Raw genomic sequence first — 137,082 nt, 5'->3', positions numbered from 1 at the left:
GTGTCCCCAAGCACCACGTCCAACCTCTCCTTGAACACCCCCAGGGACGGTGATGCCACCACCTCCCTGGGTAACCCGTCCCAACGCCTGGCTGCTCGTCCTGAGGAGAAATGGCTCCTCATTGCCAGTCTAAACCTCCCCTGGCGCAACTTGAGGCCATTCCCTCTGGTCCTGTCACAGTTACCTGTGAGAAGAGGCCGACCCCAGCTCCCCACACCTTCCTTTCAGGGAGCTGTAGAGAGCAATGAGGTCTGCCCTGGGCCACTGGAAAGTGAGCACAACCCCATTGTTAATTAGGTGTTGATTGACCTTTTGAACAGGCTACCAATTTGTAATCATCTAAGTGTGTCTTTATCAGGTACCAGCCAACCAAGGGCCTAAGGAATTTCACCAACCCTTGGGCCAAATGAAACGCTATTGAACTGAGCTGCTGCCAGTAAATGCTCAGTGCCAGCAATGGCTTTAGTACAGAAAAATACAATGGCTTTTCTCCTGCAAACAGTGAAGCAACAAAATCTTAACAAGAATCTTAAAAAGTCTAACAAAATCTTACAAAATCTTAACAAACTGACCACAAAAAACACTGATGTACTCACTGGGATGCTTGGTTACCTGAAGGTAGAAAAGCACATCGACTCCAGCATCCCCAGTCAAATCCCCTTGCGGTTGCTGTTTCCCAGTAACTCCTATGTTGCACAACAAGAGAGATTTCGGGAGAATTATTTGGTTTTTGAAGAGACCAAAATTGTCATCTGGAGCAGTTTGCAGCAAAACTTCCTCACTTGGGTTATTAAAATCGTTACAATGTTTAAAAAAGTCTAAAGAAATTTCAAAAATACTTACAAATATTTTAAATGTATGCATATATGTGCATATATATATATATATTAGATATTTTGGTAAATTATTCACAAGATATTATTTATATATCCCTTGCTTATTAGCTACTTTCGATAAACTTCGGGTTTTGAAATAAAAAACAAGACTTTAAGGGAAGAGGAACAGTTACCGGCACAAACACATTGGCAATACAATTTAGTAGAGAAGACTGCATAAGCACAAGCAAAACACTCGGCAAAGTCCAAGCAGGGAATTCCTATGGGCTGTCCCCACCCAGAAAGGCCATCTGTGTTCCCATCATGTTGCCTCTGATGACTTACAAGAGCTGTTTGAAGCCGTAGCAGCCTTACCTTGGCAGGTAGGATAAAACTCTATGCAGCGTGAAAGCTCCTTGTCCCGCCATTCTCTCTGCCTGGATGCTCATACCCCTGGGCAGGAACAGACCCCAGAGCACTTCAACCAGTGCCCAGCTGACAGAAACACACTCCAAATAATTGTAACTTAGTAAGTCAATGCCCCAGTTCAAAACCCAAACAAAGTGAGTGCCTCCTTACCTCAGGTGAGGGTAAATTGGTCAATGAAAGCACAAAGTGTTCGCTTAACTCTTCAGCTTAGCAAGTTTACAAATCTTAACCCCAATATTGAACTACTTCAAGAACTACTGCAAGTGTGAAGTGTGCTTGCACAAACGTTCGAAACACCAGTTGTATCTGTTTCTTTCCCATAACGTACATTTCTCCACAGGTTGTGCCAGCACTATCAGCCTCAAGCTCTTTTACAGACCATAAGGCACCAGCCAGTATTTTTCCTTACATGAGTAGCACAGAAATGGGAAGTGTCTTTGTTGATGGGGAGCCAGGGAAGGGTTCAACTCCACACCAGAGAAATCCGAATCCATCCAAGGTCCTGCGTGGAAAGCACGAACTAGCAGTTTGCTTTCAAATAAGCGGGACAATACTGATGACTTTCAGCTCTCAAGCTTTTATTTTCATTTTAAACAAGGGAAGGATGTGTACCGAGTATTAAAAACCTAGGTTTTAGTATGTGAATTTTATAGGTTTCACATGGATACACACAGGACTGAAAACACCTTCCTTTCCAGAATAAGAGAGATACAACTCTAGGGGTTTAATATCTTAGCTAACTGACAAATTTCTTAATTACCCATCTGCACCCACCACCCGAAAGGCCCTATACACCTAGAAGTTGTTTCTCCCCCTTATCATAACATTTTCACACGAAACAGCTTTCCAAAGCCAGGAGACACCTATCAGTACTCAGAGGTGCTTACACCTGGGAGACTTACAAGTAAAATTGTGTCAGCTCCTGCTTTTCAAATTGAACTCAGTGGCAGGAGACTCCACCCGAGAGATCAAATGCCATGAGATCCTCTAAAGGAGCACAGGCTTTGATCCTGCTGATAGGGATCCCCAATTTGCCCCCAACATCCCAGCCCAGCCCTCGTGGAGCTCCTGTCCCACAGCAAAGCCAGTCCTGCAGGTGACAGTAAGCCTTATCTCACCTATTATGAAAGCGAGTTTTCCTCAACGCCCATAAAGATACTCGGGTGATAACCGAACTGCACCATTTACTGACTTTGAAAGCTCGGTTTTGGGAAGAGCAAAGCACCTCAGGGCAGAGCTGCTGCCTGGGGGCAGCCTGTAGGAGGGAATACAGGGCAGCAGCTCTCACAGCAGGGTTCCTACACTGCTCCTGCATGAGGGCAAGGAGGTGGCTTTGGAGTCAGCATCTGGGAACAAGTTAAAAGAGGTTAAAGGATGAGAAAGTCCACGTGGCAGGGGTTAAGGCTAGAGCAGGACAAAGGGTCCCAGCCAGGACCCTACAGACACCATTTGAGCTTCCTGATGGCTCAATTAGCAGGAGAAAGGTGGCCTTGGGAATGCAGCGTGACAGAGTGGTTTAAATTCTTAAAAGGTGGGTTCACCTTGCATACAGATATGCAGAATGACAGTGTTGGTAGATGTTTTAAATGCAAAGCCCTAAATTAAAATGTCAAAGGTGCCGCTTTGAAGGGCAATTACTGCTACACCATTAATTAACTTTACAAAGGAGTAGTAGTTCCTTTTTTCCCTTCCCACCAGATTCTGCACAGAAAATCTGAAGTGAAAAACCCAAGGTGGACACATGGGCCATGATTTGGTTGTGGGGTTGGACTCACATTTCACTTTTCCAGCCTTCATCGCTTCGGTGGAACACCCCAGGAGAGCTCCAGCAGCTCGCTGGCTCAGGGCATCAGTGGTTGCATAGATTGTGCTCCAAGATACAGATGGAAATTAAAACGTTCAGCACATCTGAAAAACTGAAAACTTCTCATAGCACAGAGCAATCAAGACGATCTTTTAAATTTTGTTTATGCTTTTAATCTAAAAATTCCTCAAGTTCCCTTTCTTTCATCCCTCTCCTCAGGTTCAAATGAAAAATAGTTGATCTGGCTAAGAAGAGTAATATTTGTCCCACAGCTTCAGAGTGAACTTTTTGGTGCTGACTTCTATGTCCCTTATAAGGCTGGCTTCCTATAAAGCTTAAAATATTAGCATTTGTGTATCAACATATTCCATTAATAGTCACTTTTTATGAGGGAGGATTCTCTGTGATGCAGCATCTATTTTTAACTTTTGTACCCATTGTTTTTTACCACCCAAAGTCTGTCAGAATACAATCATAAAAATTCAAAGTTGCAAAAACCATAAAGAGTAAAACTGATTAAAATAGCAGCTCAGTAAGGAGTAAGAAAGAAGCTCCAAACTGGCTAGGCCTCGGCCCTCCGCCTGCAGCCCCGATAGCCCCGGCCTGCCCACGCCACACACACCAGGCCACGTTTCCTCGCCTGCTGCCAGCAGCAGACACACCACTCTCTAGCCTAACAGATTGATGCTGTGCTTGGATGAGACCCCTCACAGGTCCTTCTGAGCAACCACAGTGTTTTAACCAGTTTCCCAGCGACATTCTGGAGTTTTTATGCATCAGTAATTGAAGCCAACCAGCTCAGATCGCGACCTCTCCCAGTTCACTGCCTTGCACGGCTAGACATGTACATGCCTTACAAGCACAAATTAGTGGTTTCAAAGTGCATGTTTTGTAGTCATTTTGTAGTATGTTTGCATTTTTCTCCAAAGGCTACTCTTACCAGAGCTGATTACTATTTAGCTATTAGCAACAGGCCTCTCCTGAACTGGTTTGTCACAGGGAAGCATGGGTTATTTAAGACCGATGTATTTTGTTAATGCTGCGGTTTGGGTTTTGCTAATTTAGGGAATTTGCTTTTCATACTTGCATAGTTCTTTAATTCCTTCTATTTTTGACTATTTGTTGATTCATATCATTGCCTGGAGTTGCTTTCCACAGTCAGCACCATTGCGAGAAACCTCACGCCTGTACTATTTACTGCACAAGGTCCTAGGCTATTCACGTTGTTCCTATAACATTAAGGCTTGCACAGTTGGTGCTGTGAACAAGTGGGGCAGGAAGAGGGATATTTTGTCTTCAGCTGGTTTGCTGCCGTTGCTCTACTCAAAGCATACCAGGAGAAAAAAGGTTTAAAAGCCTTTTTTCCATGACTTAACAAGTGGAGTTTCAAAGATTTTTAACATTCAGAAATACACTTAAAATAAAAGCCCAAGTCAGATCGCTTTAAAAGCTTGAGTATGACCTCTAGGTGGTGCTGACACCCTGTTGTTACAGGAGTTGAGGCATATGCCAATTAATATTAAACTACATTCAGGACCAGTATGTACATCATATGCCTTAAACGCATTTGAATCAAACCCACCATATTACAGCGAGAAGCTTACAGAAATTTATAGCCATAAAGAATAATTCAATTCCCTCTTCAATAAAGGGACAACAGCAAATTTTTAACAGATGAAAAATGCAAGATAGCCTGTAGTAAAACACATCCAAGTCATTTCAGTGACCACGGATCAGGTCTCAGCCTGTGAAAAAAAACTAAGATATTTATGAGAATCATTAGAGGATAAAGAAGCTGAAAGCTAAACAGCAGAAAAGCAGCCAGTAAGACAGATGAACTAGAAGCGGCATTTCAGCTCAGTTAAAATGAGTGAGCTGCAGCCAGTGGTTGTATTTTATTCTGACATTTATTACTAAGAATAAATTGTGTTGCTGCACTCAGCATGGTGTATCTAACTTGATAGAGCGAAGGCCTTACTGAAACATCAACTGAAGTTCACATACCACTGAGACACCGATCCACTTAAAAGAGAAAACTGGATTTGAAGTTCAGTCACTCAAGTGTGGTGCTGTCCTATCTAATGTACAGTGAGCTGCTTCCAGATGTCATGGAGGTGCAGTTATTTCAGGAAAGCGTTTCTGAGAGAAATTTTGTTATGCTACAGTATAAAACCAGAAAAAAAGGCAAGTTACGTTTTCTTCTCTTGCTGTTCCCCAGTCTCAGACAGGGCCTCGAGTGTTTCCAAATGGTTAACTTGAAAATGGTTACACACCACCTCTTCCCTACTATTGATCAAGAAGGGAAACAAACAGCTTTCTCTTGGATACCATCTGAAAACTCCACGAAAGAAACTGAGAAGAGTGAAACAGCTCAGTTTGTTCATTTTTTTTTTTCTTTAGGCTACACAAACAGATCTGATTTGAAAAGTGAAAAAGATAACTTGACCTGTTATATGCCAAAAAGGGATATATTAATCTGGTAAAACATGTAATGCACTGCAAGGAAACAGAGTCAGCTGTTACTTTAAGTTACCCAAACTGATTTATTGACAATTTAAATGTGACATATTTACAGCACTGTTTCTAAAATAATTTAACAATTTTCATAGATTTAAAAAAGTACTGATAAATAGGAGACCCTGACAATTACCAACCACAAATATTTCCCTATGCTACTGAACTACAACAGTAGTTCTCCCCCCCTCCCCTTTTAAAAGTCCCATAATGGAGCTGCTTTACCTCCACCCAATGTGTAAAATTGCCAATACCAAAATATAGTAAAATGAACATGCAGTGTGAAAGCTGTACCAGAGCGAGTGATTTCAGATGTTAGACTACAGTAAAAATATTTCAATGCAAAGTGTCTTCCACACAGAATGTACTTGTGAAAAAATATGCCTTTAAAGATCTATTGTTTTGTCTTTATAGAAGTTAAAACCTACAATACTAGTTTAGACATTTACAGAAACTTCCAATTCCGTACTAGTTTTCACATGTATTTAAAGAGTCAAACAAAACCAGTAATATACAAACACCACTGCCGTGAGACTGTGGTTAGATAGCTTATGGATAAAAAAAATGAAGGTGCTGATATAATTTAAGGTTGTGAAATTAGATTACATTTCACTCTCACATGACACCAATTATTCCATCCTTGGATCAACAAATTATCATGGTAAAGCCATCCGCATCTCTCGAGCAGGAAGTCAGTTTGGAAGTTGGAGAGAAGATGGACTTGGATGATATGTATCTTCGGTTACAGTAGACAAAAAAAAAGTAACAAAGCTGGACAATCCGAATCACAATAAGCAGCAGCATAAGATATTTCTGGGGTTTTGATTAAAACAAACATTTTTTAAAAACGATGAAAAGTACACACTCAATCTAATCCAGTACTTGAAATGTAAAGGTTCTCTCCATTTGCATCACTGAAGCCCCTTAACACAGTGTACACAAACAACAAATATTCATTTTTTAAAAAAACATATTGCACAGCTAGTAGGTGCAATACCAGACCACTGGTATACCCCTAGCATCATTTTTCTATTTTAAATAGCTGTTTCAGACTACACTATTCAGAACAACTCCAACCCAACGTTCAAAGCCATTAAGAACGGGTTTGTGTACATACCTAATCTGAAAGTGTTTCAACAGTGTGAGAAAAAACACAGGCACTTAATTTTATTAGTGCACCAAAAAGTTATAGGCCACAACCGCAGGACTATGAACAGTTCAGTACCAGTGACAACAAAACTGAGGTCTTCCACTGATCCAATACAGAAATAACTGTTCACAAAGCACTGATAAGAAAACCATTTGCAAAACAGTAATCAAACGATACATTTAGACATTTAATAAAAATAATTGCTGCAAAGCCTAATGTAACACAATATAAACCCTATTTAGTTCAAAAAGGTCTAAAGTGTCCAAATTTAAGAGTCCAATTTCTCTCCTCCCCCCTCCAAAACACCACTACATGCAGTCCATTAAAACCCAAATGTGCAAAAAGTTATAACCCACCTTTAGGAGTGCATCAAAAATAGAATGACTATTCAAAATATTATTTTAGTGGAAATTTTACAGCACCATAATTAGAATTCCAAGGGAGCCCAGAATTCTTGTTCTGATAACAATTCAGTTGACACTGTTGATCCTAAAGAACAGAAGAAACATTTTGTGCATTTCCTGGTATCTGAAAGTCAGACAGAAAATTCTTGCATATGCATAAAATCTTACTGTAGTTCAGAATGAAGTTAAATAATCACATCTGTTGGCAATAAGGTTTCCACAACATAGCATTAATTGGATTAATTTAGTTTGCCAGATTAGGAATGAAAGGTTGCTGGTACCTTGCTTACTTGCAGAAGTACTTTGGGGTTGTTTTGTCATTTATTTCCTTTTAAATTGTGCAGTTTGGCCCCTCCCTGGTGATTTACTATCAGGCTTTGAGAAAATGCATAAGGTCAATTTTTGACCCTTAGCCAAAAGGCAATATACAAACATATATATGCACGTGTGTGTACATAAACACACACATACATATGTATTTATCAGTGTTTGTTTTTTTTCTTTTGTTCTTATTTCCTGTAATTTTCTTTGGTTAAAAGTCCGAGTAAGGAAATTAGAGGACCGAACACATGGATCATTCTCCAAACGCTTCCAACACTACACATCGCTAACTGGAAGGCTTGCATCATCCAGATCCACAAGGCCAGGATCCTGTTCCTGAGTGCCATTTTTACTTTGGGGTTCCGAGAGGCCCTGTTCAGTCACTTTGGCAGCTGATTCTCTTGGAGCGACAACCTGGATCTTGTAGCTCCCTGGCTTGGCCTTGGTAAAAGATTCGTGAAATCCTCGCTTCTCCAAGGCAGGGTATTTGGCGTGAGGGTTTGGGACCAGAGGGCTGTTGTGAGCGACTGTGGAATGTGAGGTGGCTGGGGCTGGGACGGCAGAACGGGGAGCATCGGTGGGTTCGGGAGAAGACTCGGTATGCTCCTGGAAAAGAAGAGCACGCGTCAAATTAAGTCCCTGACATCACTTCAGGAAGATGCAGCTTCAGATTTCTCCCAGAAAAAAATCAAGACAGGAAATGTACAAAGCAAAGCAACAGCCACAGCAGGAGGAGGCAAGTGCTTTCTCAAGGCAGTGTGTTAAGTGTGAGCTTACAGCAGTATGTGACAGCAACATCATTCTCTTCATTTTACGGAATTAAATTTCTCAAATCAAGCTCAGCAGCTCTTTAGACTTTATAATGTAGTGCAGCAAATTGAGGCTTGTCATTTCATTAGTATCTTAAGTTACCATTTGAAGATGTGCACTTAAAAGGCTACTGACAGTGACATTTTTCAGAGAAAGAAGTGTATTTAATCATTTACATACAACAGGCACTCACGTCCTAAATCTGGTGCTGCTATCCTACAGCCTTTTATGTCTTAATACTAAAAAGGCCCCAGATTTTACCCAAAATGGTGGCTCCCTCTTTCTGAAAAAGAGCTGCCTCTTTTCTTGCTTCTCTTGGTTATTCTAAACATGTTGAATCTTTGCTGGAACATCAGGTTGACTCCTGACTTTCAGACTCACTTCTAAACCTTCCATACCCCATGATGTAAATCGACTCTGCACTCAAACTCTGCTACCTCAGACCCCTTTCAGAGCCCACTTTGGGCCTGGTTGGTCTCCTCTGAGATTGGTTTTCTTAACTAGACACCTTGAGGTGACCTCTCAGATCTTAAAGATCTTTGGTGATCTGTAATAATCAAAAATCTTTAGAAAATAAAGTCTCTATATCCTTGTGTATTTTGGAATCCTGCAAACCACTGTGGTGACCTCTATACACCCACAGGCCAGATACCCCTTTAGATCACGACATTAGGATATCCTGCCTCACCTACAGCTGTATCTCCAGAAAAGATTTCTCATATTCTGCACCATACCTATCAGCTCTGTAAGGACGTCTCAGATACCTGGGGGTATCTAAGACAGCACAGGATGCTACGTTAAATGATATGATCAGAATGACATGCAGAGATGCACCAAATACTTCACTCTGCACGTATTAGGAGCTGTAGCTACTGCCACTTCTGCCATCACCAGTGTTAGTACATGAAACTTCAATCTGGGAAACCATGTGTGCACAGAAATCGAGCCACTTTTCAGCACATGATTAGCAAAATCCCATCACAGATGTGTCCAAGATGCAAATATAAATCCTAAGTGAAATACCTGTTTTCTTTCTCAATAGCAGTTTTCCACTTTTTTTTTTTTTAGAATGCTATGTCAGTGATTCAAAAATCTAATCACAGTGGTTTCTGCCAAATAATAATGTAGTTTTTCTTTGAATTAGTATTATTGGGTGAAGGAGCTGTTCTTTTTTTTTTGGAAATTCAATTTTAAAGTTCAAATGCAGTGAAGTACTTCACATTATATACACATTTTTGTATTTCATACCTGGCTTGATGATTCACTTTAAGAAAAACATTTGCTTTAGGAGAACATATGATGTAGTGATTTACTACTGTTCTTCTTTCTATTAGTAATTGTAGCTGAACAAGTAGGACAACAGTAAGGGAAGTTATGACAAGATCTCTAAAAATTGATAAAAAAAAAATCAACCAAAGAATACTCAGATTTTACTACCCACACTGCCTGTAATTTCACAGTTAAGAGACTATGCTGCTTTATTACTCTTAAGGTGTACTGCTTTGAACAGCGCACCGATTACACATTATAACGCTTCTATGAACAAATAATTTCATGCAGAGACTTATAAGCCATGCAAATCAGGCTACAGAATTATCCTTCCAATTACTAGAGTTAAGACGTGCATTTTGCGTGCACGCATCTGTATTAGTTTGTGGGTAGCTGAAATTTAATTTTGCTTTTGCACAGTTTCAAAAAAATGTAAAGTAAAATGGAAATATGAACTCTCATGCAAATTAGTTTTAATACTTTCCTTTTTAAGTGACATTACAGAACTTACTGTGTTTTAATATCTGTTATACTTTGAAGTGCAAATAGTTGTTTTTATCACTTTAATTCCAATTATTTTAAAAGCAAGAAAAAAAGAGCAAACCTGTAAGTGAATGATATAATTTATGAGTTAGTTTTCAGTAATGGTAATGATAACAGGTAGCATCATTTTTAGTTTTTTTATAGAGCAAATTAGTCTCTAGTTCTAGCCCTCTGTTAAGAAGGCAAGTTTACATGAGAGCCCACATACGTGCTGCATTCACCAGTTCTTGATGTATACCTCTGTATACAAGGATTCGACAGCCTTCTGGCCTGCCGCATCTGGAACACAGTGCAAAGCTAAGATTAGAGTAACCTATACTTGGGGAAAGAAGAGAAGAAAGGGAAAAAGAAAAGTGATGCAGACAGTAATAGCTAGGTTGCTCAGTTAGCCCCACAAAAAAAAAAAAAAAAAGCATACACAAAGAAAAGTTACCTGCATATTTTCATACCCCCAAACCAAGATTTATAATAGCAAGTTTTATAATAGGATGTTTTATGTAAAACCAGCTCTCAGTTGCAAAAAATAATTGAGAGCTTAGATTCAAACACCAGAAACAACATCTATGAAAGTACATCTTCAAAGACCAGATTTAAGTTACTAGATTTCAGATTACGGGGGTGATGATATATTCAGATTATTACAAAACATCCCACAGCCAAACAGAGAAAAGCCACACCGTGCAGCATCTGAACTGGGAAGTATTCCATTTGTTTTATCTGGACATACTCGGAGGCACTGTGACACTGCAGTAGCCTTCAGCACAAAGAACATTAACTTGTGGAAAAGCAGTGAAGGTCTGGTACAGCTTAAATGCAAGTATGTATGAAATGCTGGCATCCATGTGGCTTCAGAAACAGTAAGATTTGTCACAGTGCCTCAGTTCAGCAGTGCTAGATGGTGCCCACAGAGCTTCCGACAGCAAAAGCTAATTCATGCGAGCAGATCTCTCTCAAAAAAATTATTTTAAATGTGAATCTGCATACACAATAAACTATCAAAAACAGACAATGACAGTGTAATAGTGATAGCTGTTAAAATCAAATTAGGATTTTGTTACTTGAATGCAAAATTCAGCAATTATCAAAAACGCCTCGCAGCAATTAGAAAGGCTCAATTTTACTTGTGAACTATTAGTGGCGTGGTGACAAAAGATCCAACTGATCTTGAAGAATTTTTATAGGTTAGCACTTGTGTTATCTACGTGATCAAGACAGTACAATGCACATGAAGCAGAACATATAGGTAAGACTAAGATAAGTGCTCAATTAAAAGTGCATAAATTTATGCCAATTGTATGAATTTCATGCAAAGATGCCGTGTTACTACAGGACAGGACAGAGGACAGACAAAAGGAAAAACAACTAGAACTTCATGTGCACAAGTCAACGTGAACTAATTGCATTTCTCTAAGTTTCAGAGTAACATACGGAAGCCGCTGATCGTCCAGGTCCCCGCTGTGCTACAATGGCCCCAGAAATTGCTTTTATCCAACTGTGCATGTCTTCTGGACTGTCGGCCTGGATCAAACAACAGGAGATATGGTTAACGCCAGCTCTTCACTCTTACAGTCTCCTGTCTGCATCAAAATCACAGCCTTAGCCTACTTTAGTAGTCTGTTACTTAAAGCCAAAGGGACTTGCATTTTTTGATGTTGACATTTCTTATAATAGTAAATTCGGGGCAAGATTTTATGCATGTACTTCTATAAAATAAGCAGTGTGTATACACACAGTTTACATACATGTATTCTAGCTCAATTTTTGCTTATTTTAAACAAATAAGTTAAAGCACCTACAGAAATTCTTACAGGAGACCCGCTGACCCCTCTCAGCAAACTGTTCACAATGAAACTGTTCACAAGCTTCCGTATTTTTCATTCATTTTACTTCTTTGCACCTTACTTCTATGAGGTAATTACTGAAGAGCTAAAGTAAAATAAGAAGCAGTCTACATTCAGGGTCATCTGTACATTTACTTAAAACAAGAGTCTTACAAAAATGCAGTAGATTAACAGCGAGTGTCAAGGGTGAGCTTATCCGGGACAGATTAAAAAGCTAAAGCTCCCTCTTCACCATTTGGCAGCTTTACAAAACTAGCACACCAACCCAGCAAAAACTTTGTATAATATGTCACTTAATTATGTTCAGCCACGAGACAGCTCAAAACTCAGCATCTGGCCCCACTGCCTGTATTAGATGATACGGGCCTTTCTGATCCTACAAGAGAACTCAAATTATTTCCTCCTCCAGGAACAGGAGAGACAGTGCTAAGAGCATCACGTTCCCACAAAGACTCGCTTTGTCTAGCTGAGTGATTTGCATTATATCCACACATTTAAAAGATAACATGGTAAAGATGCACCAAATAAAGTACTTATGGATGCATTTCACCAACAGTATCTTCAAATATGAAGCCTAAGCATTCTAGTGCTTTAGCAGATATTTTAATGGGGTAGACATTTTAATTTGAATCTGAGAAATCCATTACTATGAGTAAAATTACAGTACCACAGAATAAAAGATTTAATATATTGAGTTGATACTACAGAATTTGAAGACCCAAATAACAACATCATAATATTAGGATTTGTTGTTCATTGCTTTTATATACTACCAACACTTGGTGTTGTGTTATATTTCTTATATGCAACTTATTCTGAAATATGAAGATTGCATTTCCTCTAAAAGTCATGGCATGTTCAAGTACAACTTAAAAAGCAAAATGGCAGCGCTGCTTTGCTTTGACTATGTCAGTCACCTGGTTTTGCCCAAAGTTTTAAGAAAAATTACCTGTACATAAAAGGTTCGAGAAGTTGTTACAATTTCAAAGAGATTGTCTCTCATCATTATATCACTGCAAAGGAAACACAAATACTTAAACAACAAGTTCAACTTTCCCACTTCATTTCATAGATATTCTAGGATGTGCAGAGAACCAAAGAGGTGCATTTGAGGGCTGAAGATCTCTGCATTCTTTATCTCTAAACTCACTTTTTTTTTCCTTTTGCAAGTGCCAAGTGGAAAAAGAACAGCACCTCATATTCAATTTAGTCTTAAGGTTCTTTAGTAATTAGTGTGACTTGTTATTTTTAGTTAGAACACTCTCAGACATATTATATTAAGTTTAAATATTTATTATTCTAATCAGATTTCTGCAAAACTTCACATTTATATTTTTGTTTTGACTTTCAAAGTATTATTCCTAAATAGTAGTCTAAGTACCACATTCATAAGTCAACAGAAGTAGTTAAAAAGCTCTCCACTGTTTCCACCAAGCAGTCTAGTCATGATAATGAAGTGTATCAAGTCCCTTGATTTTTCAGTGCTTCTCTCCTCACCTTTGCTTGCATTCCTGAACTTTATGGACCTCTTTAAGTGGTATAACCCTGAGAGGTTCCTTTTCCTAGAAAAAAAAAAAAAAAAAAAAAAAAAGGTAAAAATACTTTAGCAGAGTATATCTAACAACTAGAATATAGTCAAAAAGCCAAAAATCAGGTCAGACTACTGCAGCAGACCTGCATAAATGAGGACAGTCACATCTGCAAAGCATGACGTCAACCAAGATTTATTTATTTGTTTATTTTAGTATTAAACCAACCATGGCACTTGCAGTGAAGAGGATGTCAAACCAAGAGGTAAGGGGAAAAACAAACAGCAGATTATTTCAGTAGGACTGTCACTATATTAACGTACAATGAAATGCCATTAAAAGAGATGCTTTATTCAATGTACAGCATGACACAGCTCTAGGAGTATTTCTATTTATTTTCAATTGTACTGACCATAGAATGAAAACATAACAAAACCTATAGAAAAAAATATTCTTAAAGCACCTGAAAATTCTATTACTGCACCAAACACAAGTGTTACAACACTGCCAAAGCTTCATATAGTAGGAAAACAAGTGAGTGTTCATTTTTTGCCATAAAGTAATATTACACATAGGTTAATTTGATTTCTTGAAAAAAAGGTATTTCCACTATTATTTTCATGTGGCTATTGCAGTTATTGCAGTAAAAAAAAAACTGATTTCATCTCCTATTGTGTTCTTTAAGCAATGTTACAATGGACTACTTCAGCTTGCAAACAAACAAAAGCTGCCAACTATGGAATGACTTCCTCTAAATTACAATTTCTAGTATATATACTTAAAAGAGTTATTTTAGTATAGTGAACAGTGAATTTCACCCAAATAAAACAACTCTCAAATGTCAGTTCTGATCATTTGTTCCTATAGCATAGAACAGTTTTAACATCTATGTTCTCAGTTATTTTGCCCTTCTTTCTTCACCCTTCAGTCTTCTCGGGTTCACCCATCCCTTAAAACAGTTTTCAAAGTAATACATCAAACATGAGCTGCAAGACTTCCCCGGCAATACAGATATGCTTAAGGGAAAACCACAAAGCTGAACATTCTGGGAAAGTCACAGGCTTAGCAGACCTCAGCTCAGAAACTATTCTCCTAGACTAATACTGCGTATACTACACTATAATCCACCAGAGGACAGACATGGGCTCTTCCTCAAACTGAAAAGAACAGATCCTTAAAAGAAAAAAAGTTTGTAATTTTCAAAACTGGAGTTCTTTTGATAGTTTTGTTGTTTTGTAAGAGCACACTATAGCAAGAGGATATTAGCACAAAGAATAGAAGACGCTACAAGATCTTAAATTCTTCATTTCAATTCTTTAATTCTTCAAATAGTTAAACTGGAAAGGAGTATGATGACAGAAACACTAAAAGCATATGCATTTTTAATATTTCTATAGCAGACTCTCACAGTAGAATTCTTTGCAGAGTTGGAATTTATTAGCGTGTAACCTGCACTCAGGTTGTATGATTTAAAAAAAAAAATCAACTAAAATCAAAGTTTTATTTTAGGCAACATGTCAGAATTGCATTATGCTGACTGCTTCACAACAACAAGATCAAACTCCTGCTGCTGTTGTATTTCCTTATTTCCGACAAGGCAAAGACCTCACACTTCCAAAAAGATTTTTTCCAGAAATAGCCTAAAACTCAGCTTCTTGACGTTTTCCTTCTTACATTTCGCCCGTAAACTCAGTCTACCTGATTTGGAACACTAAGGTTTCATGCCTTGTGTACAGACTTTCTCCTGTTTGTTGGCCTGCTTTCTGTTGGAAGGAATTCCACGCTATCTCCAGTACCTCCCACTTTATTTTCAAATGAACCCTGAAGGCACTTAACATTTGGTCAAAATTCATCAAGAGGTTCAAGAGCTATGAGTGGGGAATAAAAATGAAACCCAAACAAACTCTGTAAGCATTGTCTCTGAACAGCAGAATTCTTTACACGTCTCAGCTGCCATGGGAAAGATCCCATCGTTTGCATGATAAGCACCCTATAATGATCAGTTGTTTCAAGAACAAAGTATATGTAAGTACAAAGGAACATAAAGTACTAAAAAAAATTAACGTGATTACAGAATACACCCTACTGTCATTCAACGCCCTACTCACAGATTCACAAAGAGAAGACTTAAGTCCAAGTTAAAAACCACCCTAAAAGTTTTTTCTTCTTCCCAACCACGAAGAGTTATTACAGTACAGAGCAAAGAGTTTCAGGAGCAGAACACCACATTTTTGAATACAAGTGTAGTTTAGATTTTCTTGTAAGTATCACTGGTAAACAACAAGCAATTGGAAACTTACCAGTTCAGACTTAAAATATCCTATTGTGTTTTCATCCAACTGAAAGTATCTTCTCTTCCAGTTCTTCATCTGTTAAAAGAAAAAATATTTTATATGCATAGTCTGCAAAGTATTTCAGCAAGTCTCTGCCCAATTCTTTAGGGAAGGAGAACTGAAAAATTATCGCAATAGAATATTAGCTTCCAGAAGTTTTAATCTTTCTTGCAATAACCTCAATTGAAATCATAGCAACTCAGCAACACAAATACCCTATAAGAAACATTAAAAATTAATGAAACCCACTGCTCTCAAGTACTTACCACTGCTCCTTGTTTAACACAGTAGCCAGCTTTGATAATAGCATTATCTGGAGGATGTTTAGCAGTAAAGTAAGGAAGGTGACTTTGTGATCGTTTCAGATAATTCCTATCAGCACCTTCACTGCACTCGTTGACTTCTTCTTTCTAGGAAAAAAAAAAAAAGGAAAGCTCAGAATATTTTCAGGTTTTCTAAAGGTCAGAGAATAAGCATCCTATGACTACTCAGGAAATACTTGTATTATCCCACATAATCCTATTTCTGCTTTGTTTTGAAAGGACCAAATATTTCAACTGATTTTTAGAGACAACTGTTGAGGCTCTAAGGGCTCTGGTTGAGAACTTGCAAAGTTCATTCAGAAGTTACAGTAAGAAAGCGCGAGTTTTCTAAAGCGACACTGACAGGCACTCAGGTTGAAGAGTGTCAGACAAAAGCTAAATATTAACTATACATACAGGCAAAATACTAGAAATGGCAACAACAACAAAAATTTCTAGGACCACACAGCACAGAATTCAGGTGTTTACATGTCATTCACATGACATTAATCCAACCTCCAGCTATTTTCAGCTCAGGGAACTTCCAGAAACAGATATAGCTTTGTAGGTTTAACACCACATGACTGCTTCTTCCATAAGCCTGCTTAATCTCTTGAACTCAAAGTTTCTGGTATCCATGTAATCTCTTGGCAAGAAGAATCTCACGTTTTACTGCTCACTGAAGGAACTCCTCCATCCCTTTGTTCCACTACTAGCTTTGTTAAGGAGTTCATAACTCTCATACATTACACATGCCATCTACTTCTGCCAATTGTTACTTTGTAGACCTCTTATATCCTCCTTTAGTTATTTCTTTTGCACACTGAAGAGCACCAGCCCACTCACGTAGTTATTTATAGCCTTGTATAATTCTTTATAATCGTGTATAAAGGGAATAAAATCCTCAAAAAGTCACTCAGAAACCCTAAAAGGTGTGCATCAAAACGTCAGTCCTCTGAGCAAGGTTAGAAGCTGACTGCTGCCTTATGACACACGACCTATTCTCACCTACCAAATAACAAAGCTCCCTCTAACAAATAACACCCCTCTTGGTTTGAAATTATTACCTGGGTAGGCGTAATGATAGGAACGCCACCAACAATTTCTGTCCTGTAAGACACTTGCTTCTTTCCACCTGGGCTTTCAGCTTGACGGTTTGCATTATCCATTTGACACAGAGGATCGGACTGCTTTGGTACCTCAAAGTCAAACATGATAATCAATGTAAGGTTTTATAGAAAAAGAAAAAAAAACTCTAAGCATTATTCAAGCATTGTTAATTTGTTTTCAGCAGGATTTCAGAAACGTTCTTAAACTGTAAAAGGCTAGAAACAATTTACATGAAAATACATTGCAATGACTAAGCTTTAGTCCTCAGAATAAAACCGGTGCTATCTAAGCTAAGTCACCAGGTGTACTGAACGCTCAAAATTAATTCCTAACTTTGCCCTAAGTGTTATACTTGATCTTCAAGAAGCATGTCTAATTTGTAGTTATTTCTCACTTCCTTTCAGTAAGGAGTACTGCAGAACAGGGACTCCCCACTGCCTAGTGCAGCTCTCACAGCAAGGCCATGAACACAGTGCTACAGTATCAAGACTTTTTTAAATATTATGTCTGAACAGTGAATATGAATTTTCATTCATATTCCAATATGTGCCATAAAGACTGAGGATGCTGCAATAAAGTTGAAAATACGCTTTTGTCCAATTCCAAAAGCAAAAAACTAAAATAAACTCAAGCCTGGAGGAGGCTCTGTACAGCTCCTTCAAGTCTTGAAGACTAAATAAAACATTTTATAGAGATGAAATGACAACTCTAGTAGAAGAACTGGAAACATAATACATCTTGAAAGTCAACACTTGAAAGCACTGCCAAATATCAGTGAAATGACTTACTGTGATTTTGGTAGCTTTGTTCAGAACATTTACCCATTCAACAAGGTCTTGCTGATCATTGGCTTGTAGGAAGTATTTTCTCATCCCTGCATTCATAACTGTTAAAAAAACATTATGAAAATTAAAACCACTGAAATTTAAGAGCAAACTTTACACCGTAAGAACAATTTCAGATAGAAAATCCACTGAGTATTTAAGGTCTGTGCTTCCTTTATTTTTAGAAAGTCATCTAAAGATGCACGCACACTTGAGAGGCTACCTTCATTCATAAAAGCCAGAACAATACCACCTTAATCCCCTCTTCCTTTTTTATTTTAAGCTCTCCACCTAATCTGCAGCATACAGAGTTCGAGATATTTTTATTACATAGAAATAAACCCTTGAGTTTTAGTCAGAATTTTCTCCCAGATTTCTTTTTCTCAGTCTCAAATTTCCTAAGCATCAAGGCTTATGATCAGGGATTTCTGAAGGTTCTCTCCCTAGTCCTCTGAGCATTATATGTTAACCTTTGCAGGAAACACGTTAACATGATGACAAACACAGATTTTTATTTTTAATTTCTGAAAAATCAATATTGATTTGTAAATATATGATGCTCTGGACCAAACATCTTTAAGACTGCCACAACAAAATAAATTTTAGTTTAGTGACGTAGCAGTGAAAGCACATTTTTATTGTATCTAGCAACACCTAGCAGTCCTTTATCCAAAAAGGACAAACATATTTCCTTTGTGTCAAAATAATCCTGATTAGGTATCTCACAAACCTATTCTGAAATTAGTTTTAAGGTGAATTTTATAAAATCTTCCCAGAACTTCGAAGCATTTGCTGCCCTACCTATAACATAACAGCTCAAGTTGTTGCTAAAAGCAAACACAAGCTGTGGATCTGCCCAGTTCAAGCGGAGCTGCCTTCTCCTGGCCTGTGAAACACTGCCCACGGCGAGGTGCACCTCAGCGAGCTGCCTCCAACCCCGCAGGCGTTCTCAGCACCTTCAGCTGAGATAAGGCTGACGTGAAGGCAGCCATAAGGAACAGTTATTCATGAACGGAGCAGCGGCTGATTCCAGGCTGTGTGTGCACTTTTGTGAGTGCAAGTTGCCTGTCATGAAATTCTGGAATTATGCTAAGTTCTAGACAAGTGACTTATAAATATGAAAAATCTAATAAAAAGGGACTTACGAGCAGACAAAGCTTTACCCAAGTTGCAACAAGCTTAAACAGCAATGAACCTAGAAGGTACCCCAAGCAAATTATTTCTTTAGTGCAGCGCTAAAGGCTGAAACTTGATGTAAGAGCATTGGCAGGCACGACAGTAGTTTTAGATCAATTAAACTGTTTTATGAGCAATACAGATTAAAACAGTTAAATTACTTATCTCCATAGCTGACAGGCATGCCACATCTCTGAAAACACCCATTGCTTTTAATTAGCTTATTATTGCCTCAGAAACTTCAAACATCTGAAAAAGAACCCTCTCACCTACTCCTCGTTAAGCTGATGCATGAAAAAGCCATAAAAACACCTCACGAAGAAGCCAACATTATTAAAGAGGAAACAGTGAACACAAGTTATTTCTGAAAAACACCACCAGCTGCATCTCGTACTAGAATTGCAGAACATCTCTGTTTCAGGTTTCTGAAGAACACAGTTGGCATGCACGCTGCTCACGAGAACTTACCAAAACAGAACTCTGCCTTTGGCCTTAGCTTAGTTGCATCGCTAACCTAGGAGGAAAATTAACAGCATAAATATTACTGTGTACACAAAACATGCATCAAACATCACAATTTTCTCTTTTAAATAGCTGAATTTGAGGATGAGCAGCATCAGGTAGCTCATTAAGTGTAACGATATACAGAGAAAAACACTATAAATTTCAGTTCAAGATGCACATCCTATGTTAAGGAGGCAGCTTAGGCCATATGCTCCTGTTCCTTAAGTTTAAGGATTCATTACCTTCCTAATTAAGGGAAAAATCTCAGACAAAACATTGAAAATCTGTAAACATAACGCTTCTGCTTTCATTTTGAACTTCCATCTCTCAACCGAACTAAAAATTCAAGGACATTTTAGTACTCTCAAGGGCACCACTTATATTTTGGCTCCTTACCATAGTAATAGCAACTTTTCTTCAGAGATTCTCTAAACCACTGGGAAGGAGGGGAAAAGGAGAGAGGGACTGCTATTTTCACATTACAGAGCACCTCTAGTGAGGGGGGAAGAGAAGGCCAAGCAGCCTCTTGCTTCAAAATCGTTCCTTGGCTAGAAACCAAGGACACATAACTAGAAGAAGTATGCAAAGTTAGACACGTGGAAGAGGACTCATGAGTAGCCTTTGTCATACTATTCAATGTGGCACAGGGCTGGGCATGAAGATATTGTCTAGCAATGCCAGTTTCAGCAGTCCTGACTCATCCTGCAGCTGGATGTGTTTTATTCAATGGCCCAAATGCCAGCACAACCACGCTGTCACAGTTTGGTGGAGCCTTGGCACACTGAGCTGCTTGCCTAGGTGCCCAAGGGCACATAGGTGCCCTTGTACCACCCTTGTGTCCATTAGAAGTGAGATACAAGATTTCACGTTTCTTAAGATGACAAATGTGAGGTTTCGGTCAAATTAAGTAGTGTGAGAAAGAAATGAGGAAGGACATGAGCACATCAGGCATTTCTGTACTCGTGATACAACCAGCATTGCTGATAGCTTTACAAGAATGAAAAATACAGGATGGAAGATGGGGAGATTAAGTATGAGAACAAGAGAGCTGACACAAAGAAAAGGTACAAAGAAAAGGTGATAGAAGCAGAAGGTCAATCGTTTTTCTCTACTTATTTATCAATGCAGAATCTGCTGCAAGTTTAACCACAGAGACTTAGTTCTCCATTTTCCTTTACAAGTATTTGGAACTGAATGTACAGAGAGTATAAAGAAATAAGTATTTTAATAGTGCAGAGAAATTTATAGAAAAGTCATTTGCAAACTATCACTCCCAATGACTTACATAAATGCCCTATCTTTTCTCCAAGACTAATTGGAATTCAAATGCTCGTAAAGAACTGAAACACACCGATGAGAAACATTAATTCTATGCAGTAAGCAGCTGCCCTTTCAACTCAGAAAACAAACCCATACAACACAGTTAAGTCGTCTGCTTTGATTTTAACCTGGTACTACTCGAGCATTTGTAACACTTCACTAAAATTCAGGACTGGCACACAAGCAAAAAAGCTTGCCATGCCCTACATAAGAAGAATTTAAAATTGTCCAAAGTTGAGGCATTTATAAGCATCTCTTGGTAGTTAGCACCAACATTTAGCAATCAGTGCCTTATGTATCTTACCTTTGAAATATAGGTAAGTTTAATAACTCCAACAGGTGGAGATCCAGAGGGAAGATTCTGAAACAAATCAATGTTACAAGGTGAAGCTGAGTTATTCTCATTCACATGCAGTGTTTATGCACAAAAAACAAATTCAATTTGACAAACAAAAACAAAGCCCTGCAAGTTTTTATAGACAATACACAATGCATGCCTGCAACAGGATCTAAACTCCTTGTTTATTATACACACATCTGTTAATCAACTAAAAACAGAACGACTGCTAGAAACAATACAAGTAGTAATTGTTTCAGAGGTTTATGTATTTTACTAGAGGAAAAAGGATTCTTGCAGGTCTGCATCCAGGAAATCCGGAAAGAATACTTTTTCCTCAACAGATGTTGGCGTCTTATGTGTTTTGACCTGGGCAGGCGGAAGGGACACGAAGTGACACTCAACTATGTCACACACTTCAAAGACCGCCTCATGTATTTTCAAAAACATTAACAACAGACTCTGATTTTTTAATATTAAAGCTACTGGCCAGAAAGCAAGGACACTTTCTATATAACTAGAAGAACTATGCAAAGTTAAACAAGGTAAAAGGGAAAGACCACGATACTTCCTAAAGTTGCAGGCAAGTCTATGTATATTTACAATCCAAATAGGACTCCTCTGTTGTTTTTCCATCACAATGCTGACTTAACAGCACTGATTCTTTGAGCAGCTGAACTGATTTTCACAGATACAAATAGAGCAGCTCTACCAGGAACAAAAAGCCCGCTGAATTTCTGCACACACCACAGACTCGTCCTATATCAAGGGCTGCACCGCTTTAAGGATTAAGAAAGGCCTCCACAAAGTGGCTCTAACTGCAATTTCTGCAGCAGATCAAGCTTTTAACCACATCCTAGATATATGTCACAGAAGAAACTGAAAAAAGGAATTGCTTCTTTTAACTCATCGTGATAAAACATTTGAAATATCTCCTTATTTCCAGAAGTTATTTTTTTTTCTCCTCAATAAGAGCTTCCGAATGATTTGGTCACATGTCACATTCATTAAGCCGCAATCTTATTTTCTTTTCCACTTGTTTCTCTGAACACTGGGCTTCTGTTGCCTTTTAACTCGTTCTTCCTGACAGAATGGTGTCCAAATATTCTTCTGGCAGACTGCTGTCAGCTGACCTAGATCCTTTGCTGTCACTGCTTCAGTACCCAAACCCTAAAGGATTATCTGCTCTCCCCTACACTACAGAACACCGATGTGCACACATTGTGAAAACAACTTTTAGATGAAGGATGCTCTCAGCCATGATGGATAAAAGCTTTCCTCCTTCATATAGCATTCACATTGCAACACAATTGCAAGCAGCATTAGAATTTGCTTTTCAGTGACTGATTCTGTGGAGGTAAAGTAACAAAGAGCTAACTGACCCAAGCACTACACAACTCCCAAACGGGCTTAGAGGTGAAATAAAAGACCTGCACAGTGAAACTAGTGCATGATTTGGCTCACCTGGTTACACAGTACAGTACTACCTAGTGCCTGCGAGAACCTGCAATGCACATTCAAGACATTTGAGGAAAAAAAATGTAGTATATCATGCTAGAAAACTAGTCACTGATTCAAATGTGGTATCAAATTCCAGTTCCCATCTGATCCCCAAGTCTCCTGTCAATACTTAAGATTCCCACACACTGGCAACTCACTGATATTCACGTTGGTTTTTATGTTTTACTGTAAACTGCAATTAGTAGTGCTTTAAGCAGAATATGAATCCTGTTTTCTTTAAAAGGCTGCACACACTAACACTGATTTACATGATTTCACTTTTTTTTTTGAAGAAAAAAAAAAAGTTTCCAGGTCCATAAAACTAATACTAAACCCCCCTCTTCAGATTTTTAACAAATTTACTGAAGGAAAAAATGTTGAAATGGCCAGAGGCCAAACAACTGTTGCCAAGAACATCTCACCTGTGGGTTATCCATGTACCACACCAGGCTGTCTTCTCTCGTGTCCAGGATGAAGTACCGCCGCAGAAATTTCCCGCTATTCTCATTTTCTTCAATATCTAGGAAACCACAGATGCGATTCTGACGATCCACATAAGGCATTTCTGACCCTGAACATCACACTGCAGGACAAAAAAGCATACAAGTTACACGAGGTTCCTCATTACGGAGCTTACAACTGCCCTGTGCCCACCCACTATTTTTTGAGCAGTTTCTGCTAGCAGCTTAAAGAAATTTCTGCGGAAGAGTAAGTGAAGTGTGGCTGTTTCCTCCCAAAACCAGCACTGGATTTTTAGACGGGTCATTCTTACTTCCTTGAAATACGCACTCAGGCTATCTAAGCAGTAAACAAAAGAGCACTAAGACTCGTTTTTACAAAAATCACTGAAGAATAATTGCAGATTCCCCTTCACAATTTGCACAAAGCTGAGATAACGTTAGGTTTACACTTCCTCCTTTGACATTGCCTTTCATGGTCAAGAAAGGATCTTTGTCAGCAGCTCTCCTGTCCAAAATGGTTTTTCACATTTGCTTAAGTAAGTTCAAGAAAAGGGCTTTTTAAAAACACTGTTCACATTTCTCTTTTCTCCTACAGAAGAAGCTTCATGGTTAGCAATGGGATAAACAGACAATTTTTCATCCTTACACATTATGCAGTGAAAATGACCCTTTGCGTGCAGCAGAGACATGAACACATTTGCTAGTCCAAAAGTAAATTCTCAATATCCACGTGGGGCTAACTTATTCCCATTTTGCCTGCTTCTCCTTTTACGGCTCCATTTTTTCTTCCCCCTTTGCTTTTTTATCTTGAGTGACAGTCATTTTACCTTAAGAGCCAGCTCTAAGGCCAGAAGTAAATTCCCATACAGAAAAGCCAAGAAGTCACCATTTAAATAACAAAATCGGGCTGATGCCAATCTTCACTAGAGCAGGACTATAACAACTCAGTTGCCTTTACATTTTGCTAAAAATAAATGCCCCACACCCAAAAATATTAAACTCAAGACATAAAAGGTGTAAGCACTTCAGACCCTTTCCATAAAATCTTTCAGCTTCCTCGGTGGAACATGGAAGTTTAATATTTATTGAAATTTACTTTTATTATTTCCTTACTTTTATTCAAATCGTTGCATGCACTCATAACGAGGCAGACACTCGATAACTATCTGCACATGGCTACTGAGATACCACAGCAGGACACGACACACTGTTAAACACACTGTGCAGCGCTCATTTTTGGCAGATAGACACTTTATGTACTTCTTTCTGGGCATCAGATATACAAGCATGTAGAGATCTGCTTGCACTTACTTGCCCGTGCTTTGTAGCACCAGCTAGAATTTGACTACGATTCAAGTTGTGCTGCAGGAATTTGAGAAATCATTTGGGGTTGTCACGATTCCAGCACACGACTGCAACAATTTCTGTTAACCACTTCTAAGCCCACTAACCAGCAAAAACCTACAGAGCCCACGGCTTCAGGGTGATGCCAGGCTGCTAAAAACTGCGTGTGTGTCCGAATGCAACAGTTTAATTTTAAAGTCTCATGCATTTTTGTGTAAAATGAAGTCAGCACACTTGTTGGAGATGTGAGACATTTTCTACACAGGGAAATGAAATGGGAACGAGCCTCCCACTGAGCCCTGACCGATTTGTTCTTCCCACCTTCAAAAGGTACAGGAGTCTCCACATTTAAGGTACGTGATGATGGTTCATAACTTCAAAGGCCCGGGTTTGATCTTTCAGAAAGTAAGAAGATTTACTGAGGTGATTAAGTTCTCCTGGTGTGCGCTCACAATTTCAATATCACAGACCTAAGGCGAGCTCTGTAAGCGAGCGCTGCTCATAACTAACAAACCCAAACACTCGAGCACTCTCAAGACACCTTCAAATCGTCATTTCCCAGCGTTGTCCTAAATCGTCCTCAATGTGGAACACTTCAGGGACTCGATTTCAGCTTGCTCTGGAGTGTTTCTGAAGCCCAGAAGAGCCCCGTGCCTATAAAAAGCAGCTTCTGGTGGCTGGTTTCCTGTTTGAGCAGGCTGATGCTGCCTCCTCCGCAGATGTGAAGAAAACGAAACAAGGAAAACTTGTTTCTGAGACAAGACACAAATTGATTAAAAACCGCCGAATAAAACCAACCGAGTTTGCAAAGCCCCTCTCCCCCGGGGGAGGATCTGTGTTTGAGAAAAGCTTTAAGGAAAAGCGAGCGCAGTGTTCAAAACGCTTCTCCGTGAGCACAGGGGCAGCTGAACTGCACTGCTTGGTTTGTTCCTGGGCAAAATACAAATAGCAGCAGCTCTCTTATTCATTAAGAAATCAATTTCCACAGGGGGGAATAAATCCATACAGATTTTCTGTCTCAAAGTGCTAACAGCTGATTTCTCGTCCACAACATATTATTTCTATTCCTTTCTCCTCTGATGAAAATACAGGATAAGTATACGAATGCAACGTAACAGATACCATTTACCCTTTGTGAAGTTATCATTTCAGGGACTAGAAAACTCAAGCTTCCAAGTCTTGGTACGTTTCACAGCTCGTGGTTACGTGCACACCGTTATTTTCTGCAGCACGGAGCAGCGTAAGAGTTTTCTTTGCCAGCTTTTACAACCTAAGCCTATAAAAAGGCTGAGAGAAAAAAGCTGAAGGGATCAGCCCTGTAGCAGACCGCATACAACCTCATTTTATCCTGCCTTCCCTCCCTGGAGCGGGAGGCAACGTGGGGCTGCTTCACAAAAAATCCCTGTGGCCCTAAGCTCCTCGCCCCGAGGGCCGCGTTACAACCCAAACAGGACGTCTCGCTTATTTTTGTAGCCTTACATCCCTTTTTCCAGCAGCAGAGCGCTAATTTCAGGAGGTGCATGCCCCGGCCCAACTTCTGTCGGATTTCCCCTCTCACCACTCTTTTCCTCCGTGTACCAACATTCCTCAGTATTTATATCACAGCTGAAGGCTGCCTGGCCTCCTGGGCACCACACCACCAGCCAGCGGCCACCTCACCTCCTCGCAGCCCGCAGCTGTAAAGGCACAACAACACGACGAGGAGCTGCAGAGGCACGAGGCATCTCGGTTCTCCATTTATAACCACCTGTTTCAGCTCTCCTACGCTCATTTCTATGTTTAGTGCCATGCCAACACCTGCTCTGGAGTTTACCTCTGTCACCGAGCGGTGGCTTCCTCCATACTCCAAGTACAAAGTCCGTACGAGGCTGTGAAAGCGGCGTGCAAGGTAGCTTCTCATAGCTCCATCTCTCCTTTTATAGCCGGTGCTTAATTTACACAACAGGCACAAAAAAACAGAGCTGCTGGCTCACTGCAGGCAGGGGAACTCGGTATGAATGAAGGGAACACGCAACAGGCTTTGTGCTACCCATATGGAAATTGGGCTGAGAAATAAAGCAAGACAGGCGCTGGTCCTTAATGCCTTTTAGGTTTATTCTACATGTATTTTCCCTGAAATTTATGTGTTTATATATATATATCAATATATATATTACTGTTTATTTAACTTAGACAAACACTTAAACTTCCTGCTCTGCTAGCATTTGGAAATTCGATCCAAAGTTCAAACCACCACAGAAGACTTTTAGGTTATTGCACCGGGCCGGGCCGGGCCGGAGTTAAGACAACTGAGAGAAATCCACGACTGCTTACTCACCTCTACGACACGATGAGCAACATCCATAAAAGCAGGTTGATAAACACAACACCATGCCCTGAGTCATGCCCACAGCTCCTCCCCACGGCTCAGGCTGGCAGAGGGAAGGCAGCGGCACCCCCAGCCCCTCAAGGGGCTGCTTTTCCCCAAGGCCTTGGGGACAGCTCGGTCACTGGGTGCTCCCAGCAGTTACCGAGAGCCTCCTGCTGTAATCCAGCAGCTCTCCGGCTGGTTTTATTTGTTCCTGGCCATTTCCTGGCTTCCCAAGGGGAAAGGATGAGCTCAGACTGTCCTGCTTGCACTCTGAAAGGCACAGCAACGAAAACTCTCCCTGCATACCTACAGGGCAATAAAGGGGAGAACCCTGACACAAGCAGAGGCTCTTCCGAGCTGAAAACAAATCATGTTAATCTTCAGTACAGTTGTTCAAACTTTTTTATTTTCAGCCCCTTGGACAGCTTTCCAGTAGGAGCACAGAGCGCTGTATAGATAAGTCCAGAGACAACTTCTCGCTCATCTTCCCCAGACTCCTTAAATCCCCAATTTTCTTAAGCAACCAAAACACGACAGGAAAAAAAAAAAAGCAAACCCAGGAGCTGCAGGGATGACCTGGGCGCTACTCCAGGGATAATTTAGGCCTGGCTGTTTCCCCAAGATGCTTCACCGTCCCATTTCTCTCCCAGAGGGCACGGCAGCCGTGGAGCTCAGCAGATGACACGACCGACACGCAGCCATCAGCAGCGTGCTGCAGGTGAGAGCTGGAAGCTGCCAGCATATGCTGACCCCTAAATTTAGGTTTCTTCTCTAATGTGGTTTAAAAAAAAAAAAAAAAGCAGCTGCAAAGGGCAGTATTCGCTTGCAAGGAAGCTCTTAAACATGAGGCTAGTCTTCAAAATATAAAATTAAAAAAAAAAAAGAGTGCCAGCAGGCTGTGTTATCCCCGACCATGCTAGGAGGCACGTCAAGCAGCACGGCCCTCCCCCAGCACCTATCCCTGGGTGGGGACTCACGTTTTGGGACACCCCCAAAACGCAGCAGCCTCATCTCCCACTTGTGTAGCTGCACTGACCGCAGCTGTACTCCATGCAGCCAGCCAGAGATGCAGCCACACACCCGGCTCTTCACCTGCAGCTACACGGCAGTAACATCACCTCTGTCTTGGTGAAGCCCTCGGGGTGTTCTCAGGAAAAGGTCCTGATGTTCCTCGACTCCGCCGTCCGCGATTCCCAAGGGTGCTGTACAAGTTGCACGGTGAGCCATGATGCTGCCTCCAAAATTCCTGCAGGAGTTTCTACAAGTGAGGTTTCAGGCTCTTCATTTAACCCCTTGCCTCCGTTTTGAGCTTTTTGTATCCCAAAGCCCTGGCTGTGGTGTTGCAGAAAAAAAAAAAAGGGAAGGCAGAGCAGAGGATGCAGAACTCCTGCCCACTGCTGACCTCTCGAGAGCCAGAAGAAAACCCCAGCAGCTCACCTAGCAGCCCTCACCTCTACAACGAGCGTTTTGAGAGGAAGCATCCCATGGCACAAGGCCACAAGATGCACTCTCAAAATGCATCTGTACTTCAGGGGCGAGGATTAGTCTAGAAAGCAATAAAATAAAATCAGTCAAAAGAATCCAAGCACAAGCGCAAGGCTCTCAGAGAGCCAGGAGCACAGGTTTTATCGCTTCATATTGACACGGGGCAATACGGAGTTACTCAAAGCGAGATGCAACCAGAGAGAAGTAGAACAGGAAAAGAAAATAGAGCTGTGCTAGCTTCAGTGCCGTGTGCTGAAGGCTCTGAGGAGTAGAAGCCGGAGGGAAACTGCGGAGTTTTGTAATATTAAGAGATCACCTCTTACACACAGACCCGAAGGCAGGTTTCAGATTTAAATGCAAACACATCACTCAGCCTAGCGCCATCAAGATCCACGTGTGAAAGACCACAGCCAGCTCCTGAGACGCTCTGCTTCTGCATGGACACAGGATTAAAGCAATACTGGCAATTTTTGACTACAAAAGGATCACAACGAGGCACGTACGCCGATTTTTAACACTTGCAGCCAACTGCAAAGCCTAACAAGAACTGTGCAAACACCTGATGCTTCGGTTCACTTCAGGTATCACATAATGAAAGGAACACCACGGATGAATATTTGGGTTCATTGTTCTTAAAATGCAAGAGGATTTAATGGAACCAAAACATGTAAGCAAGTAACTATCAAATCAAACCCTATTTATAGATAATTTCACAATTTCACTGCAAAATCAAAACGCAACGGTTCATCCACATTAAAACTTTTGTGATGAAAAATTGTTGCCATTGAGATTTCACCTGGTTTATTTTAATGTTCTGGGGCTCTACCACACTTGGCAAGGCACTGCGGGGGCAGCACCCTGCCCTCCAAAGGTTGGGGACTCCCCCAGCACCTTGCTTACCAAATCACGCCAGTGCTGCAGCAGTTGGGACTAATCTGCAGCATCTTCAGCACGAGCAAGTTCAGCGAGAGCTCTTCAGTTAGAGCCAGGCTTTGTCTGCCTCCTGCAAGCCAGCCAACGCTCATTTACAGGAGACATGCCAGATCCTGTTTACCATGGAAGCTTAATTTTCTCTTCTGACCATCAAATGGCAAAGTTTTCAGGTCACTGCCTTCCTTTTCTTTCTTTTTGAATACTTCTTAAATTAGAGAAAAGAAAACCTCGCTCTCAGTAAGAGTCTCCTCTGTCACGAAGAGAAGCCCCATAAAATAAAAGCTGCTCCGCTATGACCACGCAGCAAAACCCTTCACGTGAAGCACAAACCTTGCTGTAACTTATCCCACACTGTTCTTTTCGAGCATCCTTCCAACCGTGAGCCTCCAGAGCTGCCCTCACTCCAGGCACAACCCATGCCTGCTCGCTGAATTCCCTCCTCACCTTCTGCACGTGCAAAAAGAGGCGAATGCTGGCCTGCTGCACCTTGTCCTGCAGTGACACCGGTGTTTCCCACAGCAGTAAGTACAGTGCCTGCGCAGGAGGACAACTCTCCGCCCCCAGAGCGATCCCAATAGCAGCAGGAAGCCACCGGGCTCCTGGCACCTTGCGGGATTGCCCCGTGACCTGCGCGGGGCGAGACGGAAACACTCCAAAGCAGCCCAAATCCCGGGTATGTGCAACGACACGCCTGGAAATCCCGGCCTCACCGCGAGCAGGCGGCTTTTCAGCTTCCCCCAAGAAGGGAACAAACGGATTTCACCAAGAAATCCTGCTCCTCCACCCCCCAAAAAAGAAAAAAAAGAGCACCAACACGAACTGGGAAGGCGGTATAAATAAAAGAGCTACAGCACTTCCAGCGAGCTTCATGCAGCCCCAGCCTGAAGTTGTGAAGGGCAGGAACACGTCTGAAGCAAGAGACAAGAAGCTAAAGAAACAGATTTGCCAGATGAATGATTAGCGCAGCCTAAATTCTCACCTGTTATCAAAATCCTCCCTGAAGAGTTAACCAATACGTTACCAGCCCCCTTTGAAGCGCAGCGTGGAGAGGACTGCTGGCTGCCAGCAAGGCTGCCATGTAACTGTTCTAGCACTTAACAGAGGAGCTCTTAATGAAGGCACCGGTCTGAACACGTTCAAACATCTCCTTGGACACGGCATGCAAATGCGATGGGGACCAAAGCACCCCCAGCGAGCGTACGCAAAATAATGACACGTTCAGGTAATGAATTTATCACAGCTCTGGCGGTACAGGGGCCGCTCCTGGGGGCGTAGGCTCTCAGCAAGGAGAGCTCACGTTTGCAGAGCTCGGTTAAGTGACGTCTCGTCTGCACTTTCAGTTTGCAACAGCGAGCAGACCGTGTAATATTTCCACGTGAGGAATTGTAAATCCCAAATGCTCTTAGCTCCATCAAGTCACCAGACAGCGGGAGTGGCGGCAGATTATCCCCCACCCCGGGCAGGGAGGGGTAGAGACGCCGATCCTCTCTCATTCCCTTTCACCTGCAAGGCAATAAATCAAACCCAGCTTCGGGCACTCTGCCCACCGTGCCAGCAGGAGCTAATAAACCACGCCGGTAGCTGAAACGTTCGGAGGCAATGCCTGCCTAGAATAAAAACCATTTCCCAAAGAGACGAGCAGGGAAGCTTTGCCAGGAAGATTTGCAGGATCACACCAGCAAAGCTTTGCCTGGTTCATTCAGGTTTTTAAGCACTGGTGCCCAGCACATCCCCGCAGCACCCAGCACCACTCTGCAGTGTTGGTGAGAGCAGGGGGCAGAGGAGCAGCCTGGCCCAGGCCACACAGGCAGCTGCTGGCAAGGCGCTGAGCTGAACCTGTTCCCCAAGTCCCGCAGCAGCAGCCTCAGCACCGAAGCGCCTTTCTTCTCCATGAAACACCTGAAACTATTCAGATTTTTCGAGGCGAAGGCATATGTTCAAACCTGAAAGCTGTTTAAACTGGTGAGCGCCGCGAACGTCTACCAGACCTGCAACTCCCTGCCTGTGCAGATAACATCTCTCGGCGTTAAGTGGCTCATACAGTTCTGCACCAGAAAGCTTAATAAGTTCCTTCTCCAAGATTAAAGAAACACCTACACATTCTAGATGCTTCGCTGAGTCCCTGGAGGGAGAAAAGGCTGCTTAGTGCTGAGACAATGCACCAAGCTTCCTTCCTTACCAGCAACAAAACCCTGCTGCTGTACCTAGCACCAACAGGAAGGTGTTATTTATAAAATAGAGCCAGACGCGAGTATCGGAGTGTTTCGGGGTTAGGCCACTGCATGGAACAAGCTGACCTCTGACCTACAGCTTCACAAAGCCCTCATTTCAGAGCAGTACGCCTTTTTTTTTTTTTTTTTAAATAGCCCAGCCATCTCTTTCCACCCAACTCACTTCGGTCATTTTATGCAGTAACACAGAACTTCAAAACCTGAACTTGAACTTCTTTTTCCAACCTCTTCAGCACGCATTTCTTTATTATCACTTTTTAAAGCAGCTACGTTACCTTCACAAAAGGCAAGCTCACTGGAATCTTGATACTTAGGTTCCTTATTTTCTAAAGTACCGAGAGCAGCATTTATGGCCACATCTTGCTGCATTTCAGTTCAAAACGAGAAAACCACACATGTGCTTCTTGCTTTCTAGTGATATCTGCATTACTTACTCCATTTTGTAAAACTGTTTTCTGCCAAATCTGGTTACCTGAACTCACCTGCGTTGGCACTGAAGCAAGTTACTGCCCTCTACTTCCATGCAACTGTACAACTGCACAAACGTTTCCTTGCCTCAAAGTCCCGGCGAGCATTTTCTGAGGATGTTTCCTATTGCTCCTAAACATCAGGAACAACGTGAATTGCCAGAAAGATGCACTCCCCTGCATCACAAGCTCCTGTTCAGACAAATGCTGTTGTACAGCAGGGCACAAAGTGCACAGCACCACACACACGCAAGGGAACTTCACACTTTTAGCCCATTCTCACTTTCCCATGCTTCTGGTTTGCTGCATTTCGAAGCGACTGCACGCGGTATGATAGGTGTCAGCTCGAGTACCCAGAACCATTTAGCAATAAGGCCACTGATGGAATTCTGAACCTACTAAAAAAGATTAAGGATTGTGCAGGCCTGGCATTCTGGGCCGTGTCCAATACTGCACTGGAGACTGTATGACAAGCACTGATTGCTTTAGAGAAGTGATAAGCGCTTTAGAAAAAACTTCAGGGCATTATTAAAATCTGCTACAGTCAATAAAGCCCAACTTGTGCTCTTTGTCTCTTCCACGTTAACCTTCTGACATACAGCCAGCCTTTATTAGTCCTGGGGCATGACTTCCTTGTCTTCTGAAGCACGGCTGCTTGGAAAAACCAAGGCCATCTCTTGCATCTGGGATTTTCCCCCTGCACAGACACACCTTTATACTCCACATGTGTGCCTGTCTTCTCTCTGCCGCTTGGTTACTGCTCCTGAGGAAGAACAAATACAGGGGGAGAGAAGGAAGAGGTAAAAAAAAGCATTGTTTCCTATTTTCTTTACACGCTACTTCTTCTTTTGTAGATCCTCCGATTTAGATGAAAGCATCTGTTCTTCCAAAACCCTTAAACACCACAATCTACCTGTTAGTCACCTACTGCACATCTTTTCATTTCCACCTCTGAAATGCCCAAACGCACAGACACACAAAAGATTGTCCAACTCTAGCTATGTAACACAGAAGGAGCTGCAGAAAACAGACTCCATCTTCACAACTCTCTCAAAATCGAGTTTTCCTACAGTAACAAACCAAAAGAGCAACACTGAGTAACTGCAAACAAAGAGATTCACCAAAAGCCTTCCTCTTTACACCCAGCATTCGCTGCTCACAGCCAAGTGCCAGCTCTATCACAGCACACAGACACAGCTCCCTCCCTCAAGTTATCACTCTCTGCAGTATCAGTGCTCTTTATCCCCGCGTTACAAGGCTCTCCTCCAAACACCAACAGGGCTAAGGACGTCTCTGTGCCGAGGCAGCCTTCAGCCCACTTCCTAAGCTCACTGCTGTGACAAACAGGAAAGCAGGCCGGGCGCACCTCTCCGCCTCACAAACCTGACAGAGACTTTGGTATCGCTCTAGAGCAGCGAGTAATTACCAGGAACAGGACACAGAACGGCAGGGGCCTAAAAGGCAAGTCACAAATTTGTTAAGACCTAGTTTATTGCTGTGAATTTATCCAACACGGTGCACCACGAAAATAAAGGATTAAGCTCGGAGGAAGAACCCTTCCCATGGATAGCTGCACTGCTCGGTTTGCTGGGAAGCTGCACCTGTGAAATAAGCTGATAGGAGTCCTGGAGCTTCGTAACAGCTTTTAAAGCAAAAGGAAAAAAAAAATAAAATCCTTAAAAATACAGCAGGAAGAGTAACTCATCATCCATCAGCCAGCCCCGTCTCAGTGCAGGTTTTGTGCTGCATCATACCCAGCGTAGCCCAACGATGTAAAAAGGAAGTGGATTTAAAAATAATAATAATAAATAATAATAATAAAATAAAATAAAAGCCCTGCTGGGCTCCACAGCTGCTCTGACACCTCACGGCGCCTCACCGCACACACCCGGCTCCGTGCGTGCGTGTGGGAGCGGGTACCAGGAAGGGCACAGGGACCCCTGAGGGGGCGAAGAGCCCCCCTCCCAGCACTCCCCAGGCCCTAATTAATTAGTAATTAACCCTCCTCGTTATCACGGAGAGCCCGGGCCCGGCACGGCCCCGCACAAAGGCCGGGGGGGGGGGGGGAGGGAAGGAGGAAGCCCAAGGACGCGCCTCCCGCGGGGCCCAGGCCCCGGCACTCACAGGAGCCCCGCGAGGAGCCGAGGCGGGGGTCGGGGTCCGGCTCCGGGTCCCTCTGGCTCCGCTGCCGGTCCCGGTCCCGTCCCGGTGCCGCTCCGGGTCCCGCCGCCGCTCCCGGCCCCTGGCGGCCCCGCCCGGCCCCGGCTCCTCCCCGCGCAAGCGCCGCGGTCCCGGCGCTGGGAGCTGCTGGGGGCCGGAGGGAGGGCGGCGGCGGCGCCTGACGGGAGGCGTAGTCCTGAGCCCTGAGGTGGCTCTGAGGGGCTGAAGTGGATGTGGTGGGGGGTGTGTGTGTGGTTTGGGGTGGTAATTGAAGAAATGTGGGGGTATTCTCCTCACAGGCAGCAGTACTGTGCGCTCTGGGCTCAAACATCGCTGCGGTGTGGTGCTGGCACTGACAGAGCCACAGCACCCAAGGGTGCGAGCACCAAATTCCCCGACACCGTGAAGCCCACACGCTGATCCAGCACCAGGGCTCCTCTCAAAGTGGTGTCGTGCTTGCTACAAAGCCACTCGGTGTGCAGCACCGACGGGGAAGTTGCTTCTTCCCGTGACATTACCAGCGTTCCCATGTGACTTCACCAAAATTTTTACGTGACTTTACCAAAATTTCCATGTGACTTTGCCGACGTCTCCCCGTGACATTACTGACATCTCCCCGTAACATTACCAACATTTCATGGTGCCCACACCTGAGGGCCGGATCCTCAAAGCCAGCCACAAAGAGTTGATAAAGAGCAGCTGAGTTCAGTTTAAGAAATGGATTTGGCAGTGTAGCAAATGACAAAAGATTTGGTTTCCTTCATTTTCTCCACGCTCTTCAGTTTAGTTCATACGGCAACTACATGCTCTTTTCAAATATAGTTGGCAAGAAAGAGTACTGACACTCTTTAGTACTGTAAATACTTCTTGTAAAGTCTTTCAAGGGGCAGTGAATACAATCCTCTGTCCCATTAAAAGGGGAAGGATTTGTACAATAACTACATCCAATAATTACAGCAGCACAGCAGGGTGATGCAGTTTTTGTCCAGCCTTGTGGCCAGCAGCACGCATTGATCTGAACCCCACGGGTACATTGCCACCACGTGAGGCAGAGCCGCAGTGGTTATAGTGCTATAAACTGCAGCCATTTCATCCAAGGGGAATTGAGACAGGGAATATGCAAGTCATCAGTGTTGAACACAACGGTGGCATGACCTGGAGAGCTGCACTACAGACTGCAGCCTGCTTTGGACCAGGTTCTGTGGGTGTTACGGCTCTAAAATTCATGCCAACTTCAGGCCTATGTACCAGACATACACAGGGGAAAGCATGAGCTATCAGCCATTACACAAATACATGTTTTACTGCTTATATTAATTTTTTTTTTTTTTTTTTGACATGCAATTACTCTGATTTTAACATTAATTTTAATGGAGGGGGGCCGGTAGAAAAGAACTAATTGTTTGGGCGTGTGGAGATTCCTCCAAGGCTTGTCAGTTCAGATGCTACCTCAAAGCCTTTTTGAAGCCATCAGCCACTATTTTCCTAGTGGCACATTTCAATTTCCAGTAATGATATTTAACCAGTCTGAATGGGAATCTATTTCTGTTTGAAGCACATACTAAATTTATACTAAAATTTGTAGTGCTTTCCAAAATAGTAATATTTTTTTCCTAGTGCAAAGCAGTGATATCTCCTAAAATAGAATTCATTTGAACTTGGTTCTTGCGTGTAAATACATCTTTGTTTCAAGCTGGCATTTAACAACTGTACTTTACAGTGAAACAAAAGCTGTAATCAGAGTACAACAATAAAAGCTGAAGTCAGCTACAAACAATGCTTTACAATTTCCTTGGCAACTTTTTCCTATCAAATCCTTGATAGGTCACACACTCTGCAGCTGCACGAGCCAGAATCTTTTCAATCTGTACTCCATTCACAATTATTCATACATTTTTTTGGATGATTTTCACTTAACAGTGTTCTACTGGAGTTAATACAAGACAATTGACAGTAGCCAGCACAATGCCGGCCCTCCCCCGCTGCGGTCCTGATTTGGCATTTCTGCTCCCGACAAAATGACCGTGATTGTGGCAGCTCGCTACAGGACTCCAGGATGTGGCCTGCCATTGCACTGCACGTGGAAAAGCCGTTTGCAAAAATGATGTGCTGGTTTTACAAGCAAAAAGCCATGTGATCACAAGCTGTTTTGTAACACGTGCAGAGGGTGGTCAAATGAAAACTGTGTGGCGTTCGGCAGTCTGATCCACCTTCACTTTCAAGTACTCTCTGCAGCCTCCCCAACAGGGTTTGAACAACCACCTGTTGTGATAGTAAGACCTAAGAAATGAAAAAACATGATTATATTTAAAAGGGGAATGCATTGTATTGGAGTCTGGTAGCAAACCTCGTATTTTAGATTCCCATATTTTCCATCATGGAAGATGACTGCAGCTTTACTTTTGAGAACGTCTAATTTGTCTGATATTTGCAGTTTAGTGAGGAGAAAATCATGTAAATAAAGAAATATTTTTGTGTAAGCTGAGATACAAACTGTTAAAAATAGCCAAGTGCCCTCTGTTAAGTGACACAGTTCACAAAAGTTTTGGAGTATGCACGTGGAGAACCAAGAGATGAAGAGCTCAACCACTGATCGGCACGAGATGGCAAAGTCAGTTTTCATCCCTCTGTACCCAGCATATGTCTACACCTTATGTGTATGGAAACCTAAATGTAGGCATCTCTAATTCCTCTATATAAAGCAAAACCTCCTTCGTTTGGAGGCTGGTGATGGCTGCAATGTTATGACATTGTACTGTATGCAGGTGGTACATAGGCTCGGCTGTGCTCACTGACTCAGAGGCAATTCAATATTTTTAATCCTTTCTATTAAGTGTCTCAGTGTAACAACTGAAAGAAATTGTAGTGACGAATAGGTAAACTTCAACTATGAAGTGATTAGATCACAGAGATTTATTCCCATTCTTCTGAAATACAAAGTACATGTGCAAAGATTACAAAGCACAAAATCTATTTTTTACCTACCCTGCAATTTGTAGAAAATTGCAAGAATAAAGTCTGCACTGGCTTATGCCCTATGCAATGCCATTGGCTTTGATTTAGAAGTTGGCTAGGAGCCCAGTATATCCAGCAGAAGTACAAGACAGGCACTTATTTCCTCTCTGTTGTCCCTATTCATACTTTTCAAAAGCTGTCAGGTATGCTCACAAGAATCTTCATGCCTGTAGAAATAAAATAATTTTAAAAAAATAATAAAAAAAAAAGTAAAAATAGTTGCTTTTGATTCTCATCATTGAAGTGCATAAGGGAATAAGAGAGTTTGGACATAAATTCCTTCAGGGATTCCAGTTGCTCAAAATATAGTGTGCAATAAGTAACGTTTGTTTGGTGACTTATCGAGTTATGCACCTATAGGAATAAGCACAAGGAGGGATAGAAAAAGAACTGTATGAAATTTTGTTCCCTAAACTTACAGTTTTTATTTGTTTGAAGTTCCTTTATTTGAAATGTAGCTTTGCCATGCTCCTTTCCTATTTTTCAAGGTGGAGTATTATATTCCTAAACCCCAGTGTTCATCCTGAAAGGGGAGTTGCCAGGTAAAGGGCTGCTTTTTTCTCCTTTTGTCCTTTTTTCAAAATAATTAAATTTATTTGAGTCAACCCATCATTATAAGGCACCTGACTTGTAGGCATTTATTCTTGATAAAGAAGGTGTGTTATCTCTGTCCCCTCTACTCTACGGGCAAAGCAGGGTGAAGAGCCTTAAACCAAGAGCCGTTCTCTAGAGCCTAACAAATAGCTTCAAACACAACACTTGGGGAAAGTTTCACTCAAGTCAAACCCATAGACATCAAAATATTAAGGCTCATCTAAAGACTCCTTTCCACTTCTACTCTAGGACAGTTTTTACAAGACTAAAGGAATTACAGCTTTCAGTGAAAGTTTCCAGAACGTCTCATTTTGGTATTGCAGGGCTTTTAGTGCCATTTAGTTCGAGTCAGGCTGACTGTGAGTGAGATCAGTCAGAGAGAATGAGGGAATCTTCATGTGTGGCCCGGCCTGCTGGTTCTAGGCACAGCCCTAAAAACCCCATATTTACCCGAGTGAACCCCAACCCCTGACACTACTATTGAAGGGCTGTCTAAATTCTTAAATCAAATAAAAATCAACCTGCTGTCAGAACAGTAAAATAATGCTTAATGGGCCCACTGTTCTATACTGTGCTTCTGTTTTAAAAAAATAAGTAACTATTTTATTTACATAATTTTTATATATTTTTATTTAACTTACACAGCTACCCCATATAGTCATTTTATGATAGTGTTATTTCTATATTTAACTATAATGCAGTGTACTGTTCTTTGAATTTGAAGTGTTTATTTCACAAGGTATGGAAACTCCCAGTAGAAAATGGATGTACAACAGTGAAAAAAGGAATAATAGGTACATGCATTTACATAGATATGTATATACTCGTATAAATATGCATATCACATGTGTGCATCTTGCATAATTAAGCAGAAATATTCAACAATTCCAAAATATCAAAATTCGTAACTTTTCTCATTGTATTTTCATGATGGATAATTTTATCCAGCAGAGGAAGTTCATCAACTTTACACACACACAGAAATAAAGAGCTGTGAACAAAACCTCACTTCACTGCTATAAAGAAATTATTCTGCCTTAGACAAAACGTTTTTGTTAAAACTAACAGTTATGTTACAGTGGAAAACAGGAAAAAGCCTGGCCAGTGAATCGCTAAGTGTGTGGCAAAATGCTCTCACTATATCCTTTTTCTGTGGGTTCAATACTGCAAATTCCATCCGCAGGCAGCAGGCCTCCTGGGCACTATTTTAAGAGGAGTGTTACTGAAATCAATGGGACTGCTTTTCTTGGAGGTTACGGCCAGGCGAGGCTGTTACTGCGCTGACACCTCGCCTCTCACCCAACCGCCTGCAGATCAGCAGCCAGGGAAAGCTTTCGGCCATTACGTCTTAGCATGAAGGATGGAGGTTTGAGTTTTCCGCAATGGCATGGGGTTGATAGGTAACATTTATTCAATTATTTGACATAACGTAGGGATAGACAAGAGTTCTCCGAGGTTCCTGCCACTATGACCTGGGGGAAAACCAGCCCCATGCCTCAGGTTCACTCATCGCTATGAGTTCAGACATGACAGTGAGGCCGTCTGACAAACGCGGTTATTTTCTCTGGTTGTCTCCAGTTATGGACACTTTCTGAAGCTTGAGAAGATAACAGCAGAAATCCCCGAGCTATCACTAGCTAATGGGTGGTGCAGGGAAAATGCCCTCTTGATCCCTGCAGGCAATTAGCTAAAGCTGTGAAGAAGGAGGTTTCCCTGTAGTCCTTGCCTTGCAGCAAGACTGCGTGTGATGAGCGCCTCGAGGGGAAAATGCAGGCAAGCCTCTTCCCTCCGCACCTCCCGAAGCCAGAAAAGGAGCAGAAGCATTAAAATCTCGACACATATAAGCACAGCCCTTAATTCAGAAGCTGCTTTAAAGCATAGATAAAATACACTTTTTAAAGCTTCTAAGTGAGATCCAAAACTCCACTTCTTCTGGTAAAATTGTACAGACAGAGCTTGGAATTGAATCTCATGGGGAGGTTGAATTCATTCAGCTTAGCTGCCAGTCGCTGGATCTTGCTCTTCATCTGGCGCTGAGGTAGAGAAGCACCCTGACGGAGCTGCTGTGTAAGAACTGACACACGGTGATGAAGTGATTTCTCTGCCTGAGTTCACTGTTTCCCTCAAAGCCATATTCAAAGGCTTCAAGGTCATTAGCACTAGGTATTTAAAACGCTTATGTTGCAGTTATTTTCTTCATTCCTATTTGAATATTATACTGAAGTACTCACAGTGATTCTTCAGTTTCTGTGAAACAGTGCATTTCTAATTTTCTTCCATCATTTCTAGATATGTTTATTACTGAAAACTGGAAAAAAACACCCTTATTCTCTTTTAACCCTGAGTCCTTTTTCATACAAAAGTGTGAATTTTCTTTAAAATTCCAGTAATGAAAAGTTTGAAATGGTTTTCTAGCTGCATAATGACTTTTTTTTTTTTTTTTTTCCAAAGCTTAACAGATGAAAGCTTAATCTTCCTCAGCAAAGGGCGTATTCTGCACTGACATCTATGCTAATTGCCCGGAGGGCTTTCAGCTTGCCCTGCTGTTGCCGTCACTTACTCAGCTCAGATCCGCACGTTGCCTCTTGTTACTGTGCTCAGCAGCAGAATACCCCAGAGAAAGTCAGCACACAGTCCGGATAATACCTACACTTGTCAGGGGGTTGAGGTCCACATCTGAAAGTATACAATAGTGTAAAATTAATTTCTTACAAGAAAAAGTGATACTCTACTGGAGAGCACAGGCAAGGAGAGACATTTTTATTGCCTTAATTTTTCACATTGCACTGTACTACAGTGATTCTTTGCATTTATATTACAGCATAGTACAGAGAAAAGTGTGTATGGGGTGGATTTTTTATGCTGTATTTGTACTTTTGTACTTTTCTGTGGAGCCATGAGCCAATGCTCCACAGTAGCGACACAGAGCCCCAGGGTGAGAGTCCACGTTGCAGTCCCCCTGGGTGGAAGCACAAAAGCTTTCATTGAGTTACAGCAAGATCCCAAAGCCACCCGCAGTGCCCTGCCCTTGGCACACCCTTCTGACTGAGCCGTGTCTGATATTTCCCATGCTGGGAAAAAACCTTACCCTGGTTTCTCTGCAGATGGTGTAACGCAGGAGTTACTGCGAGGGCTCCCGGGACAAGTTGCCCACAGAGGCCATGGGGTCTCCTCCTTGGAGATCTCCCAAAACCGCCTGGATGTGGCCCTGGGCACCCTGCTCCAGGTGGCCCTGCTGGGACAAGGGGGACCAGATGGGCCTGGAGGTCCCTGCCCACCTCCACCAGCCTGCGATTCTTCAGCCCCATGACACATAGCACAGACCCGGCACAGGCTCATTTGATAACTGTGGATGGGGCCAACATTTCTACCCTGTTACTTCTGGATGGGCAGGTGTCACCTCACACCACAGCTGCCACCGAGGCAGCGTGACAACCAAAAGCTGGCCTGCGCCTCAGGGCACGTGGCTCATTCCTCTGCAGTGTCCTGACCAAATTCATGCCATGAGGCCATGCTGAGGAGGCAGTGAGAGCTCAGGAGAGATGCTGGAAGGCTCCTCCATCAGGGGCAGATGACGGCACAGCAGGACCTACAGGCCTTCAGGAGCAAAGTCCGGCATCTCCATCAGCTCACAGGAATCAGCACCTCCTGGCTGAGGGCTGGAGTGCCTCTGGGAAGGTTGCAAGCCAAGATGTGTCTTCAGGGCACGTTTTGTAAAGACAACGAGCTTTTGTGCTTTCTGTATAGACAGGGAACGATCCACAGGGTTGGGGAGTGACTGATATCAGTTGGCATTAAAAAATGTGCAAGGACTGAAGTGTGGGGGACCATGGTAAACAGCTGACATTGTAAGTTCATCAAATAAAGTGAAAGAGGTGCTTATTATAGATTTATTAAAATAATAACTTCTACAAAATCCACCATATTGAATCACCTCACAGTCCCAGAGAAAGCAGGCCTGTACCTCAACATGGATGATGCTGGAGTTATCCACAAACCTTCAGTTATGTTCTTATTTGCTGCAGCAGTGGCTACTGAGGTGTAAATCCACTTCTACATTTACTAGATCCAGCATATATGAAATTATGAGGTTCTGGGGACTTTCCCAATTTCCAGTGTGTCCCTTCCCAGGTTGTTCCCCTGGTGCTGTCCTACATCTCCTTCAGAAATATCCTTCTGTAATGTCTCAGGTTGGTTTCTGAGCAGAAGAGCTGAGCTCCCTTCAGGCCTAATCACTGTTGAAGCTTGTGTAGCTGAAATGGCCGTCGTCTGTCTAGGGCAATCCCAATTTTTCCTGCCTCCTTGCTCCTGAGGAGCTCCTGTCATGAACTGCTGTTCATACCTCCCTTTGTGTCATCGTGTGAGCCCTGCTGCTTTTTAAACATCTTTTTACAGTAATCGATGCAGTTATGAGCTCAGCTGCTATACACAGCCCCCTGTTGCCAGCAGTGCATGTCCAGGAGTGGCTCTGAACCTGTGACTGCTGCCTGGGGCGAGGACCAGGCCCGGATCCTGCCCCATGGGATGTGGGTTGTGGGATTTTGCAGTGGGGTGGCTGCCCTGTGCCCAAGGGAGACAAGCAGTCTTGGCCATTCCTTCTCCAAGGATGCTGTAGGAAACAATTTTTTTTTTTTCCAGCACCATTTTCCTAAGCCTCGGACCTGTCAACGAATACACCGCTGGCTGAGTATTGAATTGAACGACTTGTGAAAATTATTTAACTGAAAGCACACCCAGCACCGTTCCAGATGCTGCTCTAGCTTGTCTGGCTTTTCGGCATTTCCTTTCTCTCCGCCGATTTTCCACTCTTGCTAAAACCAGCTCCACTGGTTGTAGCAATAGCTCTGAGGGGTTGTGTAAACACAGGTATTGCTGGGTCATCTCCAGCTCTGCTAAACCGATGGCCAGGCTGCCTCCTGCTTTCCTTGCGATCTGGCATCCCAAAGGTGATGGATGTTGACAGCTCTCCTCATGCCGCATGCTACCATCGAGCTACCACGCTCATCCAGCAATAATTTATCCACGTTTGCCTTTGCATTTCGGAGGCAGAGCCCCTATTTCCATGGGAGTGGATTTTTGTTTCCCCTGCCATCTGGAAGGGCGATGTTTCCACAAGGAACATGGGGCTGCACCGTTACATTTTAGGATTTTTTATTATTTTTATTATTATTCTGTAGGCAGCAGGGCTATGGGATGCTTCCATCTTTTTTCCTTTCTGACTGAGTGCAATTCTGATATTAATAATGAAAAGTTGGCTGGTTCTGGCAGGCCTGCTCTGTCTAGGGGAAAAGATAGCAGAAGTGATTTATCCCTTGAATTACTTGATAGGTTCATCGCACTTTTAGAAACAGATAAAAGCAACTGTAATGGTGTGTCTGATTGGGCATGGCCATGGTATGAAAATACCTCTGCAGATGTTAAGTAATGTCTTAGGAACAACTGCACACAAGGATGAGTTAAGGTTAGAAAGGATTAAGATAGAGATGACGCAGGGAAAAAAAAAAAAAAAAAAGACATATTTGATGGCAATGAAGATGCCTAGCTCTCATTTTAATAGAGGTTAGTTACACTTTTATTAAAAGCACATTTCAGTTTTGTTAAAAGAGCCTAAGTGAAGTGTCTTGTGGTGCTGTTTTGAATTAATTTTTAACCAGCAGGAGCAATCAAAATCATTAAATAAATTTGGCTCTCTGTCAAAAGCCTGGCAGTGTGGCTCACAGTGGCAGAGCATGGCCAGATCTGACATTTCCAAGGAAGAAGTGGTGCACACGTAGGAGCTCGCTGGGCACAAGCCTGGCCCGCAGGGCACATCAGCAGCCCCTTATCTGCCAAGCTCCTTCCCCAAACCAGTCCTGACACTGCTGCATAGTTTGAGGCTGGTGGGGAAAGCCTGTCCCGGTTACTTGACTGCAAATTGCTTTGAGTTACGCTTCCATTTGTCCCCTCCACTCCTCTCCCATTTGAGAAATCAGCAGCCATCGCCATGTGAGATGGGGGAAATTCAACATTTCTTCCCTTCCTCGAGCCCTGGCAGCAGCAACTGCAGAGCTGGCGCTGCTGGGGGACCCCAAAAGTGCCGCCTGCCGCCCTGGGGCCCAGGAGGTGTTTCAGTTAAGAGAGTCAATTATGAGACTCTGTCAATGCTATAAAACTGCCCATTTACTGAGAAACGGAGGCTGTGATGGGAAGCCAATTTATTCCACAAAATGAAAGAGCTGAGATAAGGAAGAACAAAGGACAAAAGGGAAAAAAAAAAAAAAAAAAAAGGCAGAACCGATGGGTGATGGCTAACAATTACATGACTAACCAGCTCACCCCGCAATGATTAAACATTAAACTCCCACAAGCTAAGCAAACAAAGAAATACCCTCCAAATTCCCCAGAGGCTTTGTCTTAGCGGCAAGGTCTGTAGTGGAGGGAAGAGCAGGGCCATGTCCTTCTTTGCTGGATTCCTCGCTGCCCTGAGGCTCTTCCAAGGACAGAAACGAGTCACTGCAAGGGGACTGTGGGCATGAGTTGCCCAGGTGCCACTCAGTGGGGCTGTGCTGGGGTGTCAGGGATCATGGGGGACCCTGCCAAAGAGCCACAGCACCATTCCCAGTCACCTCCATAGCACAAGGAGGAGGCAAATGGGGATGCCCTGGCTGTGCACGCATTGGCAAATACACTGACTTTGTTAAATCTTCACCATAAAGCCAGGTACACAAAAGGTTAGATGTGCGAAAGGGATTTCTGCAAGCAAAATCTGAAAATATTCCACTCCCGAAGTCACCTCCAAATAGCACCACTTGCAGTGAAACAAGGCACCAAAGTTAAAGTGATAAATATGGTATTAAAAATATTCATGTCTTCAATATTGCAAAATAAACAGAGGGCCAAACCCAAATGTGTGGCACTTACAGGCTGCACCAGGCCGATACAAACAGGGCTGCTACATAATGGGGCTGTGCCTTGGCAGAACAAAATGTATGGCTAGCCAGTTGCAGCTGGTTGACTTATTGTGTCTAATAATTTAATTCAGACACACAGAAGGCTAATTTAAATATATATATATATTTATTTATGCTTGCAGTAGGCTGTGGCCTACTTGCAGCTAGGGAATATGGCTCAGCGAGTGACCCAGAAGGCTCAGAAATGCTTCAACAAATGTGTGTAAATAACAGTGTCAGGTTAAGGACTCGGTTTTAAAGAGCAAAAATTCAGAGCACTAAGGAAGTTAGCTGGCAGGAGAAACGTCAATGGAAATAGTGAAGTAGAAGAGCAAAGGAAGAGAACAGGGATGAATGGGGGAGAGTTAAAAAAAGAAAGGGAATTACGGAGCTGACATAAAGTCAGGGGAGATTACCAGGGAGAAAGCAAACAAAATGGAGACTGGGTTGTCCTCTCACAGATGGCAACGGTGAAATAAAACCACGTTGTTGGGACCTGGAGCAGTCGCTTTAGTCTGGCTCCCCTCACAGCCCGATAACCCCAGCATGGCACAGCCGGGGCCCTGCGAGGCCGCTGCTGCGCAATCCGTCTGCTTTGCTTCGCTTGGTGGCGGTCATGCCATCGATATTTTCCACCAGCCTGGCCCGATTTGCGTGTTCAGCTGTTTGTTTACCAACAGAGAAACGTCCCCCACATCTGTCTGCATTCTCCTCGCAGCTACATCATGCTTCCTGCAAGTTCCCACACTTGCGCGCTGACCTTTCCAGGATGGTTACTGAGCTGCTGCTCGTTAAACACCCTGGAGCTTAACTCACCTAACAAAACAAGAAAGCCACCAAGTTGCGCCCGATGAAAGCCGTCTTGGCCTTTGCATAATGTTTTGCTCATTTTAACAGACAGGTTGAGTGGGGATGCTGAAGAGCAGCGACGAGATTACACATCAGGATATTTCTGGAGACGTCTAGATTTCTAGAAACACGGGTGAAATCATAACCAGAGGAGAGCGCAGCTGTGCAGGGAAGAGAGAAGTCTTTATTTCACCTCCATCAGAGGGCCAAAATGAGTCCAGCCCCAGTTGGAGAGGCTTCTGTGTATGAGCTCGTGCAAAATGCTGTGTGTGAACCAGGGAGTGTTCTGCCTACAGGAGATATCTGCTAAGGGGTATCTCAAAATACGTTTCCCAAAATATGCCAAAGTTGTAATTACACAAATAACCAAAGAGGGGTTTTATTGAACTGTCTCTAGGAACAGCCTAGCCAGTGGGTAACTGCTAAAACTCTGGCAGAAATGATTGCCTTAAATTCCCTTTCAGAGTAATGATTTAGTTTTATTTTTTTTAGTTTTATTTTTAGATGCCTTTTTTTTTTTTTTTCAAAGCAAAAAATACATTTTATGCTGTAGAAGTGTGTGCATGGTCTCTGGCAGAATGTTTTCCCGACCCCAGAATTACCACCAAATGTGTATTTCAAATGCTGAGAATCCTGAGAGTATTTACAAGCATAAAAGTCCAACTGCAATGATAAATGGATTGGGCTTAATCAGAAATAAACAGGGCCCTATTCATAGCTCTTTCAAAACAGCAAGAATTTTGCAGATGTTGTTAGGTCAAGATATATAAAAAGATGGTTTATAATGAGCAGAATGTGTATACTAACGTCAAGGCAACCCCTCTCAGACACATGTTTTTCCCATAGCCAAGTGACTCTATTCCCCGGTGGCTTGGAGACGAGCTCTTTTCTATCACTCACCATTGCCCTAATTCCCTTTGGGCAAAGGAGGGCTGGGGAGCACAGTGAGAACTTGGAGGAACATGGGAAACTTGGCTTAAATCGCGTTCTTGGCACATCCATATTCGCATGAGCTATGCCCCGTCCCAAGCAAAACCTGCCCGAGTTCAGGGAAGGTCCAACGTGGCTCTGGGGCATCCATCAGCGCCCCACAGATGCCCCCTCCCCACATCTGGGAAGCACTTCTTCAGAAGACTTGCCCATCTAGAAAGAACATTTGGAGGAATAAATAATCTGCAGCCCTCTTTGGCAGCATAAAATATCCCAAATCGCATCTCTGCAAGTAGATTGCTGAGAAAGAGGGGAAGGAGAGTGAAGGCCGATGTTTTGTGCACTGGAAGGCGCTCTCCGTACCACCCTGCTGCACAATATTTCCACTGTAACACATACCAGAAAGAGCAACCTAGACCCATGGTGTGGATCTAATTAGATGCAGAAAAACTCTTACCTGAGGGTAATGATGGTGGCCAAAAGCCGTGAACCAAAATTCAGTGTATAGAAGGAGGAGGGGACATGGGACAGAGGGCCAGCGGGGCACCCAGCAGCGTGTAAACTCGTAACGATTTCAGAAGCAGCTCCACAAATTACCTAGATTAGGCTCATTCGTGATTCTTACAAAGTCAGAGCCCACTTGGAAAACATAATTCAATTAAAAAGAAATTAGAAAATATGTGTGGAACTGTGGGAAAGCTGCGATGCGAACACCCCCAAACTTTCTCTTCCCATAATCCAGAGCCAGGTTTTGTCATCCGAGCCCATGCCTAATGCAGGGGGAACTGCCAATTTTCAGCAAGAACCTGTGGTAATGGGAACAGGCTGTTGATCGAATTTAACCTTCAAATGAGCATGGCAGGAGGAGAGGCTGCAGTTGTTTATTTTCACTGTGACAAAATGATTACTGGGCTCCGCCAGTCCCACCAGGTGCTAAAATTGATTCTCGAGTTAGGAAACACCGGTCCTTTTTTACTCAAGAAGGTGGAAGAGGACGAGCGTGTGTCACGAGGATTGGCAGGGATGATGTCCATGCTTCAGCTCCTACGCCCAAAACCAACTGAGAATCCATATTGCAGGAATTTGATCTAATTTATCGCTAATTTAAAATTCTAATGTGACTTCTGCCTAAGTAATTGGGTCACCAAAATAGATGCAATCTCATTTCTTTGAACTTTTAGCAAGAAAAGCCGCTTTCTTTTTCAATGACAAAGAGGTAAGCCTAGGCCCTTTGTTTTCCTACCGTGAAGCAGACAGTGTGTAATCTATACCTGAAATCTGAGTTCTGCAGACAAGGTGAAAAGAAACACATCTGACTTCTGCGCAACTCTTCAAAAGCTTTAACATCTGTGTGCACAGAGGAACCACAGACAACGTCTCCTAAATAACCTTTTGCAAAAAGCCATGCCGCCTATTCACAGGTTTTCACAGGAACTTGGTATTTTGTTGGGGAGTACAGTCTTTGTTAAATACTGTTAATTTTAATAAGCCCTTTCTTTTCTGGTGGTTAGACCACAGGGCTGTATGTGCCAGCACAAGGGGCTGGTTCCTGCTCTTTGTAAGCCTCCTGTCCAACCTCGAGCAAGATCCCTCCGTCTCTGGTGCTCACATTTTAAATACTCGCCCTTCTCTGCTGCTCAACTGAAGCCACGTTTGCAGAGCACTGTGGAACCGTCAGAGGAGAGACATTATTTATTAGTGCAATTTCTGATTTCGGTTCCACCCACGCAACCTGCTTCTTCGTGCGTAACAGCATAATTTCTCTGACTTCCTTTCTGTGCAAAGGTTTGGTGTTATCTGCATTAGGAAGTATGATTAAGGAAAGAAATATGCTTCTTTTAAGAAGTTTTTAGAGAGATATACTTAGCATGTGCTTTTTCCTTTCACAGAAGTCATTTTACTTTTTTTTTTTTTTTTTTTTTTTTTTTTTTAATGCTGAAACATCTGAAAAACTTGCTTCAGCGAGTTGCTTTGCTGAGATAACCAGTTAATACTTGCCATGAGGGCTTGATTCCATGTGCCACCAAAACTGTCTTCAAAGTGCTAAGCGTCCATTTTTGTCACCGATTTCTGTGAAAATTAAGAGAAATCAAACACTCCAGGACTGAACTTTGGGTAGAACGATTCAAAACACCATGTACAGTTCTTGGCTGTACATGCTCAGGCAGCAATTGTACAAAGCACTGGCAGTCATGCACAGAGCGTTTTATTTACAGAATCCATGCTTATCAGCCATCTAGCTACTTGTGCCCCTTGAAACTCTCTGCAGCTTCTACGAAGAGCCAAGTCAGGTATGGTCATGTGTAGATGGGAGGATAAGTGGGCGAAAACTGAAGTAAGTTAAGCAAAAAACCCATCAGCAGTCTGCTTGACTCAGCTCTTTAAACAAACTGCTAGAAGACAATGCAGATTTTTTTAAGTACTCGATGCTTTTGTCATCAGCACTGAACAACAGCGTTGGAGCCAGCATTTTTGTCGTTTACTCAGTAATTGTTGCAAAATTCTGGACATTTCTCTGGTACTCTGTTTGCAATGACATTTTAACATTCATGGACTGTGACTCTTTATTTTTTAAATATCCGAGTCCAAGCTCTTTGATTACAGTAAACAATTAGTTGCCACAAATACCACATCAGCGTCCAGATGTAGCAAGAACAGCTGCATTAGAGTTTGTCCTTCTCCAAATGCCAACCTGGCTTTTGCAACAGGATCACGTCACTCCAGGTTTTGAGTGAGCTCAGTACTAATTCTATGGGTCTGACTCTCTGAAGAGGTAATTAATAAAATTCAGTCAAAATTCTGCAATGTGTATGTTGTATAATTCATGTCAGAGACTGGCACACGGTCAACCCAGTAGAAGCACTGGGTGAAGACCACTGGTACTCTGTGCGTGGCAAAGGCCTCAGTAAGCCCTGGCTGAAGGAGGAGTGGATTTCCTATTGCTTGGATTAGAGGTCTCAGAGATGTGAAGCACATTCTTTGGTGGTGGTGCCCTTAATTTTGTGCCCCAAAATGGCCTATGGTTGTGCTAGAGGAGCAAGTGGCCTGCAGGTGCTGCGTTAGCCACATGGCTGATGAAGTTCTCCATGGCAGGAGTGAAAACACCTAATCCCGTGCCAAGGCACCCGAAAATACACTTGATTTCCCCACAATTTTTTGCCACTGTTTCAAGTTAATGGGATGTTCTAGAGTGTGTGGTTAACTAGGAGTGTTTCTGTGCAAAACGAAGGGATTTGGGAGCCCTGGGGAACAGTTTAGCAGAGGTCCGGCCTGCGCTTCCTCCACCATCCTGAGCAAGAGGTACAAGCTCCACACCTCGTCGCTGTTTCCAGTGCTTGTACCTCATCCAGCCCGAGCCTTGCAGGGGTAAATTACTTATGTGGTTTGGGTTCAAAATGTGCCTCCTCCATGCCGGGACTCTGGTCAGAAGGCCCCGTGGGCACGCGGTTTGTCTCAGCGAGCCCTTTGCTGGAAAGCCCCACCGGGAGGCTGGGCAGAAAAGCCATGCTCACCACCGCCACCAATATTATTAATCAGCCCACGGTTTGCTCAGGCAGGAAATTGTTGCTGACCACTTTAATTTTACTAAACAAATGAAACCACCCCATTACTCATTCAAATCTAATAAACCGCAGAACACAGAAGAGGAAGTGAGCACTTTAAAATGGCTTGGAGAAAAGTTCGCACTTTGTTTTGCCATTTAATTAAAGCCAGGCTCTTTACAGGAAAGGGAATAATTAAATGGCAACAACATGTGCACGATGATAACCTTTCTCGGCTGGCATCTCAACGTGCAACTTTCTGCTGGAGGTAGAGGGACTTTTAATGCTGCTCTTCACGTTCCCAGAGCCTTACCTGCTCCTTGAGAAGAAAAGAAATAGAAAATACATTGAGTACTGGGATGGGCCCGTGCCGTAATGCCCTGTTGGATGATAAAGGGCTTCCTTAGAAAGGGGTCGTGACACTTAACAATTGCAGAGATCCAGCTGTTTTATGAATATCTTGTGTTATTTTTTTTTTTTCCTGATAAGTGTTCAAAATATCAACAAAATATTGTTGTGGTTTTAATAGCTGCAGTTCTAGCGCTGGTTAAACATGTGATATGATTTGTATGCGTATGTAAATATTGTCTTTGCCATCAGAAGGCAGAAAAAAGCATGAATATACTTGCAGTGCAGGATGAGATTGCTGTAATTGTTTGCCTTTCTTCTCAACATCAAATTACTCCTCCAAATGAAGGTAATTTCACAGACAAACGCACTGTTTTTGCTGTGGGAATTCTTACTTTGCTGTAGAAGTGGTTTGCTGAAGCTTTGAGTTTAACTGCGTTTACCTGAAAGAAGACTTCATAAAAGGAAATTATTTTTTGTGATGTTTTGGCTCCTAAATACAGTTCAGAAAGAAAAGCACTGGCACCAGGTACTCACAAAGACACCAGCGAGCAAGATTTCCTTGCAACTGCAAAAGCCGTGAAGGCTTTCTCAAGTGTATATGAGTTTGTTCCTTGCTGTACAAGGTTCTTCTTGTTTGCTTTTAGCTCCTTCAGGCTCAGGGGGATGATGAGTGTTTGCTGGAAGGTCCTTGCCAATCTGGAGCTGGACCAAGCCAGTTCTCACCTGGTTTGCTGCAGACGCTTCATCCGCTGCAGGCTTAATTCAATGCACATGGGGGAAAATCAACAGCAAGGTGCATTAGCTGTGTTGTGTAGTAAAGAAGCCCATATATTTTGTAAAATCACCTTTCAGTCACCACCAGAATGAACTGGTCCCATGCCTCTTATCCATATGGCACTTGCCTCTGCCCTTCCCCATCACAGGTAGGCAGCCGTATGGGATGCGATCCGCTTTACTTCCCAATCTTAAAAATATCCTCCCTACCAGCCCAGCTAGTCATACTTAATTTGTTTTTCTTTTTGGAAGGGGTTACAGATTTGACATCCTAGAAAACATCTGTAATTTTGACGGGAAAAAAAAAAGTATGTGATTCATAGTTTTCCAGAAATACGCGCATTACACATGTAACATGTTGGCACCCCCTGGTCGACGTGGTAAATCCTGAAACTTCTAAACATCGCTTCTGTTCCTCTGCCACACGCACCTGTCCAAACAGCACAGCCAGTGCTGCAGAAAATGCTTCAGAAGGGTATCGTTTTGTAACTGTGTTTTGCAGTGGCATGGAGGAATGTGGTGATCCAAGGAGATGGGGCATCAAGAGCAGCTAAACCAGAACATGCAAAAGAAAATGATTTATAAAATGCATGGAAGGGTAAGTGTAGTCAATCCACTATGCTAAACATTTATTTCTTTCTGTCTCCACCTACATCATTTAGGTACCTAAATAAAATAGGAGGGTACCTAATAGTCCCAGGTGTGCCATGAAAGCTATTTCATGGATACAACAGGGCAGTAAAAGCTTCCTTCACAGGCCCCAAACTTCCCCTCCAGCAGTGTCTGAGCAGCCCTTGGCTCCCACCCAATCATGCATCCAGAAAAGGGCCATAGGCAGGGGAAGTGGTGAGCAATGTGCCCATGGAAGCCTATGGTTTCTCCCTCTGATGCCTGCTCACACAGCCCAGGTAGCAAAGTGAACAAAAACCTCATTACACGAGTGCTGAGGGCCCTCTTCCTCTCCCATAGCCTCCCCAGCAGTTACAAGAAGTGACAGCAGAGCCCTGTTAAAAAAAGAAAAAAAAAAACAACAACCTAAGCCCCCAACTTTCAGAGCTTGTTTAGGATCCTTTCTGGTGTACCTCATGCTTCGTGTTTGCTCAAACAACTGTTTAAACAGTTTGGGTTTGCTCAAGCAACTAGATTTATGTCCTGGCTCAGTAAATAAACCTGTAGCAGTATGCTTTCCTGCACTTACTTCTACCCTGGCTATTGCAAAATAAAACAAACCAAGGAGAAAAAAAAAATGTATACACAGAGCCACAGTACCTAAATAGGTATCTTTAATGAAAAAGATCAGAAATTTTAGATTCGGTTTGTTGCAGGCAAACACACAACCTTTTGTGAGTGCTTAGCTCCAGGATTTAGGTTCAGTAGCATCTCTCTAGAGCAAAAGCAAAAGGATGCCAAAGGAAAATTTTGGGATGGATGACAAAACATGAATGCAGAAACTCCGTGGCTTAGAGTTGACTTGACTTTGGCTGGAGCTGCAGAATCTGAGGAGCCCTGGCTTACACATTACATAGCAGAGCTCGTCATTTTCCACCTATTCTGAAATGTCGTTTTGTGATGAATACTGATTCTAACTACTAGGTGAGAAGAGAAATTTTTAATAGACTTTCACACTGTGCACATGTGGGGAAGCGTTTAGAAGAAAACCCCTGCAAAGGAGGCAGATACCAACATGGAGCCGTGCTGCACACAGACCTGTTACCGGCATGCCAAACCCTTGCTTCTGAAAATATGAGCTGGTAAGGTTTAAATCACAAACACACGATAAAACGTACTTGAAATGATGCCATGTAAACGAAGGGATTGAAAAACAGCTATGTATCTCTGTCCTATTTCCCTTTCCAGGAAGGAACATCTCTTGGGTAATCTAAAAACAAAACAAAGTAGCAGAAAACTTTACTTAACCTCAAGCTAATTTCCTATCCGGACTAAATTTAGCTGTTTAGATTCTGTTTGGTGTGTGTGCCTCCCAGCCTACTGCCTTTCAGGGGGATGCTGGCTGTTTACCTACTGTTAGAGCCCTCTAGATAAAACTGGCTGGTTGCATTTCGGGTCTCAGCATCGAATTTTAGCACAAGACTTTGCTTTGTGGGTCGAGGAGGCAGCAGGAGCCTGGTGGAGCTGGTCCTTGAATTTCTTCTGCCTGGCGAAGCCCAACCTCCGCCTAGTAAACAGCTCCCAGGAATGCACTCGAGGTGACTTCTGCCTCTCAAGGAGCAGGCAAGGGAAAGAGCAAGAGGATAAAAACATTATCATAAAAGCTTCTCCACACTTATTTTGAAACAGACAGTCATGAATTCAAGGAAGATCAAGGCCGGGACCAGCCCAAAACACTTAGATTATTTTTCCATGAGTCAAAAGTTATACTCAAAACAAAAATTAGCCTACAAACACCAAGGCCCTGCTGATGCACTAAGCATTTCCCAGCACAGGTCACTTCTGCCAGCCTCCTGCTGAAGAAAAAAGCGATCTGACAAATGGTGTGGAAATTTTTTAAAACTTTATTCATTCCGCCTGTCTCTGTCCTTCTCAAGCCTTTAGTTTCAAGGCCAGAAATTATTTGTACTGTCATCAAAGCACGTAAAATAAAGCACATAAAATCTGAAAGGAGCATAAAAGAGCAAAAAGTACATTTAAGGACTCTCTGAAAGTGAGAGCAAGTAGCTCTTCTGGATGCAGGGATTTGGGGAAGCTGAAGACCACAACCAAGAGCTTCTTCTCATACCTAACTGCGAATTGCTGCTTCTTCATGGTGGGGGTATTGCCAAGATGAGGACTCAACAGGTCACCAATGTATTGCCAAAACTAGGACTGAATAATATCTGCTGCTCACTTCAGTCCACTGAAATTGGAGGACAAAAAAGAAGGGAAGAGAAGAAACTTTTTTTTAAGCAAGAGAATTAAACGAACAACGACTTGCAGCCAGTTTCAGATGTAAAAAATAATGCCATTATTGACATGAGGCTTAATGGCGATGTCAGAACAAATGCTGCGAGATTGGTTTTTGATCCCCTGCAAGTAAAATGAAGGAAAGGCAATGCCAAACACACTGGGACTGCAGGCATGCGGCTGGGAGTGGTGCTCCTGGTGAAGGACGGTGACTTGGGGCCAGGTTCCCCCCGCCAGCCCTGCTCAGCCCCAGCACCTCTGCAGGGCAGGCTTTACTGCCTGCTTACCTGTCCAGACCAGCATCCAAATTCCCGACTGTATCAAACCAGAACTGGACTGCTTGAAATAAAAAGCTTTGTGTGCTTGTAAGTCCAGCGCATGCTGCCTCTTTTGGTTGTGCTGGAAGGAGTAGTGTCTGCACAGGCACGCACGATGTTAGGCATCCTCGTCTTATCAGGTTGGTATTTTTTTCTTGTTTATGGGCAGAAAAATCACCTAAAATTAAATCGCATGAAATGCAGTTGTTAAATTGGACCTTAATTGTCTTCATGAACTGCAAGGTGCTTTTAGGATTTTGCTATTCACACTTACAAATTGTGGCAACCTGGGAAGTAAATTAACAGAAAGCTGTAACGCCGGCAGTTTCACCTTCTGTAATTGTTGGCACTTTCCCGAGTCTGAAGCTCATTTTGAGTTTTTGCTGATGTAGGAACGTGGGGCCCTGCCTGACTTACAGACCCACGCAGCCTCTCACAGGTCCATGGGGCTGCGTGCGATGGACAGACTGGGATTTAGCACCATTTCCACTTCTCTTTCTCTCCTTGGCATTAGCAAAGAAACACAATCACAGGCACGGCAAGCAGAAGCAGCTGGTTACTAGCAGGATGTGAAGTGGTAAATGATTAAAACAATTAGCTCTAGGAAGGAAAAAAAAAATAAGAAAATGTTTTACTGTAATAGTCCCATTTTTCATCTGGTGACACCCAAATCTGTCTGAGGGCTGTGAAAGCTGATTCAGGGCTGGTTTTCACAGTAACATGAAGGTGGTGTCAAGGACTTGTGTAATACATAACTAATAACTTTTGTTGAGTAATTATTGATAGGAAATAAGTGATTCAAGATAGAGAAGCCTTGCAGCTGGCAAAATGCAGTCATCTGCTGCCAGCGGTGGAGGTCACGGTAATGCTGAGCTCCCTGATCCGCAGGGTTTAGGTGGCGCTCAGCAAAAAAAGGAAATTTATTTTCCCTGCTGTTTCCCCAAATAGCTGTGAGTGGAGCAAATCAACATCCGCAAAAGAGAAGAGGTCTCTCGTGTGAGGTAACATCCCATATGTTTTCAATCAGAATTTTCCATATGCTGCCCTTTGTTGATGCGTTTTCAAGCCCCCTAAGCGGCCCGATTGCAAAGAACGTGCACGCACCGCTCGGCTGAGCACTGCCACTGCAGCAGCTTCGAAAGGAAATGAAAGAGAAATGTGAGTCACTTGCTTCTCTAAGCAGCTGTGCACCCATGGGTCTGGCCCTGCTGAGGCACGGGTACGGCTTTGTAAAGGGATCCTTGCAAGTCGCGAGGGAGCTGCAAGGCCTTTGCTCTCCTCCCCCAGGCAGTGCCACGTCTTGGATGCCTGGGCCCATGTCATCAGCTCAGAAAGTGGTAAAGAAACCTAGAAATTGTTCTTCCCACCAAAAAAAGAAAAAAGTACAATTGTATGCTACTTCCATTTTCTGAGGAGGAAGCGGTGTTTTGTCTGAGCCGTGCTATTGCCTGGGAATTTGGCAGCTTTTGGTGAGAAAGGAGTTAAACAGCAAGTTCGTGGTAACTCTGGAAGAAAACATGTTGTTTGAACTGCTTCTTCCCAGGGTAAATAAGCATTCATGTTCCGTAGCACCTTTTCTCTTTGAGGTGCTGTGTCTCTGGCTTGGCTGGCTTTTGTTGAATCCCAGCTCAGGCCTAACACAAATAACGTGCCACACCTGAAGATGCAGGCACGCTGGAAAATGCCAGCGTAAGAAAAACAAATAAGAAAGGCCCTGAAATGCAGCCTCCTAAGCAGACGTGAATTCCAAGGCACAAATTATTTACCTTATGAGGGCTGAGCTGTCTTGAGAACCCAGACAAGTGTCCAGCAAATGAATTTCACACTATGGCCTTTTCAGCAGCACCGATGTGGCAGGGGAAGCCCCAGATCCTCTTCCACAGGGAGGTTCCACAGCCTCCCTCATACACCAACACATTGAAACCTGAAATTAAATTAAGTAATACCTCAAAAGGGCATGTTCTTAGGGGTAAATTAACCTCGTGTAAATCAGCACCAAGAGCCAGCAGTTCCGTGGTGGCACTGTGTGACACCTGCCTGTTTCACCACACAGGCCGAGGACCTCTTCTGGACATGAAGCAGGTTTAGGAGAAGAGTCTGTATACCCTAAATAGTTTGAGTTAAACTCAATTCCCAAAGCAATTCATGATGTATTTTCTGGAGACCTCTGATTCAGAGCTCCAGAACTGTCAATAACTCCTGTAATGAGAGCCACCTAAAGCTTTATGTCAAGTAAATGAAACTCTACCCTACCTCTACACCCTCTGCAAAAATCCTGGGCTCTAGGCAGCAACTGGCACAGAGGGTGGACACCTCTGAGGTTGATTTCCTTGTTCCCCAAGTGAAGAATGCAGGGAAGTTCAATCTTCACACCTTAAAATGGTCTGAAAGTGCATCAGTAATAAACACCGATGGTGTTCACCGGGCAAGACTGAGAGGAGAGCCACAGTAAACCTGATGGTGACATTAATTATGATTCAAAGGAGTGTTTAAGCAGCATATTGTAAGATGCAAGAAGTGCACAGAACATGCAGAGACCTCATATTTGAATACTTTGCCACTCCGGCACCTGATGACAAAAACAGTTCTTTAATATAGCATAAGGCTTTATTACGAGCTTTACACAAAAGGGTCCTAGATTAACCTTGCCTAGGAAGTTTCGATCCTGTCATTTCATTGTTTCTGCGGACCTGACTTTGCAAGACTAATAGCGTTCTTCCCTGTACTGCGTGCATCCTGTACTCACAGGGCATTTGCTGGTAGTCAACTGCTGGCTTTGCAGAGGAAGCTGTGTGAAAATACTGTATTTTCAACAGCCTTAACAATGAACAAAAACAGAGTTCAGGGTAGTAATGTATGTACTGTGCTACACATTGTTCATGCTCTGAAAAGGAAGAGGAACGTGGTCGGCTGGTTCAGAAATGAGACAGAAATGCCATTGAGATTTCATTTCCTGTAAAACAGCTTGCAAAAAGCTGCAGTCACTGCAGGCCTACCACAGCTTTCGGGGGAGCGCCTCATCTTGTAATATCTGCCCCATCTTTCCGAAATCACTCATCCAAGGTTAAAAAGGCTAAAGATGGGTCTGCTGTGAATTAGCGAAAGAACCCCAACAGCTCGAGCAGATTGTGAAACTGGCTGGCCAAGGACAACCCCTTTGGATGGGGAACAGAGCTCATTTCCCCTGACTGCTGCCCCGGGTGAGGAGTGGGAGGGAAGTCTCGGGGTTTCTCTGCAGCTACACAAGCCTCGACATGTCTGGTAATTAACATCTTCGTTAAATAATCATCCCTTGTGTGTCCAATGATGGTCAAGAGGCCTCTGGTCTCCTCACCACAAGCAGCAGTGCAGATACCCTGCTGGAAGTTAAACCCTGCTGAAGTAATTGTTTAAAGTAGTTGCAGCCAAGCGAAAACAGGAAAATGTTAGATGTTGCTTGTGTGCTAGCTGTACACACCGCTGCTCAGGCTCATTAATCAGCCTCCAAAAATCATGGGATGTCTTGAAATCTTGCTGTTGTTTGGAAATCAGCTTTTAGGGGCTCTGCTTGTTTAACTCTGGCTTTCTGTGACTCAAGATATTTTTGGGGTGGTGAATGCTGATTTAGCTGCTTCCAGCTAAAACCATTCTTCTTCCTAACTACAAATCATGGGATTTGCAAAAAAAATAATTGCAAGAGTTGGCAACATTGTGCACGTCTTCGGTGGCTTTTATGGGAAGAGAGGTCATCGATGGCCTCTACTTTCCTCCATCTGTTCACATGGAGCATAGAAAGGAAATATTGCCACATGAAATCAGAAAATCATCATTATATCATCGAATAACCTGAGTTCAAAGGGGCCCTCAGGGATCATTGAGTCCCAACTCCTGGCTCCACACAGGACTACTTAAAATGTGGATAGAAATGCCAGCTGCACTTTAAAAACCCACCTTCAAAACCAGAAGCCGTCCTGGGGGAACTGAACTGGAAATGGTGCTACGATGGTCGCTTTAACCAAGAGAAAGCATTCTGAACAATATTTTAGTTCGTGTATTTAAATAAATACATTCTGTCCTTTTTCTGGGAACTTCATTTCCTCATCCCTTTCTCCTCCTCCTCCCCTCCCACCTGAAGTAGTGGCTACCACAAAAGAGACTCCTTGGTCCCAGATGCATTCCATTTCCTGCAGTAAAAATTAAAATCATTGCCTTTTCTTGTAAATATCTGCCAAGGATGGAGATGCACGACTTAAGAACTTTCTTCAACCGCTTTAGTTCTAAAGGAATAAATCAGGAGGATTTGGTGAGCTATCCAGCATTTTCTAATTTGTTTCCATTGGCAGAAGCGCTGCAGTGAGTTACGTCCAAACAAATTTGGTGGCAGCATCTGCTCTATAATGACCTAAATGTCTAAATCTAATTTTAGAAAGTGACTTTTAAAGGGTTCAAGCAAGGCTTTCACAGCTTGGTCCTGATTTTATTTTCACTCCTTTAAGCGAAGGGCTGATTCCTGGCGTTTATATGGTCAGTGTTGGTTCACAGGTCTGTGACCCACACGCAGTCATGTGTGGGGCAAGGCCCTCACATTTTCAGATACCAGCACTGGTTGTGATGGAGGTGGAGGGGGGCCGAGCCCTCAAAGCTGCTTTGTCTCACCCAGAGGCAAGCCTGTAGGGTGAGGGAATACATTTCAAATCCCACCTGACGGAGCTGAAGAAAAATGGGCAAGCTTTGGCATTGAGCAAACCTTCAGCAGGCCTGACATGAAGCAGAAGTTAAAACCCATATTGACATTTGATGGAACTGGCATAATGCTGGCTATGCTAACCAGGCAGGGCACTTCAAACAAGAAAAGTGCAACAGAGCGGGCAGGATATTGGCCTGGGAGGAGTCACCAGGCCAAGGAAAAATCAGCAGCAGAGTTGGAGAGGTGCAAGGAACTCTGTTTCCATGCAGCCTGTGTGTGGCTGGGTTTCTCTGACTGCTCCCAGGAGGGTTCTGGTGACGTGAAGGAGCTGTGAGCAGAAATGTGTCTTCTTCGGTCATCTGTGTTTCAGGTTTGTCTGGTAGCACCTTGAGTGCTGCATGTGGAGAGTGGTGATCTGGCTGCGTGAGCAGGGGAGCAAGGGGTGCCCAAGTAGGGTGGTAGGCCCTCAGGTGAATAAACTGAACATCATTTCTGGGAGGTACCACTTGATCGGGATGCACAATCCTTTCCTGAGTGCCATCATTTTATTCCTCATTACCAGATCTGGTCACAGCCCTGTCCCCAACGGGCTGGGCTGCCTTCAGGACCTGCCTGTTGGGCTGGAGCTCGGGCAAACAGCACTGCTGGAGCCTCCTGGCAACTCACAGCTTTTATAATCCACCTGGAATTAATACTAAAGTACTCTTAAAAATCCCACTAGCAAGAAAGGCCTCTGTGTTCCTTCACTTCTCAACCTTTTTGCATTTTTTTTTCCACAATTCCTTTCAGCTGCTGCTGATGGAAGTCACTTCTGGGGCTCTGCCTCTGACTGTTGCATCAGATTTGGGTTGCTGGGTTTTGCTCCGATTTGCTCTTTTATCCTCTGGAATTCCACTTTATTCCAAATCTGCACTTCTGTGCTTAAATGGGCCTTAGTGCCCAGGACTGCTCCGTAGGTACATGTATGATATTTACTTCCAGGCTATGCAGGGGGTTAAAAAACGACTCATTATGTCATATTGTGCTCAAATAAAAGAATATAAATGCATAAGAAACACCATATTTCTTAGCCATATGAGGAAATGAGCTCTTGAAGGGTATTTTATATAAGTAAGATATAATTCTGAAATGACACAAGTAGCATTAATAATCCTGATGAAATGCACAATCAGCCTCAAAAGATAAAAGGGATCATTTCTGTACATGGCGTAAATAAGGCCTCAAAGAACACGCTCAGTGTCTCCAGTCACGTATAGCTTTGGTTTCGTGTTTCAGGAATCTTGTTGTATGATTTTCTCTTCTTTTAAAGCTAGTGGCAAAAGCACTTTTCAGGTCAAAATAGTAAATAATGAATCACCCACAAATTCAGCTCATTTCCTATCTCTCACTGAAAAAATGTTGATTCCAGGCATGGGAGCGTAACTTTGAGCCAAACAGTAATTTCTTTATGGTGTGCATGACTCATAGGAAAGAACGCCTCATGGGGATGGCGGCAGAAAAAAAAAAAAAATTAAAAGAAACCCCATCAGTAAATTTGTTTTAAAGGAACCGGCAGTCAAGTAAAGGGCAGAAGGTCAGCGAAGGTCCTCAGCCGTTTCTGCATTGCTCATGTGGTCCTCAGCCATCCTCCAGCTCCCCTGCCTCCACGTGCCCTCCCCTGGCTCTGTGGGAGCTGCGGGCACAGGGGCAGTGCCCGCAAGAGGACAGGAAGGAAACCAAAACCAGAATCAAGAGAGGATTTCACGCTGTCTTGCAAGGCCCTGGGAACAGATGGCTTCTCTTCAGTGAATGCCCAGAGGTTGCCCTTGGTGTGCACGAGGCCTCTGATTCCCCACGCTGCAAGCCAAGGTCAGCAGGCCCCCACTCTCCTATTTTTTAATTAATTTTATTTCTATTTTTAATGCCCGGTGCCGCGTTAGCAGCTTTACAAAAGTCTCTCTTTTGCATTACTCTTTCCTTGTTCACAAATACAGATACGAGCAGTTTAGCCTCCTCCACCCGCTGCTTCAAGCTCTCTCGATGGTCCCGCAGATGTTATAAATATTGCGCGTCCCTTCTTGAAAGCGACTCCCCCTCGGGCAGATTTATTCAGCAGGGTAAATCGATACACATCAAGATATTTCATGGAAACTGATTGTGAAATAAAACAGCATTTCAACGCAGCAATATCTCATCTGATTTCCATTTCTTTTTTTTTCCAGAAGTGCTAATGGATGATTAATTTCAACAAGCACTGCTACGTGCATTTACATAATTATTTATAAGTAATTAACACATCTTGCCTTCTGTTCCAGAGTCAATACCAGGTGGCCAGGAACACAAAACTAGACAATTGTGCAGCAGTGAAAGTGAATTCACTTAAAAAGTGATTCAGGTTCCAGCAGAACAGAATTTGGGACCTTGGGGTAAGCACCTTTCCTTCTTAAGGATGTTGCAGCAGGTGAAATATGGACTTCTATACTATAGCTGCTATAATAAATAAAACAGCTCCGATTCCCAATGAATGCTTAAAAGACAAAATAAAAAAGTGCACTTTGGAGAAGTTTCTTATTTAAGAGTTAATTCCTGCCAACGTAGGAAAATGCATTACAAAATTAACATCTGTCTTTTAAAATAAGCTGATGAATTTAATATCTTCCCACTCAAACACCCTTCCTCACCCACTAAAATACACCAGCACTGGCCTTACCTGGGCAGCTGCATGGCACTGCTGGAAGTCCCACCAGAGAGCTGCTCCCAGTGAGTGGGAGTCACTCAGCACAAATAACCCCCAGGAAGATCAGATTTGTTAATCATGGCTTGGCTTAAATTATTTACGCCCTACTACCGGGTGAGGGAGAGAGCAGCTGAGAGCCACTGTTTCCAGCTGTGGTGCATTGGGAAGGGTTGATGCATTAGGGGGAGTCGTGGCCTAGGCTTTGACAAACATTTGGGGAGGTGTAGGACTGGTGCCAGTCTCTGCTCTGGTCCCCAGCATCTCTTCTGCACGGGATTTTGGGGCATCAGAGTGTGGGTCAGCCTGCTGTACCAAGTGGCCTCATGGGCTGCTGAACACAGTGCGTTATCTCACCGCTGTGGGTTATTAACTGCTGGAGACATATCGGCCTTCCAAGCTTATTAAATGGCATTTTCCTTCAACACTAGAGACACAGAACAAGCTCCAAGGGTGCTGCACCCACCACTGAGCTCAGAGGCAGACACCAGGGAGCTCACCTCAGCCCAAGCAAGCAGATTTTCTGCATCAGCTAACCGCAAGAAGCCGAGGCCTGGCCAGAGCACACGTACGTGCTGAGGAGACCATGCCAAAAGTGAGCGCGTGTGCCGAGGAGCCTGGTGAGCGTGGCTGTTTGACGGTGGCTGCTGGGTTAGCTGGAGGGGAAAGTTCTGATTTTCCAGTGGGAAAGGCAACAGCAGTGTGAGCTACCTCGGATCTGGGAAAAGGAAAAAGGAATGAGTGTAACTGGGACTGAAGGCCTTATGAGCCTGAAAGAAATGTCAACCTCTAGTTTGCAAACTGTCTGGGAAGGATTGGGTGGTGCCCAGCCCAATGTAGATAACAAAACAGACATCGGGTTCATATAAATCAAATGTTTGCACTCTGCCTGTGGTTACAGTGACGTCGGGGAGCACAGGACCACAGGAGACCCACGCTCTTCATTGCAATGAAGAAACCCAGCAGCTGGTAAATGTGAACGTGAACGAGTAAAGGAGCTAACTTCACATTAGCACAGAATCACTGAATACCCTGAGTTGGAAGGAACCCACAAAGAGCATCAAATCCTATTCCTGACTCCACACAGGCCCACCCAAAAATAAGCCCCTGTGTCTGAGAGCAGTTTCCAAACACTCCTTGAAGTCCCTCAGGCTCGGTGCTGTGCCCACTGCCCTGTGCAGCTTGTCCCAGTGCCCGACCCCCTCCGGGTGCAGACCCTTTCCCTACCCCCCAGCCTGACCCTCCCCTGTCCCAGCTCCATGCCGTCCCCTCGGGTCCTTTGGCACCAGCCTTCATTCAGGTATCACTGAGAGATCAGTGACAACGCTACATTTCTGATGCTGTTTTACATCCTATTCTTTCAAGTTAATTAACATTTTGTTTAACAATGACAATCTTGCACAGATAAGGGATGGCTGTTGTTTACCAGTGCTCTGGCTGGCATCACCCCTGTGTTTATCTGTCAAGAATATCTCATTACACTGACTTTCAGATTAGATTTTAAAAGCAAGACCCTAGAGGGAAAATGCCCTTCACCACATTTCTCATGAGTTGATGTTTATGATGAGCGGCTTACGGCACTAATTATTTCTAACTGTCACTAAATCCCCCTTTTCCTTCTTATTAGAGCAGAATTAACCAGATGGGATTTTGTTAGAGAGCAGCTAGGCTTAAAACCAAAAAGCTGTGCTCCAGCTGGAGGTGGGAGAGCCGAGGAGACAGAGGCCGAGGGGCCGGGCTGTTGGTGTCGTGCCCCTTGCTGCGGGTCTGCGGGCTGCTCAACTTCAAAGGCAGCAGCAAGAACCTGGCAGAAAGCTTGCCTTCGTGTTGTCCCGGCCATCCTCACTTCTGTTTGTTTGTTTTAAAACGCTCCACTCCACCGGTGGACGCGGTCAGCTACGTTACAACACTGTTTCCAGACACGGAGGAATGTTTATAAATCCGTGGGGAAAGAGTTAGCTATCTTTTGAAAACAGGCTACTTACGGATCCGGGCCTAAAGGGCTTCTTGGTGTTCAGTGCTGAGCCCTCTCCCAGCAGCCTCCCCCCTGCTCCGGGTCACTGTGGTCGTGTTTGTAGGGCCGACCCTGACCTTTCTTTGTTGTTGTCCCTGCAGGGACATGCCTGTGACCCTCGGGAACAGGCGAGCTCTCAGTGACACCAGCGGCACAGGGAGGCTGCGGGAGATTGAGATGGGCTCAGTCACACACCTGAGCAGAAAGAGGGTGTCAGGACCTTTGTAGTTAAGGTGTTACGGCCAGTGCAGTGTCAGGGTTCTCCCCAAACCCATACTCACCCCATGGGAAGGGCTGCTGGACGTTGGGTAGCACCACACCAGTGCCCTCATTGCCCCAGGGGATCACAGCCCCAGGGAAATGCCCGCTGCTCCGACCTGGGGCAGGGGCTGCAGCCTGGAGCATCTTCCCCCAGAAATATGGACAGCTACAAAGGCAGGCAAGGATTTCTGTGCAGAAACGGAGCCCCTGTGGGGAACGGGGCCTGTGTGGAGGCTGGGGACTCAGCCCTCTTCTTTGTGTCTGTGGAGCACTGGGCGCAGTGGGGCTGGGTCCCTGGCTCACCTCACTCTCCACCACGACTGCCGTCATCGCAGGGCTGAGCTGAGCCCAGCGGGTGATCACTTTTGCAGAACACGCTAAAAATGACCTACCCTCTATGTATTTAACAGGACACGTTAATGCTGGGGACGGTGATGTCGCACCGAAAGGACGGGGAGCACAAAATGCACCAAACCTCGGGAAAGCTTCCCTGGGCGAGTCTGGCAGATGAGCTGTTTGATGGTCAGACCGCGGGGATTCCTCTTTATTTTCTGATGAAACAAACAGCAGAGAGCACGGGGCCCTGCGAGGCCATTTGTAAATCCCGGGTACCATCTGCTGGCGGGAGCAGGCAGCACCCAGCGCCTTGCAGACACCCACCCATCACAGTGGGATGCGTGGCAATGCTCTGCCTCCTGCCAGCCCAGCCACCTTTCAACCACAAAAGCTGTCAGTACGCAGATGTTTAATGAATATAATTTTATTTTCAAGTTAATTTCATCAAACTGTTCGTGCTTGTAAAGTGCAGACTCTGCAGGAAAGACATTCAGCAACAGAAAACATCACACCCAAGACAGGCATCAATTGGCGCATGGGTTACTCAGCATCTCAAATTTGGGTAGATGCCAGAGTTAACAGATTTCAAGCCCGATTTTTGCCAAGTAACATAACACAAACTGTAACATCAGACATGCACAGTGACGTTATGTGCAGGTTAAAGCATGCAGAAGAGCTTGGAGGTGTCCGACAGCAGTGCGGGGCTGCAGGATCAGACCCCAGCTCTGGCAGGGGAGGTTCAGGCATTTCTCCTGCTGAGCTCAGAGAAAAATATTTGTAAAGCATTATGTGCACAGAGTACCTGGACAGGGTGCTGTTCCCCGTTACTGTAAGAAAAATGTGGTTCGCACACAAATGGTTGGAGAAGAGGCACCCAGAGAGGGGCAGAGGGGAGGGAAGAGGCCAAAGCTGTAGTGCCAGGTGATGTCTGAACCCTCTGTGGGGCAGGGGAGGCCAGGCTAGAGGTATCTGTAGGGCTGCAGGGCTGCCAAACCCTCAGGGGAAAAGCGCTTCGACGCTTGGAAAAGCTCATAAAAAAGATCACCACATTCCCAGGACCAAACACCCGACCCCTTGTAAAAATCTGCCTGATTTCTCCACCATCAAAACTTGTTTCATCAATTCAATTTTCATCAGGGTGAAAAGGGAACAGGCATATTTCTGCTTTTCAGCCTGTTGGAGGTATCAGAGAATCCCTCACCACTGAGATACTCCTCCTGAAACTAATTTCTTTTTGCTTCGCTTCAGCGTGAAAGCTCCTCTAATGCTCCTCCTGTCGGGAGGATATCAGGCAGCTGTGAAGTAACCTAATGAGCCTAAAAGGACTGATTGCTGATGATCCTAATCAGTCGCTTCTCTACTGCCATTTGGTATCTTGCTCCATCAAAGGAACAACCTGTGAATGAGCAAATTAAGTGTGATTTAAGGACACTTAAATACTCACAGAACGGAGCTGCAGATGAAATTGCAGTGGTTTTGGTTCTTAATTTTCAAAATTCCTCTCGATCGTTTCTGTCATTATTCTGGATCTGCAAAAACGAGGTTTCCAAACCAGACATTTGAACAAATCAAATAAAGCAAATTATACACATATATGGAAGAGGGACACTAATAATCTCTGTCTGCAAAACAAGTTTATCTGGCTGCTGCTTGCCAAGAGGTTTTTGCACTCTGATAATTCAAGAAAAATACTGGCAGTGCTCTGAGTGAGGCTCTCCTGCCAAGAGACACAGGGAATAATCCCCTGAAAAGTGAAGCACAGCAAAATCTGGGCTGCAGCTCAACATGCCACTCGGTCATCACGCTCACCACCCTGAGCAGGCAGCAATACGGGGTGCCAGCACGGCTCAAGCAGCAGCAGCCCCGTGTGCGTCCTGCTGATAGCCACGTCTCAATGGCACGCGTGCGTGATGGCGACCAGATTTGTTCCTGGCTGCATTTCAGTTGCGAGAACCACGTTAACTTAAATGCTTTGCAAATGGAGCTCCTGCTCACTTGGGGTTAGCCCGGTGATGCTGGTGAGTGCTGCCGGGAAGCAGGATGCACACCCAGCTGTGATGGGCCCTGCCTGGATGAGAGAGTTGTACAGTGATCCAGTAATTCTTCAGCCTGGCAAGAAGTTTTACTCAGTCTAAAGAAAAGATATGCAAAAATAAGTACATTCACAGAAAAATTCAGGCAAAAAGGGAGCTGAAAGTCTCAAGCTCTATTGGAATCTGACCACTGGATTCAGAGCATCCAGGAGCGTTTCCACTGACACCTTTCCACTGCAGATCAGATCAACCCCTTCTTTATAGCGAGATAGTGACTGTAGACTGAGAGTTTGACAATATGCAGATTTGCCTTCTACTTCTGCTTATTATTATTATTATTTTTTTATTATTATTATTATTTTTTTTTGTGGCCTTGCTTTTCCTGCCTGGGATGGGGCTTTGTAGCCTGCTCCATTCGGGTGCTAGCTTTACCGACGTAGCCCAGCTCTCCCGTGCCATTGCACATATAAAATGCTTCACCTCCACCACCTTAGGGGGACAGCTCTGTGGCAGAACAGGAGCTGTCACTGGGGATAGCTCCAGCAAAGCACATTTCAGGGATGCTGAGTGGCAGACGAAGGGCGAGCACCTCCAGCCTTGTTGTTGGGACTGATCAGTGGGAGCTGGCACCGACATCCCCATGTGCTGCTCCCTGGGGGCTCTCCCCCAGCCATGAGCGAGGCCCTTTGGCCTTTCTGGAGGCAGGCAGGGGTTAACACACAGCTGTTATATAGTGCTATTTTTAAAAGCAATTAAATGACATTGTGCTATTGCACGACTCTCAGGAGTCTCTGCTAATCGAGGTGGTTACCTTAAGCTAACTATAACATTTCTGAATCCACTGAGAAATGCAATTCTAGCTCAAGTAAGCGTGTTTGAACTACATTTTTATGGCAAAAAAATACTGTGCACAAACAGCTCTTCCTGAGAACTACCTCAGCGTGCCAGAGCCAGCAGGGCTGAAAGCTATTTTCGTTGTAGTATGAATGAAAACGTTTCTCTAGTTGCTGGGCAAATTTAGAGCAAAACTTAAAAGTAGAGAGAGAAAAAAAAAAAAAAAAAAAAAAGAAAGGGAGAAATATTTTAAGAGCTGGGATTCTGTCTGTGCTGCAGGGGACCAAAGCACCCACGGGCCAGCTGCCTCCTGGAGAGCTGCACCAGGGGCTGGGCATGGCGAGGGCCTTTTGGTGCTTTAGGAATTGTCCCCAGGATGGGGAGTACTCCTTATTTGCTGGCTCAGGACACCCAGCCCATGGTTTGTAATCTCCTGTTCATCCTTCTGATGAGCGCAAGCTGAAAGAGAGGTCACCAGGATTTGCCCCAAATAGCTCTGGTTCGCAGCGTGTGGAGCCAAAGTTTGGATAAGCATAAAAAGCTTTGTGTAAGCCATGTTAAAGTAAAGGGCAGATTAGATCACTGAACTGTCTGATCATTTATGAGCGACTTATCTTCAGTTTCCACAGGGGATCCTGATTTTGGAGCAGGTAGAAGATGGCTTTTTAATGGCTTAAATATCATTAACAGGAAAGTTTATGAAAAGGTGTTGTGTTTTTTTTCCCCCTATCTCCTGATCCTCACCAGAGTCTCACTGAGGTGGGTTCTACTGGTGAGCACAGCTCCTAAAATACTGAATATTTGAGTATTTTGTGTTTCCTGAACCACAAGGAAATCACCAGCAATCGCCAAGGCCAGCCTGGCTGCACGACCGCCGCCATTTTAAGCGCAATGCTCTCTGAACACACAGAGGGCAACATTTAAGCAAAAACCCTTCCCCATCCTAAAGCTTGAGGAGAGCTGACCGAACCCAATCCAGGTACAAAGCTGGATATCTATGTGAAATAGAAATAGAAACACCACAAGATGCACAGGACCCTGCTCACCACCAGCTGTGACCATGCTGGGCTGCAGGAACGCAGCCAAGCACGGGGCCGGTGCCCACGCAGGCCCTGCTGCCTTGGGACGGCCTCTCCATGGAGGCTTTTCTTGGCTCATTTAGCTGCCCTGCTCATGTCTTCGCTTTGTCCTGGTAACCCATTTTCTCCTTCCACAGTCACATTGATTGAAGCTGAATATTTAACGAGACGAGGCATGTTTATCCAACATGAGGAGTCGGAGCATAAATACAGTCATAAGCACTGTTAATATTGCAGTGCAAAATGTCCCAAAGTAAAGCTTAACCCTTAAAAGGACAAAGTGAGGGGAAAGATGAAGGCAGAAGCTGCCACTAAATGCTCAGCCTGCCTGCATACAGCATCCCCAGGGGCAGGCACCCCAGAGAAGGGACTGACAGAGGCCCCAAAGCCCATGGCCTTGTCACTTCCCTGAGAACAGACCTTGCTTTGGGACTTGTCTGGGCTCCTGCTTCACTGAGTGGAGAGAGGCAATCCAGAGATTGTTCTGCCGTTAGGAAATCTGTCCCGGTGGCACATACCTGTGAGAACTCGACATCAAGTCCACTTGACACTTGTCACTTGACACCTTGGATATTTTCTTTTCATCTGCCGAGAGCCCTCCAAAAGCTGCAGAAGGGGTTGTGAGCAAGCTGCCAAGGGGAGGCAAGGAGCACCTCCAGTCACCAGAAGGGCACAGGAACAAAACCAGGCCTCACGGACCCGCAGTCAGCCCCCCAAAGCGGGGCTCTGCTCTGCCTGAAGGGCTGCCCATGGCCGGGCTGCAGACACCTCGAGTTTGGACACTAGGAATTGGCAACTGTGTTTGAACACCAGACGGAATTTTTTTCTGGCCAAGTCTCCGCTGTTGTTCAAACACTTCCCCTTGAGTGCATAGAGCAAAAAACAAAAAACATTTCTGAGGCAGGAAGGGCAGGAAGTCTTCAGAAACAAAGCGAGAAATTCCCCTCCAGCTTTCAAGCATTACCTTGTACTTACAAGCCTTTTGAGCCAGCAGCTGAAAGAGTAGATTCTGAGCTGAAGTAGTGCTTGCTGGGCTGAATGAGGAGATACCTGGTTGCAAGAAGGGGTGAATGGTGTCAGCAATAGTGTGCTCCTTCACGGACCATGGGGTTGGCTGGCTACCACATGCTCTGCTCCTCCTCCCACCCTCACTCCTCTGCTGCAGTTTTGTCCCAGAAAAGCGTCTGTCTGCCAGGGAAACACGTCCCTATGGAAACACGCAGAAAATCTTGACGCAGACGTGCTCATACTCTGACAGCTCCTGCTTTTTGTGACACCTCTCATGGTAACATCATGAGCACGTCAGGAAGACGATGGGAGGCCTCCTGTATCCAAGGCACCATTTGGATGATTTCCTACTGAGGACTTTTTTTTTTTTCCTTCAGTCTTTCACTCTTCCAGCTCTTGAACTCTCATCATGACTAATTTTATCTGAAATGTTTTGCAAAATCTGTGCATTTACCTTTATCAGCAAAAATCCGTAACCTCAAATGAGATGTTTTTGACAAGACCTACTTTCCACCAAGCTACGCTGACAAGTGCGTGAGTGTGACTTCACTTCTCTCTGAACTGAATTCCACTTCAGCTTTCCCCTTATCGTGTTCAGATTCCAACAAGACTCACTTGTACCTATGCCACCGACAAGATGGATTTCTAGCCATGCTGTTTGTACTCTGTTACTTGGGATAACACTCTAATCATTTTTTCCCACTCTGTTGGGAGTAAATATGTTAAGCACGTCATAAATTTACCAATTAACAACACCTCCTCCACAAGCATGAGGGTATGCATACGCAGGGCGGACACCAAAGCCCCATGGTTACAGTCAGGACTTCTGATTTCAGAACCAGAACAGGTCCCAAGGGCAGTCACCGGTCATATCCGACAGCTCCGGGCTCTGCCCTGAACACCTGCAGGGTCCAGAAACTCAGAGACATCTTAGAACAATATTGTTTCATTAAATAGCACAGCCTTGCAGAGAGCTGGAGCCCAATCTGGACCCTGCTTTTGGCTATGGGGTTTAAAGCATTTGCATGCTTCAGGGGCACTTTCCTCCAGTGTCCCCTCCTGGTGGGTCCCCAGGGGCTCTTGTAGTGCTTGAGAAGATGGGGTATTAAGGAATCACCATCTGTGCTATCAGTAACAAGAGGATATGAAGAAACCATGGAAATTATTAGTTTGGGCTACCTGTAAGTGCTACAAGCTGATTATAGAAGTCAGAATTTCATTCACTTATAAAGCAGAAATTAAAATTCTCTTGCTTTGGAGACCTTTCCTTGAAGGTGAGAGGCCAGGATTAAACCCAAACCCAATACTTACCCAACATATCCACTACATAGATCCAATAGGCAAAGTAGAAGTCCCACCATTTTTTATTGCAGCTGAATCCACTCTCAGTTTCTGCTCCTTTTGTCCCTGCTGTCAACATTAAGGAAGCCAGGAAGAGTCTGCTGCTGTGCCAGAAACAATTAAGTGGGGTTTGAGACTCCAGAGCAACCAAACTGAAGATGATTATTTTCTATTTTACAAATAGCTTGGGATAGCTTTGCAGTCATGGCAATTTAAAATACTTTCTGCATTTTTAATGGAGAGGGCTTTTTTTCAGTTTTAAAAATATTCCATTTATTTTGTTCCATGTTGTTCCTGTGCTTGTGTTCCTGTTAATGTTTATGCCAAGAACCCCTGCAAAATACCTCAGCTATTTCCATAAATCCACAAGCACAGCTCATCGTTTACAGATATATGCATGCTTGCACACGGCAGGTTCATAATTAGGCAGGATAAATGTCAGAACTGTACAAAGAAAAGCACAGCCCGCTCGGTGCTGGATGGCAGAATCCAGTGGGAGCAGTGGGTGGCTGCGAGTTGCCTGAAGATCTGAGCCCTGGCTGCAGTCAGCAGTGACAGATGGTGTTTGTCAAGGGGACAGCGCCTCGCCTTCTTATTTTATCATGGAAATTTCACAGTAAGAAAACTATCAACGGTCACTGCTTTAGCGAACAAATTTAAGAAATAGATCCCACTGAAAAAAAAAAAAAAAGCTGGAATTCCTGCTGGAAGAGAGGCAGCTGGATGAAACTGGCAATTAAAAATTGTGGTTTCTTTTATCCAGAGACATTGTCAGACATTGCATATATTTTAATTCCTCATTCAGGGAAATGCACGGAGCATATACAGAGATCACATCCAATACAAATTTATCATTACAGAACAATCAGAAAATAAAGATACAATCAACACATAGTTAGTGTAGCAGAACAGATTGAAGGAACTGATTCAAGCCGAGAATGAAATGAAAAATACTTACCAAGTGATTTTTACACAGATGAGATATTTGAGCCTAAATTAATATTCTCAGCCAAGATATTGCATTGTTGCAATCTTTTTGTTTAACAGCTGTAGCCGACTTGTGCGTAGCAACTAATTATAAAGCAGAAGCCCATCAGCTGAGAGCCCCTTCAACAAACCCCCAAGGAACAGTCCCAGTCTGAAGCCCCAACCTACAGAAGGTGGTGACAGGATCCAGCCAGAGGAAAGGGAACAGTTTGGCCAGCGTGACAGGCAACAGCTAAAAGGCAGGTTGGGGTTATGCTCTGCTCAGAGGTTTCAGTGATTTCACTTGAAGAAGCTCTCTGGTTTGCAACCTTGACAAAATTTTTGAAAACTTTTGAAGATTTTGCAGGACTCTGTGACACACTACCTGGAATTGAGTTTGCAAAGAATTATACTTAAAAACAAAGTCACAACACAAAGCTAGTTGAAAAAACTACTTTGACACGTATTTTGTGAGTTCCATAAACTTGATAAGCAAATCTTTTTTCCAAATGGGCAACTAAAGCTATAATTCCTCACTGACAGACCGCCTCTACTGCAATGACACCAGCTGGATTTAAAGCCGATGTGTCCTGGAGATTAGACCAGATCAATACAGTTGGGCATTAAGATCTGCAAAGATCGATCATCTGCCTCCATTTCACTGTTATGAATCACCCCTGCCTTGCCAGCACCACTTTCCAGTATCACAGATCCAGCACCCTGCTTCTTGACATCACCTTGTGTTATGTCACTTCTTTCCTTGCCTAGTTCGAGCATCACCACTTCAAAGCAACGCCTACCTCCCAGCCAGTGATGTGCTGTGATGTGGCCCATTCTGGATCATTTACTCAGTAAGACTGCAATGAATGGGACCATTAAAAATGTTAATTTAGTTCCTTACCTCTCTAGAGATCCCCAAGTAATTTCATTCACTCTGTGAAATTAAGAGGATATATAAACCACCACACACCGACTCACCCTCTAATGACGTCAGTGAAAGGAGGGGCTGTATACTTTTACTCCCAAAGAACAAAATTTAGGACAGTGAAGAACGTAGTCAAAACTGCAAGAGGAATTTAGATAAGCAAAAATGTTACTACTCAAGTTATCCCTACGATGCAGGGACTGACCACTTGTTTTCAAAAGTAGCAGTAGAGAGAACCAATCTTTGGAGGGGAGCGTACTTCTTCAAAGCAACTTCCAAGCTCCTTTTTTAACTTCTTCCAGTGTTGTGGAAAGATCTCAAAGTATCAGAGCAGGCTGGAAAAGTTCTTTCATCCCAGGAAATATACATAATATAACGTATTTCCAAACATTTGTCTCTTAATAGCCTTCTCTTACCAGTTTGTATGAATATTCTTATTTCAGGTTATCAGTTTTTGGTCAGTTTGCAGATTTTCTCTGAAAAACTACCGAGCTAGCTAGAATTTTCAGTCACTCTGTGCCTGAAAATTTCAGCTTGTTTTTGAATGTATGTCAACAACAAACAGCATCCAGAACACACTGATCCTTTACCTTGCTACAAGGCTGCTCTTTGCAGCTAAGATTTCTCCTCCTCTTTGTACATACTGCCTACATTGTGGGAAAATGTTACGTATTATCACGGGCAGCCCCTCAGGATAAATGAGAAGAGGGTGGTGTTGCTTACATATAGGTCAGGGCATTATTAACAGATGCGACAATTTTTTATCTTATCATCTGTCAGTTGTGCCTACTGCTTTTTTCCTACAGAGTACGCGGAGTAACATGATTTAGAAAGTACAATCACCCTTCTCTAAAAAGGCAGACTTGTTGCTTCAGGACCTTGTTCTTCCCCCTCATGTCAGCTTCAGCAAGGGGTGCCAGCACAAGCACAGGAGGAGCAGAGAGAAGTAGCTCGAGGAGGTGCTGACTCTGGAGCCCAGGCTTTTTGCGTTGCAGTTGTTGGAGTAGCAGCACTGGACGCTCACTCCGGGTGCTCTGGATCCGTCCCTCTTTGCCCGCTCGCAGAAGGAGCTGAACGAGCAGGACTTCATAACGCCGCCTGCAACAGAGCCACAAGGAGCCAAAGAGCAGCACGCTCACCTGCACCAGCCCGTCTGCATCTCCCCAGCATGGATCTGGCCATCCAGTAGTGAGGAACCACACCAGTTTGGCCGTTCTTTACCAGTAAATGAGTACCATTATCGCACACTAGAAGCTCCCACTTAAGCTAAATAATTGTAAATTTTTCTTAGGGTCAACCGATGCACCTTAAATATCTCAGAGCATCAAAGTGCAGTGCCTCATTGGGCTCTTTTCTTTCCCAACTTCCAAGAAAGTCACTGAACTTAAAAGGTAAGATTTAAGAAAGACGTAGGTAATACTTTAAATGCTCTTTTATAGCTATTACACACAGTGGGGTATGGCTCAGCATCACAGCATACTGACAAAGCATACTCAGCAAGGTTTTATAGTAGACCGCTGCTAAACCAATAAAACAAAGATTTATAAATTGGGTTTATTTTGAGAAAAAAAAAAAATTATTCTTGTTTTTAGCTGGCTATACTCTTCTAACACCATTAGGTTATTTATTAAAAATTTGACGAGTGAACTGCCAGTGACTACTTACTTGCTTGTCCTCTAATGACCGCGCACGCATCTGAGTGCCCCGGACATTGCTGTGTTCCTTGTCTGTTGCAGTCTTCATCGCTAGAACCTACACAGGTGTAACACTGCAGTGCTTCACCTGCCATCAGGAAGAAAAGACCTTGTGTAACAGTAGCATCTAGAGTTTACAAAAAAAAAAGTTTTGAAATATCATCTACGCAGTCTAGTTTTGTTTTGAACCACATGCAAATATTGCCAAAAAGTTTTTAAAAAGTCTAAAGATTTTTGCAAGTCTTATCAATTTTTCTTTTTTAATGAGGTCCAAATAAAGACTTTGAAGATAAAACTAAATTAGCCTTATGTTATTTGATTGTTAAATTTGCACTTCGCATAATCCAAGAATATCTGGTCTATAATTGCACCCACACCTTCTTGTAACATTTTTAGAGAAGAGCCCACTGTAACAAGCAGGAGTATCATGTTTTTCTCCCCTCCATCATGGTCTTTGGTCCACAACACCATGAAAAACTACACTGTAAACACCTAAAATCTGACTATGACCCATATTTAATTATCTCCTGAAGCACCAATTCAGCTGGAACGCACAATAGCTTACCTTATTAATTTTGCTTTTGTTTAAATATGACAACCACAACTTAATTCTCCTTATACCCAAAGTTTATCCTCGATTCAAAGTACATAGTATGTCCAAAGGCAAGCATGAATTTGAAACACATTTAAATACCATACCTAAAACTTGCAGAGCAGAAGGCGCTTCCTGTCCGCAGGGACATGTGCATTTACATTTGTTTGCACACGTATTTAGTTTCACATTACACAGCAGAAGTGAAATTCTGTGCTGCTAAGCACGTACACAAAATGCTCTGAAAACTAAGAATCCTAGAAGAAAAGCCCAGAGAAGCAAAGGGGCTGAGCCATTCCTAAAGTAGGAAATAAAAATAAACTAAAAAGGAAAGAAGAGTTGACTTACTTTTTATTATAAGAAGGGAGCTGACGAGAACCAGGCTGAAGACTGTCCGCATCATGGAGATACAGGAGACGTACCATTAGGCAAAGAAAGCAGTTTGTTTGCTATTAAAGCCTTAATGCTTATCTTACATACCTAATCCTCCGCAGACGCTGTCTTATAGGATAAAGAGGTGTGCAAGAATGCTACTTATCGAGCTTATTCTGGTTGGACTTCTAATCACACGGACTTCACCTCCGCAAACCCTGCAGGCAAATTCTACCAGAAGCAGGAAGCAGAAAATGCATTCACCAAGCAGTGACAGAAATGCTGAAAACCCACCAACCCATCATCTCATGTCACAGCACCAGCCCATGCACGCAGTCTCGTTCCATTTGCCTGTGTGATCTGCAGGATCAGGGTCAGAGTATTAGACGTTTTGTAGGATTAAGCCTGCTTGAGACTTGGATGGTCCAAATCTAGCATATATTTTTACAGAAAGTACAAAATATAGAGATATAGACCTAGGCATACAGCTAGGTGCACACAGGCAGTATAACCTTGCAAGCAGTCCCCCGGGGTGCTCCAGGTACCATTCCCGGGCAGGGACACCTCAAGTGCTCCCTATGAAGGACTCCCATAACAAGGGGTGCTGTATCTGGAGCTGCACACGTAGTAAGCAAGTGAAATAAAATGAAGCCACTTCAAGTTTCAACGAAAAAATTTATTTACAATAGAGAATTTCATTTAAGTGACATGCATTTTAATTTTTTTTTTTCATTTTTAATTTTATTTTACAAATCAGCAAATGCAGATAAAGTTTACACTCCTTAAGGCAAGAGTCCCCATGCAAGTAATACATGTTTATATTAAATCCAAAAGACATCCAACATGGGAACTCATGTACAAAGGGAAGGCTAGGATCAGCAATTTGTAATTTCTTAGAGAACTTGACAATCTCCCTGATACAGGAACTTTGAGATCAACTTGCTATGAATTATACTATGAAAATGCAAACAATAGCAAGAAATTCTGATAGTCATCTTAGTACTGCATACAATTAAATCAACTTTATTTAGAAAGAAAATACAGTAGTGCATACGAAAAAGTGAAAATATAACCTGTCCATGTAAATGTATGGACATCAGTGTGCCAATGGTCATATTGCACTCAGTATCGAAGTCCAGAAATTTGGTTAAAAGTTAGCTTTTCCCCATTTTGGCAATCAGTTCATCACAAATCTTTGTTAATTCTTCTATCTCTTTATTCTGGAAAACAAAAATATTAAATGTTATGAAAAATATTGTTGCATTAAGATGAGTATCTAAAAAAAAATATTCAACCCTTGGGAGAAGTGTGGAGGAAATAGATTTTCTCCAATATTGAGAAGAGAATATATAAAATATATGTGTACATAGTAGAGCTACATATAATATATTCAAACAATATGCTTGTTTCCAGACAGAGCTCCTCCTACTTCAATAAATACAATTTGGCACTGAAGCACGTGGCTTTACAGCAGCTGTTCCTAGTGTGGGATGATACCACGTAGTGTGAATTTGTTTCTAGGCTGCTCTTCATAGCACTATTTTTGTTCTGTTTTCTGGAGGCTCTAAGCAAGGACCTCTGTGTTATACTGGAGGTAAGCTCCTTTGCTAAGCTAGAGGACACGAGATATAAATAGGGATTTACACATCACTTTTGCTCTGAGTTGTACAGACCCGTGTCTGACCATTATGTCTATACAGCAGCTACTGCCATTTCAGCTAGCGTTGGAATTACAGCTAAAATTAAAAACAAACAAAAAAAATGAAAGAACTAAACCAAGGAAGACCTCAAATCCCCAAAGCAAAGCAAACAAAAGGCTCTCCTTGGTACACAGGTGCACGCTGAGCTTTCACTGCGCCTGAATCAGCCCCCGAGGCTGGCCAGTGGCTGAGAAAACAGCCTGGCAGATGGGGCCATCTGCCCAAACTGCCTGGGGCACGCAGCAGATTTTGCAGGGTGCGTCCCCAGAGCAAAGAGCTGCTGGGCACGAGGAGCAAGACGGGCCCTTGGGCAGCCTTTTGCCGTGGTCTGAGCTCCAGAGGAGAGCTGGATGCAGCCACTCTGGGGAAAAGGTTGTGCCATGACCATACCCCTGACTTGGTGTGAAAAGAGCTGAGCTGCTGCTCACCTTTTGTTCCAGTGTTCTTTCCAATGCATCCACTTTCAGCTGCTCTTTACGAAGGCTGGCCTGATACGCTGCTTGCTCTTGCTGAGCCTTGCCTCTCACTTGTGCAATTTCAGCATTGGCTCTAGAAAAACACAGATTTTTGTCACGTCAGGTTGTCTGCAGAAGGGGACAGAAGGTACCCAAAGATGGACTACAAGTTAAGAGGGTGTTGGAAGGCAGGGCTTTCTCTGGACCTTTGAAAGCAGCCTGAGACTTGTCCCTAGAGACTTCTGATGACTCAAAAAACCTTGCTCAGCAGAGGTTGTAAAGTCCTTTCTAAATGTCTGGTCCCTCCCTACTTCTCTCAGACTTGTGCTGGCATCAAAGGTAATACTTAGCTGGCGGTGTTGTATGGAAGGTTCTCAATCTGATCTCCAGTTCTCACAGACTCTTGGGTCTAGAGGACTGTGATATGAGCCCTGGATGTAATTCCCAGCAATGATTACTTGGTCATTACATGGAAGCATTAACGATGATAACAGAAATAACAACCGGACCTGCCTGCCTGGAGCCACAACCAGATGTTCACTCCTCACTGGTGGCTTATGGAGTCACTGTCCACACAGATCTGGCTCCATCTTTTGTGCAACTCCTTATCCCCCTCCCAAGTGCTGATCCAGCTTAGAGCAGGGATCCAATACGAACAGAGGGAGGCTTGCACTGAAGCAGCTGAATAGCACTTACACGTTCTGTTCTGCTGATGGACATAAGGGCAATAACACAGCACAGGGGCCACAGCAAACCCCTGGGACATGAACACTAGCTGCAGGTGTAAATATCTGAGCACAGCCCTCCACAGCTGCACAAACCTAGCTAACGGCTTCTTTCTTGATCTTCCCTGCAAAATACGTTAAAGAAACATGAAGACATTTGATAAAGGTAGAATTTTAAGGTGCTCTATGTGGCCTCCTCTTGGAGGACCCTTTCAGTATGAAAATCATTCTTTCTTTAGCTATGGTCACCAGCACATTTCAGAAATGCTCAGCGTGGCATTTCATTAGACCCTCCATCACAGAGCAGCCTAGGCTTGCATAATAAAGGAACAGTTTTGGGACAAAGGTCCAGCCACAGGGATCTTCCTGCAGCTGGAACTCCTGAAAAGAGAGGCGTGCAATCAATTACCTGTCCAGTTTTTCCTCAGCATGGATTTTGAGTGCTTGATACCTCTGTTCTTCTTTCTTTACTCGGGATAAATACTCCTGCGCGCATTTCTTTAATACTTCTTCATTCTTAAATGAAAACATCACATTAAATTTAACCCAGGAGACTGAAGTGTATGACAGGCACAGTCATATATTTAGGGGATGCTGTCTAACATGGACACCCCCACACAGAGGCCATCCAAAGCAATACTACACACTGCAAAAAGCTTTGCAATGCTTTTGTTTGCATTTGATTCTGGCTGGAATCCTTTGTCTGAGGACTGACCAGAATTCACATGTTAGATTTACCAAAACTCTCAGTCCACAAGCCAGCCCTGATACGTGCTACAATTCCACAGTGATGTGACATTTATTGAAACTGCAGTATGGGAACACAAAATGGGAACAAGCTACTCTTGTGCAAAATCTTTATCTTCTCAGAGCTGTTAGAAAAAGAAAGCACAACCGAGCATTCTTGCTCTCCCTACCACACACCGCAGGCTGATGGAGTAAATCAGACTCACGAGTGGAAACTAAGATGTGCAGGCTGTTAAGCAGCTTTGGTTTACCACCATGCGAGAACCTGCTAGTTTGCCTCTTAAAAGGAAGGAACTTGAAGGTGACTCACCTTTCGAAACCCCTCCAATACTTCTTTCATTTTTTCGTATCTCCTGAAAAGATCTGCCAGTGATTTCTCCACCGAGTTCAGATCTGCCAAAGCTTGCTCCTTCTCCACTATCAGCTGCTGAACAGTATGATGGGAGACAGATTTCTCTCTCTGTTCATCCTCTGTTAGAAGGAAGATGGGAGGAGAAAAAAGCAATCAGTAAGGACTCCGATTTCACTGTCATCTATAGCTTCTACTGTGCTGTGTGCTCTTTAATGTATGTTACTAACTTTGTGGAAGATCCAGAAAAATAATTTTTACACAGAGACACAATCCTGTTTTGGAAATAGTTTGCTAAATACAGTGATGCTTAAATATTTTGATACTAGAGAAAAATGTGAAATCATCTAACTGATGCTTTATTTCACTTTGAACTCAGCTGTTCCCAGGAAGGCAGCACGGGATTCCCTTTTTGCCTGACGAGGCACTAGCTGAAGGAAATACATTTCTGCATATTGCTAGTGCTGGCAGCGAGTTCTTTGCTCCTGCTGATATGTGCTTGTTATCTCGCACCATCTTCTCCAATCCCATACATGGAATTAAATCAAGCACGGAACTTTGCTTAATGTAACCCAGCTCAAATTCTGCCCCTGGAAAAACACTGCTTTGCAAACTCCCCTTCCCAAAAACACTGCTTTGCAAACTCCCATTCTCAGGGGCTCTGCAGGCAAGGAAATCTAGTACTGGACAGGCTTCTCAAATTCTGGTTTGCAGAAAACATCTCCTAAGCTTCTCCTGCATATAACTAAGGGAGGGTGGAAAACAGGAACCCAAATCTGTAGGGAAGATGCCATTTTTCAAAGGTATTGACCTAGTGATAAACCAGAGCACCGTTAGAGCATTAGAAGGAAAAGTCTGGCACTGCCTTGTAAGATGCTTTACTGCTTGCTTCATATCATAAAACACGATTGCTGTGTCCATGCTTTAAGGGCTGCTTTGAATGACACTGCAATAAAGGCAAACCCACAAAAATCAGCACCTTTATACTACTTTGTTTTCTAGTACTGTGTTTACTTTCCCCTCTGACAGAAATTGAAATAAAAGAAGTTCTCCCAGCTAAAAGCACAAGGCAGTTTGGACTCGACAACTTCTCATTTAAGCCTCCTGTACTTAGAAACATTCTGCCAAGAGTTTAGGTTTTGACTCAGACAGACGCCTTCACCTGAAATCAGCATTTCATGGTGTCAGTCGGCTCTGAAGTGCCACAATTCATACTGCATTGAGTTTGCAGCACGGCTGTAGCAATACCACGATTTTATCAGTCTGCTAACTTTCAATATTGCATCGGAAAGAAACAAACTTCCCCATGCACTCTTCTGCATTCTGACTTCTCAAAGACACACTGTGGTCATTTGTAATCCCAAATAAAAGGAGAAACCCCTTGATTTCTCATTCCTTATTTATTTTCCTGAAATCTGGCACGTTGTCACCTTGTGCTCCAGCAGCAGACTCGTTTAGGCCCGCTGGACATTTCCTACTGCCCAGCTCAGGCCCCAGCTGCTGCCTGGCTCTTTGACAAAAACTCGCCCATCACAGCTCCGTGCAGAAGAAAGCAGCCATCTGCACCATCACTGAAGTACTTAAATGCATTTAAGGCAACAATGCTAAATGATGATAATAAAATCTGCCTTTACTTTTTGTTTACTGCCGTATTTTAGCATCTTTGTCTTGTTTTAAGGACAAGTCAGAAAGCTGGTGACCCAAGCCTCACCCCTCATAACTAGGGAGCTTCTTTTCCTCCCAGCACATCCCAGACCCCTGCTCTCCCTTCAGCTGGACCAGCTCCTTCAAACACCCCCAGCCCGGCTGTCCCAGCACACACGAACGGGGGCAACTGGTGCCAGACGTTCACTTTCTCCTCTCCTGGCCCAGAGACTGGGGAGGGAGCTGAAGACGAGGCATTTCTACCGGTGGAGCAAGGAGGCACGGTCACCTGAAGAGAGGTGCAGCCTGCCAGCCAAATCTTAGCTAAGCAGCTACAGATGCTTGCCTCTAAATGATTTCAAAAGCAGTTCATGAAGTTATCTGATTAAAATATTTTAATTAAATGGCTTCCACCTCTGCAAAACACACTGCCCACGGCTCCCCACCGCCACTAGGATGCTCAGGGATAACACCATCAAGACTGGCAGGAGGAGACCACCACCACAGGACCCGCTCTGAGGCTCAGCCCAGTGTTCCACCACTGAATGGGAATGCAGCAAACAGAGAACAAAAGGCAAAGAAAACAAAAAATGCAGAATGCTGGTGTGAAAGTTGGTGAAAAGCTTTACTTACCAGGCTTGCCTGTTTGTTTTTGCAAGCAAATAGCAAGAAGCAACAAAAACGGAAGCAAAATAGAAAAATCAGGAATTGTTAGGAAAAGCAGCAAATAAGTAATGCAACATCCTGTAATGCACACAGCAAAACATCTCTTCGGTTTTCATAATGAGCGTTTCATTATGGCTTTACACTTACAAGTACACGGATACATTCTGAACAGAAAAAAAGCCCGACGTTACAAATCCAACCATACAAGGTAAAACCACAAGAGGGATTTCGGGAGGGGGCTGTGGGTGACCACGGTGTGTGTGCCGGAGCCCAGGGTGAGCTGCAGGCCTCAGCACCACGCAGCACGAGCAGCACAAGCAGCAGCCAGCCCACAAAGCCCCGAGCAAGGCCCTTCTTTTTTGTCCCCATTCCCAACGGGGAGGGGAGTGTGTCAGGGGCTGAGCAAGTGTGAGAATAAAAGGAAAAAGGCTTAAAGCACCGGAAAAAAGTTATGCAAAGAGACACCAAAAGGGATCTGTACACCGGCAGCTTCAAGCTCTGCTGTGCAGCACGTGGCACGAAGCTAACTGTGTCGGGTAATGCTGGGCTCTGTGTGTACACAACAGCAAATATGAGACCTGTGACAGCCCCTAAAATCAAGGGCAGGTACTGTTTGCAGTGTGTGCTTCAGTGCCTTTGTATGCAACCACATCCACCACCCTGTATCAGTAACACCAATAGTTTGTGTTCATCCTACAAGACAACCTGTGAAAGGCTGAGTAGGATCCAACAGCCACACCAAATAGTCATTAGAGGGATTTGTGACACTGGTTTCACTTGCAGTGCCCCTGTATAAATAGCTCTGAAGGGTTAAATCATAAACAGAAAGAGCAGGGGCACTGCTTCTGTTGGAAAGCACGGTCTGTGTTAGCAGGGAGACATGCAAATAGCCCGCAGACACTCATCTGCCTTGGGTGAGTAAATTCGGTTATCAGAAGGACAGTAATTTGCACAAATGTCAGGAGAAAGTGGGCTAATTAGATCAAAAATTTACATGAAATGCAGTGAGAAGAAGCCTCGTATTTACTACGCTGCAGAATTTGCATATTGCTCCAATTAACACATGCTTTCTGTGCCACTCTTCTTTCGGCTCTTTTGAACAATGGACAGCAAATTACATCATTCTCAGCCACAGCGCTTAAAAACTTGCTGTAGATCATTGGAAAGACTCTGACATCCTCGGAATTAGAGGTTTAAAGTTGGCTATTTCCTCAGTGTTCAAAGGTACAAAGCTTTAAATATTCCTGATTTCTTTAAATAAGAAGAATTGACAATTGTAGCATGCACTATGTATGCCATGGCTGTGCCTTTATCTTCGGATCCCTATTTTGTACCTTCTCATTGCACTACAAACCCAAAACTTGATTTGTTTGTTGTTTGTTTTTTTTTTAATCCCCTTTTTAGAGAAAAAATTGAAATCAGAAAGAAAATTCTGTTAAAACTACATGCATGTGCTTGGGAAAAAAAGGCAGGCCCTGTGTTTGTCCATACGAGCGGCCAGGTGAAGCTGCAGAGCTCCCTGCGCTGTTCCTGGGGAGCTATGCACAGGGCAGATACAGGACAGGGTTTTTCTGCCTACATGCTGAAAACACTCAGATGAAACTCTGCAGTGCTGAAAAAAACAATCACTTTGCAGCAGCAGAACACATGGAACAGGACACAATTTCTCCAGTGTTAGAAAGCAGAATGAAATTACATTTTGGGGACTGCGACCCTGATTCTTTGCCACGTTTGGTACATTTCCATGATTGCACACAAAATACCAGAGTACATTAAGTGCACAGCAAAGGGAATCAAATTCTTGGCATACTTTGGTCACTCCTATTTTAACGCTTGCATGATGAGAACGACAGACATTATGCCAGAAAGCAGGCAAATTCATTCAGGTTTACATACAAAAGGCATTGGAGGCACAACACTAGGGAGTGAAGCAAGGAAACAAATATTTATTTCTAGACCCTTTATTCTCTTTACATGATAGGAAGCTGGGCTGTCTCCCAGGGGCTGCAAAATGAAGAAAAGTAGCAAAAGCAGCTGACAGCTGAACTATTCCCCATCCCCTAGTGCTAAAAAAACAGAAGAAACGCAAAAATTGGGGGTCACACAACACCAGCCATGGGACTGCCAATTTGCAAAGGACAAACCAACATACATATGATAAGTCAATAGCTGTGACAGAAGTCTTTCTGTGTAAAAAACCTTTGTTGCAAGACACACACTTGCCCTTTGTGTCCCTGGCATGCTGTGCTCTCTCTGACAGCTCTCCCAGGGGAGCTAGAGCAGTAATTTCTGTTGATTTTTTAAGAGCCGGTGCGAATATGCTGGATTCACAACTCTCCCTGCTGGTGGATATCCACATCTAGACGAGCCTTTCTCCTGTGTCTCACCCCACAATTAGCTGCCAGGCTGCTCCCCGTGCTGTTAATGATGTTTCCCAGTGCTTTACCCCAGGTGAGCACGGTGCTGCTTCTTATCAGCCACTGCTTCTCCTGCTCATCCCCGTGCACTTGGCCACGGAAAACCCATGGCCCCGTGCAGCCCTGGGCACTTCTCGAGCTGAATCCATACAGGACAGCACAAGGCACTGGTGCTTTCTTCAGTGAGAGCAGGAAAAGAGCTTTGGAAACCTGCTGAGGAGGTTTTAACATCGCACCCTGGGGGCCAGGCCTCCTGTGCCAAGGAAGTGCAAGAGTCCTGCGGGTTTTGAAACGCTACTGAGTTTTTAACTCGTGGGGCATTCTGATAACAAAGATATTTTCTGATTATTGTGAGGCAAACTCTGCCACAATGCAGATCTTAGAGGAAACCTTTATGTCAGTAAGTAACTGGGGAGGTGGATTGACTACTCAGTCTCTCAGCTGGGATTGAAGTTAATCTAGGTTTTGGTCGGACCAATGCACTTACCACAGATAATCCCCGTTGTGGTCAAGAGCTAAGTTTGGTATCTCCTGTCAGACAGCTGTGAGCAGATGACTGAAGGGTTTTTAGGTCATTCTGAGACACCCGTGAATGCTGGGCAAAGCGTCTGAACATGCTTCCTGTGGGGCAGTTTGCTTCGATGCAGAACAAGAAGCCCTGACCTTGCTGTACTACCTGCACTGCCTCGGGGCCTGCTTTCTGTAAAACGAAGCTCTGGCTTTTCATCACAACCCGGCAACACACACCGGTGTCCTCGGATGCATCCCAATTCCCAGCAGCATCAGCAAGTGTAGCTAGCATCAAAATGAAGCCTACAGACAAACATTTCTGTGCTCTCTTCAGAAAATCAGAGTGCAGGATAGCATCTTTTCACGGCAGAAATACCTACCTATCATCTGAGCAATCGTCTTCTCGTATTCTGAAACAATTTTCCTGTAAGAGGAACAAAAACAAACAGCTTTTGGCAAACATCATCATTGCTAATACTTACGTAGAAAATAATGCTACTCAATAACTGAACTAGGGTATTAAAAACAGGATACAGATCCCACAGCACACTTTCATAAGCTCTTTATTACCTACGTAACAAATAAAACTGACAGCTTAAACATTGCTCCTTTACAGGGAGGGAAAGGGAATTGCTTTGAAACAGTTATTTGACACATGCCCAAAGTACATCACCAATCCTGATTTAAACAAACAAAATTGCATCGATTTCTTTCTTCCATCCCTTCTTTATTCTGTTTGCTTATTTTAATGTAAACACGAAGAAAAGTTATCACTGGTAGGCAAGTAAACCTAACAGGAGTACGGCTGGCCCTCATCCAAAATGAATCTAATCTTCCCTCTCTAAATGTGAAGAACCGATCCATTAGCACTTGGAGAAAATGACTAAAACATTCACTTACGGAGCACAAATTCCATCATGCCCTATTTCACAAATCTGTTTTTTGAAACAGAGGGGGTAAAATATTACTTTTAAGACTGTTTTATTTTACATACTCACGGTAGGCTTTGAGTTTCCTTCTTGAAAAGAGGTTAGCCAAAATAAGCAGATTAAATGTGATTTAGAAAGATGATCCATCCCCTTCCAGAGCCAAATAAAGCTAATAAAATGAGACTAGCTTGATCAGCGCTTTGATTTGTGAGCCACACAGGACTGCCTATGAAAAACAAAATTACTGCACACTTCATCTGAAGTGGATATGCAGAATAGCCCGCTGGTATTCGAATACATATTTTGTCAAGTCTTAGCTTGCATTCATGCGTCCCATTTTAGCTCAGTCGGTGAGGTTACAGCAAGGATGCAGGAAATCCCAAGACAGAAGTCAGCAAGGAAAGGAGAGAGCTGTGGAGCTCCCCAAAACCAAAGGCAGCGATTCCAGGACTGCCTGGGGGAAATCTGCATCAGAAGCAGACCCCAGACACTGGGATCACTTTCACGTCCGAAGAAGACTACCTCAAAAACCTGCTGTAAGCAGGAAGGATTTTAAAGCCACGTCATATCCTTTTAATATCGGCCATCTTTGGGAAGTTTTATCATCCCAGAAAAACGGGCCAAGGACTGAAGGCAATGAATACAGCATTAAATGCTGTTACAGCCCTACACCTCCCAGCCTGGCCTCCACCATGGAATTTGGCAACCAAGCGAAAGGACATGATCTATTTCTTACTTCCAGCAGCTTAGGCTAGTTCAAGCACGCACCGCATTCTGTGCATCACCCACCCTCACTGATAATGCAGCAGCTGCTCAATAAATGTGGGTACTGCAGTGCCACGGTGATTCTAATAATATTCAGTTTGGAAAGCGAGGTAAAGCTGGGCTTGTTCCACATTCATGTCAAGGGGCTTTTTCAGTCAAGCAGCCTAAAGAACGACCACATTAAGGAAGGGAACCCAAGGATGCTGCCCACAGCATTCCTTTGTGATGGTGCATCTTAGCCCTCCCTTGAGATGCCACATGGGCTTCGCTTCTGGGATTTTAGGCCTTCCAGTCTACTATTGAATTTCTGCAATTTCCTGAGTCATAAAAACACAGAAATCCAGGGCTACCTCTCGAGGTCACCTGCTTGACTTCCCACACTGATCAGTTAGACTTCCAAATGACCATATTTAAGTATTTCTGGCCTGCCTCTGGGTGTTCCCTTGGATTAGGGTATGGCCCAACTGGTTATCTGTTTGACAAATATTACAGTATTATAATTCTCATCTTGTCTCTGTTCTCTGGAGTGGAATTTCCTCCAAACTGACATTTTTCTGGAAACCTAGCTGATCTCAGGATATTCCAGGTAGAGTACGCAGGGCTTGCATAAGGGAGCACTGCTCCTCCTTTTGTAGCAAGTGATGCTTTTGTGCTTCCACTGCCACATAATCCCTGCCTTTCCCTTCATTCCTCGCTTACAATTATGTCACATCTAATTACTGCATATCTAATTTACCACACATGGACTGATTTAACATCTAATCTTCCAAGTGAAATCTTTCTTTGGGCACACATGCACATTTCATCATTTTGTGACAGTATCAGCCAGACCTTCTCCCCACGTATGGCAGGGATGTGTCTGTAAGAAATTTGGCTTACATAAGGTGTCTTTTTTTTAATCAAATTTTATTGAAGACATAAACACAGAAGCAAACTCCCGTGAGGAACACGAAGCTATAGATCTACAGTGTGTCAGTTGCTCTGCATCACCTCTGCTCTCCTTTCATTAAGGAATAAGCAACCTCTGCCAGTGCTTGTTTGCAGCTGGCAGGCATGTGCACCCAGGCAGCTCCCAGAAAATAGACAAAGTACCACACTGGAGCGTGTGCTAAACTCTGAGTCATTCTTTACACAGTTGCTAGGGTGTTCTTTTTTTATTCCAAGTGTTGCTTCTTAGACTTGACTGCTTGCATTTTGCCTCATTATGCGCTGAAAGAGCTACGCCAGGGTTTTGGTTCCTTTCCCAAGCAGAGAGCAGGAGGTGAGAGAACTCAGCGGGTGCTGGGAGATGTCTCCTCTCAAAGAAATCAAGTGGCTGCCCTTGCCTTTTGCAGACGCCTCTCTTAAGATGCTTTGGCTCCAAGCCCTGCACTTCTCTACTCAAATCTGCCACGTGTGACTCCTGGCATCCCTGCTAGTGCTTGTTGACTTCTGCACCACAATCCCCTATTACCTCTGCTACAGAAGTACAGCTTTCTGGGATGCCAGCAGGAATTGCATGTGCAGGTCATCCCCTGATACAGTTCATTGGCCTTAGCTTTAAGCTACCTGGGCTTTTAACTTTGGGAAGAAGTTGGCACTAAGAACAGAAGTGATTTTGAAGAAAAGTCAGTTTCAGAGCTGACCACAGAAATTATTACTCAGAAAGATGGATGATCAAATAATCTGTCAGTTCTCTTTCATTTATGAGTTAAGGGCATGGAAGGTGAGGATGGTGCCTGTCTGTTTGATGGCACAAAGTAATAGCCTCTAGACTCCACAAAATACATCTACAAAGTCTCTTTTAAAATTGATGACTTTCTCAGATTCAGATTGATGAGCAGCTCAAACTTATCCGTATGTTGCTCTTATGGCATTATCACTGTTAAAAAACACACACCAAATGGCTAAAACTTTCAACTGACTAAATGGGAAGCAAAAACAAGTCTTTGGGCAACACCCTTCACCTCGTCCACTACAGTGACTTTGCTGTCACCTTTTCAAATGACAGGGACCTGGACTGGGAAGGAAGGTCAAACCTGCTATGTTCCAGTATACAAATATTTAATGTAACAGAGACAGGTTTGCAAGGAGAAATAAAATACATTAGAACTACAGATATAACTAGAAAGACCTGAAAAGCTCAGGGTCCTTCTGTCAGCTCTCAAATGGAGCAGCAGAATCCAAGACAAACACTGGTTAACTGAAATCAAGCTTAGTGTGTGTGATAATTAAAAGTGTAGCTCAGTTCAAAGAAAAGCACGTTGAATTTTCTTGAAGGTCAACACTCAGAGTGGCTCCTTTCCAAGGAATGTTTTTCTACTGCCAGTTGAATTTTGTTTTTTTAATGTTAAAGAAACTTTTTACAATAATCTCCTGAAGGCAGCCTCTACTACTCATACCTATATTCAGACTTTCACATGCTCTTTTCTGTTGCCAAAACTATTTGCGGAAAGTGAATTTTAAATTAGCATGTGCACATCTCTGCCAGCACTGCAGGCAGACTAGTTCAGTCAGGCAAGAGAAACACCACAATGCAATCCACGTGAGAATTCACACGTGTGGTAAGCAGCACAAACTGGAGAAAATTCTTTCCTTACATTAAGATTACATTAGATTAAGGCCCATTATCTCAGTGTTCTGAGGATGTAAATGAGATTAGCAACATATAAATCTTCAATGACTACCTTGAACAACGGTGTCCACCATGCGTGGCAAAGACAAAATACCAGTTTAAGATCAATCTAGAGTCTGCAGTTAAAAATGCCTGAACAATTTCAGCTAACCAAAAGAATTATACAGTCATGGTACTCTGTGTACTATCCACAGCCTGAAAGCAGAGACAGTCAGTGTGGTTAGTGACAAGTTAATAACCCACCTCATTTCCATCACTTCCCTTCTGCTTTCTTCATATTTCTCTTTCCACTCAGATACTTCTCTTTCCTTGGCCACAATCTTTAACAAAGCAAAAGAAAAGCAAAAACAAGTGATCCATTAAAGAAGAAATTAAATAAGTGTGCACTGTATGAATTTATATCCGATTCTAATTAACAGAGGTATAGTTTTCAAGTGTATAATGGGTTCAAATATAAGCATCCCCAATGATTTTTTTTTTTTACAAACTTTAAGATGCAATTTAAGAAGTTCAGATGTGAAATCATACTCATTTCAAAAAACTAACTTAGTGAAGTAGATGCAACGTTCTTGTCTCATGTTTCATCCCTGATCATAACAAGGGCACTTTTCAAGAAATACTGTATCACTCTATACAACGTCTGATTTGAAGCCAGGTCTGAAATACTTTTGTACATGGCTTTGGAACACGGTCTCACGATTTGTTCTCTACAGCGTCTGCATACATATTTAAGGCTGACTGTCCATGAAATTTTAGACTTAAAGGACTGCATTCCTTCATGCTCCTTTTGTTCACGCAATTTATCCTAAAATTCAGAACACGAGACTGCACCATTTTTTCTAATAGTTAGACACTGCAATGGGCTTCCCTAGAGAGGTGGTTGACACCCTGTGCCTGTTGGTGTTTAAGAGGTGTTTAGATAATGCTCTTAATGATATGTTTTAATTTGGTGTCAGCCCTGAAATAGTCTGAGAGTTGGACTGGATGTTTTTTGTAGGTCCCTTCTACCTGAAAGTATTCTACTCTATTCTAGTACTAGCCAGACTAATTTGATATGTATCTTTGAAAAATACTTATGATTCCTATTTCCAGCATCTAATGATTTCTATAAAATTATATACGAATGTAAAGAGATACAGAATACAGTTTAAAGCAATAAAGTTTCTTTTCTCATATAACATCTGATTTTCATTTACATCAAAAGTAAAGTAAAAAAGTAAAACTTACAATGTAGTGCCATTTGCTTTGGTAGCCTCTAGCGTAGCTTTAGCATGGCTGAGAATAGTCTCAGGAATAGTAAAAGTAAACATAATATGAAGAATTTGGAAGAAAATAGGAAAGAGAAAAGTAAACCACAAGGGACACGTATATGCTTTTCTAAATTCTGACAAATTACCTCTGCTCTGGCCAGTCGTAGTGCAGAGTCCAAGTCTTGCTGGGGGTAGAGAAGACTTGTGGTGCTTTCTGCATCTGAGGTACCGATCCGGGAGTACAGCGCACTTTTAGAGATGGAAACATCTGCTGGGATAGCAGGTTCTCTCTGTGTGTTTGTTTTTTTAAATACAAAGAAATGAACCATTAAATATGTGTTTAGCTAATGTTTTCTGGGTGCTAGGCACCAGGATCCTGAGCTAGGACTAAAAGCCTGTGCACTACTAAATTATAACAGCAGTAACACTGACAGGGAAATTTCAATTTAGCAAGGATAAAATAAACATTTAAAACCTATAGTAAGCATCAGAAGAGCCATATAACTCTCACTGGGAGAAAATAAAAACAGCACTTTGTCCCCAATATTTTAGGGGTTTATTTTAGAAAATTTACTACTTTCTGATGCAGAGATTTCATAAAAACATCCACAAGAAATGCACATCAGCAGAGGAAACTCGAATTGGAGGCAGAGAGCTCATTAAAGGGAAATATGCTTCCATAAAAATAGATGAGGTCAAAAAAGCAGAAGAAAGTGGATGCCCCACATTCCTAGTTCTGCCATGGCAGTATACCGTTATCTATCATAAAACACTCTTTCATAAAAGGTGTGAATATATAGGTGCTGTTGTTGCCCTGCTGCTATTTAAGCATGCGATTAGTATGTTAAATGAGGTTTTATTTGCAGCTGCTGCTCTTGCTCATGTCGGTGGTCCACGCTGACTCAGAAGGAGAGCAGCATGTGAAATGAGGAAGAGAGCAAAAGAGTTATGGGAAACTGAGATGCGTCATCTTGCAAACACTCCACATGTAAACAATTCAAGTTTCAGTGCATTAAAACCAATAAGTTTATAGAAGACAGCTAGGAACGTGCTAAACAAAAACCACATATCTTGAGACACCATGTGCAGCAGACCGATGGTCTGGGTATGTATACTTTCAAGCTGGAGCAACAGCAGACTCTTCATAAGCACTCTATAGTATGGTGGCTCTCCCCTGAACTTCTTCCCCTACAGCACACCCCTCAGAGCAGACCCTCTGTATCAGAGGCACCACCACAGCTTTTTACATCCCTCTGTCCCCTCCCTGTGCTTTGCATGTTGTGACCAAGCAGCTAAGGGGCCCACACTGATGGCCCTGCTGGGCCCTGCCTCAGGCTGGGAGGGAAACAAAATGTCCTCCCTTTCAGCTGCTTGGGGAGGGGGGCGGGTGTCACAGAATAATTTCAGGGTGGAGGTGACCGTATCCCTGTTGCTGGGATTTAATGCTCTCCTCCTCTCTCAAACAAGCATGAAACTGGCCAAGGAATCGGGATTACGAGGGAGGAGGAGAGGCCGCAGCCCATGTCAGAGGAGGCAACCTTGGAGTCTCCTGGGCCAAGGCTTTGCCACTTGTTTTAGTGCTCACTCAGTCCCCTGCTCGCCCACAGCCTTGTGACTCCTTTCCCGTTAGCCAGAGCATTGCATAAAGTTAGATTTCAGTGGGCAGCCCGAGTTAGCAGGATTTTATGGTTGCTTAGCACTAACAAAAGGGCAAGATAAGGCTTATCTATGGAGAAACAGAGCCTAACGTGTTGCTCTTGCACTTAGCATGTAGATATTTAATAATTATAAATAGAAAAGATAAACTATTTTATTTTTAAAAAGTGTTTTTTAATTATTCTTTTTTAATCAGTAAAACAGGAGAGCTGTATTCTACTGCTTGAAGCACAAGAATGTGAAAGTGAGTAAATAAGGCCTGAATTAGGGCCCAGCCCTCCTCCCCACGAGGCGCACACAAACAGATCTCATTTCTATCGGCAGCACATGCTTTGTATCAACACGATTGAAGGCAATTTTGTCAGATGCTATTCCACACATCCTTCACTTGCTCAAAGCTCTTGCGTATTCTCAGAAATAACAGAGAGGCTTGAAAGGTTTTGCAATCCTTTCTGACCCGTCACGTCACACCTTACTGAAGAAGCTGCCTTAAAAATTACACACAACACTCATTTTAGGAAAACACAGGAACGGATATTAGGAATTCCACATCTGTGGGCAACATGAGGATACCACATCAGCAACGTGAAAAGGCCAGACAAGAAAATTCAATTAGAGCACTAATAGGCTAAACACTACTTCAAAACACCACGCTGCATGTTTATTTATATAGGAGTCTCACTAATTTGCTCTGTATTTTTTGCTCATTTTTGAACACAGGAGCCATTTGACTCTACTTCTAGTATTTCTGGTGCAGGCCATTCATCTTTTTTGTAGCATTTAACCACAAACTGAGGGTGCAACCTCAGTTCCAGGGGATTTTTCTACCTCAGCACAAGATCTATCAAAATTACAGAGCCTGTATTCTTGAAGTTATCTCCCAATATATGACAACTATACAGGAAAAAATACATCTGGGACACAAGCTCAGGCATCTGCGTATATGCATGTATACAAAAACACATGGTGCTGTCCACAGATCTCAGTAAAGGTAAAACAGGCAATAAATAAGACTACTGCTGTTTAAATTCTGTATTCTAGCTTCAAAAAAATTTACTTAATTTCCTCCTGAAGCATGAAGCAAGCGAAACTGAGAGATGAAAAAGAGCTATTAGATCATCAAAGCTGCCCTCCAAAGAAAGGCCATCCTGAAGATCAATCTATTGAACTGTATATATCATATTTCAAAAGCCTCTTGCCACGTAACTTGCTGGATCTCAAGAAGAGATTGCTGGAAAATATTAATTGCGGCAAAGGAAACACAAATTTCCTTAAGCTCATACAAAAATGTGTCAAAGTAACTGCCAACATGGGGAAGATTTTTAAGGAAAAAAGAACATTTAAAACATACTTATGCATTTTTGTGTATTGGACTCAACACCCCACTGATATGTTTTATCTAATTCTTGCATTTGAGTAAATAGTACAAATGACTAATATCAATGACATGCAAGAAAACTTCAAAATTTTCCCAAAACAACTATAAAAGCTCTTAGAACTTAACCAGTTAGTTGAAATGCTGGTGGTTACTGGTCCCACCAGTATTGTCCTGACTTTGGAAATACTTCACACAAGTCCCAGCTGGGCTGCTGGCTTCTCTCTTTGGCAGGAACATAACAAACCCGCTGTCAGAGCATCCTGTACTGGTCTTTGTGGTTTTATCTCAAAAGCCAATTTTGCACAGCTCCAAACTGATGTCCAATTCACTAGTTGATATTTTCTACCTCCAAATATTCCTATCATCAGAAAATAAAATAACTCAACAGGATGACAGTCAGTGCTTTCGGTGCAATGCCTAACTGCCAAGATGGTAAGCAGTTAATTGGGATAATAATAAGCATAGGGATTTATAAGTCACCAAACCTCACACAGCAAGATTAGAGTCTGCAGGGGAATTACTACTAAATGTAGGTCACTGCGATCTTAGTGTAAATATCTGAGAGCACAGTGCACTTCCCCTTCTCTTCCCAGCACCTTTTACAGAAACCAGATATCTGACCAGAATGGGAATAAATGCATATTGATTGACCAGCTGCAGTTATCTTGCTTCAAGAAGGTCGAAGTGCAAGAAAACGAAGAAAGGCGCTGCAATGAAAATGATAAGCAGCTTTTATCATACTGTTTAGGGAAATATGTATTTAGCCCCGCTGAAAATTAGCTTGCCCTCTACAAGCACTCACACACTGTCTGGGTGCATATCAGATGATCTCATCTTTTAACTAATTGATGCGTGTGCACACAGGTCAAGGGAGGTGTAACAAGACCTGTTTATGCTTGCAACTCTATTGAAAAGCAAGTAAAATCCAGGTGTAAGTTCTCTGCATGTGGTTTTACTAAAAAAAAATGGTATATATTTATCTGAAGGAAATAAACCTCTCTTACTACCAGGAGAGCATCCCAAAGTGTTGATACTCTAATCCCATTTGTCTCTATGCCCTTCCTTTCAGTTTCTCTCCTTTACTTATTTCAACATCTTATTTCAATGCCCAACTCTACACCACCTCAGCATCTGCAGAGTGGCTGACACAAACCCGAGTGGCTCTCTGCTCAAGTTGCACCTACAGAAAAATGACCACACAGTAACGGGGACTGTTTGTGCTTGTTACCCACCCTGCAATGGCTTAGCAAATGCTAAATGTAGTTATACAACACGAAGGACAGAACTGTGGCCAGCCAACCAGAAGGGTAGCCTGCCAGGTAGTATCAGAACTTAAGTCGCTGCAGTTGTCTGGGGGATCCTATTATATGTAATCCAGGCCATCAGTCACTGTAGGTCACAAGGTTTGCCATCACAGGCTAATTTAACATCAGCAACCTCCTACCTAAACAGGAAAGCTATATGAGGACAAAAGTCCTTCCCAGCCTAGCATGACATCCATATTATTCAGCTAAAACAAATCCTGTGACTGGGCTGAGACAGGGCCATGGGAATGTCCCTGTGCAAACCCAATGAGGACCACGTGTATCCCTAGAGCCGTACGCAGCATCACTCTGAGGAGGCACTAGCCAGCACACCATACAAGTGACAACAAGAAAAAAGCTTTAGATCATCATCAATAAAGATAAACTGTGTTAGGGAGGCCTTTTTCCTCAAGAAGAGCCTTTCCAGACCTGCTGCAGTCCCTTTCTTCAGAAGCCTGAAGGCAGGGTCGATCGAAATTCTCGCCTCTGAACCCTGCGATGTGTGTGTCCCTATTTCTTGCCTTAGCTTTTGTTAATTTGGGTGTAGCAGGACTCCACGGGTGGAGCAGGTGACAGCATTTCTGCGTGCGGTACTGCTTGCAGCATGCTCTTCTGTGTCCCGCTTTGGTGTGCCCAGCTTTGCACTGCACCCTGAGCGCCTTAGTTACCTTGTTAAAGTAAAAGCAGCACTCTCTTAGTCTGAGCACACAACACACACACGGCAGGCACAAAACAGATACCTCGGCATCTAAGGAGCGGAAAGAAGACAGGGTAATCTGCCTGGCTAACTTCAGCGCTTCTATCCTCATTGCAGCAAACTCTAACTCCTCCTGTCAAGTGTTTGGTTACGAGCAATCCACAAAAAGATGTATTCAGAACACAGCAAAAATGTTGAACACATTAAAAAATTCAATGTTATATTATAATGTAGAATTCTGACAATTCCTGGGTGACAAACATGTCCCATATTCCCTTCACGTCCGGAACATTGGTACAAAATGCCTGTCTGTGGTTAGTTTTGAGAGAGCTATACAGACAATTTTTATTAGGGGGTAAGTATGGGTAACGCTTTGGGTAAAAATAAATGTTTTCTGCAGTTAAAGCTGTTTTTCACAGACTTCTCTCCTTCCATTCTCATTTCATGTGAATTTATGCCAGCTGCCACTCTCAATTCAACCTTTGCCGTTTTGAAATTTCACTGTGAATATTCTACAAAATATGTCCTGACACACAGAACTGCTCTGCAGATGGGTTTGCTTTTCCTAAAAGAAACCATGCCAAATTCTGCATTAGAGAGATTACTAGAACAACAAATCCTAATTTTCATTTCAGCAGAATTCAGATCTTCTCCAAAAATGCAGCCAGACCTATTAAGGTCAGGTGATAAGATAACTCTCCACAAGAGTCCTGTCTTCAAGCTTTATAGGGTTAGGGTTTTACAGCTGCTTCATAAAGACTACTGCAAAAGATGTACATCAACGGTATGGGATCGCTGAAACTGTCAAGGAAACTTAAGTTTAATTTTATGTATTGTATGAATTAAAGTAAAATCTTTCTGTTCCTTATGTTCCTGAAAGGCCAAAGTTACTTTGGGAAGAAATAAATCATTGTTTTCCTTCCTTTCCACCTCCACTCCAAGTCACCTCCCACCCCTTTCTGACAAGGTAAAGTATTCTCTACCTATGTAAAGAAAAATATTTAAACTCCAGTAAAAGTGATGTTTATATGGCTGCTACAAACCTGAAGTTTCTGAGCAAATACTGGCGGGTTCTTTTCTGCTAAGTCAGGATCCAGATATTCAGGCTGATCACATATCGAGGTTTTCTTAGATATCCTGTTGAGAAGAGCGTCAGCAGAGACAAAGGAGTCTTCAGGAGATGTCTGGAGGGTAAGAAGGATATTCAATAAGTAATGGAGATTGCCCAGGTAATTCAGGACAAAAGCAACGTCAATGTCTGCAAATCATTGATTCCCACTAATTTCATACCTCACAGAAAATTTCCTTTTTCAATACACAATTTGTAGGTATAACAGATAAACAGTAAGAATAATTCTTCCTAATTTGATGAGTTATACCTAAGTTATGTTCACAGTTATAACGTGATCAGGATAAATACATAATATGAGGCTAAAACGAATTACAACAAAAACGAGACCTCTCGGACTTGAGCACCCAAGGCTCCATACAGTGAGAAAACTCTTCAAGCTAATTAAAATGCTTTGCAACACTGTATCAACAGCATCATTAAACAATCTAAATTATGCACAGAATTAAAGTGAGCTTCTTCTCATTCTGCTCTTCAGTAAATCATATGTTGTCATGTAAGTTAGCAAGTCTAGTGCTGTAGGCATATATGAAACAAGTTCTTCTGGAAAAGTGGAAGCCTTAAAGGAACCTTCTTGAACCTGAGAAACAGTGCTCTCAAGTCTGGATGCACTGCAGGCTCAAGAAAGGAAGGGGCCACTAGTAATTAAAATCTATCCCAGATAAGCCACTGAAAAAAGTGATTAAACTGGAAGCTGGGCTGAGTTCTCAGGGTTAAAAAAAGGTGAATTTTACATTATCAGCATCACATGACAACACAAATAACAGTTTACAAGAAAATGTGAAAGGCCACCTGTTTTTTCCAACAGGTCATTTTGTAATTTTGAAATCTTACGCCACAGACAACCAAACAAACCATGTCTGTTTAAAAACACCTCTTATACATATAAAATATCTCTGTATATATCAGATTAAAATACGGTGCAAAAAAGCCTGTATAATAAAAAAGCACTTCAAAATGTCAGCTTGGAATAACCAATCAGAAGAGCATTTAAGCTATGGGAAACTTCTTATGCATTCCATGAGTTCCATCAAAGTATCTCCTCCGTTTGGGTTATACCACAAGCTGTTACTAAGATCTTTAAGCATTAGGCTGAGTTTTCGCTCTCTTTGCAAGATCCACATGTTCTGCCTCTTGTATGGCATGAATTTTCTGCAGGAAAATGATTCCCAAACTCTTAATATAAATTACTTACTATTTCAATAGCCTCTGGAGTTGTTCCTAGGGTCATGGGCTCCAAGTCTTTCTGTTTTGACTTGTCTGGGGACTGTAAGTGTGCCTCTTGGCTGGCGGTTAGGACTCGGGAAGCTGGGTGTTGTATTTTTATTCCAGAGGATTGTTGGGCTTCAGGGTCTTCAAAACTTGACCTGGAAAAAGATTGTATACAGGCTTTCAGGGTGGAGCACAAGGCCTTCACGTTTCTGCCTCTGGTAACACCTAAATAAGTCTTCTTTGGTACGTTCATGTGTGTAAATACAAATATTCTTTCAACTCATCTTTCTCTCATTCTATCTCATAACACTTTGCAATATCCTTTAAAGCAACAAAGCCATCTAAATAAACCCAGTTCCATCAGAAAGGTTACTCACATGCCTTAAATATTTCTCACTTGCCTTTTTACCCCTTTCTCATTGTGACATAAATCTCTCCCAAGAAACAAATTTTCTTAAGAAGAACAGATGTCCTTAAAGAGCAAAATTTTTGGAAAGCAAACACAACCCACACATCCTGTTCTTCTAACTAGACTCATTGTTTAGCACATATAGCTAGGAAAGTCCAAGTGACAAGTTGCAATTAGATGATTTTTAGATTGAAATGAAAACAACCTCATTATCTGAGAACAAAAACGTAAGAAGGAAGCCTTGGCTAGTGAAACAGTTGCTTCTATAACTCTATTTAGTCAGAATATGAAGAAGAAATACGTGTCCTTATTCCTTCCCATTGCACAACTTCTGTACCTTTGCCCTCTGTTCTCTATCATATGTGTACACAGATGGGAATCTATTTATAAACAAACAACTCAGCAACACAGAAGCAGAGAGAGGAAGAACTGCCTGCATGCGTGCTAGGATGGCAACCCAGTTCCCTGACACCCTTTTCCACTGCTGAATTTTATTGCAGCAACATACCCTGAGCACGGCGTCGTGGAGTCAGACAGCCTGATAGGAGGCGACTTGACTGGGCTCTCTTGCTGTGCATCAAACATCAGGTATAGGGATTGTTTCTTCGGGGTGCTGTCATCCTGCTGGCAACAGGAAAAGGAAGACTCATTAACCAATTCAGCCATTCTCCATTAAAGTTAATTCACTGCTTTAAGTGACCGAATGACTTGACAAACAGCTAACAATATAGGAGTGTAATCCAGCCCATGCTAACTGATACTGAGATGATCCCTGTAAGGAAGAAACCATTAAAAAACGTAACCTAAATGGCTCTTCCTCTCCCACTTTAGAGTTAATCAGATTTCTGGTCCTGTCAGGCAGGAGGCACCTGTTGACTGAAAATTACCAAAATATTCACTGAAATTAACATTTTCTCATCAGTTTATGCACTTGACATACACACTTTATTTATTTATTTATTTATTTATTTATTTATTTATTTAAGTCCCCTGTGGATATGCCCCCGCTGGATCTAGTCAAGCTATCAAATCCATGAATTAAATGTAAGGCCAAACAACTCCTAGCATATAGTACTGCATTCCATATTTCACCTTCATTCTGAACTCTGTCAGGATTCCCTTCTTCTTCCGAAAAGTTTTACTCTTGGTTTCTTAAAATAGCTCAGTAGCTAGTGTAGACAGCTCTGTACCCTGCACTGCTGGGACTACTGAGTTGCTTTTAATCTCCAAAAAAAGAACTACTATGATACTAGTTTAAAAATAAAATAATAAAATGGAACAAGCTCTACGAGATATAGGACAACAAAGCACATGCAATTTACCCCAGCTATGCCAATTTAAAGGAGATGGGTTTGTCAATCTGCTTCAGGCACATTATAATTAATTTAAGGGGTAGTGAGGTTGATGGCATTATCAGGATAGTGGGTTATGACAAGGGAATGCAAATGAATGGAAATGGAAGTGAGAACTTACAGGCACAGAGGAGCCAATTTTCTCCATATATTCTATTTCATATGAGTTGCCATATTCCAATTCTGTAACAGAAACAAAAAAGAGCCATTAAATACATGCCATGAATTAATTTTTGCATAAGTAAATGAGAATTCTCATTTACGAGGGCCATTCCCATTCTGAAATTTTAATCTGGTACTTTTCTATGAGATGTTAAAAATAGAATATACAGAGAGAAAGCAGAAGATGTACTTGCACTGATTTTTGACAATGAATCTATGACACACATCAGGCAAATGGAGTTGCCTGGAAAAATTCTGCTTTATCAGCTTGCCCAAGATTCTGCCTCAGAGCTCAGAATATTAACAAAGTTTCAGAGCACTTCCTGACCAGATTACTTTCCCCTATTGTGTTATCTTATCACAGAAAACACGTTTTTCAATTATTTGTAATGCTGCTTCCAGTTTCCTGTAACGTAAAGAAAAAACTAGCTGTTGTAAAATAAAATCACTTCTGTTTCTTAATGTATATCACACAGTTCTTACTTAAGAAGGACAACTGGGGTATCACTCGAGATAAAGAGATATATAAAATAACGCATAAAATAGCTGCATGCTCACTGAACAAGGGGTAAGACAACGGCCCACTTTACTTGCCTGGTTTTGTGTTTAAGTTATGGAGGAAAAGCCTGAGGCAGGAAGGTTTACAAAGAACCCTAAATCTAAACCCTAATAAAAATGCAAATCTTTACTGCTGCTGTACTTCTAATCTCCTAATTACACTAGAGGGAATAACCAGCATTTCCCTTCAACCCATGGTCACCAAGGAGAGAGCTGATACAGAGGAAGACAGATAAAACACAGCAAACTGGAAAGGAGAGCGCACCTTGCTGCACCCAAATAAAAGCAAAGACTTTGTTCAGTGACACCTTCACTTAAAAAATTAAAGCATCATTAATTTGTCCTAATTCTGCATTTTACCCTGCTGTCATGAGTCTGACAGTAACCATCGTTAGAACATGTGCTCTTTACAAACAAACCAGCCCTAAAGATATCCTCTTACCTGTTATGTTTTGTTTTGAATAAAAAGCCCCACAGAATACAAGAAGCCCCAGTCTATGTATTTTGTAGAACAACCACTGAGGAGGAACAGCCACAAACTCACAGTAACTGACCTCTGGGAGACATCAACAGTAAAATGTCTAAGCGAAGAGAATGTTATAACAGCAGGCTCCTCTCGTTTAAATTCCTGGCACTGCATGTTTTAATGGCAATCAGAAGCCAGGTAAGACAGCCAACCTTGTGTCAGGTACCAGACACAAGCCCCTACCTAGTGAAAGCAAAACCCAACCTGAAACAAGGAGATGGTAACAACCTTCTGGATGTCTTACTGCAGGAGAAACCAAGAACCTGTCTGTGTGTATTTCATTTACCTGCACACAGCCCACGAGGTGCACCACGGCTGCTTGTGGGCAGCTTTACGACCCCAGCCAGCCACGAGCGAGCACACAACCACGCTGCACAGGAGGAGGAGATGTGCTGCCACCATCCTCTGCTGGCACAGGTGGCCGTGATCCTGCAGCTGCCTGCAGCATGCCTGGCATTTGCAACCCCAAATGACTTTTGGGACAACACGTATTTAACTTACTGAGTTCAGGCAGCAGAAGACAGATGGAAATACTTCAGCTAGGAACAAAAGGAACAACACGGCTCGCTAAACGCAGCTTGTTTGATCTCGCTGCTCTGAGAAGTTTCCAGCACAATCACAAACCATCTTCTCTCCAAGGCATCTCCTCTAAGATACCATCTCCCCTCCAAAACCTCAGGCTCATTATCTCTGTACCTTTAAATCTACGAATGCGCAGGATACCCTATGAGGTAAGATAATTATCTTTCACAAATGCATACAACAGACTCACTACGTGATGTCCTCCAACTCCTCCTACAAATAGCTGCACAATTACATCAGAATTTTCTGCTAATAATTACTGCTTATTTCTGGTCTGTGAAACACAAAAAAGGCAGCAGTTATAAGCAGAGCACGCCGCAGATGAGAGCTCGATGTAGGGGCTGACTCAGTGGCTGGGCTGTATCGGTACAAAAGCAGCGTTGGGTTACAGGACAGCAGTCACACCAGCGGCTGGGAGGGGTAAAAATATCTGCCCTGACAACAGCACTGGGATTACTCGTATGGCTCTTGAAGCAGCAGGAGCAAGACTGTCAAGGGAAGAAATTATTATTTTTAAGAGATCTGAAAAGCGGAAGCATTGTTGATTATAATTAGCTCGTAATCTGAAACTGACTATACCATGTGGCACACATGAGACAAGACAATTAGCATTTAATTAGGAGCTTTGTGCACTTTCTTCTACCTCTTTGATAACTCAAATGATTGCTGTAGAGTCTCTCTCGCTCTTCTTTTGTTCTAATTCCTTCCATAAAATTTATTTTTTTTCCCAGATTTTGATGGTTATTTTCTAAAAAATATTTCTTGTCTTAAAAATTTCTTTTAACACAAGGTAAGTGAATCTGCTATCTAAAACTTCTCATTTGACTGGAAAACCAAATGGATTAACCCAGACTGAAATACTTATCTGAACAGAAGACTCAACAGATTTCCAAAAAGTCTAGGCCATGCAAACGCATGAGCACGTGCATGTGAACATGTGCGGTCCCGTTAAAATCGGTGTGATCATTCATGCCTTTTGCTGTCAGACACATTTGACTTAAAAGCTTAGCAGTTTTTAATCAGGCAAAAACTCCTCAGACCCAGGCTAAAATGGTACAGAGCAGCTCTAGTGGCAGCCTGGGACTCGGGTCAAAAAGTCAGGAAAAATAACGAGGTCTGATCAAGAAGGAAAAGTTTAAGCCAAGTTAAACTCCTGCATTCCTCCCAGCCTCAAAGCTGACAAGCTGCCCTGAGAGCAGATGTTGCAGAGCCGTATTTCCTCTGGTAACCTCAGTGAAGGCCACACACACATTTCCAACTGGCTAAATTCTCTCTTCCACGTTTCACAGACCTGGAATGACAGCCCTCTTCACAGAAACTTCCAGCTTTAGCTTAATAAGCTGCCATAGAAGGTGATATTGCCTGGCTCCTGAATGGCTGCTATCTTCCACAGGGATATCCTGGACATTTTTGTGCATAAAGAAACCTGGATCCCAGAAGCCTGGAGGGGAGGTGGTATGTTAAGGGTCTTAAAGCACAACCTTTGAGCAGGGTTTTAACCTGGGACCTTCAATATTAGAGCACATTTACTACCACTCACGTTATATGAACAGGCTCAGGCAAAACCACTGGTGCAGTGATCCTGGATCTAAGAGCACTAAACAAGAGCAGTTTCAGCCACTGGTCTCCTGTGATGACACAGAGAGAGCAGGTACCATGCACAGAAGAACATAGCTTGCCTATAATAACCATAAAAAGACAGAAAAAGTCAATTTTCTCCAAAAGACCCCTTCATTTTCCTTTGAGTTGCCTCTCTACTGTCTCTTGAAAACACAAGACAGAACAATTTGGGTTATTTATTCAGCTCCCCATAACTACCAAGTTCCTCAAACTGGTCCAAAGAGCATCATTTTTTAGGGCTCCTAAAAAGTAACATTAGCTGGGTGCAGACAGTCCTGCATAAAGCATACCCTCGGTAGGAGAGCTGAATTTAGTCTCATTAACAAACGTAGACAGATCAGACGGCTGCGGGTAATCCTGCTTGTCCGTGTTCAGGTCCACAGTCATGCAGGTCCACTTCTGACTGGTCACTGAAGACGCCAGTTTCTCCTCATCTGTCGCATGAACCACTGTGGATATGACAGGAGGTGTTTCTGGAGTAGGCAGTGGGGTGGGATCCTGCAGAAAACAAGGGCTGATTAATGCTCTTCTCTTCCATTAAGAGGCAGAATAGTCAACGCTGAATTCCTCTGCCTGACCGTGGTCATCTTTTTAATTCTGTGCTCTTCACTACAGCCCTGTGTAAAATCCTTACAGAAAAATATGAAGCGTTTCATTGGGAATTGTACTAGTGACAAGTCCTCCTAGTGTAACTAAACTCTCTGATGATAAACACTCATGTTGCAAAGCTGCCTTGATAACAAGGAAGAAAGAGAACCCAGAATGGTTTAAATCTGTCAGGCACTTGACATAAGTGGCACCCATCACCCGTGGCAGAAGTCCCTGAGTAGCTACACGGACTTTTTAGGCTTCCCTCAAATGAGCAAGCCTGCCTAGGGCTGAGAGGTCAGGAACCCTTTCTTCACTTCTGTGCTGTCGATAAAAGGGGAGGACGGCCGAGGGGAAGATGAAAGTAGCACGGAAGGAGCCGTGCTGCATCAAAGCAGTTGGGCTCCTACACACAGAGCAGCTTTTGTTAACTCCTCTTCCAAGAAAGCCACCTGCTGGCTGTTTATGACAAGGAATAAAACCATCCAAGCACATGCTCCTGGTAGAGCAGCCCATGTGTTTTATTTCTGTTTTCCTTCCAGCTCACCAGCTTTATGCATTCAGTTTCTCATCTTCTGATATCAGTTTTCCAAGGTGGACAGTTAGCTTCATTTTTCAGACTGATACCTGACTTAAAGATATGTATTCATCTTGCTGCTCTGTTGTAATGTAGGGCTTCCCAAAGTATGTTCAGAATAGCTGAATTGCAATTCCCAGGGCTAATACTCATTGTACTGGAGCTAATATACATCATATGCAGGCCAAAAGTCTGATACCTTATGATTATAGGCCTACGTGCTACACTTGGACATCAATATGCTTATATTCTTTACATCAACTCTTCTATTACTAAATTCTACATTTAAGTAAATCAAATTTCTCCCCGTGCCCCTCCAAGAATACAATTACACGGATCACAGTGATGCAGTACTTTACCTGAGAAGGAGGATCGGATAGCGGGGATCTTTTTGGTGATTTTTTCACCCTAAAAGTATCACTAAAAATAGAATTAAAACAGTTAATATGGTAATACCAGAAAGAATCGTGTCATTTCACACTTAGCAAGAGGCAGCTACAGAAAATGCAATCTCTGTAAGCCTTTCTGCTTTAAAATCCCATCCATGAGGCAGCAGCACCACAGAGAAACATGCTGAAGGGGCTTATTTTTGTCATGCACTTGGAACAGGCCTTGATTCCCCCAAAAGCTGAGAAAAGCAGCATTGCCATATTTCTAAATTCACTGAAAAAAAAAGTACTGACACGTTTACAGAACTGCTCCATTGCAATTCAAATCCCTGCTCCACCCCAGGCATCCTCAGTGGCCTCAAGCAAACTACTTAGCTTGTCTGCTTCAGTTTCCCACCTGAAAATCAAGCCCAAACCACAGCTTTACAAGAATGACCTGAGAATTAAAATCACGATAGATTTAATCAGCAAGCTCTAAGAAGCCCATAAGTTATTAAAATGAGAAAGAATTGGGTATGCTTTGGATGAACTACACAAAAAAGTGAGGCCGATGCTGTTGCCAAGATGCCAGCACAAAGCTCCATCTTTACTCATACACCCAACAGGCCCCCCCTAAACACAGCCACACCAACCAATATGGCAATTCTGCTTCCCCTGACAGCTCAAATGCCAACTGGCACTACACACACTGCAGCCCTTCAGAATCCCCAAAATTTGAAACAGGCAAAAAAAAAGAAGAATATGTGATATATTTATGAATATTGCCTTTATGTTTATTCACGACTGGTTGAAAGTATTTCCTGACAGGGACATACACCAATGATTACCTGGTCTCTAGCTGTGTATCCCCACAGCTACTCAAACACATTTTTGCTACTAACTAGAAAAGGCAGAAAATATCACACCAAACTCACTGGTAAAGATTTAATGTTAGAATTTGAGATGCAATGCTAAAAATTACTGCCCGTCAGCTCTTCCCTGATCAATAAGTGGCAAGGTCAACAGTGGAAATTATAATGGAGGGTTTCAGTTGGTAGAGGGTGGATCAATACCACATCTGTAGGGGAAAATAAATTGGGCAGCTGAATATTAGGGTGTTCGATGCTACTAATTATCTAGTTAGGATGCTGGAAATAATTGGGATAACTTATTCCTTTAAGAAGGAGAAACACTTCATGCAGTGTTTAAGCAAGAGTGATTATACGATGTTGTACAATAGCAGAAATAAAACTTTACTGTATTAGCTCAAGGATAGGAAATCTGTATGGTTTTAAAAGAGGATCTTCTTTGACAGGCAAACAGATAATGAGGCACCAGATTCTTCTAGCTCATTCACAGGCAGGCGTTTTACTTAAAAAAGCTTTCGTGTGTGCCAGTGAAGTGACACAGCTAGCATAAGAGCTTCATGCTGATTAACTGATCATGCTGCAAAATAAATGAGTAAAATTAAAAAGCCCACAAATCAAAGCAGAAACTTGAAATGTTAGCTGAGAATTACTTACAACAGAGAACATACAGACATCACATCTTCTACCATCCTAAGACAAAGAAGACAAAGAAAAGAGAGACAGACAGAAGGAACTGACAAAAAAGATAAACCTACAAACAGTCCATTAATGTTAATGTGTTAAGGCAACCCGGTCATGCACATCTTCTACCTGCATAAGTTCAACCTCTACTTTTTATTGTGAAATAGGTTAGGAGAAAAAAAAAATATGAATTAAGTCAAGTTTTGAAATTCAGTGAGATACTTTAGACACGCCTTCATCTCACACTTCATCACTTCTGCACCGCTCTCCTCAGGTGAGGCACCCCTGGGAGGTGGCACCTTCGGCCTCTCTCTCCTGGCACTTTGGGAAGTGAGGCCAACACAAGGTCCCTATTTTGCCTCACTGCTGTCAGAAGACACACAGAAGGCATCAGCTGCTCTTTGTCTGGCATCACCTGAGTGCCTTGAGCTGTCTCAAAACAGCTCAGCACTTTGGCATTCGACCAGGGAGTGATTTGTGTCAAGCTGCCATCCTTCCTAAAAATCCCCCCTTTTCACACAGGGGTCAGTCCATCGACTGCTTCGGGTTTCATTCACGAACACCAGCTGGTTGTTTTTATTGATTGTGAGGGATGTAAGGCAGCATACAGCACAGGCTCAAATTAGTCGAGCTTAGCAAGGGCTTAAGCTCGTGCCTGGCTTCTTCACCACCCATAGGCCTCATCTAGAAATCCATGTCTGGCTGTATGAGAAAAAAGTTCTCAAACTGGCCCATGGAGTTTTATTTGTTTTATTTCTGTAACCCTCGATGCTGCTAGTAACCCCCTGACTTGGCAAAAGCCACTAAGTAGGGTTTTAGAAGTCCTGGTAGATCACAGCATCACTTCCAACTCAAACACCCTCCTTTCTGCCCCTTGGAGCTGAAGCATTTTGCAGTGACTTCTCTCTGCTGCCCCATCAAGGCAGCACCACCAAGGGTCCAACACCCCAATTCCTGCCCTGGATCCCATGGAGGAGTCATGCTCAGGGCCCTTTTTGTGGAGAAACCAGTGTCAGGCAGAGGCAAATACAGCCACTGCCTCCCATGGCAGCCCACAGCGAACCTTAGGCCAATTTTCTTCTAGACGTGCAGATCCTCTTCTTTGGTAGGAACCCATAGCCAAAGCAGGTTATGGGGCTGCAGTGGGCAGGTGTATATCATAACGCAGCAAAATCAGTCTAGGCAAGGGCAAAAAAATCCTGTAACCTTCCTAAAAAAAAAAAATATTTACAAAACTCTTTTAAAATTCATGTTGTCCCCAAGTTAACAATTTGGGATTGATTCCACTATTCACAGCGCATGGTGGACCCATGAGGTTTGTAGTGGGGTCTGTCTGCTCCACTGCAGCTACTGGACGGATGACACAAGGAGGCTGTGAATATCGGACTTCAGGGTCTGGTGACATTAAAATCCCCCTCTCTCCTTTTGGACTTCCCAAGCAAGACTCAAAGAGTTCTCCTGCTGTCAAAACCAGCAACAGTAACAACAAAAGCAATAAACAGGCTCCACCCTCAATAAACATCTCAAGTGTACAGCAGTCTGCAACTTCCAGAAGTCAGAAATGCTCTTAAAAACTAAAAATGGCACACGCTTCCTTAAATCTGGCAAGGGAGGTGAATTAGATGCCTGGAGGGTAGCAGGCAGCTAAGGAAAACTGAATCCTCAATCCACAAGGTAGGACACTTTTTGCATGCTTTACATTAACTACATTATCTTCAAATTGCCTGGCTTTTACCCATTTTTAATTACATTATTTTTAGTTAGCTGACATTTAAACGATAAAGGGACATGTTGCAAGGTATTTTCTTATAGATAGATACAGGATAACAATTTAAGATTAATGGGATATAAACGTACTGATTACCAACTCAAAAAAATGTAAGATAAGGGTAAGATAGCAAACTATGCACACCAGCAAGTGAACCATTGGATTACCAGAACTAACCACTGAGGTTCCTATCTAAATATCTAAATACAACAAGCTTGAACATTTATCCTGCAGTTTGTTAAATGTTTCTAAAAGCTGGATGTTCCCCTACCATGTAGTAGTCTAGGAGATTTCAACCCTTCAGGAATCCTAAGCTCTTTCACAGAAAGGAAACTTCAAGTTTTTCAGTCTTCTATTTAAAAAATATCCAATTCACTTCTTCGAACACTGCACCTTTCAGTGTGTTTTTTTTTTCAATAGTGTAAGTCACTGGAAAAAACCTGCTGTGTGCAGTAGGGGGATTTGTTCTTGCCTTGTTATTTCATGTCCTACTCAAAAAATATGATTCATAAAATAATCTTTAGTGGTATGAATCAGCTTAAACAATTTCAAATTCCAAGATGAGGTCACAGAACACTTGGCACAAACTTGAGAAAATTTGGATGTAATCACATTCAAAACTACACCGGGCCCCAAAACTTCAAAAACCCAATGCCTAGTCCAGTGGCCTTATCTGGCCTAATTTATCCCTGGTTCTCCCTTTTGGCCTGGAAATATCAAGTTATTGAGGTAACAGGTTGAGGGAAGGCACATACAGGCAGGAGTTCTGTTGCATGGTTAACAACACTGAGCAGGATCTTTCTGTCTCTACTCAATCCTAAAAGTGATACAAGTGGGCCAATGGGTAGGACTGTGCTGCTTCTAATCCAGAAATAGCTGAGCCCTTTAACTTACGTCTTTAGAGGCGTCTTCTTCTTTTTTGCAGGTTTATTCAAGCTGTCTCCATCGGTCCCGTTTGTTTCATTGGCACTGGCTGGTATCTCAAAGGAGGCTGGAGATTTGGTGGGCGAGCTGGCGATCTTAGAAGAAGACTTGAAAGGGTCAATAGAGTCCTCGCACATGTCTGGCTCGAAACTGTACGTTTGTTGAGGCAGTTTGGGAGATTCTTGCATTTTTGTACTAGATGAGAACGGGTTAAAATTGGGATCGTCCCACTTGTCAATATCAAAAGTGTAAGATCCTTTTGTGATAGGGATCTCATTTGGATCAGTGGGTGTCTTGGTTGGTGTGGTTGGAAGGTTATCAAGCTTTTCCACTGACTTTTTAGTCTTTGGCCTCCGTAGTGGCATTTTAGCACCAGGCTTTTTACCTGTTTTTTTAGGAGGAGCGCTCTCCTGCGGGTCTTCACCGATCCCTTTTTCTTCAGAATAATCAAACTCCAGCCTCACCGCAACACCTTTGACCGGAGGGTCCTCTTGTCCTCCGGTGTCAGGCGGGGTCACCTCCACAGCCTCAGGTGCCGTTGTAAGAGGTAGCGTTTTCTTACTGGCAGGGGGAGAGTTTTGTACTTTGCTGCCTCCAGTGCTAAACGCACTAATCCCTTCAAAACTGTCTGGATCCAAAGGGTAGGATCCCTCAGGCACAGCCGGGGCCTCCTGTTTCTCAGCAGAGATTTTAGAAGGTTCAGTACATTCAGGTTTTACTGAGTCAGCCTTTGCTTCAGATGTTGATTTATCCTCACCTGGGGCAGAAGCTGCTTGGCCAAGGTCAGACGGCTCTTGTGGCGTTTCCTTCACCGGCGGAGCATCGAGAGATTTTTTTGCTGACGGCTTCTTTTTTAAGGAAGCTGGCCTGGATTTCTTGGTTCGCTTAAGGGTACTGGAAGCACTACTTGAACCAGTACCATATGCATCTGCTGCCGGCGCTAGCGTCTCGTTATTGCCAAGATAAGACGCTCCATCAAAATCACTAGCTTGCAAGCTAAGAGACCGAGATAATGTAGATTTGGAAATTGGCACCGAATCGGTCGATTTTCTTCGAACATTCGCTTTGGGGTCACGATTCTTCGATTCCGGAGAACTCGGTCCTAAGGCATGGAGAGAATCAACCAACTCAATGTTATCAAAGTCCAAGTTGTAGGTTCCACTGCTGGCTATTGGCTTGTCCTCATCAAAGACGGTGGAAAAAGAATGGGAAGGGGGACGGAAAGGGCTTTCTTCAACGGGTTCACTGTGGGACACATCAGCTACAGGGGCAGTTTCGGAAGATAATCCTGTGGGAACAAACAGAAAAATCAGCAAATTTTAAACACGTTTTAAAAACGGGTGCTTAGTAATCTTGCTATAATCTAATACTAATACAAATATATATATATATAAAAGAAAGGGTAAAAATCATTCAGATGGAGTAAGCAATGATTGAGGGACGTTTTCAATTCATGAACTAGATAAGGAAAAAAAAGTTCTCCCCAGGAAAAGATTCAAGTCAAGCTGCATGAAAATACAAAATATGCATTGGAATAGCCTCTTGAGGATACCTTCTAAACTAATTATCACTTAGTTAAAAAGGTGTCTATTATTATAACATGCTAAATATGCCACATACCAGAAATTCTGGACTTTGAACATTACTCACATTTTCTTCTTTTCTAAAGAGTTCACAGAATTGTGTCAAAGCTCTTTTGCAGTAGATTTCCTGTCAATTTGGCCAGTGCTTCAGCAATTACATGTTGATCTTAAGTTTTGTTTCCCATGTGCTATTTTTACTAATTTCCCAGAGGGACAAAACAATGGAACATGGCTTCCCCTCCACAGCCCATCAATGTCTGCCCTCAGAAGCCAATACACTAAACTTTGACCTCAAAATTCCAAGTCTACAATAAGACGTGAATCACGGAGAATTTCATATGAAATAAATTACGGCAAAGATTATAAAAAAAAATAATAATCAGTTCAACAACTATACAAGAAATCTCAGCTGCAAATATTCTATAAGAAAGACAATTAGAAGCTGCCTACAGATTATTCAAAACAGTTTTCTCAAAGCGTAGTGCTAACTCCATGATGAAAGGAAAATTTTATAGGGAGAATTATATGGCAGAACCGTTCAACTGAACATCTTTTCATTGTAATTAAAGGCTCGCTTATCAAAGGGAATCCTAAGAAGATTTATAGCAGTCTCTTGACTTGTTACATAACAATTATATTGGACTAAATAGAAAAATGCACAGTGCGTGTCAAAAAGAAAGTACACCAGTAGGAAAGGATTAAGATGATGGACCCTTCTGCCTTCCACCTCATTAAAGTTCATTACCAAAATGCTTTACGGATCCTGAACACGGTTTGCTCTGGCTGTCATTGTCCCTGCCCAAACCTAACACCGTCACCTCCACCACCGTGTCCGTGTCCCGGTCAGGGCGTGGAGCCCTGGGAAATCCCTCCAGTATCCAATCCACGCTACGCTAAGCTGGCTGCTGGGGCTGCACCCAGCAGCTGGGCTCCCTTTGATGAGAACGGGAGCTGAATGATTCAGGGCTTCCCACTGAGCAACGCAGCTTTTGTCGTGGTTTCAATTTTAGCGTCATGCAATTTTAAAGAGAAGCACGCTCAAGCAAAAATGAATGCTTTGCTCATCCTTAAACGATTTCGGTGAAATTTCTATGCATCTTTTTCACTTCAATCTTGACATGTTTTGCAAAACAGTTTCCATTGTGCCCAGCTACATTCATTACTGCTTTTCATAAAAGCAAGGTGGACAGAGAATCAATCAGCTTTTTGTCAGAAGTTATGAGTGGATTAAGAACAGTTCTTCTTTATTCCAGAGGAAATGGCACCTCTGCATAGAAATCATGGGAGTTATTACTTATGAATGTAGAGAACAGAAGAAATTGAAGGAAATCAGATCCATTTCCCATAGCAGTAGCTTAGAGCAGCACCAGGTATATTGAGAGATTTTCAGAGGAGTGACAGCTGCGCGGTTTCTCTCAAGACTCTGGAATTTTACTGAGTTACAGGAACTAAACATATTGCTTTACTGTGTTTTTTTTTTTTGTTTGTTTTGTTTTGTTTTGTTTTGTTTTGTTTTTGTTTTTGTTTTTTTCTGAAATGAATGCTAGTAATGAGGCAATATTTCAGGACAGTTTATTTTTTTTTCCTCATCTCCGCAGGGCTGTGCTTGGGTTCAGTCTGGCTGATTGGCCATTCATTAGAGTCAATTTGCTGAGCTGGTGTTTGCTTCAGACGCACCTCACTTCTGACACCGGTGGGACTCAAAGAGAGTCGTAAAACTCCAGCGTTAGGCTCATCTGTGGATTTTACACCACCGTGGAAGGGAAGACACCTAACTGGGATACAGAGCAATGAACACCGCATTGCTCTAACACGTCAGCACAGAACAAATCTAGGTCAGCGTGAAATAAAAGGGGGATCTGAACACAGCCGTCTGAAATTACGTGTTGTTTTCATTCCCTCATGTGCCCACCAGGGATGAGGCTCTTTGTTCAAAGACAGTACAAACATATATTTAATATAGATATACAAAATCAATGCCCTGCAGGACCTGGAATGCAGCAGGAAGGTGCAGTTGAGCTGAATTTGGGATCGCATCACAGCAGTGAGCAGATGTGCAATGCTTCCCATGCTCAGGGTGGCCCAGCCTTCCAATTTGATGTTCTCCACGTAACACGGGGCTCAGAGCCCTTTGGTTGATTATTTCACAGCTTCCTCCTCACCAAATCCTTCGTTCACAGTACAGATTTCTGCAGAGCGCAGCTCAGCTCCCTGCTGCGATATTTCCATTGTTTCTTTATGGAACAACATGGGAAATGGAGAGAAAACTGCTTTTGGGAGCCATGCACTGCTGCTCCTCAGCTCCTACCCCATTGCACAGGGATCACCTGCCTGGAAACGGCAGCAGGCAGGAGGGGAAGAGGTGAATGCTCTTTGCTGGCGCAGAGCAGCACAGCTTTGTAGCACTACTAGGAGATATTAAGATGTGACTTTAAGGGCATATTCAGAGAGCAGAGCCATTTGTCTTCTTAGACCACAGGATTAAGTGAATCAGTCTTACTAATTACTGCATTTCATTAAAATGCAGCTTGATCGTGGAGGAAGGTACCACACTACAAGCTCTGCAAATGAAGGTGTTAGCTTGCCCTAGAGAGAGGCCAGCAAAAGGTTTTAAACCAGGCTTATGCTTTTTAGGGGCTCATGGCAGGGAGCTGACAGTCCCCCACAAACTATCCCAGTAGGAATTGCCCTCAGGCAGGTACTAGGTGGTGGGAAGCATTCCAGAAACATGAGCGACAGCAGAGAAACCTGTGTTGTACTGAAAAACAGGTGCTCCCCCAAAGAAATCTGCCACTGCAGTCATTGACAAGGCGACCCAAGGACTATTCCTTCCCCATGGACATTGCTCTGACTGTAGAGAAAGCCTGCCTGGATTAGGATACTTTTTTTTAGGATACAGAGCGGATACTTTTTTTATTTTTCTACAGAAATCTACAAAAGAAATCTACAGAAAACTACAGAAATCAATTTTTGTGCATTATGATTTTGTACCAAGATGGTGACAGCACCTCGGATGACAGCAAACCTCCAACACCCCACCAGGAAAGAGCACGGGGCAGCCCCAGCCCTCCCTGAACTCAGGTGTCCTTGAGGAAGCTGCAGAGATGCCCCACGCAGCCCCACACGTGTGCAGGGGATGCGGTGCCCACCGGCAAACACGAGGTTACCAGACCAAACTTAACCAGATCTAATACAGCAAACGCTGCAGAAATTAAATTATACTTCTGTTTTCTGGAGGAAAAAGAAGGATGAAGAAACATTTGGAAAATGCATAGAGCGTGCACCCCCACACTGTTATAATGAAATACCTCAGCAGACAAGCTCTTTGCCTATAGCGTATGGGAACTGGAATTACCTAACACTACACGTTTTCAAACAGCTTATTTCACGTTCCTGCTTGTTATGAAGGCCTTTGAAGTTATGAAATCAATTACTAGCACTATTGTTAAAATTACTGTAAAAATACTTCTGCCATTTATTCTGAGATAAGATGTTGGAGATAAAGCTTATTCTCAATTTTCTTTTGTCAGGCAAAAACACAAAAGAATGTTTGCCCTAGCAAAAATTCAGTTTGCTTTTCTCTGGGTCATCATCTCTGTACTGGGAGGGCTGACTTCAATTCCCCCAGCACAAGAAGGAACTGGACACAGGTCTCCCATGAGGGATGAGTGGGTTGTAATAAGTAAAGGGGGCTCCAGCTCTTGCATCTCGCCCTGTGTATAATCTGAATTCACTAAATAATCGGAGAATGTAGGGGGAGAAGAAATGCCCCTGCCTAAGCAAGAAATCCTGGCCAGAAATGGAGAATTTGGGAGAAAGGGTTTGAAGCACTTTGTGGTGCTCAGGTGGACCAAGAAGGGGACCCTGCTGCGAGGAGCCGATGGGACAGGATGGGGACCTGCAGCCTCCCGTGCATTCACCTCACCTGAACCAGGTGCATGGAAAGCTCACGGCCTGCAGATAAGCACCTCAAACGATAATTTAAGACACTACCAAACTTAAGAAGAACACAAAAAACCAACCTCAAGCTCATTTGCTTCAAGAGTCCAACCCTTGCTCCTCGCAGACAACAAAATGTTTGGACGGGCCCTTCCCTCCAGACTCGCCCGCTGAGCAGCTCCCTCTCCGGCCCAGCCCCTCGCTCTGCCGCTGATGGACTGCGGCCATGCGGCAGGTTTCACACCACCAGGAGCTGGCACGAACCCAGGGTGAATCAAGCTGTATTACACTTTCATCATACTTATTAAGCCAGCGTTGAAGTCAACCTAATTAAAAACTCTCCTCTTGGCTTTCCAGCAGTGGGGTCCAGCTGTTGCGCTAATGACGCGATGCGGCATCACCACAGCCGTCTGCATCCATAATTATTGTCAGATACAGATCAAATAATCCCTCAAACGCTTCTGTGCTTCCTCCTTCCACCCAAACACACGCTTCATCACCACCATCCTGTCGAAGACAAAGGCGTGCGGCTGGCGAAGCAGGATCCCAGCTGGCCGGCGCTGCCTCTCGCTGCGTGCCGGGCTCATTGGCTGCCCATATTTCTTATTCCTCTTAGTGAAACCTCTTTATTTAGCTGTATGGTATTGACTAGGAGCCCTGCTTCCGCTGCCCACAGCCCCCCAGTAACTCATCGAATTTGTGTGCAGCCACACACACAACCTATGAGATAAGCAACCTATAAGATAACCGGGAGTCAATTGGTTTATAAAACAAAAATGTTAACCCAAAATGTCACTTCTCTGAAGCATACGAACACCTAAGCTACAGTCTCACTGTTATTAATTTCTTCAAAAGGTTTCAGAAACAAGCGAATGCTTTGTGTTGCCCTCCTACCTCTGAATTTTCCCTGCATTGCACAGCCCTCTCCTCTCGTACCACCCCCCCGTTGTATAACTGCATTCTGCATCATTTCGGAATGCGGAACGCAGCTCTGGCAGTTTGTGGCAATTTGCCTCCCATGGACAAATCTGATTTGCAAATGAAACATTTTCATCTCCACCACCCAATGGCTTTTAATACAGTTCACGCTGGCTATGAATGGATACAGTCAGTTTCCTATCTATTTGGGAATGCCCAAAAGAAAGGAGGGGGAGGTCTGGGACACAGGAAGAAGAGAATCGCATGTGACAGGGACGCACATGTGTATTCAGGGGATGAAGATAATCTACTGCAGTAATTAAAAACATGCTGCAATGCTGTTTAGCATATGCACTCTTTGTTCTCTCAGCACTTAACTTGTTTTGTCATCACAGATATTAAGATGAGAAAAAGGAAAGAAGATGGAGAACGAGTAATGCTGCTTGCTGCAGTGAAGAAGGAACTCTAAAGGAGAAACTGCCAGGAGATCTCTTCCCAGTATTTTATTTTGTGGCATCAGTTTGTTGAACATCTTTCTAGTTTCTCATAAACTCATAGCATAAATCACACTCTTAAGGAGCACTCCTTAATGCATGAGTCCCAGAAATGCTTTAGGTGTCTCAAGCCATTTCCAAGACTTGTTTGTCACATCCCCAAAGGTTTAAATCAAGCTCGACAGCCTTTGCAATACAAGCACCAGCCACGGACAATGCTTTGCCACTGCTAAACGCAGCCACTACAGTGGGAAGTGGAAGCTTTAAAGCATGGCAACGTTACACAGCTTTCCAAAGGAAGCGTAAGCCAGCTTTAGCCTGCTTAGAGTAAATTACCTTTACACAATTTAGCAATGTAATCAAGATGACTTGGCTTTTGGATGGGAAAAAAGACAGCATAATAGGCAATTCAGTCTTAAACTGTTGAGCTGTCATTTGACAACCCAAACAAAGCTATTTTGGGATAAGGAGTGCCTCCTACTCCTCCATATTCTATTATTCAATTTGGAGAACAAAGAATACCTTTTTGGGGGGGAAGAGGGCAAAGCTTTTTGTTTCTGAAATGTCATATTCCCTTCTTAAACGTGACCTTGCCAAGATGTTCCATTTTTATGTGACTGTATTATCCATACACTCACACTCACTGCTCTGTTACTGTACCACAGAGCTAATATAAATATTTCTACTGTTCTAGGAGCTTTTTGTTCACTTTCTGCTTTAGGTGCCAATACAGATGAAATAGTATTTTGTTAACTGTCACTGCTAGCAGTGTGCAGCCAGGTGCCTGTACATCGTACCTCCTTTTTCTAGGCATCTGACTCTGAAAAGCTCCTAAAATACTGGGAGGAGAGAATGACATTTGATTCTAAAGGAAGAATTGGTGTTTAGTGTTTTTTGTTTGCTTGTTTTTCCTAAAAAGCTCCTATTTTCTTTATTATTTGCCCAGTGTTATGGACAGATTCTCTACTACTTTACTCCAGGAGGTGACAGAGTTTCTCCTCTCAGCACAGATAAGGGTCAGCACACACCAACAAATCTTCCAGGAAACAATTCGTTAGCAACAATTCCTTGCCTCTGCTAACACAAACACCTCACCTCAGCTTCACCTTCCTCAGCAAGGTGTCCCACCCATGGCATGCTCCTTACCTGTGTCTTCCAAGGACAGCTGGGGCTTTATTTCTTGTTCTGCTAGGTCTGCTACAACTGCTGCCGCCGCTTCGGGGGGTGGCTGGGGTGGTGATGGTGGAGCCTTGACCGGTGTGGTGGACTCCGGGGTCTCAAATGCTTCTTCTGAGTCAGAGCTCCTGGGGAAAACCAAGCAAGAGAGAGTTTTCTTAACAGCCTGGACTAGTGAGGAGAGGGAAGATTCATGGCAGAGACACCAGCTATTGGGCTACCTCTGCGATCTCCAAAGGCAGCCCAGAAGGAGATATTACACCACCGTGTGGTTTCCAGAGCAGAATATCATGGCCACGATCTTGTCACTGCTTTGTGCTACAAAAATGAATGTGTATTTGGAAACAAATCCAGGCTGCAGAGCCTGCTTTTCAGTGTGAAGGAGGTTCAGCCACAAAGACAACACCAACACCCTTATATCAGATAGATTCTGAAACTTTCCTTGGTGCAAGGGGACATAAATGAACACGGAAAAGGATCTTAAGAGTCATTTCACAGCTTCATTTAAAAAAATGAAACACAAAACTTTAAAAACATCATCAAAGTTCTGTGTGTGCTCCTACAGGTGAGAGCACACGGAGATACCTGAGGTGCAGCTCATCCTTGGGTATCCTGCTTCCAGGGAAATAGATTTTACTTTTTTACACAATTTTCCCATAGCCCTCTTTAAACAGTAATTGTATAGGTTTATTAAAAAGGTGAGACGAGGTGTAAAATGCACAGTCCTGGTACTGTCAATAATCCTTTTCTAGCACTGTGGGCTCACACAGCCGCAAGCAACAGAAGGATCCCAGTGGGTTAGTGTCAGCCCAGTGGGGAAACAGAGCCAAGTCAAAGGAAATGCAGGCCTGAAAAGGAACACCTGTAGGAAATGATGGGAAACCTAAATGATAAGTGAAGATCTAAATCACGTAAGGACAAAGAACTTCTGGAAATAAGGCTACACCATAGTTAGTCAACATAATGTTTTCTCCTCCTGCCACAGAAGTGCTTCAGGAAACAAAGCTGAAGAACCAAACAGAAACAGAATTTGGTATTTTTCTTGTAGAAAAATGTTTCCTGTCATAAAAGTAAACCTAGAAAGTTATCATCTAAACCAACAACATTAAAAGTAATTCATCCCTCTTGTGTTTTCACGTGATTCTCACTGCCTGAGCTTCAGCACAGCTTCGTTTTGCCAATATTCAGTAATCTCAGCACAATTCTGATCCCATACTTCTAATTTTCACCTGCACCCCTCCATAAGCAGCAATGTAATCAGTAAAAACTTTCTTAACCTTAATTCAAATGCAGCCGAGTTTGTTATGAGGGGCGGTCATGATAGCAAAGCTTGGTATTTAACACAGAGGTGGGAAGGGAAGCTCCACACCAGGGAACTGTTCGTTGTCATCACCTGAAGGGTGGCAGAGAGCATAAAGCCTGGGAGCATAGCCCAAGACTGTGCTCCAAGGTCCTACCTCACATATCTCCTGGGAAAATGAGAACCTGTGCTGAACTGGGTCAGTTTTCCTTAGAGAAAACACGGGATGGTCTCTCCCGCATAGGATATTTTTAAGACTGTAATTGTACTTTCAAACTGTAACAAAAGATTTTCCCAGAACAACAGGATTTCCTGTGAAAAGGAAATTACGAATAGAACTGGCTGAAATGTGTAATGTCTTTTCTCTGAAAAGTACAGGAGTGCACAGAAAAATAAATAAGGCTGCTGCAAATTCCCTGGTGCAGAAGAGCTTGCCAGGCAGCAGCAGGCGCGGACCCAGCTCTCGTGGAGGGAAGAGCCCCTTCTGTCCTCTTGACCATTATCCTGAAGCTCCAGCCGAGGACGAGGCAGGGTGAGATCGGACATGTGGGGTTTAGAGGTGGAGAATTCGTTTGCTGGTCCTGGCTCATAATGGGGAGAATGGGCCTGTAAGCACGGAGTCCAAACAGTTAAAAGCTATGGGGTGGAACGTAAGTTATCAGGGCAAGCTCACGCTGATTTCCGAGGGTGGCTACAAGGACGTGTGAGTGTATCTCATATCTTTCTATCTGCATCCTTTGTTTTTTTGTATATAATGGGGGAAAAAAAAATAAAAATCTAGATTGTAGAAGCTACAAAATGACTAGAAGTACTCTCACAGTCCTCTTTCACCTCTCCAAAGATGGCCAGTAAACAGTAAATGGGAAGCCAGCCGGTGAGCAGTGAGTGCAGTGCACACAGGCAGGGAGAGGAGCTGGGGAGAACCAAACACCATGGCCATCCTACGGGACCAGTTGCGGCATAGGGGTGCTCCTGCTCTCACCTGGAGGCTTGGAGCAACTGAAGGCAGTTCCCGGGGTTGACTTCTCTTTGTCCCCTTTGGCCTTGTGGAAATCCAGCCCCAGAAGTTACATTACCTTCGTTTTTGTAGACCACAGACACTTATAATTTTAAGTCCTTCACTTCAGAATGAAAAATAGCCTTTCTGTCACCGCAGCTGGAAAGCAGTCAGCACACAAGGATGAGATTTCCTGCCGTGCCTCTCCTCGTTGTTTGGGAGAGGGGATGGAGCTGCTCCCCACCAGCTCGTGGAATCACAAGGAGCAACATCAAGACTGGCTTCAGGGCTTAGCTCTGTCACAGCCAAGCTGAACATCCTCCATCCATCTATATTCAAACTGGTGTATTTCCTTCCAAACTTAGCACTTTGGACAAAATACAATAAATAGGTGAGGTTGATGGTTGGACTTAATGATCTGGAAGGCCTTTTCCAACCTACGTGACTCTAAACTTGCCTTGTTATTGCAGCTTGGCCCAGTTTAGTTGTAGTCTCTCAAGCATACCATGCAGACTGCCAGCAAAACCTGGACCTTGAGAATCGAACAAGTGCACACCCATCTGTCACCAGAGGGACATTCAAGAATCACCCAATGCTTGGGTCCTGCTGCTGGATGAGCTGGCATACACCACGATGGACTGGGAGTCCCAAAGCTGTGCAATGAGGGACCCAAATGAGCAAACACTGTGGTGATGTACAAACCATGAGCAAATACAGCTCATAAGCATGAGCTGTGGCACCACCTAAAGGCAAAGCACAGATTCCAGTAGACCTGGCAACCCAAAGCATCAAAAGCTATTAGATCATAGTTAGGATACAAATTTCACATCAGTATTTACTGAATGATTTATACACTGTGAGAGGAATCTAAATCAGCAAGAAAAAAAAAAAAAAAAAAAAAAAAAAAGCAGCTTCTTAAGATGCTCAGTTTAGTACTAAAGATGAATTTTGGTTTTCATTCCTGTAATCCCACTGGGAGATGCGCTGGAAGTAAAAAGGAGGAATGAGTTCCGTAGTCTCACCTCCATCGATCACTTTCAGAGATGATCCTCATAAAAGCTGCATGAATAATTCAGGTCTGTTTTCCGATGAGATCAGAGCCGAGGATGGAGGACTGGCTGTACACTGCTGAGGTCAATCTGTCTTGCACGTTACTTAAACGGGCACATATACTCATCCTATCCTGGCAAAGCCAGAGATAGAAAGATTTGAAAAGACACTCAGTAGCCTCAAGCTTTCAAGTCCATACAGCCACAGAGGCGAGGCGCTCAGAGATGTGCATTAATTTCAGTCAAGCTCTTCCACCGCGAACAGCCTGATAAAACCTTCTCAAATTTCCTGCTCCCATTTTTCACAGTTAAATTGATCTTATCCCATAGAGGTCTTAAAAAAATAAAACGAGAAAAAGAACACGGAGACAGCATGTTTCAGTGGCAGTCTCAAGCCTGAAGATCAATCCAACTCTCAGCTGTGCCACTCAAGTGCTGCATGGATGGGGTCTTGGTCAATCCGCTTCTGCATCTGCCTCAAGCCTGCCTCACCCACCCAGGCTGTGAATTCTTTGTGGCACGAACAGCTTATCGCTGTGAATCTGTGCTGATTCAGAGGAAAACAAAAACTGAAGACTGCTAAACTGGTACATATTGAATTTGAGCTTTTTCCTTGTTCTATTTATAAAAAATTCAATAACGGACTCTCTCTATAATTCATCTTGTGGTATTTTTCATGCTGCAGTTACACAACCCGGTAGCAGATGCATATCATCTCCTTTCTCCCTTTCTTCCTTCAGACTTTCAATGTTGTTCAGGGTCATAACTCCAAACCAGCACGAGAGCCCAAACCGTACAGCCCTTCCCAGAGATCAAGCTACCACTTCAGGCCAGCAGCCTTACCTGACCCTAGGGCCTACTCACAGCAAACAAGAATATCGTATGTTACAACAAAAGGTCAATTTTTTCATCCCAGCACAAGGTTAGAGTAATATCAAAAACGTTTCAGCTTTGTGCTGTCATTTCTGTATGGTATTTGCCTACTCGGTGACTCCAGGCCAACACAGGGCTCCACATTAATCAGCTGCTCTTAACGTGGTACTTGTTGGCTGGGCCATTTGTCACCTACCCGCTCTGAGGAACAAACAACATCACAGATTTTAAATGTTAACATTAAATTGGCATGGCAGCATACAAAAATCATGTTGGACACAGCGGTAGATTCATTTGGTTAAGTGTTAATTATTAATATTTGGTACCTGAATTAGTCTTCCTGTCATCCACGGATCTGTTAAACTCATGGCATTGAAATGCACCACAAACAGTGCTAGGCATACGCCTCACAAATGGTATTTCCCTTCTCTCTAGCAAAACACACCATTAAAATGACCAAATTTCTCAGAAATAATTCAACAGTACCAACAGCACCAACAGCATTTCACACAGAGAAGAGCAAAACCATCAACCTTAGCCAAGCCGACCAAAGCTGAAGGATCAGTGACTTATCGGGGACCACTTACAGCCACCTGCCCTTCCCCTCTCTGTCCCCACGGGGAAGGCTCTCAGCATGGGATGTGAGCACGTCAGGAGCTGGGGAGGCACAAACATGTCACTTACATGTCCCCGGCCTCCACTTACAAGACAGTTCCTTTAGGGACACGTTTCTGGCCATTAACTATTGATGGACTTCCCTCACGCTGCTCTAAGGATATCCAGCAGCAGGATCATCAACCTACAATTAAATAAATCACACACAGAGCATCACTACCGGTTCGTACCCGCAGGATGAGGACCAAGCCTCAGGACTCATACCCATAAAATAAGGCCTGGTACCCAGGAGGAAAGCAGAGGAAAACCAAGCACATTGTTCTCCCAGGGTTTGCTCCAGCAAAATGCAAAGTGTCCAACTGTGATGGAAATCGATGGGAATTCACAGCTTTCTAGGGCTGAATCTGTACGAGGGATGTACCTCACCTTCTGGGGGAAGGCTGCCTGCTGTACAGCACGAGGTTTATGTATGGAATATGTATGCATACATCCCAGAAAAGACAATGATGCCCCTAGCTACTTGCCTGCCTTGCAACACTGGAGGAATGTTTTATAGGCTTCCGACTTGCAAAGTCTGACCATCAAGACAAAACTGTAATTTCAGCACAGGATTGTTGGATTGTTTCAGCTTGGACTATATAGCTGGAAAGTAATTTCAGTCTCACTTTATGACATCCCTAACTGCTGCCCTGTAGACCTTTTTTGTTTTTACTTGAAAACTGGGCATGGTTCAGTGAAAAATGGGTACAACAGAGGCTTCTTAAATCACAAAAAATTAAAATAATTTTAGAGAAGTTATCCCTCAACTGGGAGGAAGTCAATTTCCTAGGTATTTCCATTCTTTATCCTGCTATCTTACAGATACATTAAAGTCCTAATAAAGACTAAATTGTAGGACAAAAAAAAAAAAGTGTATTTTTTCTTTCAAGAAAGGTTTCTGTGATTATTTTTTTTTGAGAATTTTGTGAATACCGCAGAATTGGAAGACTTAAATAGGAACTGTGTTTTGCTTTCAGGGGTTCCTGTCGCAGAAGCAATACTGCACAAAACCAGCAGCAGTTTCTTCCTCGACAGAGGCATTTGCCCATATAGGACCAGGACAACGCCACGTGATCGGTTTATGGCTGGAGCTGTGACACGGCAGCAAAGCATTCCTTGCAGTTCTCGCTTAACAAAATAGAGGTTTTATCAAATAAATCCCATTCTGCTGAACTGACAGAGACCTACTTTAGCACAATGCAACTACACAGGAACTCATATCGTCACAGAAGTGTGCAGGAAGCAGGGCTGGCACTCCTCTCCAGAGAAGGATTTTAAGCTGATTTCAGCATAAATATTCCTACAAGACCCACTCAAAACATGGTTGCCCAGGAAAATAATCAATTCTCCATCGAAGGCGACGCCTCCCAGCCCATCAGCGATGTGCCCTGACAAGCACACGGCTTAATTTAGAGACACAGGGGAGGGAGAGCATCGTGCATCACCCCGGGAGCAGCCAGGGCTGCTTCCCTCCTTTGTGCAGCTCCTTGCTTCTCCTCCAGGCTGCGAGCCGGGGCGTGATGCCCTCTCTGTTGTCTCGGCACAAAGCAGAGAGCTCGGCTGAAGCATTAATGATGTACACCTGCGGAAACATGGTGCGAGCACTCAAACAGGGCTCGGATCTTCACAGCCGCTGCTCTAACCCTCCCGGGTGACTTCACATCCGATCTGCAGCTCGACGTCCTCGACAGCAGTGTCGGAACTGACATGTAGGGATCTGCCTTTTTTTTTTTTTTTTTAGATAGGTGAGAAAACAGAAATAAAACGTCCTGGCTGCAAATCGCAACGTGGGACTTCAGCCGTGGAAAATAAATAACGCCTCGTGTGCTACCCAAACCACACAGGTCAGTGTGGAAACGTGTTTTCTACGAGAGGTTACAAAAACAAACATGAATCTCTTAAAAATTAATCGCTTACTATAAAAAGGGTAATTTTTCTTCATAGGATGATTGCATTTGGAGAACAGGACTAGAATCGCAGCAGAGAAGGATGAAAAGGACACAATTAATTTAAAGTTAATGCTGATTTCTGTGTTTTACCTATTGCATTACAAGTAATCTCTCCATAAATCTTTCCAGGAGGGGAGAAGGAATTATTTCTCCTGCTTTTCCTGCTTGTTTATTCAGCGATTTGGAGAGCACTCTGTGCAGAAGCCAAACTCGCACTCCCCCAGCAAAGCCATTTCCTGCTTTCACGCAGCAACCAGAAAGAAATGTCTCGAGCTGTGGGAAGCCACATCTGAAAGGGAAGATTGAGGGATATAACATTGCATCCTTACAGCAGCACTTCAAACTACTTAACTCATTTTTCTAACTGATTAGCGAGAAGTTCTCTGCATTGATTTAAATCACATTAAGTTTTTTTTTTTTTTTTCCTTTTTATGGCTTTTCCTGAGACGTAACGGAGTGTTTTCAACACTGCTGCAATAAATGAATAATGAAATGAATTCCCAGTCTTGCTGGCCAGCCTTCCCCTTCCACAGACTTTAGTCTGAATAATGAAAACCTCCACTCGGCAGGAACAGGACGTAGAACTGAAGGATCTGCACATCTTTTAATCTCTGCGCTCTTCTCAGGCAGCTGCTTTATTCTCCGAGGAACAACAGGGAAATACCATTTAATTAAAGACACTCACCCTCAGACATCACAACACCAAACATCCTCGTGTGTTCCTAACTAACCAGAGGCTGCTGAATGTTCAGATACGTAAATCTCTTAAGGGATGAGGAGAAGCCGTGAAGATCCTCCAATATCCAAGGTGAAATGCTCCCCACCAACACAGGTATCACCATTTGATGCACAGCGATCCCTATCAGCGCTGTATTTTGTTCTGAGATTCACCCTGCCAGATCAGGGACTGGTAGTTGCTGTTTAAGTATTTAATACCCATGACAAATACCTTTCCCCCGCCTTTAGTAGCAAGCTCTGAAGTTTTAATCCAGGAAACAACATCCTGTTAACTACATCCTTGGAAAGCAAGCCGGCTGCCTGCACTCGCCGCTACACAGCATCATGCGAGGGCTCCGAGGGAAAATAATCAATAATTCATTGGGAGCCAGAGCCGTACGTCTGAAATTGCTTTGCTGATTGCAGCTACCCCTTGAATCCTACCAGGCTTTCCCCAGCCATGTCTCCGCTCAGCCACACAGCCCATAAGCAGCAGCAGGAGATGAAACAGCGACCGGGAAGTGCGGAGGTGAATGTGTGGTACCTGTAATCCCCGAGGGACCGGCTGGAGATTTGGGAAAGCAGCTCCTTTCAGAAAAGAGGCAAGGACTACAAAGAGGATGGAGAAGAGGAGAGCCAGGGGGTCCTTTTGGCAACAGGGAAGAGGGGAGCAAAGAGCCCCTGTGCCCCACGGTGTGCCTGTCTCACCCAGTGGCTGTGCAGAGCTTTGCAAGGCCCCCACTAACCTCTTGTCCTCTGCTCTGGGCTACAAACAGCCAGGGAGCAATGGAGCAGTAATAAAACACTTGGTGGGCAACAGCTATCTCACCTTCTGGCTTGAGGCAGGTGTGGGACGGGTGCTGATGCTCCAGACGGGTCGGGCAGGCAGATTTCTCCTTGACTTGAGCTTTAGCTCGGCTGGGCAACACCACGGCACCCAACCTCTGCTGCCCAGCTCTAAAGGGGCAAGGCCCGGACTTCAGTGGTACCCAAAGGAGCTCGGATCCCTCACTCATCCTTCCCCTCCTTTAGCAAGGAAAACCTTCTCCCAGCACAACACTGGGCTCGTTTTTAATGAGGGCAGCGAACCGTTAACAAGCCCAATAAACGTACATTTCCGTGCTGGGAGCAGATCAAAACTCAAAAGCAGGAGCTGAGTGTAGCTGCTGCTACATTTCAGATACAATCTCATCTATATTTAGCCCTAGAAACAAGCTGCTTTTGTTTAGAAAAACCTTATCTCGTTCATTTGCACATAATTCTAGGGATCCTGTTTAATCTAAACCCAAGAAATTTGCCATGGGAAGTCCCAGATTTTCCCAATTTTTCCTTTTCATCCCAACAGAAGGGATGACCCCAATCCCCTCCCTGGAAGGCAAGAGGCTCCCAAACGCCCACTCAGCTCCTTAACCCAACCCCAGAGCTGTGGGATCGGAGCTGTAGGAAGCCTTAGTGAGGGAAAGGGATGAACGTAAATCCAGGAGAGCCCTACAATTACCCGGAGGGCTCTGGCAGAGATCCATACTTTCTCAACCCCAAATTTGCCCACTTCATGTGTGAAGTTTTTCAACAGCCTACCGTGCCAACTGCTCTTCGGTTTCTGGAGCTCAGGAGGGATGGTGCTGTCTTAATGCCACCACTGATGAAGGTTCTCGGGCCAAAATGTGCCTTAAAAGAAATCTCTGAGATCTCAGAACTGTGGTGGGAAATGGGAACCCATGGAAATAAAAACATTCAGTTTTTTCCACTGAGCCAACTCTCTGGTGCTACGGGGAGTATAACACACGATATCCACAGGCTGCTACTAAATTCAGATGGCTGCTTCAAAGCATTTAAGGAGCTAATGGGAAATGACATTTTATTTTTTACTTATCTAGAAAGCTTTTCCATCATAAAAATAGCATTTTTCATTTGTTTCTTACCGCAGAGGAACCCCAAGTTTTTTCTTAGACACTCCCACTTCCCCAAAGAAAACGCCAACTGCACTGAAATTCCAGTTGAAGCTCTGCCTTTTGCCACTGAGAAGTCAAAACTGGACAGCATAAGAAGTTTGTTAGGAAGCTAAATCCTTACAAAGTATCAGAGATGGATAAGGAAATGGTATCTATTGGTAACAGATGGCATCCAAAGCACTAGCAAATACAAAAACTCCCTATCAGCGCAAGGTCTTAAAACAAAGGAAGCACGTCCCTAACAGACAGAACTCATTTTGGTGTAAGAAAAACTCAAAAGCACCCAGCCTGTTACCTCTAAAGCTCCCAGTACCAAAGAGCATCTTTGATTTATATCTAACAAGCGGCTGCTTTGGCTGCTGGGTCAAGCAAAGCAAAAGGCAGAAGCAGAGGGAAGTGTCAGGCACCAGGCACGTGCAGGAATGCCTCTTCATTCACGTTTTTACTGCTTCCCATCAGTTCGTATTTCCCAGTTTCCCTCTGTGTCACAATGCATAATGGATGGCAGCAGCCCCAGTACGCACTGCGTAGGGCACACCATTTAGTCCAGGGAGCCCTATAATATCCACGTATTTGCCAGATGTGTGGGGTGCCTCGCTAATGGAGGGGTGAGCCATTCTGGGGTCTTTTTATTTTGTCTTCAAGTCTACGTGTGACCTGCCTGCGTCTGCTGACAGCTGCAGCGGTTGATGTAGTACCCATTCATATCAAAAGCAGCGCTGTCGCTGACTTCAGAGACGAGATCCTTTGGGCTCGAATGAGGGAGGCTGGAATAAAAAGCAGGAAAGCTCGACAGAAGAATTTGCCTGTTACTTCTGGTTCGTTTTCTCGCAAGTAAAACACCCCCGTGTCTCCCAGCAATTTCCCCGACTTGGTAGACAAAGCCAGCAGGTAGAGCGTGCTCTCCACATTGCCGAGGATGCTGACTGGTGGCTGTCAATTGGAGTTTTAAAAATAATAATAAATATGTAGAAGGCTGACAATAGGCAGGACTAGCTGTCAAGAAGGGATTAAGTTGAACTAAATACTATTACAGTAACAGAAGCCTCCCCTCCTTCCCAAAGACCCAAACTCCTTCAATGCTTTCAAGATCTTCCCAGTCTTGTATCTATTCATTGAGGTGACTTCCCTACACTTCAGGCTATAAAACTGTGCAAATATTTAACCAAACTGGTTTCCTTCTGACTTTTAAGAGCCATACGGTGGGTTCCTCTAGGTTTTATGGATAGAAAAGCACAAAAGCTGGTAGCCAGCAAGGGCTGCACTTCTTGTGCATATGCAGACGACTTCTGTGCGCAGCCGTACGCACACCCACGCACAGAGCAGCTCACACCAGCCTGAGCCAACCTCGCTTAAATTTTGCCCAGTCCTTCAAGCAACCAGCACCGAAACCAGCTAACAACAACCCACGAGGGCAGCAGCTTGGCCTGCTACCACCCATCAGTAACATTCAATTTCCTTCTCGGAGTCCGATCCAGCTCCCAGCGAGGTCAGCGGGCATCTCACCGCTCCCTTCGGCGGGAGCTGGCTCAGCCTCCAGTCATTTTCCCCTTGGATGGGCAGGGGATGCAAATGGTACAGAAGCAGCAGGTAGAGCTGATGGGAGGCAATAACACGGCCCCAGCCCTTTGGCTGGCCAAGAAATGTGTGCTGAATGTCAGTCCCATCCAGGTGCTGCAAGGACAGCAGCTGTGATGCTCCGCAGAGCGAGGTGCGGTTCGTGCCCGGGGAAAGGAGCCTCTCCACCAGAGGAAAAATAAACCGAGCTGAGAGCTAGATCTAAATCACCAACATTTAAACACCTACCGAGATTTCCAGCTTTCTGATGCTGACAGAGCGTTACCTAGAGACAGAACTGTAGTGCTGTTAAAAAGGGAAGCAGGGACGAGCAGGCAGCAGCGGGTGCCAAGCCGAAGGCTGCCCCCGGCCCCAGCAGGAGCCGCTTGCAGGGTGCCGGAGGTGAGGGTGCGTGCACAGAAACATCCTCACGCTGCCACCTCCTTCACTTCAGCTGCTCATGATTGAAACCCGGCCTCCATTTAGCTCAATCCACGGCCACCGGGGCGCCTACTGCAGATTGCAACGCACATGACAGCGCTGATCATGTCAACAGCCAGCTCTGAACCACGCCACTTTCATCTGCAGTTAACTTCTATCGGCACCGGCCTCCCTTGGGCTTTCCCTTTTTATCATTCAAAATATACTTTTTTCTCCCCCCCCTTTTTTTTTTATTATTTATTAAATAAAAGGGTAATTGCCTACTGCCAGTGACTGAGCTGCCAACCATCCATAACGCACAGCAGAGCACCCAGGGCTGTCAGCTCTTACCCTGTTTTTATTACAAATATTTTTACATCTAATCGTGGACACCCTCTAAAGCCTTCACCTAGATCCCTTCTCTGCCCAAATTCTACCATCGGTCTCAGGACTTTCACTAAGATTGAGTGAAGAGGCCTGTCCTAGGACACTTCGCAGGAAACTCCCAAAACAGCAGATACCGAAGGAAATTGTCTCCGTACTTTTTTGGTGCTAATGAATTTTGGGTGCCAAATTCCAGCAATGACTTCTGATTGACACCCCTTTCACCTAATGAACCCAGGGCAGCCAACCCAGCTGGGCACTGCCTTTGTCATGAAGCTACATCCTTTATTATCAAGCTGTCCCGTTCAGCAGGCAGCCTCTGCCCATCCCCAAAATGCCCCCTGCGGGATGCTGCAGCCCCACAGGCCCTTACCCAACCTGCCTGGGACTCGCTTGGGTGTGCAAAGCAAGTTAAGTGTAACCTCATTAAAAAAACCCTTGGTAAAGTTACAGTTCTCAGAGTATGAACCAGGACCTCAGAGCAGATTGCCATGGCATCCTGCAAAGAGATTCTTATTTTGGGAAACCAGGCCTGCGCTTTCTCAAGGATAAAGAAACATCTCCTGGCTTGCCTTACCTTAAAGAGTGTCTCGTTGGAATGAAGAGAGGACGCGAGTATTTATTTGAGGACTCTCAGTATTTATTTAAGATGAGTAATAGCTTTCACCAACTCTTCCTGAGAATATCAACAGTTACTGAATGACGTCTGTGCTAAAAGTGTATCCGTTGGTTACACGGGGCCTAAAAGGCTCACATCCAAAGCCCACAGCACAACCTAACTGCAGAAGATGAGCATATTCAAATGTGAGTCACCAAAGGAGGTGACAATGTCATTCACTCGAGTGCCATAACAAAAACCACATAGCCTGGTCGATACGTTCTTCAACAGAGTCAATTCTTAAAAGGCTGTGAAAATTGCATGGAAAACACACCCAACACTGCTTCACCTGCATTGCTTTAGTGCCTGGATCACCAGTAAAAATATACCCAGTTAGTGCAGACAAAAATGTAATTTTCAGTGCTTTAAAGACGGGGAGGCATCAGCTCATCCCCGTGTGCCATTAAACAGAAGCTGTACGAAGCCGTGGTGGTGCTGTGCACAAGGGAGCTACGTAGAAAAAAAAAAAAAGCTTAATTGGTGAAGCTGCACATCAGGGGAACAAAGGATGCAGAAATGCTGGTAGGCCTGCATCTTCCAACCCCAACAAGCCAGTATCCAGCCAAGCTCTGTGCTGGTATGCTGGGAGGTGACAAAAGGGAGCACAAACCTACCTGTAAGGCCTATTGGAGGCAGAGCTATCAGGTACTGCTCCATCGTTCCCCCTCGACTCTGAAGCACTGATCTCAAACAGACAAATGATGCCTCAAATCTTATCACAGCCACCACATTATATTTTTAAGACCTACGTGAGGCTGGTTTATATGTTAGCTCCAGTGGATATAACGGGAACTTACTGAAATAGATGATCAGAAATTAACTCGGTGCTCAGACATGTTGGATAAACGGGATCCCTGTGACTGAAAGGCCAGCAAGGGACAAAGCAATTCTTCTGAAACCCTTTCAGAGGTAAAGTCCCTGCCCCAGCACGCCAGCTGACTGCTCTGGGGTGGAGGTCAGGGAGAAGAGACTGTCAGCTACGTGAACCGATAAAACCTCGACCAACAAATGACCAAACCCTATTTCTACCTGGGAAATGAGTCGGCTATTTCTGCATGCACACACATATTTGTGCACCTCCATACATGCTGTAGCCATGGGGAAAAAGTGGTAATTCGTTCTCAATACCCGATAATTGCCTGCTTTTCCCTCCCTCTCCAAGCCCCAAATGAATCTCATTCCCAGCTGGCCTTCAGCGAGCTGAGATCTACGGACACCTTGCTCTCCTGATTCATCTGAGGCCGTAACGCCAAGACAGGGCTGATGCTGGCAAGGGTGATGTGACCCGAAAAACAGCATCTGCACGGAGAAAAGCAGAGGGAATCTCCGAGAAACCAGAGAAATGCAGCTCCACGCTGCGCATGTTAAGCAGAAAACACGGCGCCGGTGGGGTTAGGAGGGGGAAGGGGGTGGCTTTTTGTTCGCTGTAAGTGGTCATTGTGTTTGATTGATTACGCACCCAAAACATGAAAAGACAAACCATATGGTGCGCAGCCACCGCTCCACACCACCCAACCCAGGCGGCCGGCCCGAGCGAGGCGCCTTGCGACGAGGCGAGCCTTACAAAAGGCACCTCGCTCGCCACGGCCCCCCAAAACCCCCAAAACCCCGGCGATGCCCCCAGCTGAACGCAATTAGCACCAAACAAAGGCGGCGGCCGCAAAGTCAGCCCGGCCGCAGGGCCCAGCAGCCCGGAGAAAAGGCGAGCGAAGGGAACGCGGACTTACATCGCCTCTGACGGCTCCCGGATCAGGCTACCTGGCTGTGCCTGCTGCAGCGACTGCGAGCCTCCCATCCTCAGCGTGCCCTGGGCTCGAGGCTGGACGCGAGCAAGGCCGGCTCCCTCGGCAGTCCCTGCAGCGAGAAGCCCCGAGAGCTCCGGCTGTGCAGAGGCTGCGGTGCTGCAGTGCAGATGGGAACAGCTGCTTGCATCAGTGGCAGCCCGAGCAGGAACACTTCGGCAGCAGCCTCTCTTCTCTGAACCGTTGCCAGTTATTTTATTTATTTATTTATTTATATTTTTTTTTTTCCCCCCCGTCCAGATGAACGCTGTTTAGAAAATAAAATGAAATCCCGGCCGCTCTGACAGGCTGATCATCTGCTAAACATCAGCGGTCCCCGCGCGGCCACGCTGCAAAGCGCCTCCAGCCCGGGGCTGCCGGCTATTGAAACCGCCTTCGACAACGATAAAAAAAAAAAAAAAAAAAAGAAAAACAGAAGAAGAAAAGCAGACCCTCCCTTTAAGCACACATTGTCAGCTACTGTGGCTCCCTGAGGACCTCCAGGCAGGACCATTACATTGTGTTGACTCAGCTGATTTGAAATGCAAATGCACGTGTGGCCAGGACGCTGCGCATGCATTTCCCTTGGGTGAGAGGCGAGTTGGACAGATCGGGAGGGCTGCGGAGGGGATTAAGGAGCGGCGCGGCCGCTTTTTTCGTGGCAGCGAACGAGCTCATCCCTCTGGCAGAAATGGAACCGTCCATGAGGGACGGAGGGAGAATATCATGAGCAGCCAAGGTAAACAAGGCAATGTGGGAGCCTTCCCCACCCGCGCCGCTCCATCCGAGGAGATCGGGGCACTTAACTGTTTGGCTTCTGCAGGCACGGAGCCCCTCGGGGCAGGGGATGCTCAAAATCCGACACCGAGGGATCAGCCACCAGGATCTCCAAGCCTGAAAGGCACAAACCTGAGCAGCCCATGTGCCAAGCCCTGTGGATCAGCTGCCGTGGGGTGCCGGGATCTCCAATCCCTCAAGGAGCGAGCGCAGCCAGCCCCATCACCATCTACTGGGGGTTAAGCCCCGGGGACACGCATGGCCTGAAGCTGTGTGACAATTTTGGATCCGGGACGGGGCACAGAGGTCTGCAGGCTCAGATGTGTTTAACAGAGATGTTAAAATTTGCTAACTGTTAAGCACCGACCGCAGCATTTCTGTCGTGTTTCAGTGGAGGCCTCGCTAGGCTCATGCCTTCAATAGCTACCTGTATTTTTTGCCCTGCTTGCAAGAAGGGCGATCCAGCAGGGTTTGCTTCCTGCACAAAAACTGGGCTGCTGTGTGTGTAGGGCTCTGCCACGGGGTGCACCCACCACAAACCACTGGTGTGAGAAGCAGCAAAGGTGCTTGGTGAACACAAGGCACACAGTTCATTTCCAGAGAGTACCCAAACTTAAATGATTTTACCAATAGCATCAGAATAAATGCAGGAGAAGCTGGTGAGCCCACAATTCGTTTAGCCACACGCTTCCCAGCCAGTTACAGCTTGGAAGTTGTTTCATTTCAGGCATCCAGCATTTCGTGCTCACCACCCAGCTCCCCAGGGAAGGAGGCAGCTTCCCCGCCCCGCTCCGGGACCGAGCTCCGGCATTTCTGGCTTCCACTTCGGTGCCAGAGCCACTGGGGCCACCCCAAACCCCAGCCCGTGAGCTCCTCAGTATGAAAAGAAAACGCGTGTCCTCTGGCAGCAGCTTGGCAATGGTTAATCACTGCAGGAGAGCAGCCGAGTGCAGGAAGCACCAGCCCGCAGCCTACAATTATAGGGCTGCATTTGGGGCACCCATCGGGCTGAGGTCACCGAGCAGTTTTTGCACGTGGTGGCTGTGCTGAGCTACAGCCAGCCGGTCTCCTGCATGCCCTAAGAGCTCCCTGTTGGATTTTATTTATTACAGAGTAAAGGAAGACAATGAAAATAATAAAAATAAAAGCCTTTCCTTCGAAAGGCCACCACCACATTGAGAAAGGAAAGCCCTAGCAGCTTGCTGGAAGCCCAGAGGGGGAACGGAGGCACTGTTTGTCCTGCAGGGGAGAAAGGGGGAATATTGTGGTATGTTTTTAACAAGTGTAGAGAGTACATTCAAAATGCCTACATTGGCTGCCTCAAGTTTCAAGTGTGCATCTATTGCAAAAACCAAGCCCCCACACAAAGAGGCTGGGGTCGGACGTTATTCTGAGGCTGCTCTGGGCCACTCCAGGTTACAAAGGGGCCAGGATTTAACTCTTCTCTTGCAAAAATCTCCCCCAAAGCAGCTCGACTGCAGCAATGTGAGTGGGAGGATTGGTGAAATAACAACATGGGCTACAACTGCAGCGAGACCTTGGTGGAGGCACCATCAGCTCTAGTGTTGGTGATCCACTGAGTGGCCAAAGGAGCGCTACCTGGAGCCTTGGGAAAATATTTCAGCTTCAAAACGAAGGGCACAGCCCACTCCTTCCACCACAGGCACCTGCACGAGGAGATGTCACACGCTTAAAAGCGGTGGCGGCTCTGATCCGGTAGATTTAATGACAAGATCCAATGAGAGAAACTAAAATTAAAAAAAAATATCAACGTTTACATGCAAATTCCTAACGGTGAGTTCAGTTAACTATTGAGGTGGGCACACATTTTCCCAGTTGAACACTTCAGACCGGAATGGTCCTTCACAAAATGCTGTGCTGTAGCTGAGCCTCGGACTCGGCAGCGCCTGCTGGCTCAGGGCTGTGAGCACAAGAAGTCAGGCTCTAATTCCTGGCCAAGGAGACACGCGAAGCCAGACCGTGGCTTTCCTTCGGACCTGGCCGTGAGGTCTGTAACGTGATGGAGCTGCCAGGGGACCAGCGCTGGGCTGAGGTTTGGAGAGGATCCATCCTGTCGCTTGCTCCATCACCTAGAACCACGCGTTTCAGTACACCACCCAAGCTGCTGAGAGCATCACGGCACTCCTTTTGCTGGGCACACTTCGGAGAGGTGCAGTCGGCCGTGCAGGCAGGCACAGCACGGCCACAGCACCACCACGTCTGCAGAGCAGCAGCCCCGAGGAGCGGGGAGCTCCCCCTCTCCTGCCTGGCCCCAATCCATCCCCCGGGCCTGCCAACAGAAGCGCCAAGTCGGTACTAAATTTAGTGCTGGCTTTTAAAAATATCAAAACCGTGCTGATACCGGGAGTACATTTTGTAAGAACTTGCCTGGGACCTGGAAAAAAAAAAGGAATTGTGGCTCAAAAAACAGCCAACCCAAATGGTCACCGTGGCCTCAGAGGAGTTAAGGATGCTCCCCGCACCTCAGTCCGGGGTTGTTCTACACAACGGCCCCATAACCACTTCCTGTGATCCCAGTGCTGACAAATGGGTATCTCAGCATTCAGAGCCATCCTTTAAAAATTCTCATTTCCTCTTTCTGCTCGTTTCATCCATTTTATACCAAATGGATGCCTTATTGAGCCTCGATGCCTACCGGTTAGTTGTCGAGAATGACGCACCGACTCCCAAATATTTGGTCTTGCTACATTTCGTGTTTATACAGAAATTCAGACTCGGGTCAGCAGCACCCAATTTGAAATTTTTGGGCTTCCACCAAAAACCAGTGCTGGACAGGACTGCGATACGATTTATGATCAGCTACAATTTATGTTCTGTCTCCTCGGTCGTGGTTTCTCCGCACGTCCTGCTAGGCTCTTAGGCTAGCTATAAACATGGCCCCACACGCGCACACACATCAAAGAGCCCCCTGAAAGAAAGCCCTGCCTGCCACATTTATCCCCCTTGGGTAGGGGGGTGAATATCAAACCATTCCTCCTAATTGCAATGCGTTATTGAGGCACCGGGCAGGAGCGAGCACCGCGCAAAGCAAACACCCCAGTACCAAAAAGGAGCTCTGAGATCCTGCAGGCTGCTGCCAGAGCTCTGAGGAACAGCACTGTGCATTTAAAAAAAATAAAAATAAGGGTTAACATATCCTTTGTTAACATAAAAACGTTAACAAAGGGTAGATTGCTTTTTAAACAGGATGCTAAAAATCAAAATTGAGGTTTTGATCATATTACCTCCGAATCCCAAAGCCTTAAATGCAGCCTGGGAAGAAGGTTTTATCCCAAGGATTCCCTTATTGCAGGCTGTCTGGTGTCAAAGCCTTCATGAGTAGGGCATCCCCAACGCCAGGCTGATAAGAAACATCATCTTTACTGACAAAAACCAAGCTGCTCAAAAACCCAACGCCATTCTGTATGGGCAAAGCAGGGCCTGGGCTGGTGCTGCTCCTCGTGCTGCAGAGGAGGTGAAGCTGGCTGTTCCCAGCCATGTGGGCACTCGAGGTTTGCAGTTTGCCTTTCTAAAGGTGATACAGCAAGCACTTGCACAGGCTTTTAAAGGATTCAACATCTGTCATTAGAAGCTGCACAAAAATACACGGCTCTCGGCATGTTCTCCTAGGCTTCTCTACTCACCATGCATTTTTTCAGTCCAGGATTTCCTCTTTTGGGTTTATTCTTCTGGCCTCTCACTCCTGCAGCCAGATTTTTGCTCCTTAGTGCTCCCTCCCTCCCTGGACACCAAGCGGCCACCTGCCTCGAGGGCAGTCCCTTGAAGGCTTCCTCAGGCAAGGAGCTGCTGAGTTGCTGGGTGAGTGCCACGAGGATTGCTGCTCTTGGCTTTGTCTCTTTGCTTTCCGGGTTTATCCCCACGATGTGCCTGCAGATGTGCCACCAGGAAGCTCTGCACGACCACGCTGACCTTGCATGGACTTCTCCAGCCAGGTTGTTCCACCACCCAGCTCGCTGCCCGCGCTGCCCCTAACTCTGGTGCTGTCACCAAGTGCCACCAAGTCCTCCAGTGTGGCACCGAGGCACAGACCCCAGCCCTGACCCCTTCAGCCTCTCTCTCTCCATAGATATAATTCATGTTTTTCGCTGCTGTAGGGAACAGCCACCGTATTGTACATGTAAGTGAAATTAAAAATCTTCATTATTTTGATAAATGACATCCCAAACCCAGATCCTAAGCAAATGCTGCTTTCCAGGGAGCCGTGCACATTGCCCACGAGGAGCATTAACCCTTGCTGCTATCAAGGAGCTGGTGCCAACCAAACCTCTCTTTCTTCCCCTTACTTTCATGGGGAAGCTTTGTGCTACAGCTGAGAAAACAGCCAGGAAAAGCTACCTGAAATACACAATGAATTTATCCCGTTTTGGTTTACTGGCAAAAAAACACTGCAGTAAAATGTTAATGAAAACACGTGAAAATGCTCTGAGAAGCACACTGTCTGCTCCACCACTTCTCCAGGTTACCACCACTGCCCTGTTTGTGCTGATACCTGGGTATTTATGAAAACCCCACAGTATTGCAGAGAATTTTAAGCCTGAGCACACCGATGGGGTATTTCCCTCTGACAAGTCCAGGAAACAGCGGGTGACCGGTGACAACGCACTCCGAACAGACACTGCAGCTCATGGGAAACAAACACAGGAGTGTGTTTCAAAAAATATAAATAAAAAAGCAAGGAAATACCCCCAGACTCTCTCACACACTCCCTATTGATCACCGTTGAGTTGCTAAGGTCACCGCTTCATCTAAATTGCAAGTGAGCTCAGTGGCATTAGGAGTTATGAATCACCACGGTGGCTGCTTAGTTATTGAAATTTCCTGCGTGGGAAACCCAGGCACAGATAACAAAAGAGGCCCCTAAATGCCCCTATTCAGGATGCCCCCGGCCCCGCAGTCTTTCAGGGGCCAGCAGTAACGTGAGAACCAAAAGCAGCACGAGATTCCACGCACAGAAGCGTTTTATGAAATTAAGAAGCTGTGCAAACAGGGAAATTTGATTTTGGAGAGCGTGGAAACCTCCACGGCAGCCGTGTAGAGATGTCACCAAGGAACAAGGAGGGCTTTCCATCAGGCACATCTCCAAAGACCTCTGTTATGGCTCATAGACAGCCAAAAACCACGGAAATCTCTTTGCCCAGCCTTTGGCTTCTTGTTTGCTCCTGAGCTTTCCTGCTGAGGCACAGGTACCGAACCTTTGGGGTCCACTTGTACCACGTTACTGCTGTGTGAACTCACCGGGTCACCAACCAAACGTCAAACCTGAGATTTCCAAATTTCTGGCCCAGTCTTCGGACCGGGACCGCAAGCGTAACCGCACCAAAGGAAGGAGCTTGCTCTGCTGCTGGACGCCCTCTGCAGACCTCTACATGAGCCAAAGGCCCAAGAAGCGGGGCCTGCAGGGGCTTTTCTTGCTTCTGTGCTTCTGTCAAAGCCTTGAAGCATCCCTAGAG

General features: G+C 43.9%; 2 protein-coding genes across 10 annotated transcripts; both read right to left on the bottom strand.

The window, feature by feature from the left end:
• Nucleotides 1–5,571: 5,571 nt before the first annotated feature.
• On the bottom strand, nucleotides 5,572–34,308 carry PLEKHA1 (pleckstrin homology domain containing A1). Of its 6 annotated transcripts, none has more exons than XM_032191200.1 (13): nucleotides 34,231–34,308; nucleotides 23,258–23,418; nucleotides 21,303–21,359; nucleotides 19,643–19,688; nucleotides 17,963–18,060; nucleotides 17,132–17,263; nucleotides 16,029–16,172; nucleotides 15,730–15,798; nucleotides 13,398–13,462; nucleotides 12,850–12,913; nucleotides 11,488–11,577; nucleotides 10,268–10,338; nucleotides 7,743–8,043 (listed from the first exon to the last, which is right to left on the bottom strand). In XM_032191200.1, the coding sequence occupies exons 2-13, from the start codon at nucleotides 23,396–23,398 to the stop codon at nucleotides 7,818–7,820; spliced, it is 1,203 nt and encodes a 400-aa protein (XP_032047091.1). In that variant the 5' UTR covers nucleotides 23,399–23,418; nucleotides 34,231–34,308; the 3' UTR covers nucleotides 7,743–7,817. The 6 variants fall into 6 exon arrangements, 5 of the variants coding, with proteins under 5 accessions (XP_032047090.1, XP_032047094.1, XP_032047091.1 ...); XM_032191201.1 differs by having other exon boundaries at nucleotides 10,298–10,338; XR_004253479.1 differs by having other exon boundaries at nucleotides 7,981–8,043; nucleotides 10,028–10,338.
• A 41,649-nt stretch (nucleotides 34,309–75,957) lies between these two features.
• Nucleotides 75,958–131,229, bottom strand: TACC2 (transforming acidic coiled-coil containing protein 2). Of its 4 annotated transcripts, none has more exons than XM_032190941.1 (17): nucleotides 130,781–131,229; nucleotides 116,514–116,671; nucleotides 108,404–109,721; nucleotides 105,715–105,750; nucleotides 104,183–104,243; nucleotides 102,949–103,156; nucleotides 99,332–99,393; nucleotides 98,367–98,482; nucleotides 97,433–97,604; nucleotides 96,152–96,292; nucleotides 90,220–90,363; nucleotides 89,067–89,143; nucleotides 84,896–84,939; nucleotides 79,240–79,400; nucleotides 78,592–78,698; nucleotides 77,431–77,551; nucleotides 75,958–76,522 (listed from the first exon to the last, which is right to left on the bottom strand). In XM_032190941.1, the coding sequence occupies exons 1-17, from the start codon at nucleotides 130,846–130,848 to the stop codon at nucleotides 76,457–76,459; spliced, it is 3,060 nt and encodes a 1,019-aa protein (XP_032046832.1). In that variant the 5' UTR covers nucleotides 130,849–131,229; the 3' UTR covers nucleotides 75,958–76,456. The 4 variants fall into 4 exon arrangements, with proteins under 4 accessions (XP_032046832.1, XP_032046833.1, XP_032046834.1 ...); XM_032190942.1 differs by having other exon boundaries at nucleotides 98,367–98,479; XM_032190943.1 differs by lacking the exon at nucleotides 105,715–105,750.
• Between the last annotated feature and the right edge of the window lie 5,853 nt (nucleotides 131,230–137,082).

The sequence above is a fragment of the Aythya fuligula genome, chromosome 7 (assembly GCF_009819795.1).
Source record: "Aythya fuligula isolate bAytFul2 chromosome 7, bAytFul2.pri, whole genome shotgun sequence".
In the NCBI taxonomy this organism is placed as follows: domain Eukaryota; kingdom Metazoa; phylum Chordata; class Aves; order Anseriformes; family Anatidae; genus Aythya; species Aythya fuligula.
The sequence above is the reverse complement of the archived record's forward strand: the minus strand, read 5'-3'. Positions and strand labels throughout refer to the sequence as shown.

Excerpts from the sequence above, each read along its gene's own strand:
- TACC2 (XM_032190941.1), bottom strand. The coding sequence starts at position 130,848 with ATGGGAGGCTCGCAGTCGCTGCAGCAGGCACAGCCAGGTAGCCTGATC. Across the intron at positions 97,605-98,366 it reads TCCACGACGCCGTGCTCAGG|GTCAAGTTTTGAAGACCCTG; the intron begins GTATGTTGCTGC and ends ATCTTTTTCCAG. Across the intron at positions 90,364-96,151 it reads TATTTGCTCAGAAACTTCAG|AGAGAACCTGCTATCCCAGC; the intron begins GTTTGTAGCAGC and ends ACAAACACACAG.
- PLEKHA1 (XM_032191199.1), bottom strand. The coding sequence starts at position 23,398 with ATGCCTTATGTGGATCGTCAGAATCGCATCTGTGGTTTCCTAGATATT. Across the intron at positions 16,173-17,131 it reads CTATCATTACGCCTACCCAG|AAAGAAGAAGTCAACGAGTG; the intron begins GTAATAATTTCA and ends TTTTTTTCCTAG. Across the intron at positions 11,578-12,849 it reads CTCGAACCTTTTATGTACAG|GCCGACAGTCCAGAAGACAT; the intron begins GTAATTTTTCTT and ends TGTTTGATCCAG.